This window comes from Anolis carolinensis, unplaced genomic scaffold, assembly GCF_035594765.1.
Source record: "Anolis carolinensis isolate JA03-04 unplaced genomic scaffold, rAnoCar3.1.pri scaffold_11, whole genome shotgun sequence".
In the NCBI taxonomy this organism is placed as follows: Eukaryota; Metazoa; Chordata; class Lepidosauria; order Squamata; family Dactyloidae; genus Anolis; species Anolis carolinensis.
In genome coordinates, this window is record NW_026943822.1 from 17,754,528 (window position 1) to 17,898,706 (window position 144,179).

Genomic DNA, 144,179 nt, shown 5'->3' on the forward strand with positions numbered 1-144,179 from the left:
GGTGAAGTTTGGAGTACAATGGACCATGGACGATGGGAATTGCAATACCTTCACTCACTTCCTGAGAACATTGCAACCCCAACCAATGCCTGAACAAGACCAAACTTGCCACATAGAGCCCCCATGTCCTACTCTACACCTGGGTGCTGTTTGCAGGGGGATGGACCGTGGATGATGGGATTTGCAGTATCTTCACTCACTTCCTGAGACCACTGCGACCCACACTAATGACTGAACAAAATCAAACTTGCCACACAGAGCACTCATGATTCACTCTACGTCCTGATACTGTTTGGAGGGGGATGGACCATTTATGATGGGACTTGCATATGGGAGTTGTAGTTCAGCCCCACCCAATGAACCCTGCTGACTCTGGACCTAGACTAAATCTGGAACACAGGCAAACAATGCCTTTCTCAAATGACCCGGGCACCGCCGGGTCCCCAAGTTGGACAAAATACAGTAGAGTCTCACTTATCCAACACTCGCTATCCTGGAGTGTGTATAAATATTGAATTTAATAGACTGATTGAGTGGAATCACTTAGTAGACTTATGCTTCTTGGTGTCTGAGGACCCTTTGATTCTTAAATATATAGTAGAGTCTCACTTATCCAACGTTCTGGATTATCCAACGCATTTTTGTAGTTAATGTTTTCAATGCATTGTGATATTTTGGTGCTAAATTCGTAAATACAGTAATTACTACATAGCATTAATGTGTAATGAATTACTTTTTCTGTCAAACTTGTTGTATAACATGATGTTTTGGTGCTTAATTTGTAAAATCATAACCTATTTTGATGTTTAATAGGCTTTTTCTTAATCTCTCCTTATTATCCAACGTATTCGCTTATCCAACGTTCTGCCGGCCCGTTTGTGTTGGATAAGTGAGACTCTACTGTAAAGGAAAACAAGCATGCAATTCCCAACGTGGCCACTGGGGGCGGCCAAGGACCACACATGACAGTCGCTGAATCCTGAGCCAAAGGCGTCACTCTCTGCGCCTTCAATGAAGGGGGCGCGCGATTCCCGATGTGTCCACTGGGGGCAGCAAAGGCACCGCCCTGCTTTTCCCTCTCTATGGCGCCGTGTCCGAAGGCGGAGCCTAGCGTCTGCGTGCGGCGCTCTGGCCCTTCCCTCCCCAACTCTCTCTGTCGTCGCGATTTGTTTGCGTCAAGGAGCAAGCACCCTCTTCCGGCTTAATTTAGAGTTTGGGGAGGGAAGCCATGGCGGACATGGAGGAGCTTTTTGGCAGTGATGCCGACACCGAACCGGAGCAGAAAGGTAACATTTCCTTTTCCAAGCCTTCCTTTACTCTCAGGGCAAGGCCACGGTTAGGCCTCAACACTCCCGGCGCGCCTCTACACTGTGGGGTTAACCCAGTTTTATCCCGCTTTAACTGCCATGGCTCAATGCTATGGAAATATGAGAGTTACAGGGTTGCTGTGAGTTCCCCGGGCTGTCTGGCCATGTTCCAGAAGCATTCTCTCCTGACGTTTCGCCCACATCTATGGCAGGCATCCTCAGAGGTTGCGAGGTCTGTTGGAAACTAGGCAAGTGGGGTTGATATATCTGTGGAATAATGTCCAGGGTGGGAGAAAGAACTCTTTGTCTGTTTGAGGCAAGTGTAAATGTTGCATTTCATTAGCATTGAATAGCCCTGCAGCTTCAAAGCCTGGCTGCGCCCCACCTGAGGGCTCCTTTTTTGGGAGGTGTTAGCTGGCCCTCATTGCTTCATGTCTGGAATTCCCCTGTTTTCTGAGTGTTGTTAGTTATTTACTATCCTGATTTTAGAGGTTTTTAAAAAAATAATGGTTGCCAGATTTTCTCATTTTTATGGTTTCCTCCTTTCTGTTGAAATTGTCCACATGATAATAATAATAATAATAATTTTATTTTATGTATCCTCCTTCAAGAAACAACTGAAGACCTGGATGTTTAGGTTGGCCTTTGGTGAGGCAGTCATTGGATGACCAGCCTCAGTTGGCATTATAACTCTATCCTGAATTTTATTAGGTCCCTTTTATTTGAGTATTTTAACTGATGATGTTATTTTTATATTGCTGCTGCAGTCCCCCCCCCCCCCACCACCACCACCACCACCAATGAAGTCAACTGAATTGTACTTGGTAGCTGATTGATATTATTACCACTGTGTTAACTCCTGTTTTATTGTCTTACTGTGTTTTATTTTTTGTATATTGTGCAATGTACTTATGCTGTTGTTTTTGTAAATTATGCTGGTCGGGCCTTGCCCCATGTGAGCCGCCCCAAGTCCCCGTGGGGAGATGGTGGCGGGGTACAAATAAAGTTTTATTATTATTATTATTATTATTATTATTATTATTATTATTGTATGCCGCCTCCATCTCCCCATGGGAACTCGGAGCAGCTCACCTGGGGACAAGCCCAATCAAATCACATAAACATCATAAAATCAACAGTTAAAACAACAAGCGTCATACTAAAAATAGATTACACAGGCCATAGTTTGAAATAAACATAATTAAAATGCATAAAATATTTACAATATTTTGTAAATCCACAAGTCATTAAAAGGTCCAGTACAGGACATGAGTGGGCAACAATCGAAACTGATAGGGAAACTGATCCACGTGGTTGTGGATTTCAATGGCTTCTCTGTGTCATCTGACATGGTAGTTGTTAGAGTGGTCCAGCATTTCTGTGTTCTCAAATAATATTCTTCAGGTGCTTTGCTATGGCTGACTTCTCTGGTTGGATTAGTCTGCAGTGCCTTTCCTGCTCCTTGATTCATGTCTGGGTAATGCTGCTGCGTTTGGTGGTCTTGTCCACACCTTCATGGTATACGGTAGACTCTTGCAGAAATGTGAGGATTCCTCTGGTCCTTGGTAATGTTCATTTTCATGGTTTCCTCCTTTCTGTTGAAATAACCTATTTGCTGCCAGGAATTGTGAGAGTTGAGGTCCAAAATACTGAGAGGACCAAAGTTTGCCCATGCCCCGTATAGGTGCTAGTTTGGTATAAAACTTGATTTTCCTTATATTATATCAATCAAATAGCTTATTATATAAGACCAAGGCCATGACAAAAGGTAGTCTACTCTCTGGTTACATCCTGAATGGATTACTGCAACATGCTCTATGTGGGGTTGCCTTTGAAGACTGTTCGGAAGGTTCAAGTGGTTCAATGGGTGGCAGCCAGATTTCTCACCAGAGCAGGATACAGGGAGCACACAACCCCCCTGTTGCACCGGCTCTACTGGCTGCCAATTTGCTACTGAGCACAATTCAAAGTGATTGGTGGGGACGAGAGACAGGGCCTTCTCACTGGTGGCCCCTTTTCTCTTCTGACCTTCAGCAAAAAACTCAATCAACGTGATTGACAAGATGGAACAACCCTGGATTATGTTTTGGATGGCGTGATTTTAATTGATGTTTTAATAATTCTGGTTTTAATTATTGGTTTTAATTGTAATTGTTTATTTGATGTGTGTGTGTATGGCATCAAACTGCTACCTGTTGGATTGAGAAAGGCTGGATATAAATATGGTAAATAAATTAATACAGATACAGGGTGCACAGAATAGTCCCCTCAAAGCAAACCAAAAGCAAAATATAACAAGCAAAGGTCATCATCATGCTCACACAGAGAGCAAAACCAATGTCAATTATCAATGATTAATATTATGGCTTCATATTTTGTTTTTCTTGACAGATTCGGATTCGGGCTCTGAGTCTGATTCTGATCAGGACAATGCTGGTTCTGTCAGTAATATTTCCGGTAGCGAGAGTGAAAGAGAGGATGACCAAGAGACTTTAAAACCCAGTAATAAAGAATTGTTTGGGGACGATAGTGAGGATGATGGTGCTTCTCATCATAGCGGTAGTGAAAACCGGTCGGAAAGATCCTACAATCCCTCTGAAGTCTCTGGACACTCCGAAGCGGAGGATCGCGACCAGTCAGATGCTGACCAGCACAGCGGTTCTGAAGCTGGTCACGATGAAGATGAAGACGAGGACCACAGATCAGAGGATGGCAGCCATCACTCGGAGCCAGAAGGGTCTGAGAAAGGACACTCGGAAGATGAGAAATGGGGAAGGGAAGACAAAAGTGATCAGTCGGACGACGAGGACAAACTCCAGATCTCAGACGATGAAGAACGACTGCAGCATTCAGACGATGAAGAGAAGATCTCCGATGATGAGGAGAGGCTTCCGGTTTCAGACGGTAAAGAAAGGCTGCAGCATTCAGATGAGGAGAAAATGCACATTTCGGATGATGAAGAGAGGCCTCAAGTCTCGGATGAGGAAAAGTTACAGAATTCAGACGAAGATGAAAGGCCTCGGAATTCGGACGAAGAGAATGTGCTGAATTCAGACGATGAAGACGAAAGGCCACAGCGTTCCGATGAGGAGAAGATGCAGAACTCAGACGATGAGAAGCCTCAGCATTCGGATGATGAGCACCGACTCTCAGAGGACGAGGAAGAACATGAACGCAAATCTGGTAAGCGCGAATAAGTAGCCTAGCTTTCCCCCTCCCAGTCCATTGCTGGTGCCACTGACTACAACGTCCACTCCCAGCCTTCAGTGGCTATCAACCTCAGTCAACCTAGCCAGTAGTCATGGATTGTGGGAGTTGTAATCTAAACCATCTGGTGAGTGTCCCTCTTGTAGGAGTTCCCATGGAACTAACTTTAATGTTTCTTAGATTCCGCAAGAGGCAGTGACAGTGATGATGAGATGCCACAGATGAAGCGTAAGAAACAAATAGCATCCGATTCTGAAATGGAGAGTGATGCGGAAGGACAGAAAGGTAAGCAGTGGTTCTTTTTATTTTCGGCATGAGCAGAAGTGGGAAAAACAGGATTTTTATTTGCCAAAAGCCTTGTGTGGTTGCATGTAGCCTCCCTGTCTTTGCTGAAAGCTTGGTTTAAATTGAGATTGGCAACATCTTGGCCAGTGGATCCTTGGAGGTCCTGGTTAACTTCAGACCCGACAACTATTAAACAAAAATAAAACAATGTTGTATTGGTCTGTCTTTCTTCCAAGGAGTTTTCCATTGCCTGATACCCTAAGTGCTACTCAAGTCATTGTTATAAATATAAATGGTCTGGGGCAGAATCATGTATACTAGTTTTTGTCCGAACATATAATTCAAACGACTGGCAATTGCTGTTTCTAGGGCGCCAAGAATCAGCAATACATTTGTGCCCATTAGATACCATTAAAATAAAGCGTATACATGGGATATATAATCCTGTTTTGAACCTTTCAGCAGCTCTGTGAGGTAGATGATACTGTGTAAAAGCGAGAAACCAGTTATGTTTTATGGCTGACTTAGGATTTGCACACAGAGCAGTTAATCAAAATGCAAACCTTATACTAATGTCTTTTTATGCCTATTGGCTTTCCATTATAATTTTTCAGTGCAATGTGCTCATAGGTACTGTTTGTTTCCTTTGAGAGTTCTGCATAATGTACCTGCATAAGATCTATTAAAATAGCCTGTTTTTCCCTCCTTCCTAAGATATATATTATGGGAAGTCAAAATAATGCTGCTTCTGTCTTATTCTTTGGACAAGATAACAGGGATGCCATGGATCTGTTTGGAGGGGCAGATGACATATCTTCAGGGAGTGATGGGGAAGAGAAGCCTCCAACTCCAGGGCAGCCCATTGTAAGTAGCTTTGTAACATCACATCTCAGTCTATCAATTTGACCCTTAACATATTGATAACTTCATTTGCTTATTATATTTGTTTGATCTAAATATTCTGAGTAAAAGTGCCAAAGTAATCCTTGATCTTATCAAAAGGAGTTGGGTCAATATAAACCTCTTAATAGTACATAATATAGCATGACAGTCCCGTTCCATGTGTAATTTGCTCTTTGTCTGTTTTATTAGGATGAGAATGGATTGAATGAGGATCAGCAGGAAGAAGAGCCTGTTCCAGAAACGCGAATAGAAGTAGAAATTCCCAAAGTAAACACAGATTTAGGAAATGATTTATATTTTGTGAAGCTTCCCAACTTCCTCAGTGTTGAACCTAGGTAAAAAAAAGAAAAGGAAGAAATATACACACGGACCTCAAAACAAATATTCCTGTTTGGTTGGGGGGAAAAGAAACTACAGAGTGGCTCTTAGCATTCTTAATTTTTTTACAGGCCTTTTGATCCGCAGTATTACGAAGATGAATTTGAAGACGAGGAGATGCTTGATGAAGAAGGCAGAACGAGATTGAAACTGAAGGTATGCATTGAAATTCTGTTCCTCCAGCATAGATGTGCATGGACCTATCTAATGTGGTTATTTTTCTATCATAAATTTGGTTTTAACATCTGTGCTGTGAGTGTTATTTGTGTCAGTACTACTCAGAGTGGTGGTCCATGAAACAGTGCTGGTCTGCAAACCATTGACTGTTTAATCTTCTTCTTAAAAACCTCCAGAGTCGGAACAATCACCAGACTCCGAGGCAGTGTTGAACTGCTCTTACATTCAAGAAGTTATTCCTAATGTTTGGGTGGAATTTCCTTTCCTGTAATTTGAAGCCATTGCTCCAAGCCCTAGTCATGGCCCCTGTGTTGACCATTAATACATTGCAGCTGAGCAATATTGCAAATATGAACTACTGTATATACTTGAGTATAAGCCTAGTTTTTCAGCCCTTTTTTAGGACTTAAAAAAAACCCCCTCAGCTTATACTTTATTTATTACCGTATTTTTCTATAAATTATTATTATTACATTTATTATTTTACTATATTATTGTTGTTACTTTTACATTTATTTTACTCTATTTTTATTATTAATACATTTATTATTTTACTCTATTATTACATTTATTATTTTACTGCATTTATTATTATTACATTTGTTATTTCACTCTGTTATTATTAAAAGGATACATAAGCACATTTACCTTGAAGAAGATGAAAATGATTTAATCAGAGTTGAACAGTCATATCTTAAATTACAGTTTGATGTAAAGATTCAAAAACATTTAAACTACTGATGCCTCAATTAATGTAATTTTATTGGTATCTCGGCTTATACTGGAGTCAATGTTTTCCCAGTTTTTTTGTGGTAAAATTAGGTGCCTCAGCTTATATTCAGGTTGGCTTATACTCAAGTAAATATGGTATTTATTTATTTGCAGCATTTATATCCCGCCCTTCTCACCCTGAAGGAGACTCAGGGCGGCTTACAAATTATATATATATACGTACAATATATTATATTATAAGCATAGCACAATATAAACATTATATATTACTATATTGTACTATACCACTGTACTGCAACATTATTAATAATACTACATGTAATATATAATATACAATTATAATAGTGTATTATTATTATATTGTATTACATTATAATATTATCTATATTATATGTATATACAATATACATATATTATTATATTACAATTAATGTAATTCTATTGGTATCTCGGCTTATACTGGAGTCAATGTTTTCCCAGTTTTTTTGTGATAAAATTAGGTGCCTCAGCTTATATTTGGATTGGCTTATACTCAAGTATATACTGTAAGCCAGTAGTCAGAAGAGCAATTCATGGTATATTTACCAAGTTAATTTCCCCACCCTGTTATGTCTTGTTTTGGTAGTTACGCTTACAAAATGCTTCTGCACATCATGATTTTGTGTATTGACAGGTGGAGAACACAATACGTTGGCGAATTCGTCGAGACGAAGAAGGGAACGAAATTCGTGAAAGCAATGCACGGATAGTCAAATGGTCTGATGGAAGGTGAGTTTGTGCTAGGCACAGCTTAGACTGTCCTTGCAAAGTAGCAATACATGCTGTTTATTGCACAGATGGGCCTGAGGCTGTTAGGAATGGTGGGAGTTGAAGTCCAAAACATTTGGAGGGCCCAGGTTTGCCCATGCCTGCTTTAGTAGGATCAGTAGACAGATTTCTTCCCTGTAAGGATGGTTCAGGAGTGGAATGGGCTGCTTCAGCGGGAGGAGGACCTTCCATCTTTCGAGGTCTTCAAGCATACATTGAATGGTTATCTTTCAGGGATGCTTTTATTGTGTTGCCTGCATTACAGGGCTAGATGCCCTTTTTAAAAATATATTTTTATTGAAGTTTTACCTTATAAGATAGAATAAGTTAACATCAAAAGAGTGAGAACATTTGCTTGTATAGAAAGTAGGAAAACTGCGATTAAAAAAGGATCAAAAAGGGAGAGAGAGAGAGAAAAAAACAAAAACAAAGCTAAAGTATCTATCTATCTATCTATCTATATATATATATATATATATATAAAATCTGAACAAATGGCGCTATAAAAATGCAAAAGAAACGCACCAAAAAGCAAAAAAGCATTAGCACTGGCATTAAACACTTCGAATAAAATCGCTAGGTTAGAAGCAGCTGACATTGGTAATCTTCTATCAAAGAACTGCCAAAAACTGTTAAAAGTTAAACTAAACAGTCATTGTTGTTCCAGTACAACAGTTGGAAAATATAATACTGTAATAATAATAATAATAATAATAATAATAATAGTCAGGATTTCCAAGCAGTATGTCATCATTTGGTTAACAGAGAGATATGATAACAGAGAGTTAAGAGAGCATTTATGATAAGTCAATATTTTATTAAGGCTAATAATAAATCATATTCTTACTCCTAGAATAGTATATTTTTGCTTTTTAGTACATTAAAAATACTTTTTAATGTATTTCCTTAGATGGTAGAATATAAATGCCAATTCTAAACAAAGTAAAGTATCTCTGGGGTTGTTGTATAGTTATTTTCCATCTTCTTTTGAAGCATGTCGCTGCATTTGGGGAATGAAGTGTTTGACGTGTACAAAGCGCCATTGCAAGGGGACCACAACCATCTCTTCATCAGACAGGGAACGGGTTTGCAGGGGCAAGCGGTGTTCAAAACTAAACTCACCTTTAGGTAAGTACTTGAGTCATATTAAGTTCTCGAGCTGAAATTCACTAAATAATATTTTAATTTGACAACTATTTTCACCTAGGCCTCACTCGACAGACAGCGCCACGCACAGGAAGATGACTCTCTCCCTTGCGGACAGATGTTCAAAGACACAAAAAATACGTATTTTGCCAATGGCCGGTCGCGACCCTGAATCCCAACGCACAGAAATGATTAAGGTATAGATTTAGGGTTGGGAGTCCAGAGCTGTTTTAGAGGCAGGTTTAAAAATGAATAATAATTACTACTGCTGCTATTATTTATTCTCCTCACATTTTTCCCAGTTTGAATACAACACTGATTGCAACAGATTAAAAAACACACTTAGTTAAAATTAATTGTGTGGCTATATAGATTCCACACACCATGTGTGAAACCTCCCTGTCCCATTTGTCACTGTAGAATCATCGAGTTGGAAGAGACCTCATGGGCCATCCAGTCCAACCCCATTCTGCCAAGACGCAGAATAATAACCCTGCAAAAGGCCACCCTACTGGGATCTGCGCGCATCATCTGAAAATACATCACACAGTCCTAAACATACAATGTCGTTGTGTCAATAATAATAATAATAATAATACTTTATTTTTATATCCCGCTCCCATCTCCCCAGAGGGACTCCGGGCGGCTCACGGAACAAGCCCAATGTCACTAATAATAAACAGTCATGCAATAAAACCAATATAAACAATATAAACAATAAAACCATATAATAGCATAAAATAGGATAAAACAGCATATCAGAACAATGAGTCTGAGCATGGTGCAATATATATAGATAGAGAGAGGCAAAAATTATACAGGCTCAACATAAGGCTCAGGATAAAATACAGGGCGATCAGAAAGAGTAATCTTATTTTAAAATAAAATTACATTCAAAACACCCCCGACAGATGGCCATCCAGCCTCTGCTTAAAAACCTCCAAAGAAGGAGCCTCCACCACACTCCGGGGCAGAGAGTTCCACTGCTGAGCAGATCTCACAGTTAGGAAGTTTTTCCTAATGTTCAAGTGGAATCTCCTGAACATTTGTGTTCTTTTCCCTTGGCAGAAAGAGGAGGAGAGGCTGCGAGCGTCCATCCGCAGGGAGTCCCAGCAGCGGAGGATGCGGGAGAAGCAGCACCAGAGGGGCTTGAGCGCTAGCTACTTGGAGCCGGATCGCTACGATGATGAAGATGAAGGCGAGGAAGCCATCAGCCTGGCAGCCATCAAGAACAGATACAAAGGTGGCATCAGAGGTAAAAACAACTTCCATTTGAATCAGATCTGGGTTGTTGATTTAAAAATCTGCTTCCGGCTATCCTGGAGTGTGTATAAATATTGAATTTAATAGACTGATTGAGTGGAATTACTTAGTAGACTTATGCTTCTTGGTGTCTGAGGACCCTTTGATTCTTAAATATACAGTAGAGTCTCACTTATCCAACGTTCTGGATTATCCAACGCATTTTTGTAGTTAATGTTTTCAATGCATTGTGATATTTTGGTGCTAAATTCGTAAATACAGTAATTACTACATAGCATTAATGTGTAATGAATTACTTTTTCTGTCAAACTTGTTGTATAACATGATGTTTTGGTGCTTAATTTGTAAAATCATAACCTATTTTGATGTTTAATAGGCTTTTTCTTAATCTCTCCTTATTATCCAACGTATTTGCTTATCCAACGTTCTGCCGGCCCGTTTATGTTGGATAAGTGAGACTCTACTGTATGTCCATATGCTTCCTTCTTTCTATGCCTGAAGTGTTGTCAAGAGTTACCTGCTAGCCTACAACTATACCTGGCTGCACTATATGTAGAATCTCTGCTTTAATGAACCGTAAACAAATGGATGGACATTCAACTTTTTGCTTCCTCTGTTCATTTTGTTGGCCATGGCTGGAAGAGAACATTATTGTTCATTTTACTGGATTTATTGTTTTACCTTCTTCCTAAAAATGGATCTCAAGACATTTCATAAAAACCAAATCAAATTGTGAAATTGTCTTAAGTGCAATAAACTGAGTGTTCTCTTAAGTGTATTACTGGTTGAGGGGTTCAGGGAGGTGTAATCCAAAAGAATGCACCTTCCAAGCTCAACCTTCTGCAGGATTCTACAGACACCGTAATGTATAGAAAACATTTCCTCTCCCAGCATCTAGTCCAGGGGTCTTCAAACTTTTAAAGCAGAGGGCCAGTCCACAATCCTTCAGACTGTTGAGGGGCCGGATTATCATTTGGAAAAAAAACCCGGACAAATTCCTATGCACATTGCACATGTCTTATTTGTAGTGCGAAACAACAACAATAACAATGAAAGAACAATACAATATTTAAAAATGAAAACAATTGTAACCAACATAAACCTATCAGGATTTCAATGGGAAGTGTGGGCCTGCTTCTGGCCAATGAGATAGTCAAGTTAATTAGGATTGTTGTTGTTGTTGTGTGCCTTCAAGTCATTTCAGACTTTGGGCGAGCCTAAGTCTAGAATTATTTATTTATTCATTTACTACATTTATTTATTACATTTATATCCCGCCCTCTCACCCCGAAGGGGACTCAGAGCAGCTGTATGTACATACAATATATTATATTATTAGCATAGCACAATATTAGCATTATATATTACTATATTGAACTATACCACTATATTGTAATATTATATGTAATATATATCATATAATTAATATTATATTGTATAACATTATAATATTTTATCAATATTATATGTATATATATAATATTGTATTATTCAAAATGATATAAAATATATTATATATAAATATATATATATATATATTATATTATAAGCCTAAGTCTAAAATTATTTATTTATTCATTTACTACATTTATATCTCACCCCAAAGGGAACTCAGAGCAGCTGTATGTACATACAATGTATTGTATTATTAGCATAGCACAATATTAGCATTATACATTACTATATTGAACTATACCACTATACTGTAATATTATATGTAATATATAACATATAATTAATATTATTATATGGTATTATAATAATTATTATATTGTATAACATGATAATATTATTATCAATATCATAAGTATATACAATATATTATTAAAACTGATATAAAAAATTTCTATTATACATCAGGGCGGGGCCCAGGTAAATGACCTTGGAGGGCTGCATCTGGCCCCCGGGCCTTAGTTTGGGGACCCCTGATCTAGTCCATCTTATATCTAATCACCTAGTTTTTAGCAGTTTTATTTCCTTTTGTTAGCTTCCTAGCTGTTTTTTTGTGTCCCAGTTTGTGCTGTGCATCTCCTTTTCACACCAAATAATTGCTTTCTTGTTTTTTGCAGCAGCAAGTGGCAATGAGCAAATATCTGCCACTGTTAAGTGTTGCTTGCATATATACATTTTCCACATATGGAAAATGCCTTTTGTAGCACACAACCTGGCCTCACTTTGTACAAACACACATCTGAATAGCCGGTTTCTAAGCTACGCTCAGTCATTTGTAACACAATTATGTTTGCAGTTTAACTTTCCAGGAATAACACCGATGATTATTTTTCCCCTTTCAGAGGAACGCGCTCGGATATATTCTTCAGACAGCGATGAAGGATCCGATGAAGATAAAACACAGCGATTACTGAAGGCAAAGAAACTCAACAGCGATGAGGTGAGAGGCCTATAGAGGGGCATAATCTGAATGGCTGTGTTTATTCACTTATCACTACATAAGCTGTATGTCACCGTTTTTGTCTGAAGGGTATTTTAGCTTTTGTCTTAATAAAACTCAGATAAGCTTTCCCTTTAAACTTGGGCTCCAACTTGATCCCGTAAATCCCAGTTCAATACTCTTTAACCATTGCACCACACTGGTCCTTTGTATAGTTTTTCAGGTCTTTGCACTAGAGTTTGTAAGATGCAGTTTTGTAAACATAAAACCTCAATGCAGAGCTGTGATTGTACAGCCATCCCTCCAAATTTGCAGGTTTAACTTTTGCAGATTTTATTGTTCCCAAATATAGTTAATGTGGTCTCTTTAGGAATCTAGGGCCTCCAGTATGACTCTGTGATCCATAGAGTCACACCTCAGGAGGTAGAGATTCTTAAAGAGGTGTTCCCTCAAATAACAAAAACTGTGGGGAGATTTTTCTACTTTCATGGGGATTCTGTGTCCTCAAGCCTTATGAAAGCGGAGAGCTGATGGTAGATGTTTAGCTGATTTTTCCATATTGATCAGTGTGCAATATGCCCAAGGGGAAATCTGATTTTGTTGAGAAGGGATTTCAAAATTAGGTTTAATATGGTTCGAATCTGGGGAGTGGAGTAAGCTCCTGCTGGCAGCTCCAGCTTCTGCCAACCTTGCAGTTTGAAAACATGCAAATGTGAGTAGATCAATAGGTACCGCTCCTGCGGGAAGATAACAACACTCCATGCAGTCATGCCGGCCACATGACCTTGGAGGTGTCTACGGACAACGCCAGCTCTTCAACTTGGAAATGAAGATGAGCGCCAACCCCCAGCGTCAGACATGACTGGACTTAATGTCAGGGGAAAACCTTTACTATGGTAAAGGATAGCAAGTTGGTGATCAGAAGGCTGAGCCTATGGATTATTTCCAGCCTCCTTGATATTTTCAGATCTGTGTTGATGAAAAACCGTTAATGGATCACCCATACTTTGGAGGGGTTTTTTTGTCTTTTATTTTAAACACAATTGCATTTGCTGAAGTTCAACACATGAGGGCACTTAAACCTCAAAGACAGAGAGACAAGCTTAACCTCTTGGCATCTACCACACATTATCAGGTGCCCAGACATGCTTTTCCCTTGAGTCATATTTTAACTATGTATCAGCTGTTAGTTTCCATAAAATAAAATAAGGAAAACTTTGGCAACCAAGATTATTGGTTGTAACGCATAACAACATTTTGAGTTTCAGAGTTTCCAGAAATATGGAAACCCTTTGAAATAGGAATTTGGCCAGATGTGGAAAAAAGTTCCTGTGTCAAGATCAGTTCATTCAGGAGCGGGAGGGATAAAACAATGTGAAATTCTGATGAAAGTCAGAAATGTCAACCATTGGGAATGTTATTTTATTATCTAGATTTTGCAGTTTATAAGGGTGAACTATCAATCAAGCATAAGCAGACACTCAAGCATAAGCAGACACTCTCTTTCTCTCTCTCTCTCTCTCTCTCTCTCACACACACAAACAACATTTGTATCCCTTTATAAAATAGATTTTAATTCCAAAAATATTACTTAATTATACAGTTTATAAGATCAACAAATATGTTAAACATGGTTTTTATTTCCCAATACACCCCTGGTGGCGCAGTTGGTTAAACTGCTGAGCTGCTGAACTTGCCGACCGAAAGGTTGGCGGTTTGAATCCAGGGAGCAGGAACCATTGATTTGACTCCTTTTGTTTATTTCGGTTACTGAATGACCCATAAGTAGTTGTGGCCTCTGGGTCACTTTCCTTCAGTCTGGACTGGCTTTTAGTGATGTTCTGGGTGCCATCGTGCTCCGATTTATAACTCAAATCAATCAAATAATTGGACTCATTAGCAAAGGGTTTTCCATCTGTGGAAATCTAATGAGATTCTGTTGCAGGGCGAGAGGGAGGCATTTGTGACAACACTGCTGCAAACGTCGCCAGCCTCTTTAAAGGATGTGTTTCACTCAGAGGTTGACTTTGAGAAATGTCAAGGACTTTATCTTAGTCTTTTCATTTACAGAAAAGCTTTGATTTGTTAATAGCATGAATTGCTGGCCTAGTAATGAACCTTCACTGGGAGATATAAATCCCAGGTAGCGCTTTGTTTTGCACCTTGAAACACTGACTTAAAGATCTAAGGGACTTTTATTGTCTCTTATTGTCCCAGAAGGTAGAAAGGTAGGTTGGTGTCATAAATTATTAGAGTAATGGGTTTCAATTGAATGTTACAAGGAACTTTTTGACAGCAGTTGAGCCAATTGTCTAGACATGTTTGAAAAATATCTGTAGATATTCAGCCTACCTGCTGGGATACTTTACCTGGAGATCCTGCATTGAGCAGGGTTTGACTCACTATGGCTCCAATTCTATTTTTTTCTATGAAATGGTAGCTGTTGAGATCTTTAAAACTCTTGTTCTGGTGTGTGAGTGAGCACATATATGTGTGCATGCCCATGTTTTAATACAGCGATTATTGAGAATCGGACTTTTACAAAAAAAACTCTCTCCTTCCCTGCAGGAAGGGGAGCCTTCGGGGAAGAGGAAAGCAGAGGATGATGACAAGGCCAGTAAGAAGCATAAGAAGTATGTCATCAGCGATGAAGAAGACGAAGATGAAGAGGCATAATACCCAATGTATTCTGAAACTTGAAAATACTTTTTTAAAAAACAGAGAGAGAGAAAGAGAGAGGCTGTCTCTTCTGCAGACAAGATGTAAGTAAATCCCATCAGGTTTATTTTGTTCTTTGCTTCTTTGCTAAGAACAAAGGAAACAATAATGTCTGTCATTTTAAGGTGAATAAAACTCTTTGTTTTGACTTTTTCTTCCTTTCTCAAGAAGGACTTGAATTATGTATTTAGAGCCTTTATGGCCGTTTGATCCAATAGAGTCACCGAGATAATGCAAAATAGATAAGAACATTTAAAACATAAAATACATATTTTTTTTTCAGTGTCAGGAGTGACTTGAGAAACTTCAAGTCGCTTCTGGCGTGAGAGAATTGGCCGTCTGCAAGGACGTTGCCCAGGAGATGCCTGGATGTTTGATGTTTTTACCATCCTTGTGGGAGGCTTCTCTTATGTCCCCACATGGGGAGCTGGAGCTGACAGAGGGAACTCACCCGCTCTCCCTGGCTTTGAACTTTCAAACAGTCCTGCCGGCACAAGGGTTTAACTCGTGCCACCAGGGGCTCGAAATGCATAATGAAAACCCTCATATATGACAGAATTGGCCGTCTGCAGGGACGTTGCCCAGGAGATGCCCGGATGTTTGATGCTTTTACCATCCTTGTGGGAGGCTTCTCTCATGTCCCCGTATGGGGAGCTGGAGCTGACAGAGGGAGCTCACCCGCTCTCCCTGGTTTCGAACTTTCAAACAGTCCTGCCGGCACAAGGGTTTAACTCATTGTGCCACCAGGGGCTCGAAATACATAATGAAAAAACCATATATATATGGTATTTTTTAAAATAGTTCTGAAACCAGACAATGGAAAATATTTTTAGATGCCAGGGCAGAGGCTCCTAATTTTAAGAGGCACAACCAGTACATTGCAAATGCATCCCTCTTACTGTGTGGCAGAATCTTATTAGATTACACGACTGTTTATTCATCAGATGGTGTGGCTGCGCCGGAATTTTCATTGGGGTTTTTTAGTTCCTCTTGAAGCGCTTTATTGTGGAGAACACAAGGCTCGCCAAATGCGAAGCCCTGCTGGCTCATTAAATTTTACGGGGCCTGAGTTAAATGCATACTGCTGACGTGGGACACCTCATCATCCCCTTTGCATTTACGCTTCATAAGGGAAAGTATGTGTCTTTATGTCGAAGCCAAGCATAGTCACCGTCTTCTGTTTTGCTGACTGCCTCTCCCAAATAGTCTAATCCCCACTCAGCTATGGAAGCCCCCTTGGGCAAGTCACTCTCTCGCGCAGCCTATGAGGAATGGTCCTTTGAAGGTCCTTTGAAGAAACAAGGCCAAGAAAAACCTAGGAGAGGACTATTGGTACGTGAAGGCACACAACAATATTCTGTTCAATTGCAACCCTCAAGGTTTCTTTATTTAGTTACGCTGTCCAAAGAGCAATGGAATGGTTTCCAATTGGCAAAAGAGTCAGTTTTATCACCATGACTAACTTGAATGTTGAACATCTAATAGGTAAAGGATTAGATGTAGAGAAAGGAGGCAGAAAGGTTCAAGAAAGGAACATTAACAATTTATATTTTACAGACAACACCATACTACTGGCAGAAAATAGCATAGGCATGGAAGGATTACATAAGAAAGTGCAACAGCGAATTTAAGAAAATTAAAATCATGACCAATCCTGGTCGCAGCCAACCTTGCAATTATTGTCAGAATTAAAAAAAATGGAACTGAGGATGATGACAACCATGTTACTAATGCTGGAATCTGAAAGGAAATATAATAATATACAGGAATAAACTGTAGATGCATATTTAAAATTATAAAAATAAGGTGGGTAGAAATGTAACAGTGCTCCATGCAGTCATGCCGGCCACATGACCTGGAGATGTCTATGGACAACGCCGGCTCTTCGGCTTAGAAATGGAGATGAGCACCAACCTCCAGAGTCGATCACGACTGGACTTAACGTCAGGGGAAACCTTTACCTTTTTTAGAAATGTAACCTCCTGCAAATTGTAATATTTTTTCTTATTTTCCAGCTAGGACTGTTGTGTAAGCCTAAGGAAAGACAAAACAGCTTCCTGGGAAGTAGTTACTTTGACCAAAGTGGCAACCGCTGGATCTAAAGTGGCCTTTTGACTGCCTGACCCTCCCTTTATTGAGTCTACTGTAGGTTGAATGGGGTCAGGAAACAAAGAAGCCTGAACAATCTCACTGTTAAAAGCAAAATCTGTTACGTGATAAGCTGTTTTTGAGCGGGCGAAGCATCTTACGTAACAACAAATCCATGTAACAAAAGTGCGCAGGAAATGTTTTTTGGGATATTTTCCTCACTCAGTTCCCTATGGTAGAAGGGTTACTGTTGTCTAGCAAAAGTGTGGTGAGGATAACCAAATTGGGGAGGAACCGTATGTCCCTCTCTAAATTCTGGAAATAATTTATTAGGCCGGAGATGATAGCGATGAAAATTTTGTGGCTGTTGCTCTCTGTCTTCAAGCCAACGTTAACTTACGATGACACTGCCTTGGGTTTTATTGGCAAGATTTAATAAGTAGGTTTGTCACCGTTTTCTCCTGAAATATAGCTTACAGCACATTGTATTCCTTGGCAGTTTCCCACTCAAATACTATTCAGGCCTAACCCTACTTAGCTCCCAAGATGGGATCTAGTGCCTTTAGGGTATTTAAGACTTGGCTCCGACTTATGGCGATGCTATCATAAGGTTTTCTTGGCAAGATTTAATCAGCATTGCATGCATGGAGAGTTGGAGAATGTCCCTGTTCCAATGATAGAACTTTTTATCCCGATTCTTTTTAAAAATGGAAAGAAATTAATTACCTTAAACTCGTGAGTAGTTTGGATACACAAGAAGCTCTCTGTGTGACTGATTTGTGACACTACAGCACGAGCTAAAAGTTCATGTATTCCCTTAGGGAATGTCCTCTCCCTCCCTCAAAAATGCTAAAATTTTGACCTCGTAATCTGCTTAAGCAGAGTGGCCTCAGTAAGGCATAGATTCCCTTCCCTATGGCTGTTTCTCATACTACATAGAAGGATCCAGCTTCATTGTGCACTGGAAATTTAATATATATTCTCACTTCAATGGGTTTCTATCTATCATGGATATGGACATGTTTAATGTGAGGCTGTGAACCCCAGTGAATGTTTCTGTTCTAAGTTTGAAACTTAGAAAAAATATTATTTTATGGTGGGGATAAGAGGGGGAAACCATTCAGACAATGAATAAACAGTTGATCTCGGCTCAGTGAGTAAAAAGATAGAGATGGACTAGACTTTTCGTTTCCCTTCCGAGTTGCCTCCTCTTCCCTCCCTTCTTCAGTGGGAAGTAGCAGCAGCCATGGCTTCAACAACTGCTGGAGGTAGAAGGTTTTGAATGTGGTACAAAGGACTAGAAAACTCACACTTTGCTCTGTCCCAAAAGCTCGTACGAGTGTGTAAGGCACACTTTCCCAAGCACGAGTCACTCATTGTGTTCTTGAAGTGGATCTCGATTGCATTCCGTGAGAATCACTCCTTAACAGCAATTGTGAGCCCCCAGTGGTGCAGCATGTTAAAACGCTGAGCTGCTGAATTTGCGGACCGAAAAGTCACAGGTTCAAATCTGGGGAACGGAGTGAGTACCCACTGTTAGCCCCAGCTTCTGCCAACCTAGCAGTTCGAAAACATGCAAATGTGAGTAGATCAATAGGTACCACTCCGGTGGGAAGGTAACGGCACTCCATGCAGTCATGCCGGCCACATGACCTTGGAGGTGTCTACGGACAATGCCGACTCTTCGGCTTAGAAATTTATTTATTTTATCTATTTACAGTATTTATATTCCGCCCTTCTCACCCCGAAGGGGACTTGGGGCGGATCACATTACACATATAAGGCAAACATTCAATGCCTTGACATAGAACAAAGACAGAAGACAAACGCAGGCTCCGAGCTGGCCTCGAACTCATGACCTCTTGGTCAGAGTGATTGGTCTCAGCTGGCTGCAGCTGGCTGCTCACCAGCTTGCGCCACAGCACCGACCCCCAGTGTTGGATAGTGGAAAACCTTTACTTTACCTGTACAAGATTGTGTCACTGACATAGCCCTACATCCTGTTTATCACCAATCCTGTCCCAATGTTAAGCTCCATCAAAACATTAAACAGACTGGTGTATGTGTAAGGGCCCTCAGAAGTGAAATTTCATATCTAGCTCTAGATTAAACATGTCCTGACCGGGTGGGAGAGAGATTTGGGACCTGTAGTCCCAAAATGTCACTTTCTCTCAAGCTCTTACTCGGCTGCAGTTTGGATACAGCCATAAAAAGGGCAAAAGATGGTTTTAATCTTATGTCAAGACAGCTCTACAACCAGCCCCTTTCCCTCCCTCGTTTGTCAAGGAGGAAAGACCTTTCTACCTAAAATATTTGGCAAAGGGACTGTAAATTCCTTTGTCTCCCAGTTTGTTCCCATTCCATTCACGCCACACTTCTTTCCACCTGCCTGAGCGCACAAAGCTCACCAAAAGCTCAAGCCAGTTGCTCAGTTGCATAGCTCACTTGCTGGCAATGCTTGGATAGCCTGAACAATTATGTAAGCTTCAGGGAGAAGGGAGGAAACCTCAGCTCAAATTCCCAAGTTTGTGTAACACACACAGCAGTGGTTAAGGAAACATTGCTTAACTTAATGCTTCCCCATAGATTTGCCTGTTGTGGGGGATTATGGGGCATATTACAGGACAGGTATGGGAAGTCATTGTTGTTATTGCTCTACTTGGCTTTTTTTTGCAGCCCTTGAGTGCAAAAGACATCCATGCACCATTAAATCTTTCTCATCCTAGGCTCTTGTTTTCAACACTGAAAAGAATTAGCAGTCTATGTGCAAATCCATTCTTGATTACTCGAAATATTTTTCATTTCAGCACTATATTGTTAGTGGTGCTATTAAACAATTTGGAGTCTGGGATCCTGGCCAAACTCTTGCAAATCACTCAGTACTTGGGAACATAGGAATCTGCCTTATACTAACTCAAGCCTCTGTTCCATCAAGGTAAGGTTGGCAGACGACCTGTTTATCTGGGTGTGACCTATATTCTAGACTTGTCAGCAGTGTGCATTTGGACTATTGCCTGGCTTCGATCGGCTTTTTAAAAAGAGTCCAAGCTTTGTAGAAACAGAAACCATGCAAAATGTGCAATCACATTCTGTCCAAGTTGCTGTACAAAACAAGCATATCTTGCCTTGGAAATCTGAAACCTTTGGGAGAAATAAACTACTCGGAAAACTTTGAAAAAGCTGAGTAGAAGAACTATAATTAAGGGTTGTTGTATGTTTTCCGGGCTGTATGGCCATGTTCTAGAAGTATTCTCTCCTGAGGTTTCGCCCACATCTATGGCAGGCATCCTCAGAAGTTTTGAGGTATGGAGAAACTAAGCCAGGAAGGTTTATATATATCTGTGGAAAGTCCAGGGTGAGAGAAGAACACTTTTCAGTTGGAGGCCAGTGTGAATGTTGTAGTTAATCACCTTAATTAGCATTGAATAGCTTCATCTCCTGCTTCTTGCTGCCTGGGGGCATCCTTTGTTCAGAGTTGTTAGCTGCCCCTGGTTCCCATGTCTGGAATTCCTCTGTTTTTAAAGTGTTGCTTCTTATTTACTGTTCTGATTTTTGAGTTTTTTAAATACTGGTAGCCAGATTTTGTTCATTTTCATATACAGTAGAGTCTCACTTATCCAACATTCTGGATTATCCAACGCATTTTTGTAGTCAGTGTTTTCAATACATTGTGATATTTTGGTGCTAAATTCATAAATACAGTAATTACTACATAGCATTACTGTGTATTGAACTACTTTTTCTGTCAAATTTGTTGTATAACATAATGTTTTGATGCTTAATTTGTAAAATCATAACCTAATTTGATGTTTAATAGGCTTTTCTTTAATCTCTCCTTATTATCGAACATATTCGCTTATCCAACGTTCTGCTGGCCCGTTAACGTTGGATAAGCGAGACTCTACTGTAATTAAATTTGTGGTTTTCTTCAGTGGGGAAATGTGTGTCAAAAATATTTTATATAGGAAGAGCAAGACCAATTTGCACATCTACGGATGGGATGTAAATGCAGGTAGCATTTGGAGAACCATAACAAAACACAACTTGGAGATCGACACTGACTCCCAGCCGCTAAACCAACATGACTGACCAGTTTCATGACCTCATGGTACCATTTAAAAGGGAAGACCATTGATGTTTTTGATGTTAAGGATCAGACAAGAAACTAATGTAGGACTATATTGGGGAGACAGACCCTGCAAAGGGTGTGCCAGGCAGACAAGGCAAAGGTGAAGCACCTTGACAAGACTGTCTGAAGATGTTATATGTCTGGCGTTGGTGCAGCATTGAGATAAGAAGCCCAGAGACCCAAGGTAACTTCCTTACGGCTTTGCAATGTGTACTTTGTCCAGAACATGTGGATTTGGGAGAACATTCCGTCTTAATGAAGACGAGATTGTCCACCTACTTTCTTCAAAATGATAAGATAAAAAGACAAGGGAAGCTTTTTATCTGTTTATGGCTGTGTCATTGAACTGAACTGGATTGAGTGTTCCAAGTACAACACTCTCTCTGCCTCCACACCAGCAAAAAACGCTCCTCGATCGGAAGAATATAGATCTGCCATTTTCTCCTTTAGTTGTTAAGCTTCAATGGCTCGTGTTGCATTTTGACGAGAGAGTTGTGTGTCTTGGAGAAAGGAATGAGGCAGCGAGCCAAAAAAACATAACTTCGGTGTGATGACTTATTCTCATTCCTTTCCTCCCTTCGTAGCAAAGAGCTAAGTTTTCTTTGTCTTTTGCCTTTTCCTCTGAGGCTGAGAGAGTGTGACTTGCCCAATGCACCTGCAGATTTCCATAGCTGAGCTGGGATTCAAATCCTCATCCTTAGCATCATAAGGCAGTTCTCAGGCTTGTGGCGTAGTGTACTGGGTTTAAAAAAATGATTTAAAAATGTTTTTAACCATTTAAAATTAGTTTGAATAAGAATCAATTTAGTGTTTGAATAGTTTGAATAAGAATCATAGAATAGAATTATAGTGTTAGTTGGTTTAATGGTTTGTAGCTACTTCTACAAACTATACCCAAAATATCCTAAAGGCACAGGCCCTGCTCGATCATAGAAGCTAAGCAAAGTCAATGCTGTATTGATGCTTGGATGGGAAACCTCCAATGAATGACAAGTGTTGTAGGCTATATCTCAGAGAAAGGAACTGGCACAATCACTTTGCCTAAGGAAACACAACTGTGATGTCTGGTGTGTTGTGTTCCAGAACTTTGTCAGTCTGGATTCGGAAGTCCCACAGTATCTTTGCGTGCTCATTTTCCAATACTTTCGCAGGTTTGTGATCCCACCAGTTCTTTGCTGCTGGGAGGTGGTACTTGAGGCATAAGTTCCAATGAATCATTTGGGCCACATAGTTGTGCCTCTGTTAGTAGTCTGTCTGTGCGATTTTCTTACAGCAGCTGAGGATATGATCAATGGTTTCGTCAGTTTCCTTGCAGTGTCTGCATTTTGGGTCATCAGCTGATTTTTCGATCTTGGCCTTAATTGCCTTTGTTCTGATGGCTTGCTCCTGGGCTGCAAGGATCAGGCCTTCTGTCTCCTTCTTCAGGGTCCCATTCGTGAGCCATAGCCAGGTCTTCTCCTTATCAGATTTTTCTTCAATTTTGTCAAGGAACTTTCCATGCAATGTTTTGTTGTGCCAGCTGTCAGCTCTAGTTTGTAGTGCGGTTTTCTTGTACTGATTTTTTGTCTGCTGTGCTTTGAGGAATTTCTGATTTTTGACTTCAATCAAAGCAGGTTCTTCACTTTGCTTTACATATTCTGCCAGGGCATGTTCTTCTTCTTTGACTGCTTGTTTTACTTCTAAGAGTCCTCTGCTCCCTGATCTTCTAGGCAGATATAGCCGGTCAATATCACTGCGAGGGTGCAGTGAATGATGAATGGTCATGAGTTTTCTTGTTTTTCTGTCCAAATTGTCCAGTTCCGCCTGTGTCCAATTTATAATGCTAGCAGTATATTTTATGACAGGTATGGCCCAGGTGTTTATGGCCTTGATGGTGTATTATTATTATTATTATTATTATTATTATTATTATTATTATTATTATTATCCATTCTGCCAGGAAGACTCATAACACTCCCAGCTCGCACAAAATCCTCCCTCCCAAGCCAAGCAGTGTTCTTGTTGGAGGATATTTGAAATTCTGAAAATTGGGGATCTGGGAAATGACACTTGCAGCATTCTCCCAGACATGGAGCAGATGAAGTTGGGCCTCGTTGGAGATGCCTCCTCCGCTGCTGGCCATCGTAATCCCTGCCACCAGGAAAGCTCCAAAATGGTTGTCTCCCAATGCCCCGATCTTCAGCCTCTTGGAAGTGCTTTGGTTGGGCTGCTGCCTTGTCCATTAACATGAATTCCCAAAGTTACAAGTGTATAGTCTCGTAAATATTGAACTGGATGCCAGCCCTTGTTTTAGTCATGTTTTCTTGTAGCTTACAATGTAGTGTCCTGAAACGTACACTGTAACCTGCTTTGAGTCTCATGGGAATGGCCTGGAAACATTCATGTGACTGGCAAAATGTTGTTTGGATCAATTGTTTTAAAAGCGGCAGGCGGCACACAAACAAATAATGGCCTTGTGTGACATGTTTAACCCCCGTCTGTGGATTCAACAAGACCTTGTGAGGCTCTGTAGGAAATGTGGGAATTACTTTTGTAAAAATATGCCTGTAGGTTTTGTCATTGAGAAGGTGTTCAGTACTGGAAAACAGCTGAGTCTATTTTCGGAATCTATCTGTACGAAATGAGCCCCTTTCCCTCCTTTCTTTCGGCTGTAATGAGGCTGCAGATAAATCTGGCATACGGGGAACGATGGAGAAAGTTAATTGCATGGCAATTTTGGGTTCGGCATACTTTCCAGGGGCTTAATTTAATTGTTGTAAACTATACTTTGAAGCCACATGAGGCATCTGACAATTTCAGGTTCGAGATTATGCCTCGATGGAAATAGCGTTACAGCCGAGGAAAGTGGGGGAGGGAAAGGTTCAGTCTAGACATGTAGAAAGCCTCTATGTAAATCTTATAAAATATGCTTTGAGACTCTTAAGATTTATGCGGGGCTGGAAACATTCAATATGAAGGAGCTGAATGTGAAGCTCTTTGTCGAAAACTCCTGTCCTTTTAATGGACGTGTAGAAGAGAACATTTGAGCCAGTGTTGCTTGTCCCACAGCTAAGTAATAAGTTGAAACTCTTTCTTCTGTATCACCATGAAAGGGACAGGATGCTTTTTTAGGTTTCCTTGCAGACTTACCCAAAAGTAACTTTTCCGTGGTCTGGATTGAGATACTTCTTTCACAGTCACCCCTAGAGTAGGTCTTTCCAGATGTTTTCGCCTCCAACCCACCAACTCAAAACATTGACAATTCTGAATAGGATTCATGGGAATTGTGTTGTTGCAGGCTTTCATGGCTGGAATCATTGGGTAGCTGTGATTTTTCCGGCCTGTCTGGCCATGTTCCAAAAGCATTCTCTCCTGACGTTTCACCCACATCTATGGCAGGCATCCTCAGAGGTTGTGAGCTCTGTTGGAAACTAGGCAAGTGGGGTTTATATATCTGTGGAATAATGTCCAGGGTGGGAAAAAGAAACTCTTCATGTCTGCTTGAGGCAGCAAGTGTGAATGTTGCAATTGTGATTTTTCCGGGCTGTATGGCTATGTTCCAGAAGCATTCTCTCCTGATGTTTCATCCACATCTATGGCAGGCATCCTCAGAGGTTGTGAGCTCTGTTGGAAACTTGGCAAGTGGGGTTTATATATCTGTGGAATAATGTCCAGGGTGGGAGAAAGAACTCTTCATGTCTGCTTGAGGCAGCAAGTGCGAATGTTGCAATTGGCAAGTGTGAATGTTGCAATTGGCCACCTTGATTATTATTATGGAATGGCCTTGCAACTTCAAAGTCTGGCTGCTCCCTACCTGGGGGAATACTTTGTTTGGAGTTATTAGAAGGTAAAGGTTTTCCCCCGTCGTGACCGACTCTGCGGGTTGGTGCTCATCTCCATTTCTAAGCCGAAGAGCCGGCGTTGTCCGTAGACACCTCCAAGGTCATGTGGCCATTGGCATGACTGCATGGAGTTATTAGCTGGCCCTAATTTTTTCCTGTCTGGAATTCCTCTCTTTTTTTGAATGTTGTTCTTTATTTAATGTCCTAATTTTAGAATTTTTTAATAATGGTAGCATATTTTGTTCATTTTCATGGTTTCCTCCTTTCTGTTGAAATTCTCCTCATGCTTGTGGATTTTAGTGGTTTCTCTGTGTACAGAAACAATCAGGGCCAGCTAACTCACAGCAACCCAGTGATTCTGGCCATGAAAGCCTTCGACAACAAATTCTAGATCACACTGAAGATTCCTTTAGTCCAGCTGTGGGACCTTCCAAAGCAGGTCTTTCCTGCCTTGTAATTTCAATATTAGAATGCAAGGATAACAAGCTGAAAGTTTCCCAGAGATAACCGAATGGCCACTGGAAAACAAAATATCAAAAGGTATATTGCTTCTGAACCTGGATGCCCTATCGAGCTGTCCTTGGCGGATACGTCCTGTGAGGGATATGACGTCCGTGGCAGCCTTTCCCTTGTGTTATGGCTGCGAGATCCGCTACATTAACAATCCTTCCTTGAAAACACTGTGATGCTTGGGAACCGCATCCCCGTTTCACACTGTTACAATCCACCTTGGCACTGTCCTGCAGTGGGAAAGTTTTGTTCTGGATTGAGAGAAAAGCAAGCTTGTTGAAAATGGCCCAGAACAGATTTTTTTTTGTGCTCTCTCCTATCTGATCTAACAATAGGACATTCTGTGTAGCTTGAGCAGGAGGACGAGAAGGAGAATACAAAATTCTCAGCGTAGCAGGAAAGGAGCCTTGATGTACTCTGGAGAGATACATACACAATAGTTCTTTTATTGTAAAGCATCCCTGGTTGGTGACGGATCTATTTCGCTTGCCTCTCCAAATGGGAACCTCTGCCAGAAGGTGTGTTTCAGCAGCTGTTTTGCCACAGCTGTTTAGACCTGTCGCCAGGGTAAGATATCCTGGAGGCTTTTTTATTTTCACTCAGGCCTTTTCAAAAAAGGTCAGATCTTTGCCAAAATCTTTAATTGCAGTCACGTTCCTCAAAGCACCAGTTTATATGCTTTGCACCGGATTATATGGCAGTTAAAAAGGTAAAGGTTTTCCGCTGACATTAAGCCCAATCGTGTCCGACTCTGGGGGTTGGTGCTCATCTCCATTACTAAGCCAAGGAGCCGGCATTGTCCGTAGACACCTCCCAGGTCATGTGGCCGGCATGACTGCATGGAGCGCCGTAATCCAGTTCAGATAATGTAGATCATCTGCTTTGACAATCTGGATTATATGACCATGTAGATCCAGCCTCAAGGTTCACTTGACAACATTTCTTCAGAGTAAGTGATGCTTAGACAGAATCTACGCTGCCATGTAATCCAGTTTCTGATTACAGATTATCTGCTTTAAAATGGATTGTGTGAGTCTACACTGCCATATAGGTAAAGTCCACTCGTGCCCGACTCTGGGGGTTGGTGCTCATCTCCATTTCTAAGACGAAGAGCCGGCATTGCCCGTAGACACCTCCAAGGTCATGTGGCTGGCATGACTGCATGGAGCACTTTTACCTTCCCACCAGAGCAGTATTATTTATTTACAGTATTTATATTCCGCCCTTCTCACCCCGAAGGGGACTCAGGGCGGATCACATTACACATATAAGACAAACATTCAGTGCCTTAACATAGAACAAAGACAGAGACAAACGCAGGCTCCGAGCTGGCCTCGAACTCATGACCTCTTGGTCAGAGTGATTTGTTGCAGCTGGCTGCAGCCGGCTGCTCACCAGCCTGCGCCACAGTCCGGGCATGCATCACCTTGACAGCATCACCTTCCAAGATTTTAAATAGTTCAGCTGGGATCCTGTCGTCTCCTGCTGCCTTGTTCTTAGCAGTGCTTCTTAAGGCCTATTCAACCTCACTCCTCAGGATGTCTTGTTCTAATTCACTCACCAATACCTATTGATCTACTCACATTTGCATGTTTTCGAGCTGCTGTGTGTCTTAACACACGTGTAACTTCCCTTTTCCATGCAGTTGGATAATTGTGTTCAAGGCGGAATCTCCACGTTCAGTTCAAGATTACATATATGTGGTGCCATTGTACATGGATGCACATCGTGCATGTCATGAAACGCCATGTCCATTTGGTTGCACATGCAATTACTTGGGGCACATCTACACACTGGCACCTCTTTAGCTGTCATGACTCAGTGCTATGGAGTCCTGGGATTTGTAGTTCTCTGGGACACCAGTTTTCGTGATTCCACAGCATTGAGCCATGGCTATGAAAACACAGTGTGTGACTGTGATAAGGGTCACCTAAAGTTGGCCATGCCTTGAAAGCACCCAACAACAACAAACATTGCCGCAGTTGTTGTTTTTCTTGCTTTTTCCATTGAATGCCCCAATCCGCCTCTCTCATTGGGCTAAATGGGAGGAAAAGGCTTTATGTAATAGGCTATTCAGGCTTTAGAATGTAAGCCCTTGCCCAACACAATGCTAATAATCCGCTCACAGATATGGACATAATTTGCTTGGCTTCTTTGATGTTGGGTTTTTCTGAGCCTACCTTTATGTAACAGCCATGATGTTCTGAATGAAAACAAGGTGGAATAAGGAACAGTGAACGCCTGATAATCCTGTCCTGTCCTTCTCTCTTAATTCCAGTGTGAGTTTATATGGAGGGGTAAACATTCAATCTAGATTGTGACATTAATGCACTTTGATACCACTTCAGCTGCTATGGCTCATCTCTATTTCTAAGCTGAAGAGCCAGCGTTGTCCGTGGACACCTCCAAGGTCTTGTAGCCGGCATGACTGCATGGAGCGCCGTTACCTTCCCACCAGAGCGGTACCTATTGATCTACTCACATTTGCATGTTTTTGAACTGCTAGGTTGGCAGTAGTAGGCCCGGGCTGTGGTGCAGGCGGGAGAGCAAGCTAGCTGCAATTAACTGCAATGAATCACTCTGACCAGAAGGTCATGTGTTCGAGGCCCCTCGGAGCCTATGTTTGTTTGTCTTTGTTCTATGTTAAAAGGCATTGAATGTTTGCCTATATGTGTAACGTGATCCGCCCTGAGTCCCCTTCGGGGTGAGAAGGGCGGAATATAAATGCTGTAAATAAATAAATAAATAAATAAATAAATAAATAATAGCTGGGGTTAACAGCGGGAGCTCACCCCGCTCCCCGGATTCGAACTGCCAATCTTTCCATCAGCAAGTTCAGCAGCTCAGCAGTTTAACCCACTGCACCACTGTAGACTCATATAATCCAGTTTAAATCAAGATAATGTGTATTGCCTTCAATAGTTAATATTAATGGCTATTTTAAAATAAAGGATGGAGAAATAGAAGCATAAAATAATTTCTAGCAAATTGTTCCTGCAGATCTCATGCTCCTTTTGTGAGTCCAGTTCCTCTTAAGCATCATGCACACACTTGGCTGGGACAACCAGCTGAAGTTTGTTATCCAGGCCTTCTCCTTCTTTTTTTCCCTTGGGGCAAAACTGTCTTGTGTTGCTTTCCCCATAATGTCAGGATGTGTTCCTTCCTACCCTCTGGTTTCATCCTATGTCTCTCTGAAAAACAAAAAACAACTATGCCAGGTGCATATCCTTCATGCAGGAGAGGTCTTACATCTTGCCAAATAAGGGGAGATGCTTCGTTTTCCCTCCCTTGAAAAACAACAATTGAGAACAAAAGTCCAAATATAGCTTCTGTACAGGTATGACTCGGTTAATGAAGTCGATGCACTCCTGGGCATTGCTTATTTTGGAGATTTGGCACGAGGTGCAGAATTAACATGGAAAGAACAGGGTTTATATGGTATAGAAAAGAAGACCAGTATTTCAGCAAACTCACAAATAGGCATATGTGATCGGGAGAGTCTTGAACAGTCAGCTCTCCATATTTGGTAGGGTTGAAGCACAAGACTTTCGTGAAAGTGAAAAACCATGAAAAGGGGTCATTGCTAATGTTTTTACTTGGGAGGACCTCTCTCTATGAATTTCTAGGTCTTCCAGTGACTTTTTCTGGCTATGACATGGCTATGCTGTTTGGGGGATTCTGGGAGTTGTGATCCAAATAAGTCCAAATGAAGTTCTGCTTCATTGTTTCTCCATCTGGATCTGTGCCGATCATCAGCATATATTGTTTAGGCAAAGTAATACCTTTTGGGTTGTTGTGAGTTTGCCGGGCTGTTCCAGAAGCATTCTCTCCTGACGTTTGAACCACATCTAAGGCAGGCATCCTCAGAGGTTCATGTGGCTGAAACGTCAGGAGAGAATGCTTCTGGAACATGGCCATACAGCCCGGAAAACTCACAACAACCCAGTTATTCTGGTCATGAAAGCCTTTAACAACACAATAATACCTTCTGTTTGGATGATGCATTTCTTCATTCCGGGAGGATCCAAAACCTTTGAGGGTCAAACTAAAAATTACATAGTTCAGATCTGCATTTCCCTGCTATCAGCCTGTTTTTAAAAACTTTGTTTTCTCTTCCACAACAAGATTTTCTTGTCCAACCATCTGGGAGTTTTAAGGTAAAGGGTAAAATTTTTCCCCTGACGTTAAGTCCAGTCATGTCTGACTCTGGGGGTTGGTGCTCATCTCCATTTCTAAGCCGAAGAGCCGGCCTTGTCCGTAGACACCTCCAAGGTCATGTGGCCATTTGCATGACTGCATGGAACGCCGTTACCTTCCTGCCGGAGCGGTACCTATTGATCTACTCACATTTGCATGTTTTCAAACTGCTAGGTTGGCAGAAGCTGACGCTAACAGCTGGTGCTCACTCCGCTCTCTGGGTTCGAACCTGCGACCTGGGAGTTTTAATTCCCCTGCAAACAACTTATCCCAGGATTCCATAGAATGGAACAAGAGCAGTTCAATGGAAATCACAACATGATTACTGCAGTTTGAAAGGCCACAAGAATATTTCATATATGCAATAATATTCCTCTTTCCGCCTTGTTTCACTGAAATAGCAGCTGAACTTCCTGTATGCAACCAGGATGGAAATCCCTAACTATTTTGTCTTTTGATGCAAGGACATATAATTATAGTAGAACATAGAGGAGGAAATTGAGATTCTTTTGCAGTATTCTTGTATTTGAAGTCTCGAAATGTTGCAGAGGAATTGTTCCATGGAGAAAATCACATTACTGCAAAAATGACTGTTTATTGTACCAGAGGTGGTGCACATGAAAGCCATTCGCAGCATAGCCAAGTGAGCATTTTGTTCCCAAAACCCTGATCTGAATCCTGTATCAGAGCTGATTCTCTGTAAGTAAATAAGTAAATCCAGAGGAATGAGATCTGGGAAGTTTCGTGATGTTCATATCTATGAGACTGCTTACTGTTAAGTTATTGTATGGCTACTAATAATAACAACAACAACAACAACAACAGCCACTATCAGGACCTCAAGATTGAACTTCAAAGACTCTGGCAGAAACCAGTGCAGGTGGTCCCGGTGGTGATGGGCACACTGGGTGCCGTGCCAAAAAATCTCAGCCGGCATTTGGAAACAATAGACATTGACAAAATTACGATCTGCCAACTGCAAAAGGCCAACCTACTGGGATCTGCACGCATCATCCGAAAATATATCACACAGTCCTAGACACTTGGGAAGTGTTTGACGTGATTTTGTGATACAAAATCCAGCATATCTATCTTGTTTGCTGTGTCATGCAACGTCGTCGTTTCAGTAATAATAACTTCATTTTTGTATGACGCCTCCATCTCCCCAACGGGGACTCGGAGCGACTCACATGATGCGCATAGGACTTGTGTCTTCATAACACAGTAGAATTAATGCAATCTAACCTGCAATGGCGCAGCATGTTAAAGTGCTGAGCTGCTAAACTTGCGGAACGAAAGGTCACAGGTTCTAATCCGGAGTGAGCACCCGCTGTTAGCCCCAGCTTCTGTCAACGTAGCAGTTCGAAAGCATGCAAATGTGAGTAGATCAATAGGTACTGCTCTGGCGGGAAGGTAACAGCGCTCTATGCAGTCATGCAAGTGGCCACATGACCTAGGAAGTGTCTATGGACAACGCCGGCTCTTCGGCTTAGAAATGGAGATCTGCACCAACTTGCAGAGTCGGACACGATTGGACTTAATGTCAGGGGAAAACCTTTACTTTTTAACCACACTTCAAGTGCCGTGGCTCAGTGTTATGGAGTCCTGGGGGTTGTAGTTTGGTGCAGCTCCAGCATTCTTTGGCAGAGAATGCTAAGTATCTTGTAAAGCTCCAACTCGCATGATTCCCATGGCAGCTAGTGGTGTCAAACTGCATTAATTCTACAGTGTGGGCATCCCCTAAGCCTCTCTTTCAGCCGCTGATCCCTCAAAAGCAGGGAGGAGCAGCTGGTGCCTCAACGGGATTCGCCTGCCCACTTCCACACAAAACTCCCTGACGTGTCAAGAGTTCACCAGCCCTGAGCGCAAACAGCCCTTTCAACTGGGCTTGGTATTGAAAGGGCACACACCCTGCTAAGTGGATTGAACCAACAATGGCATCAAGTGGGATCGTGGTCTGCAGAAGAGACAACCTGCCCAGAGGGTGATTCTGAAGCAAGTGCCGCTCCCTGCAATAATAATAATAATAATAATAATATAGTAAGCACCCACTGTTAACTCCAGCTTCTGCCAACCTAGCAGTTGGAAAATATGGAAATGTGAGTAAATCAATAGGTACCGCTCCGGCAGGAAGGTAATGGCGTTCCATGCAGTCATGCCAGCCACATGACCTTGGAGGTGTCTATGGACAATGCCGGCTCTTCGGCTTAGAAATGGAGATGAGCTCCAAGCCCCAGAGTCGGACACGACTGGACTTAACGTCAGGGGAAACCTTTACCTTTACTATATAGATAGATGATAGATCAGGGGTCCCCAAACTAAGGCCTGGGGGCCGGATGCGGCCCATCAAAGCCATTTATCCAGCCCTCAAGGCACAAGGGCAGAAGGGGGTTGGGCTAAATGACCCAAGGGGTCTCTTCTCTTCCAATCATCATCATCATCATCATCATCATCATTATTATTATTATTATTATTATTATTAACAACAACAACATTGAGGCTGGGAGGCCATCTGTCAGGGGTGCTTTGCTTGTGCTTTTGGTGTACAAAGGCAGAAGGGGATTGGACTCAATGACCCAAGTGGTCTCTTCCAACCCTCTTTATTATTATTATTATTATTATTATTATTATTATTATTATTATTATTATTATTATTAACATTGAGGCTGGGTGGCCATCTGTCAGGGGTGCTTTGCTTGTGCTTTCAGTGCACAAAGGCAGAAGGGGATTGGACTCAATGGCCCAAAGGGTCTCTTCCAACCCTCTTTTGTTGTTGTTGTTGTTGTTGTTGTTGTTGTTGTTGTTGTTATTACTCGGTGGTCAACTATAGTCCGGCCCTCCAACGGTCCGAAGGATCATGATTATTTAAAGGATTATTTATATACCGCTCTATCTCACTGAAGGGACTCAGGGCGGTTTCCAACCATAAAATACAAACAGACATACATTATATAAGCAGCATAATAAACACATTTTAAACAAAATAAAACATTATAAATACAATAACAATCAGTGACAGTCACAACAACCTATGAGGGGATGGGGATCATTGAGTTACCATGAAAGCCTTTGACAACACATTGTATCCAAATAAATATGATGTTCATTCTCTAATGATACCTATACATACATATACATTAAGAAGACATGTAAACAACAGCATCCTGAAATATGGGACTTTTCTTCCAAACCATGGGGGAAACGAGTTTTTTTGCTAATAGAAGATGCATATATTCATTGCAAATATAATTTAGGTCTAATTACATTTGATGCCAACTATCAGTGAATCACTTCCCGTTTGCTTCTTATCGTGGAAAACACCTATTTTCAACCCTCTTCCAGCCCTAGCAAGGGAATATTTTGAAACCTGAAATGGTTGCAGATCGGATTGCCTCACTTCCATTCATACCAATGGCTTCTCCAGGGATTAATCGGTGTTGGCTAAACTTCCAACGATCCTATCTTGGGTGTGGACAAACAACCCAAGTCGTCAGATCTGTATCCAAATATTCTGGAGCAAAGTGAAGTTTCGGAAAGGCACACATATACTCTGCAGCTGGCCTTGGTATAGACAATAACTGTCTATATGTTTTCCCAGCATTGAATGAACAAGGCATTGGAGAGTTATGGTTCTGCAACCCATCAACAATGATCTTCAACTTGTTTTACTGAAATGAAAGGGCCTGAGGCCAGGAATTGTGGGAGTTGAAGTCCAAAACACCTGGAGGGCCAAGCTGCTAGTCCTTATGGATATATGCCTATTTGGAAGTGCTACAACAAACAAACAAAGCAGATATCCTGAGGAGTGAGGTTGAATGGGCCTTAAGAAGCATTGCTAATAACAAGGCAGTAGGAGACGACGGGATCCCAGCTAAACAAACAGCCAGAACCCATTTGAGTTCTATTTTCCAGTTCCTGTGACTTCTGCACTTGATTTCTGATCATTGAAATGACTTCAGATACTTTGCTGGGAATACAAAGTGCAGCAAATATAAAAATAGTATCCATATAAGAAAATAAACAAAGACTGTGAATGGGTCTGAGACCAGGAATTGTGTGAGTTGAAGTCCAAAACACCTGGAGAGCCAAAGTTTGCCCATGCCTGTGCTAGTCCTTATGGATATATGCGTATTTGGAAGTGCTACAACAAACAAACAAACAAAGCAGACATCCTGAGGAGTGAGGTTGAATGGGCCTTAAGAAGCATTGCTAATAACAAGGCAACAGGAGACGACGGAATCCCAGCAGAACCCATTTGAATTCTATTTTCAAGTTCCTGTGACTTCTGCACTTGATTTCTAATCATTGAAATGACCTCAGATACTTTGCTGGGAATACAAAGTGTACCAAATATAAAAATAGTATCTACATAAGAAAATAAACAAACCCTGTGAATGATCTCTCACGCCAGATATATCCAGATTTATCTCACTATCTATTGGACAGGAAAGAGGTGGAGTGGATAGAATCAGAAAGGACTTGAGTCCATAAGGCATTGGGTTTAGTTATCGTTTGGATCTTGTATCTGTTCCTGTGAAATGGCTGCATAGGCAGGCAGACGGGTGATAAGATAACATTAAGAGAAGCCACACATGTACCGTCATCGCTTGGGCGCGACACGTCGGCATCTTTAAACAAACATATCACCTGGGTAGTTTCACCTGAACCTGTGCCAAGAGCTGCGTGCAACTTGTTTGTCCAATTCAGGGCTGACAAGAGTGAAGGGCCGACTGCACATCCTGCATTGAAATCAACTGGATTCCTGTAGATAGTGGTTCTCAACCTGAGGTCCCCAGATGTTTTTGGCCTACAACTCCCAGAAATCCCACCCATTTTACCAGCTGTTAGGATTTCTGGAAGTTGAAGGCCAAAAACATCTGGGGACCCCAGGTTGAGATACAATCGCTTAGATTATGATTGTAATATCAATCTATATATTCAAAACTATATAGGTAAGTAAATGTAATTTGAAACTGTCTCTAATCTGGATCGGGTTTAAATAAACCTGGTGATTGGCCGTAACTCCGTCTCTATCGTTTATACAATGAATAATGGTAGACTTACTCTATATACTCAAGTATAAGCTTAGTTTTTCAGCCCTTTTTTTAAGACTGAAAAAGTCCCCTCGGCTTATACTTGGGTGAGGGTCCTGGTTGGCTTATATTTGGGTCAGCTTATACTCGAAAATATATGGTACATTTATTATTTTTCTCTATTATTATTGGTATTATTACATTTATTATTTTTCTCTATTATTATTGGTATTATTACATTTATTATTTTTCTCTATTATTATTGGCATTATTACATTTATTATTTTTCTCTATTATTTTTGCTACTATTACATTTATTTTACTCTATTTTAATTATTATTATTAATTCATGTATTATTTCAGTCTGATATTATTATTACATTTATTATTTTTCTCTATTATTATTGGTATTATTACATTTATTATTTTTATCTGTTATTGTTGCTACTTTTACATTTATTTTACTCTATTTTTATTATTATTAATAATACGTTTATTGTGTTGTCGAAGGCTTTCATGGCCGGGATCACAGGGTTGTTGTATGTCTTTCGGGCTGTGTGAACATGGCCACACAGCCCGAAAGACATACAACAATACGTTTATTATTTCACTCTGATCTTATTATTATTATTGCATTTATTATTTTACTCTATTTATTATTACTTGTATTATTTTCCTGTATTTATTATTATTATTATTACATGTATTATTTTACTCGATTGTTATAAAAAGGATACATAAGCACATTTACATTGAAGAAGATGAGAATAATGATTGGATCAGAGTTGAACAGTCTTATCTTAAATTTGAGCTTTATGTAAATATTCAAAAACATTTAACCTACTGATGCCTCAATTAATATAATTTTATTGGTATCTATTTTGTGAGGTTGAATAAGCCTTAAGAAGCATTGTTAATAACAAGGCAGCAGGAGACAACAGGATCCCAAGTGAACAAACAGCCAAGTCGAACAGAACCCATTTGAGTTATATTTGTGATATATTTGTGTTATATTTTTGCTGGAGCACAAATGCAACCAAAGAGAAAAGGAAAGAGCCTGAGGCCAGGAATTGTGGAAGTTGAAGTCCAAAACACCTGGAGAGCCAAAGTTTGCCCATGCCTGCTCTAGTCCTTATGGATATATGCGCATTTGGAAGTGCTACAACAAACAAACAAAGCAGACATCCTGAGGAATGAGGTTGAATTGGTCTTAAGAAGCATTGCTAATAACAAGGCAGCAGGAGATGACAGGATTCCAACTGAACAAACAGCCAAGTCGAACAGAACCCATTTGAGTTATATTTGTGATATATTTGAGTTACATTTTTGCTGGAGCACAAATGCAACCAAAGAGAACTACTAGTGCTCAGAGTTAATGAATTAAAGCCCATTAATGCATTCATTCTACAGAGTAGTTTCTCAAGCAGTTCTCCTCCAGGTGTCTTGGACTTCAGCTCCCACAATTCCTAACAGCTGGGATATCTGGGAGCTGGTCCAAAACATCTGGAGGAACACAGTTTGAGAAACTGGTGTAGATGCATCCCAAATCCTAAGCTGTTAAAGGCCTTCAGAGTTGACATCACCATCTCGGATTCAAATCAGATGTGCATTGGCAGCCAATGCATTTCTTTTAAGCCTGCTATTAAATTCTCTTTTCAAGCACAAGCCTTTTTTTTTTTAATCCAACCAACTCTCTGTCCCTCCGATGCCCTCCTGGTGTTTTTCCGCCCTCGCTCCCCAAGATTGATTTCCATCAGCATCTGAGAAAAGTCACGTTGCATTTAACAGCTTCATGTGTTTCTGGAGAGAGCACTCCTACCAGAGCCACATTGGGCGGCTACATGTCGGGGAAGCATAAGGAGCACAATGAAACGTGATGCCTTGTGTCACATTCCGGCTGCTGTTGGTGCGGAAAAGGAGTGTTTCTTTTAATGAGGCAAGCAGTGGCTTGTGGGTAAGAGGCATCTACAGGAAAGACTCGCCTTCAGGTGATGCCAGGACTGGCAGGACGCCCATGATGGGTGCGAAGGCTGGAGGTGCGGAAATATTCTACCATTCTCTCCAACGTAACCTTGGTGTCGCAGCGGGTTAAACCACTGAGCTGCTGAACTTGCTGTCCGAAAGGTCGATGGTTCGAATCCCGGGAGTGGAATGAGCTCCCACTGTTAGCCTCAGCTTCTGCCAAACTAGCAGTTCAAAAACATGCAAATGTGAGTAGATCAATAGGTACCACTTCGGCAGAAAGTAACGGCGCTCCATGCAGTCATGTCCTGTTTTGTCTTTCAAGAACAGCCTTAAGACACTGTGGTAAGTAAATGAAAACTGCTTTACTTCATCAAAACATAAGTACAGCACACTCAGTGGAATAATGCAAAAGGAAGCAAGGAAGTCTTAGGGCAAGTGCAGTTCTTAGTCTCTGATACAGTCGCAAATCAAATAGCAGTCTTACTTCAGACAAAGAAACAGCAATAAATTCAGATGCAGACTCGGAGCAGGTACACGGGGAGCGAAGGCATTAGAGTCAGGTTGTTATCAGCAAGAGCTGGCTGCACCTGCTTCTGCTTTATAGCTCTGAGTCTGCTCACAGCTGCTAAGGTAGTTCCTAATTACTCCGAAGCTCCAAGTTTATTTTCTTTCTGTTAATGTTTGCAGTCATAGGGCAGGCGGCCTGTCCATCATCATTAAGTTTGGTTCCACCCCTTGTTCAGGGCTCAGTCTCACTTAAGGAAGCTAAGCTATAGGATGTAGACCAGCTCGTCCCGTAGAAAAGCTTCATATCTCAAGAACATCCGGGGATATAGAACATCCGAAAAAACAAAAACAGAAATTCCAGGGGGAAAGTCCCAAAAGCTCTGGCTGAGAGCTCACAGCCTCTCAGCCTCACAGCTCCTGAGGGAAACAGCCCTAAAGTTTCCAAAGAAACCTCGGAGAGAGAACAACATCACAGATCCATGGAACCCCAACTGAAACATCTGCAAGCCTTGGTTGGTAGGTCTACCCGATGCCCAGACGCATTTGGAATTGGTAGTAGGTCCCACATCAGCTAGGACCATATGATAGACGGCCTGGGAGAGGTTATAAGGAGGTTTTCTTCTTACAGAGAAAGTACAGTTATCCAAAGCCAATTACCCCCCCTGGGGACAAGATTGAAAAGCCAACAGTTTATTAAGGAAACTTTGAAGTGTTATTTGACTCCTTGAAAATTTATTATTTGTTCATCAATAAAGACTTTGTTATTTCATTAAAGACTCAAAAGACCATCCTTTTCAGGGAAATCCTCAAGAACCTCTCTTTAGGCACCCTAGCTTCCCGCTGGGCATAAAGTATACGTCCTATACAAAAGACAATAGTTACAGGCCCAGCGCATGACAGAACAGTAGTCCTTTGTGATATTATTTTGTCTTAGGAGAAGGAGATGATTTACAGTATCATACACTGCCGACAGGTCTATGAAGACAGCTCCTGTAATCTGCTTTCTAAAATGATGTCAAGCTGTGTTAATTCTACAGTGTAGGTGTGTCCTCAGCAACAAAAATCTCATTATCACGAAGCTTAGGAAACAAGGAAACAACTCACCCCAAAGAAAGAAATGGCTGCGTGAAATGAGGCAATTAGAATACCCCACAATGAGGTTTATTCTCTTTTGTTGCTCAAATGTTCCAGAGCTTTTAAAAAGCAGCACAGTTCGAGGCCGGCCGCCTCCAAAATGTCCTCGGCTCCAAATTTGCTAATGAAGGGGTCATGAGCCCGTCCCATGAGGTGCTGATCCAACACAGAGGGGCCTTAAATTCATTATCCGCCACACTCGGTTTATTAATGCAGGTTATATAACCCTTGTTTACTCCTGCAGAGGGGACAAACAGCTCTTTAGCTCTGACAGATTTCAAATTATAATCAATCAAAGTTCAGCAGATAGTTAGCAATGGCATATAACACGTGGAAACGGCCAAGCTATTAGAATAGAAAATTATCCAGTCTGAGAAACAAATACACATTCAGATTTGGCCATAAGAAGCCACTTTCTATCAAGGGCTCGGGCTGTGGTGCAGGCTGGAGAGCAGCTGCAATGAATCACTGCAATGAATCACTCTGACCAGGAGGTCATGAGTTCGAGGCCCGCTCGGAGCCTATGTTTGTTTGTCTTTGTTCTATGTTAAAAGGCATTGAATGTTTGCCTATATGGGTAATGTGATCCACCCTGAGTCCCCTTTGGGGTGAGAAGGGCGGAATATAAATGCTGTAAATAAATAAATAAACAAATAAATAAATAAATAAATAAGAAGCACAACTGGTCAGTTCAGCTCTGCATTGTCTGTTCTGGTTGTCAGTAGCTTTCCAAGATGTCAGATAAGGACCTTTTTCCGACCGTATTTAGAGTTTCCAGGGATCGAATCTCAGGCCTTTTCAGACCTTGGGAAATTTCCAAGATGATAATAATTCAGAATCCATTCATTAATTGAAACACTCCCATTGCTATAGGTAAAGGTAAAGGTTTTCCCTTGATATTAAGTCCAGTTGTGTCAGACTCTGGGGGTTGGTGCTCATCTCCATTTCTAAGACGAAGAGCCGGCGTTGTCCGTAGACACCTCCAAGGTCATGTGGCCGGTATGACTGCATGGCGCGCCTTTACTTTCCCGCCAGAGCAGTACCTATTGATCTACTCACATTTGCTTGTTTTCGAGCTGCCAGCTGTCTTAACACATGAGCCGGCATTGTCCGTAGACACCTCCTAGGTCATGATGCCAGCACTGTTACTTTTCTCCCAGAGCGGTACCAATTGATCTACTCACATTTTCTTGTTTTCGAGCTGCCAGCTGTCTTAACACATGAGCCAGTGTTGTCCGTAGACACCTCCTAGGTCATGATGCTGGCACTGTTACCTTTCTCCCGGAGCGGTACCAATTGATCTACTTACATTTGCATGTTTTCGAACTGTTAGGTTGGCAAAAGCTGGAGCTAACAGCGGGTGCTCACTCCACTCCCTGCTTTACCTGTGACTTTCAGTCTGCAAGTTCAGCAGCTCAGCGCTTTAACACACTGCACCACCGGGGGCTCCCACTGCTATACCAGGCTGATATTTTGATATATTATTTCTCTTGCTTTTAATTCATATTCGCCAGCTGTCCATCAGAGAAGTCGGCCATAGCAGAGCACTTGATGAACCAACCTGGACGCAGCATATCATTTGAGAACACAGAAATGATTGACCACTCTCACAACCACGATGTCAGACGACACAGAGGAGCCATTGAAATCCACAAGCATGTGGACAATTTCAACAGAAAGGAGCAAAGCATGAAAATGAACAAAATCTGGCTACTAGTATTAAAAAAAACTCTAAAATCAGGACAGTAAATAAAGAACAACACTCAGAAAAGAGGGGAATTCCAAACAAGAAACAATCAGGGCCAACTAATCAGCTTCCAACAAAAGATGCCCCCAAGAAGGCAGACAGGCTTTGAAGCTGCAAGGCTATTCAGTGCTAATCAAACTGGCCAAATGCGACATTCACATAAGAGGTCTTTCTCCCACCCTGGACATTATTCCACAGATATATAAACCCCAATTGCTTAGTTTCCAACAGAGCTCACAACCTCTGAGGATGCCTGCCATAGATGTGGGTGAAACGTCAGGAGAGAATGCTTCTGGAACATGGCCATACAGCCTGGAAAACTCACAGCAGCTCAGTGATTCCAGCCATGAAAGCCTTCGACAGCACAATATGTTTTCTCCTCTATTATTGTTGTTGTTTTATTGTTGTTGTTTGTTGTTGTTGTTGTTGTTGTTATTTTGCAGAAATCTGGAATAAGATCAACCACATTGAAATAATTCCAAATAATATTTGAAAGGATAGCAAAAAAAAAAAAAAGCCAATTCAAATGTCTGGTGTTGGAAATGTACCCAACCCAGCACAATTGGGTGTGTTGGAATCTTGTCAAATGAAACAAAGGAGTTGTGTAGATCTTCCCCCAAAGGCAAACAGAAGGACAGATTAGCTTGCCTCTGGAGATACGGCAACCACAACATACAACAGTATTGATTGATAATTCTGTCCTTTGGAGATACAGTCATTAATTAATCAGCCCCAGAGGGTTTTTAATAATCTGTCCCATTTTTATTACGATTTTACCATTTATGTGTTTTAAATGCAATTTTTTATCCTGTATTTTTGTTTTAATTGATATATTGTATTACTGTTTTATCTTTTATAGTGTGATTTATAGTGTGATTATTTGTTGCCTATGTTTTGTTCTATGTTGTATGGGCCTCTGCCCCATGTAAGCCGCCCCACGGGGAGATGGTGGCGGGGTATAAATAAAGTATTATTATTATTATTATTATTATTATTATTATTATTATTCTGCTCGGCTCAGAGATAGGAGTCAGTGCAGAATCATTGACCGGGTTGTTAAAGTGAGGAGTCATTGCCGAAATAGGTTTGAATGGAAGCAGGTTTTCCCATTATTTCTGCATCCGGATCAAAAACCTCTGGGAAAATGGAAGAGCTGGACGCCATTGTCAAAAAGTAGCGATATCTTTGCTTTCTGATGTTTCAATGTACCCCAAGTTGGTTTCATGCCCCAAATTGTTAATAACAGTGTCTAAAATTATCCTCGGGCTCTATGCATAAAGGGTACATTAAACGTAAACGAATTCCGTGTTTAGACGTGGGTCAACCTGGAATCGAAAACACTTCTGGCCCCAAGCATTTTGGATAAAGGAAGACTCAACCTATGTTGTGATTACATGTTAGGAAAACCCCCAATTTATTGCAATAAACCTACAGGGAATGATGACTTCTGGGCATATGGTTCGAGATGTTATCGCCTGTCAAGACCCAGGCTGCAGAGCACCAATAACCATACACAGAGGCCAGAATCTATCTAATATCTTTATTGAAGGAATATATAAAGTTAATAAAAACAAGTGTAGGAAATGGTCCAGAATTAGACCTTTCAGGAAAGGTCAGTATTAGTCCAAAAAGGCAATGTCCAATAAGAAATATTAAGGTCCAAAGTTGTAATCCAATAACCGAAACACTCACTTTGCCAAGCAAAGTGAGGGGAGATGACAAGGTCCTTTAGTCCATGAAACTTGAGCGAGGCTAGGAAATAACTTGATACTTGAAACAAGGCTTGAACGTGGAACAAGGTAACTAAGAACAAGAGCAAGGTCCGTGGAATAACTTGATAAAATCCGTGGAACAAGGCAAGGATTGATCCTGGGAAACAAGGCAAAGTCCGTAGATAAACAAAGGCTGGGAAGCAAGGCGAAGGCTGGATAGCAAGGCAAGGCTTGAGCAGGAGCGAGGCTTGAATCGGAGCGCGCTGTCCAGACACAACTCGCTCCGTAGGCTGACGAATTGACTCCGCGAAGTTACTACGCGGGTAAAACACCTAAATAGAGTCTAACTTTCCCGCCGAAGCAGTTCTCTGGGAATCAGAACCGAAAGCTAAACTCTGAGACCAGATGTGAGACTCCCCAAAGATTCTCACGAGAAGCAGTCTTAATTGGCCACATTCTTAGCTGCAATCCTCGCACTCCTGCGCGAAGCTGATTCCAAACTTCTCTGTTGTTTACAAAACTCCCGGCGCAAGAACACGGGAGAAGTAGGCTCTGGGCTTGTTTGACATACTTCTGGGAGACAACTTTCTTGCAGGTGCAAGGTTCCCAGATCTGCCTGGGAAAGATCTGGCTGAGAAGAATCCAGTTCAGACTGGGAAGGTAAAAAACCCAAGTTTTCATCTTCATCAGGAATTACAATGTCCTGAGCAGGACTACAAGGCCCATGGGTCATCACACTATCCCCCTCCTCAAGGCCCCTCCCAAACTGGGGCCCTCTCCCCGAGGCGCGAGGTCGCGGTTTGGTGGGATAGGTCTGATGAAAGCGACGGGTTAGATCAGGAGCATGGACTGTGGAGGCGTCTTCCCAAGAGCGTTCCTCAGGGCCAAAACCCACCCAGTCAATGAGATATTGTAGGCGGCGGCGGTGAAAGCGAGAATCCAAAATGTCCTCAACCTCGAACTCCTCCTCCCCATTCATCAAAACAGGAGGGGGGGCCGGTTGGTCTGTATCAGGTCGCACACCATCCGCCGGAAGGAGCAGGGAACGGTGAAACACTGGGTGAATGCGCATTGAACGCGGAAGTTGGAGTTTGAAAGTCACGGGGTTAAGTTGCGCCACCACTGGATAGGGGCCAATGAAACGGGCATCTAACTTCCGGCAAGGGCGGTGGGAGGGCAGGAAGCGAGTGGACAGAAAAACCCGATCTCCTACCTTGATTTCGGGGCCCGGCTGGCGATGTTTGTCAGCGTGGCGTTTATAGTCCTCCTTGGCTTGGTCCAGTTGCTGGAGCAAAAGTTGTTGCACCGCTGTGAGTTCCTGCAGCCAATCCTCTGCTGCGGGAACTTCTGAAGTTTCAATGACAGGGGGAAAGAAACGTGGATGGAAGCCGTAGTTTGCAAAGAACGGCGTTTCTTTTGTAGAAGCTTGAACTCCATTGTTGTAGGCAAACTCAGACAGTGGTAACAGAGAAGCCCAATTGTCCTGTTGGTAGTTTACATAACAGCGAAGATACTGCTCCAAAGTGGCATTGGTGCGCTCCGTTTGCCCATCTGTTTGGGGATGATGAGCTGAAGATAAGCGAGAGTCTATGCCCAATAGTTTTTGTAGTGCCTTCCAAAAACGAGAGGTGAATTGAGATCCACGGTCTGTGACTAAACTCTTGGGCAATCCATGTAGTCTGAATACATGTTGAAGAAATAGTTCCGCAGTTTCTTTGGCCGTGGGGAGGCCTTCACAGGGAATGAAATGGGCTAACTTGGTGAAAAGGTCCACCACCACCAAGATCGTGGTGAATCCACAGGAAGGTGGTAGGTCAGTGATGAAATCCGCGGAAATTATTTCCCATGGGCGAGATGGGGTAGGAAGGGGGTGTAAAAGCCCTGAGGGCTTCTCCCTTCGTATCTTGGAGCGCTGGCATACTGGGCAGGTGTTGACATATTTTTCCACATCCTTGCGGATCTTGGGCCACCAAAAATCCCTTAGGATCAAATGCATGGTTTTAAATAGTCCGAAGTGTCCTGCTGGTTTGCAGTCATGACACAGACGAAGCGCTTTTTCCCTGCCCGGTCCGGGTGGGATATAAACATGATTTCTATAGCAGAGCAGCCCATCTTTAAGCGAAAAGGGAAAGTGCAGACCTTGGCGAAGTTGGTCCTGCGCCCAGGCATCTGCTTGCTGACTAGCCCTGATTTCTTGAGCACAGATGGGTCCTGGAGTAGGGGAAGTTGAACCAATGGGAATGGATTTGGTGTTCCCCACCGTGAGCGTGGCAAAGTTCTCGGGTTGTAGCAGTTGGGATTCAAAGGTCTCCTTGCGTCCTGCAGCGTATTCCGGTTTACGTGACAGGGCGTCTGCTTGCTTGGTTTGGGCTGGGGTCACATAATGGATCTGGAAGTTGAAACGTTCAAAGAATAAAGCCCAACGTTGCTGCCTCTGATTTAGTTTGCGGGCAGTTCTTAGATGTTCTAGATTACGATGATCAGTGTGGACTTCAATGGGAAATTTGGCCCCTTCTAGCCAATGTCTCCAAGTTTCAAAGGCTGCCTTTATGGCCAGTAGTTCTTTTTCCCAAATGGTGTAATTACTCTCTGGTGTGGTTAGTTGACGAGAATAAAAGGCACAGGGATGGAGGTGATCTCCCACCGGTTGTAAGAGTACAGCCCCAATTGCCACATCAGAGGCGTCCGCTTGCACCACAAAAGGGGTTCCAGGATTTGGGTGCTGTAGAATTGGCTGGGAGGTGAATAGTTTCTTTAGTTGTTGAAACCCTTTCTCTGCTTGATCAGTCCAGCGGAAAGGCTGCTTTCCACGGATGCAGCTAGTGATGGGGTCGGACCAGCGGGCAAAATCTGGAATGAACTTGCGGTAATAGTTCGCGAACCCCAAGAAACGCTGCACCTCCTTCTTGTTAGTTGGCGCCCGCCATTCCAATACTGCTGAAACCTTGGCTGGATCCATGGAAAGCCCTAGAGGCGAGATGCGGTAACCAAGGAAATCTACCTCTTGTAGATCAAAGGCGCATTTTTCCAGCTTGGCATAAAGTCCATGATCCCGCAATCGTTGTAACACCATTTTGACGTGGTTCTCATGTTCTGATTGTGATCTAGAAAACACCAAAAAATCGTCCAGGTAGATTATCAAGAACCTGTCTAGATAGTCCTGAAAAATGTCATTGACAAAATGCTGGAACGTTGCGGGGGCTCCGCATAAACCGAAATTCATAACTCGGGACTCGAATAATCCGAATTTGGTCTGGAAGGCGGTCTTCCACTCGTCCCCTTCCCTGATGCGAACTAAGTTGTAAGCCCCCCGAAGATCCAGCTTGGTGTAAACCTTGGCTCCTCGAAGCCGATCCAGTAGATCCGAGATTAAGGGCAGGGGATAGCTGTTCCGCTTGGTGATATTGTTCAATGCTCTGTAGTCCACCACCAAGCGTAGTTCCCCTGACTTCTTCTTCACAAACATCACTGGGGAGGCGGCTGGGGATTGAGAGGGTCTGATGAATCCCTTGCGAAGGTTTGTCTCTAGGAATTCCCTGAGAGCTTCTTGCTCTGGTTCAGTCAGGGAGTAGAGATGCCCTCGCGGGATCGGGGCCCCCTCCACCAAGTCAATGGCACAGTCATAAGGTCTATGTGGGGGTAATTTTTCGGCTTCTTTCTCATTGAATACATCCCAATACTCGGAGTACTTCTTTGGCAAGGTGATGATGGGCTCGGTGTCTGTGGCGTGGCATACCTTGGCTACGAGGCAATGGTTTTGGCAGTACGGTGAAGCAAACTGCAGTTCTCTGTTGGACCAGGAGATGTTGGGGTCGTGGAGAGTCAGCCATGGAATTCCCAAAATCACAGGGAAATGGGGAACCTCGGTAACAAAGAAGGAAATCTCTTCCATATGTTCCCTTATCCACATCCTGGTGGGTTCCGACCACTGACTTACGGGGCCCGTTTTGAGGGGGCGGCCGTCTATGGCTTGCACCACACGGGCATTCTTGAAGTCATGATATTGTAATCCCAGAGAGTCGGCATACTCTCTATCAATGAAATTGTTGGTAGCTCCAGAGTCTATCATGGCGTGGATCATGACGGGTCCCCTTTTTGCTGACCATAATGTGACCACGAGAAGGAACAGGACCCCGGTTGGCGGCTCTTGGATGGATTTTTTGACCGGGTTGGCGAGCCTCTCTACACCCGGTCGTTGGCTTCCCCCGCCGGCTGTGTGTCAGTCGGCTCAGACGTCTTCGTCTCCGTGGAGGACGCCGCCGCAAGACGGGCGGCAGGCTTCCCTTTGGCTGGGCACTCTCTGGCGAAGTGGCCCCCGTTCCCGCAGTACCAGCAGAGGTTTAAGCGTTGACGACGGGCCTTCTCGGCGGCATCTAGTCTGGGACGCACATTGCCCAACTGCATCGGCACCTCCTCGCCTCCTCTGGGGTATGGGGTTGGCGGTGGGGGTCTCCAGACCGGACGTGGCTGAACGCTGGCGGGAGCGGGGGGTTTTGCCCCGGCTCTACCGCCCTGGCCTCGAACCCACTGTTTCCTGTTGGCAATCATGACTTCAGCCCGTAAACATTGATCAATGAGTGCCTCGAGGGTCTGGGGAGGATCCACCTTGGAGATTTCTTCCAGCATTTCAATGTTGAGACCCTCCCGGAATTGTCCCCTGAGGGCTACATCGTTCCAGCCGGTGTTGTGGGCCAGCACTCGGAACTCGGCTATATACTGAGACATAGGTCTGTCTCCTTGGAAAAGGCGACGGAGTTTGTGACCGGCTGCCTCCAAATTGTCCTCGATTCCCCAAGTCTCCTTGAGGTGGTCCAAGAAGTGTTGCGCTGATCTTAGGTGTGGAGAGGCTTGGTCGTACAGTGCCGTCGCCCAGCTGGCCGCTGGCCCGTCTAGAAGACTGTAAACCCATGCCACTTTGATGTCTTCTTGGGGAAACTCGGCAGCACGGGCCTCCAGATAAGCTTGACATTGGCGACGGAAGACATGAACCTTAGAAGCTTCTCCAGTAAACTTGGTTGGCAACGCCATGGCCGGAAGACGAATTCCGCGTTCCTTCAAACCCCTTATTTCTCCATCCTGTGCATTGAGCTTATCACGGATTCGGTCCACCTCATCCTTGTCGATGGTGTAGGTAATCGGCTGGCCGCTCGGCCCAGGTACGACTCCGGTAGACATTCTGGCCGAGGTTAATTGGTGCTTAGGGTGGCGGAGTCAAACTGTCAAGACCCAGGCTGCAGAGCACCAATAACCATACACAGAGGCCAGAATCTATCTAATATCTTTATTGAAGGAATATATAAAGTTAATAAAAACAAGTGTAGGAAATGGTCCAGAATTAGACCTTTCAGGAAAGGTCAGTATTAGTCCAAAAAGGCAATGTCCAATAAGAAATATTAAGGTCCAAAGTTGTAATCCAATAACCGAAACACTCACTTTGCCAAGCAAAGTGAGGGGAGATGACAAGGTCCTTTAGTCCATGAAACTTGAGCGAGGCTAGGAAATAACTTGATACTTGAAACAAGGCTTGAACGTGGAACAAGGTAACTAAGAACAAGAGCAAGGTCCGTGGAATAACTTGATAAAATCCGTGGAACAAGGCAAGGATTGATCCTGGGAAACAAGGCAAAGTCCGTAGATAAACAAAGGCTGGGAAGCAAGGCGAAGGCTGGATAGCAAGGCAAGGCTTGAGCAGGAGCGAGGCTTGAATCGGAGCGCGCTGTCCAGACACAACTCGCTCCGTAGGCTGACGAATTGACTCCGCGAAGTTACTACGCGGGTAAAACACCTAAATAGAGTCTAACTTTCCCGCCGAAGCAGTTCTCTGGGAATCAGAACCGAAAGCTAAACTCTGAGACCAGATGTGAGACTCCCCAAAGATTCTCACGAGAAGCAGTCTTAATTGGCCACATTCTTAGCTGCAATCCTCGCACTCCTGCGCGAAGCTGATTCCAAACTTCTCTGTTGTTTACAAAACTCCCGGCGCAAGAACACGGGAGAAGTAGGCTCTGGGCTTGTTTGACATACTTCTGGGAGACAACTTTCTTGCAGGTGCAAGGTTCCCAGATCTGCCTGGGAAAGATCTGGCTGAGAAGAATCCAGTTCAGACTGGGAAGGTAAAAAACCCAAGTTTTCATCTTCATCAGGAATTACAATGTCCTGAGCAGGACTACAAGGCCCATGGGTCATCACATCGCCCTTGCTCCGCGAAAGACCTGTTGTTTTGACCCGCAGGCCCAAACTCCACGACTGCAACGAATGCCAGTATCCTCTGCAACAATGCTGGGCATGGCATGTCTTGCTCCTCATTCTCGTTTTTCCTGCTGCTTGGCTTTCAGGTAGAATGAAACTGCAGGACTGGCTCTTACCCTCGGCCTGCCTTGGGTGGATTCGGCAGACATTTCAGAGCCGATTGCTGCCAGGGATTTCGATCGATTGCCGGTTCCCACAGAAACAAGCAACTGTACAGACGCCCCGACGTCACGTTCACCTGATTTGACCTTCTCACTACCGATACCTTTGCCTTCTTTTCACATACAGAATACTACATGCCCCAAAGAGGTTTGCAATAAGTTCTCTCCTGTTTATTTTATTTTATTTATTTCCAATATTTATATCCCGCCCTTCTCACCCGAACGGACTCATTTCGGCTTACAACACTGGCACAATTAGGTGCCTATACAAAATCAATCAACAATACATAAAATCAGTTAAAAACTATTAAATACGGGTTCCTTTCATAGCTGTTTCGTGGACACACTGCGGCATCTTCATCACCCTCTCATTTGAAATACTGCTTTTAATGTCCAAGAGCAGTGATGACTAGAAGGAGATATAAAGGTGAATTATGGGCCATGTTTCAGTAACTCTTTTGGAACGAGGAAATGAAGGATTCCCTTCACTGCTTTTTGACAACAGTATCCAGTTCTTCCATTTATATAATAGCTAGCTGTGCCCGGCCACACGTTGCTGTGGGGTTGTCTGGTGGTGTTGGTAAGAAATAGTTGAGGTAGTGGTGGTATTGAATGTCTGTTGTATGGTTGTCTTTATATTTAGTATGCATTTGGTTGTTTGTGTACTGTGAAAGTGGTGAGCGTAGAGGGGGTGTATGTCCCTGTGTAGTATTGTATAGTATTTATACGTTGTCCATGTGTTGTGAATGCTTGGATTGTGTCCTGCTGCATAGTAGAAAGGGTTGGGCTGGATGGCCCTTAGGGGTCTCTCCAAACTCTTGTGCCTGGGCTGAGTAGGTTGCTAGGAGACCAAGTGGGCGGAACTTAGCCTTGTAACTGGCAGCAATTGGATAAAAACAATTATTGCTCTCCCTCTAATTAGGACTTTATTTTTCTTTTCTTTTTGTTGTATCAACCTAGAGCCATCGATGATGGGTTGTGTTGTCAAATTTCAAGGTTGGGGGGCCTGTAGTTTTGTTGTTATGTCCGGTGCCCTGATTCCATCACTCTTTTATATATATAGATATAATTTCATTCTTATACGCCGTCCCATCTCCCCGAAGGGACTCAGGGCGGCTTACATGGGGCCAAGCCCGGTCATCAACAATATAAAAACAAGCAGTAAAACAAATCAAACAACAATAAAACAAGTTCTAGAAACACATACAATACATACTGATAAAATCATGGATAAGATTTGTAGGAAACTGGGCCAAAGTGCTAGTTATGTTGATATCATCAGGGAGGAGTGGTATTCCATTTTCCAAGCAGTTTTGATCCGGATGCAGAAATAATGGGGAAACCAGCAGGTTGTTAGGAATTGTGGGAGTTGAAGTCCAAAACACCTGGAGGGACAAAGTTTGCCCATGTCTGGTCTAAACTGTAGAATTAATGCCGTGTGTCACCACTTTAGCTCACATGGCTCAATTCCAGTTACATTAGAGTCTCACTTATCCAAGCTAAACGGGCCGGCAGAAACTTGGATAAGCGAATATCTTGGATAATAAGGAGGGATTAAGGAAAAGCCTATTAAACATCAAATTAAGTTATGATTTTACAAACTAAGCACCAAAACATCATGTTATACAACAAATTTGACAGAAAAAGTAGTTCAATACGCAGTAATGTTATGTTGTAATTACTGCATTTACGAATTTAGCACCAAAATATCATGATATATTGAAAACATTGACTACAGAAATGCATTGGATAATCCAGAACCTTGGATAAGCGAGTCTTGGATAAGTGAGACTCTACTGTATTATAGGAGCCACCAGCGGCTCGGTGTGTTAAAGCGCTGAGCTGCTGAACTTGCAGACCGAAAGTCACAGGTTCAAACCTGGGGATTGGAGTGAGCGCCTGCTGTTAGCTCCAGCTTCTGCCAACCTAGCAGTTCGAAAACATGCAAATGTGAGTAGATCAATAGGTACCGCTCCAGCGGGAAGGTAACGGCGTTCCATGCAGTCATGCCTATGGCCACATGACCTTGGAGGTGTCTACGGACAACGCCTGCTCTTCGGCTTAGAAATGGAGATGTGCACCAACCCCCAGAGTCGGGCACGACTGGACTTAACGTCAGGAGAAACCTTTACCTTTACTACTGTATTATAAAGCACTGTGCCATGGCAGTTAAAGTGGTGCAAAACTGCATTGATTCGACAGTGTAGATGAACTTTTAGAGACCCTTGCTGACTAACTGCAGATCATCTGACACCTTTCTACTAAGCAGCATCTCTTTGTGTTGATAAAATGATAAAACATCCGAAACGAAATTAGCCGAGAGCCAAAGTAGAACAACAGCAGAATAATCCACCTACACCTTTTTCAAAGCAAATGCCAGATTATCTGTATCCACATGATTCATTAACACTGTTATACAATAGCCTACAGATAGATACCCGGCTATTTTCAGTATTCCCTGTCACTCAGGGATGCTTGTTCCCGTTTTACAAAACAAATGGGCACTGGTTTCCAATCAGAAAGGATACGTGTTATTCTCCTGCAACAAAGAAGAACCATTGTGTGAGATGGATATGTGTGTGGGTTGTGGAGATGAACTGGTTTCTAGCCATGTTTATACAGTGCAATGAAGATAGAAGCAAGTTTGGACACTTTCCCCGGCTTCTCTGTTCTAGGATTGTGATGCATCGTGGCTAGAAGTCCAAAACACCCAGAGGGCTGAAGTTTGCCCATGCCTGGTCTACACTGTAGAATTAATGCAGTTTGTCACCACTTTAGCTATGGGATCAGGGTAGCTATAGTCTTGGAAGTCCTTAGTCTTTCCTGCCAAATAGGACTAATGCTTCAGCCAACTACAATTCCAGTTACAGTAGAGTCCCACATTATGTCTTTGTGTCAATAATAATAATAATAATAATAATAATAATAATAATAATAATGATAAATGATGATGATGATGATGATGAATTTATTACCCTCCTCTCCCTGTGGCTCAAAGCAGGAAACAACATCATTACAACAAGAGATAAAATATTATTATTAATAATAATATTGTGGTGTAATACAATGTAATAATAATAATAATACACTATTATAATTGTATATTTATATTACATGTATTGTAATTTGTATCGTACAATATAATAATATATAATGCTTACTAGCTGTGCCCAGCCACACGTTGCTGTGGCGAAGTATGGTGGTATGGGAAATAAAGTATTGAGGAATTGGTGGTAGTTAAGGTAAAGGGTCCCCTGGGCTGAGTGGGTTGCTAGGAGACCAAGTGAGCGGAGCTTAGCCTTCTAACTGGCAGCAATTGGATAAAAACAATTATTCCTCTTCCTCTAATTAGGACTTTATTTTTCTAGACGCATGGCTGAGGGGTTGTGATGTCAATTTTCGAGGTTGTGGGGTGTTTACTTTTGTTGTTTTGTCTGCTGCCGTGATGCCATCACTCTTTTATATATATAGATATAGTGCTTATATTGCGCTACAGTATACCAATACAGTAGAGTTTCACTTATCCAAGATTCGCTTATCCAAGGTTCTGGATTATCCAATGCATTTTTGTAGTCAATGTTTTCAATATAACGTGATATTTTGGTGCTAAATTCGTAAATACAATAATTACAACATAACATTACTGCATATTGAACTACTTTTTCTGCCAAATTTGTTGTATAACATGATGTTTTGGTGCTTCATTTGTAAAATCATAACCTAATTTGATGTTTAATAAGATTTTCCTTAATTCTTCTTTATTATCCAAGATATTCGCTTATCCAAGATTTTGCCGGCCCGTTTAGCTTGGATAAGTGAGACCCTACTGTATTATAAAGCATTGAGCCATGGCAATTAAAGTGATGTAAACTGCATTGATTCTACAATGTAGATGCACATATGATCTTCTGGAAACCAAAGTCCAAAAAGGCCCTTTCCCGCAGCTTGTCATATTTCCTACTAAAACTATATTCAGTTTTTAGTAACCAGTTCCAAATTTGCATCTGTATTTGCAGATCAGCAGGTGCGAAGTGCGTTAAAGCGCTGAGCTGCTGAACTTGCAGACCGAAAGGTCCCAGGTTCAAATCTCGGGAGCAGAGTGAGCGCCCGCTGTTAGCTCCAGCTCCTGCCAACCTAGCAGTTGAAAAACATGCAAATGTGAGTAGATCAATAGGTACTGCTCCGGCGGGAAGGTAACGGCGCTCCGTGCAGTCATGCCGGCCACATGACCTTGGAGGTGTCTACGGACAACGCCAGCTCTTCGGCTTAGAAATGGAGATGAGTCGGACATGACTGGACTTAACGTCAGAGGAAACCTTTACCTTTACCTTAGGTGTTCACCAGGCAACGATACCTCCGGGTTGTTGTGTGTTTTCCGGGCAATATGGCCATGTTCCAGAAGCATTCTCTCCTGACGTTTCACCCACATCTATGGCAGGCATCCTGAGAGGTTGTGAGGATGCCTGCCATAGATGTGGGCGAAACGTCAGGAGAGAATACTTCTGGATACGTCTACACACAACAACCCTGTGATCCCGGCCATGAAAGCCTTCGACAACACAACTACACCTCCCTTTTTCAGGTGACAGGTGAAGTGGCCAGTGTTCAAGCAACGCACCGAAGCCAAACCCTGATAGAGGACAGAAGACGTTGCCGATTGCATCATCTACTTAGACTATTTCAGGTACTTTTTATGCACACATCCGCCACATATTTTGTATTGAGGTCATGCACGGAAGGTGTTTTCTCTTTCTTCCTCACTTCACCACACTTTGAGGAGGCCTTGACCTATTAATCCAGAAACCCTGGCTTACATATCCAAAGGAAAGTAGTTCAGGGCTGAAAAGTGGGTCTCCTTGATATTTTAGCACTGCGACAGAAGGAGGTCCCTCGCCTCTCCACGGAGACGTGGAAAACCTGATTAACAGCAAGCGACCGGCCAAGATTCGGAGCCTTGCTGTTGAGTTGCTAGGTAGCGGTTAACCAAACACAGAAAGCCAGTGTGTACATTCCTGCTGCTCCGCGCCGAGTTAAATATTATTCCAACCTAACAAATGGAACTGGCAACAAAACATGGCATTGTTGGGAGCGCTCCTGTTCAAGACGATCAGCCAGATGGTCATGTCTTCTGCTGTGATGTTCCATGCTCTCTTTCCTTCCCCTCTGTTTTCCTTTTATCCCAATGCAATTCAAATTAATACTCTTTTTAGTCCCACTTCTTAAAATCATCCCAGTTCATCTCCCTTCCTTCCCATTGTCCCCAGCTTAGTCCAATTGCTGCAAATAGAGTTCAAAAGTATTTTGTACGCAGTTACTGTATATACTCGAGTATAAGCCTCGTTTTTCAGCCCTTTTTTTAGGACTGAAAAAGCCCCCCTCGGCTTATACTTGGGTGAGAATCCTGGTTGGCTTATATTTGGGTCAGCTTATACTCGAGAATACATGGTACATTTATTATTTTTCTATTATTATTATTGGTATTATTACATTCATTATTTTTCTCTATTATTGTTGCTACTTTACATTTATTTTACTTTATTATTATTATTATTATTATTATTATTATTATTATTATTTTATTATGACACAGCAAACAATATAGACATGCTGGATTTCGTATCACAAAATCACAAGTGTCTAGGACTGTGTGATGTATTTTACTCTATTATTATTATTATTATTACATTTATTATTTCACTCTGATCTTGTTGTTATTATTATTATTACATTTATTATTTTTCTCTATTATTGTTGCTACTTTACATTTATTTTACTTTATTATTATTATTATTATTATTATTAATACATTAATTTTTTTAATACAGTAGAGTCTCACTTATCCAAGCTAAACAGGCCGGCAGAAGCTTGGATAAGCGAATATCTTGGATAATAAGGAGGAACTAAGGAAAAGCCTATTAAACATCAAATTAGGTTATGATTTTACTAATTAAGCACCAAAACATCATGTTTTACAACAAATTTGACAGAAAAAGCAGTTCAATACACAGTAATGTTATGTTGTAATTACTGTATTTACCAATTTAGCACCAAAATATCACGATATATTGGAAACATTGACTACAAAAATGGTTTGGATAATCCAGAAACTTGGATAAGTGAGGCTTGGATAAGTAAGACCCTACTGTACTTTTTATTAAGATTTCTTTTATAATACAGTAATAATATAATAGTAATAAAGAAGAAAAAGGAAAAGCAAAAAGGAAAAAAGAAAATAGAAAGAGAAAGATTAATATATAGATATGAAAAAAGGGACATAAATAGAACAGATTTAAGACTGCAAGTTAGAGTATCTATTTTGCTATGTGCATTACCTACACTAAATTGTTTATTAATACATTTATTATTTCACTCTGATCTTATTATTATTATTACATTTATTATTCTACTCTACTCTGGCCACAGGGCAGGACTGTATCAGCAAGATGTGGCACGAAGAATGAATGAAATAATGAAATACCGTATATACTCGAGTATAAGCCGACCCGAATATAAGCCGAAGCACCTAATTTTACCACAAAAAAGCTGGGAAAACATTGACTCCAGTATAAGCCGAGATACCAATAAAATTACATTAATCGAGGCATCAGTAGTTTAAGTGTTTTTGAATCTTTACATCAAACTGTAATTTAAGATATGACTATTCAACTCTGATTAAATCGTTATTTTCATCTTCTTCAATGTAAATGTGTTTACGTATCCTTTTAATTAATAATAGAGTAAAATAATACATGTAATAATAATAATAATAATAATAATAATAATAATAATAATAATAATAATAATTGCAAAACACCTGGAGGGCCAAAGTTTGACCATGCCTGTACTAAATTACAGTAGAGTCTCACTTATTCAACACTCACTTATCCAACATTCTGGATTATCCAACGCATTTTTGTAGTCAATGTTTTCAATACATCGTGATATTTTGGTGCTAAATTCATAAATACAGTAATTACTACATAGCATTACTGCGTATTGAATTACTTTTTCTGTCAAATTAGTTGTTAAACATTATGTTTTAGTGCTTAATTTGTAAAATCATAACTTAATTTGATGTGTAATAGGCTTTTCCTTAATCCCTCCTTATTATCCAACGTATTCGCTTATTCAACGTTCTGCTGGCCCGTTTATGTTGGATAAGTGAGACTCTACTGTATATAAGTACTAGCTGTGCCCGGCCACGCGTTGCTGTGGCAAAGTCTGGTGGTATGGGAAATAAAGTATTGAGGAATTGGTGATAGTAAGGTAAAGGGTAAAGCTTTTCCCCTGACATTAAGTCCATTATAAATGGGTTATATAGCTGTGTGGAAGAGCCTTGAGTCTACACTGCCATATAATCCAGTTAAAATCAGATAATCTGTATTTTATAGGCAGTGTGGAAGAGGCCTAAGTGAGGCCTAACTCTGCCTGTCCTGAGTGGGCTGAGTGGGTTGCTAGGAGACCAAGTGGGCGGAGCTTAGCCTTCTAACTGGCAGCAATTGGAATAAAAACAATTATTCCTCTCCCTCTAATTAGGACTCTATTTTTCTTTTCTTTTTGTTGTATGAACGTAGAGGCATGGATGAGGGGTTGTGCTGCCAAGTTTAGTGTTTCTGGGATGTGCAGTTTTGTTGTTTTGCCCTAGACCGAAATTTCATTACCCTTTTATATATATAGATGCAACGGATCCCTACTATGCGCTGCAACAATGCCTTTTCCTGTAACAGCAGATGGGATTAACCCAGCTTTCAAAGGTTTGAAAATAATTAACCTTTTATTATTCTTGATTCCACCCACCCACCCAAAAGGGCTTGCAGGCTTTGCCAAGTTTCAATCCCATGTTTTTAAAAGAATAGCTTAAACAGCCACCCCTGAAGGCATTGGTTTATGACTGGAAAAGCAATTTAGCACAACCAGCCCCCTTCCAATAACATGTTTACTTAGCAAATTGTTAACACAACGCTTTAATATTTTGTCCGTGTTTTGTGTTATTCTGGAAGTACAGTCAGCCCTGAACGTACAGTGTGTCTATGACAAGGTCTCCTCGACGCATCTTTCTTGGATGCTCAACCTATGGAGGAAGCGAGATAAGTACACATTGCCTCTTCCAAAGGACACAAAGAGGGAATATTTATCCAGACTCCGAGTCAAAGAGGTTCAGCTCCGGCTTGGCTTTCCAGATCAGAAGAGATACCCGCGGAACACAAGCCTCCCTCGTCTACATTTTGATTTGGCAAAAACAAGGCTGTGTTTTAATAACATCTAAGACAAAAAAACAAATTCCAGTCCGGCACATTTTCTCAGCAAAAGCAGGTCACATAAAACCAGCTTCAATGGCTGGAGTAAAAGAGACTTAAGGAAGGAGGCAAGAGTATGGCTGGAGCTTGTGAAAGTTTACAACTCTAATAATAATAATAATAATAATAATAATAATAATAATAATAATAATAATAATCAGAAACTCCTCAAAGCACAGCAGACAAAAAAATCAGTACAAGAAAACCGTACTACAAACTAGAGCTGACAGCTGGCACAACAAAACATTGCGTGGAAAGTTCCTTGACAAAATTGAAGGAAAAGCTGATAAGGAGAAGACCTGGCTCTGGCTCACGAATGGGACCCTGAAGAAGGAGACAGAAGGCCTGATCCTTGCAGCCCAGGAGCAAGCCATCAGGACAAAGGCAATTCAGGCCAAGATCGAAAAATCAGCTGATGACACAAAATGCAGACTGTGCAAGGAAACCGACGAAACCATTGATCATCTCCTCAGCTGCTGTAAGAAAATCGCACAGACAGACTACAAACAGAGGCACAACTATGTGGCCCAAATGTTTCATTGGAACTTATGCCTCAAGTACCGCTGATTTCTGGGCCTGAATATATTGCACAAGATTTCCCTATCCTAAAATGATACATTTTAATATATTGGGTTTATGGTTCCCGTCCCCTTGATCTGGTCATTTAAGTGTGATTTATCGTTATAATTGTACTATTTTATCTTGTTTAATAATGTGTGTTATGTCGTTATGTAATGTTGTGTGGCTTTTAAGACTGTAAACCGCCCTGAGTCCCATCCGGGAGATAGGGCGGTATATAAATAAAGTTTTATTATTTATTATTATTATTAAGTACCACCTCCCAGCAGTAAAAAACTGGTGGGATCACAAACCTGCAAAAGTATTGGAGAATGAGCACTCTGAGTCCCCTTCGGGGTGAGAAGGGTGAGATATAAATGTCGCTAATAATAATAATAAAACACTATTGAAAGACATGCATCAAGATACACAGAGTTAAAATACAAGATAAAATCCACTGATGACATGCAGATTAAAATTAGCCATTTAAAATATATGGAATGGGATTAAGGGAGGCATAAAGGGAGATTATCCAGCTCCCTGTATGTCTTTCTGTATGGATCCGTAGATTGACTCTTTGCGAAAACACATCCATTATATTAACCTTTGGGTGGCGAAAGCCTGTGGACAGATATCCTAAGGGAGATGGCAGAGATAAGGTGTGCAATTCACAAAGAAAGGCAGCTGAGTGTCAGGGCAAAGAGAAGCAAGAGAAGTCCATCTGGATCCCTGCCGGAGGAGGCAGGCGCGATAAGGCCATTGTGCTTCAGCTCCCTTTTAAACACACCAGTCAAAGGAGGCATTCATGGAATGGAAGCCGGGAGGAAAAGCAATTCTGTTCCCTTCGTCTCGGAAAGGTCATCTTGATTCCAGAGGCAGAAAGATGCCAGTTGGTTCATTGAAAAGCGGCTGAAGCAGAATCAGCTTGATAGCGAAGAGGGTCAGGCTGAGCCGAATGGTAAACAAGAGATATGGGAGAGGTCTGGAGGTGACAAAAAGCCAACGAAACCAGGCCCTTAAGAAATGTGTCACTCACACCAAAGCTTTCACATTGTGTTTCTTCTTTTTTAGATTTTTATTTTATATCATCATCATCATCATCATCATCATCTTTTTAAAAAGTACGTCAACAACATCACTTTCATACACCGACAGCAATCCTATCATTGGTGCGGTTCAAGGGGCTCTTTGATTGGAGGTGAACTATACATCCCAGCAAGTACAACTCCCAAATGCCAAGGTCTATTTTCCCCAAACTCCACCAGTATTCAAATTTGGGCGTATCATGTATTTGTGCCAAGTTTGGTCCAGATCCACCATTGTCCGAGTCCATAGCACTCTCTGGATGTAGGTGAACTACAACTCCAAAACTCAAGGACAATGTATACCAAATCCTACAAGTTTGATTGTAGGTGAACTACAACTCCCAAATGCCAAGGTCTATTTTCCCCAAACTCCACCAGTATTCAAATTTGGGCGTATCATGTATTTGTGCCAAGTTTGGTCCAGATCCACCATTGTCCGAGTCCATAGCACTCTCTGGATGTAGGTGAACTACAACTCCAAAACTCAAGGACAATGTATACCAAATCCTACAAGTTTGATTGTAGGTGAACTACAACTCCCAAATGCCAAGGTCTATTTTCCCCAAACTCCACCAGTATTCAAATTTGGGCGTATCATGTATTTGTGCCAAGTTTGGTCCAGATCCACCATTGTCCGAGTCCATAGCACTCTCTGGATGTAGGTGAACTACAACTCCAAAACTCAAGGACAATGTATACCAAATCCTACAAGTTTGATTGTAGGTGAACTACAACTCCCAAATGCCAAGGTCTATTTTCCCCAAACTCCACCAGTATTCAAATTTGGGCGTATCATGTATTTGTGCCAAGTTTGGTCCAGATCCACCCCATTGTCTGAGTCCATAGTGCTCTCTGGATGTAGGTGAACTATAACTCCAAAACTCAAGGACAATGTCCACCAAATCCTTCAAGTATTTTCTATCAGTTGTGAGAATTCTGTGTGCCAAGTTTGGTTCAGTTCCATCACTGGTGGAGTTCAGAATGCTCTTTGATTGGAGATGAACTATAAATCCCAGCAACTACAACTCCCAAATGCCAAGGTCTATTTTCCCCAACTCTACCAGTATTCAAATTTGGGCGTATCAGGTATGTGTGCCAAATTTGGTCCAGTGAATGAAAATACATCCTGCATATCAGGATATCAGTTTTTAGCCGAATATCCGGATCTTCACATGTCTCTACAATCGGAAATCACAGAATTTTTTGTCTGAGTTTGTTCACTGGTTTGTTCCTGATTGGTCAGTCCCTAAAAAGAAGGTGACACTTGAGTTGAAGGCAAAAACTTTGTCCTGGGAAGAGGAACTTCGTCCTTCACGTGTTTAATGAAGTTTGTGCCAGAAAACGAAGTTCCTGGGGTTCAACAAGTACTTTCACATTAAGTAATGAAACAGGAGCAGAAACTTTCAAACCAGGAACAGAATGTCATCATTACTGTAGTTAGACCTTGTTGTATGGCCATCTGTGCAGATAGGTTTTGTGGTGTACTTGTGTCAGGGAACAACCCCCCACCTTTGAAGTTGACTGTGAACTTGTGCGCGCCCCCCCCCCACCTTTGAAGTTCACTGAATTGAATTAGCGGTTGTTTGATATTATTACTGTTGTATAAACCTTTGTTTTAACTTCTGTTTTATCATCTTCTTGTGTTTTAAACTGTGTGTATTGTTTATGTATTTGCATTGTTACTTTTGTAACATTGTGAGCCGCCCCAAGTCCCTACGGGGAGATGGTGGCGGGGTATAAATAAAGTTTTATTATTATTATTATCAACACAACGACGTTGTATGGCACAGCGAACAGCAAATATTATTATTATTATTATTATTATTATTATTATTATTATTATTATATCAGATATATTTACATTATGATTCATAACAGTAGCAAAATGATAGTTATGAAGTAGTCATGAAAATAATGTGATGGTTGGGGGTCACCACAACATGAGGAACTGGGATTTGGAGTGCTAGATATCTGGATACCAAAGTTTTCCCTCTTCAAAGAAGTAGCCCTTTGGTGCCTGTCAATGCGCTGCATATGACACCTGAACATCATGCCCAGAGCCCATGGCCAGCCAAGCTGTTCCATATTAATCGTGCTAAAGGCCAGGACTTCGGACTGTTTGGTAACACTGAGTATGTCTCATTCCTCCGCTGCCACTTGATCCCTGGTTTCAGGTGAATTGCTGGCTGAAAAAAGAGCCAACAACATCATGAGACTGGAGCGTTTCAGAAGAGAACGAGCAAAACATATTGTCTCATGCACCCAAAGTTTTCATTATATAAGAAAGACAGCAATTGCATTCAATACATACCAAATCGTATTGAGGCTGGTGCCAGTTTTCTGTGCAAATGAACTGAGCTTCAGTTTAGGGATTCTAATTTATCTTATCTCTTCCCGCATTCCCTTCATCCCCTTTTAAAAGTTTATTTAAATTGCTGCAAATGGAGTTGAAATCACAAATGTAGTTTATACTCTGTCATCTCAGCAGGTGCAATAAATAATAATAATAATAATAATAATAATAATAATAATAATACATCACACAGTCCTAGCCACTTGGGAAGTGTTCGACTTGTGATTTTGTGAAACGAAATCCAGCATATCTATCTTGTTTGCTGTGTCATAAAATGAAATAATAATAATCAGACCTCAAGATTGAACTTCAAAGATTCTGGCAGAAACCAGTACAGGTGATCCCGGTGGTGATGGGCACACTGGGTGCTGTGCCAAAAGATCTCAGTCGGCATTTGGAAACAATAGACATTGACAAAATCACCATCTGCCAACTGCAAAAGGCCACCCTACTGGGATCTGCACACATCATCAGAAAATACATCACACAGTCCTAGACACTTGGGAAGTGTTCGACTTGTGGTTTTGCGAAACGAAATCCAGCATAACTATCTTGTTTGCTGTGCCATACAACGTCGTTGTGTTGATAATATAATAATAATAATAATAATAATAATAATAATAATAATAATAATAATAATAATAACCTGCTCTGGCTCACGAATGGGACCCTGAAGAAGGAGACAAAAGGCCTGATCCTTGCAGCCCAGGAGCAAGACATCAGAACAAATGCAATCAAGGCCAAGATCGAAAAATCAGCTGATGACCCAAAATGCAGACTGTGCAAGGAAACCGACGAAACCATTGATCATATCCTCAGCTGCTGTAAGAAAATTGCACAGACAGACTACAAACAGAGGCACAACTATGTGGCCCAAATGATTCATTGGAACTTATGCCTCAAGTACCACCTCCCAGCAGTAAAGAACTGGTGGGATCACAAACCTGCAAAAGTATTGGAAAATGAGCACGCAAAGATACTGTGGGACTTCCGAATCCAGACTGACAAAGTTCTGGAACACAACACACCAGACATCACGATTGTGGAAAGGAAAAAGGTTTGGATCATTGATGTCGCCATCCCAGGTGACAGTCGCATTGACGAAAAACAACAGGAAAAACTCAGCCGCTATCAGGACCTCAAGATTGAACTTCAAAGACTCTGGCAGAAACCAGTGCAGGTGGTCCCGGTGGTGATGGGTACACTGGGTGCCGTGCCAAAAGATCTCAGCCGGCATTTGGAAACAATAGACATTGACAAAATTACGATCTGCCAACTGCAAAAGGCCACCCTGCTGGGATCTGCGCGGATCATCCGAAAATACATCACACAGTCCTAGATACTTGGGAAGTGTTCGACTTGTGATTTTGTGAAACGAAATCCAGCATATCTATCTTGTTTGCTGTGTCATAAAATAAAATAATAATAATATTATAATAATAATAATATACTTTATTTATATTCCGCTCTATCTCCCTGAGGTGACTCAGGGTGGATTACAGAACACATATATGGCAAACATTTAATGCCATTACACAGTTAACAAGCGCAGACAATACATAGACTGTTAGCTCCAGCTTCTGCCAACCTAGCAGTCCGAAAACATGCAAATGCGAGTAGATCAATAGGTACCGCTCCGGCGGGAAGGTAACGACACTCCGTGCAGTCATGCCGGCCACATGACCTTGGAGGTGTCTATGGACAACGCCGGCTCTTGGACTTAGAAATGGAGATGAGCACCAACCCCCAGAGTCGGACACGACTAGACAGTTCTCAATACACAAGAAACCCCAGGAATCCTTCGTCAGAAATGAAAGCCTCCTCATCGATAGACTCATAAATAAAATGAGTTTAGTCACAGTTGCCTGGCTCCCTTTGTCTGAACCGTTGCATAACACCAGATTGAGTCAGACCTAAAGAGATGTGTATCATGAGCCGCTTTAACTAAAGGAAAAAGATGCAGTGGGCTCATTTCTCTGCTATTTGTTCGTCGTGATTGTAAAATCTAATAAGAAAAGAAGAAACAGCCACGGAAAGGACTGAACAGGAAGGAGCCGGTTGCTACAGTGATATTATCTTCCCACCTATAGGAAAGCCAAGGAGCATCTCTCCCAAAATATTATCAAGAAACATCTAGTAAGTGATGGTGTTTTCTTCTGAAAGCACTCTGGAATGCATCAGAATGCGAAAGTGGAGATAGGAAAAAACTATAGTTCTCATATCTCACAGTCAGCATTCTGGAAGCTGTAGTTCAAACAACCAACATTTTCAAGCTTTACTAACTTGGTTGCTGTGACTTTTCCAAGCTGTATGGCCACGTTCCAGAAGCATTCTCTCCTGACATTTCGCCCACATCTATGGCAGGCATCCTCAGAGCTTGTGAAGTCTGTTGGAACCTCTGAGGATGCCTGCCATAGCTATAGGTGAAACATCAGGAGAGAATGCTTCCAGAACACAGCCATACGGCCCGGAAAACTCACAGCGATCCAGTGATTCCAGCCATGAAAGCCTTCGACAACAAATTTACTAACTTGATTGATGGGATTATGGTGAGATTGTGATGTCTTCTTTCACATGTAGTTTTCACACAGTGTTGCCACCAGCTTGTATACTTTGTTATTTATTGGTTGTTTAATTTCTAGCCCTAGCCTAGGATTTATTCTGAGATAGACTGCCTTTGACTTCCTCAAAGGCTAGGGAAATGTGATTTGTCCAAGATCACATGTTTGGGCAAAAATTTGAACCCTGATCCCTTAATCCAACACTCAGAACCCTGGCTGCGCTAGCAGTTTTGCACATATCGAGGTCGGGAAAAGTGTGGCACACCAGCAGCATGTGGCTTCCAAGACTTATTTTGAAGACTCTTAAATGTCTCTAGAAACCTTCACTGAAACTTTGATTTTGTTGCCTCCAATTCTTAGAATGTACATGTTCAACTGTCCTATGTGTTCATGTTCTTCTTCTTCCCCTAATTCATAATAATATTTGTTTAAAAAAAAAAAACGAGTAAAAAACAACAAAGGATTCCCCCAGGCAGGAAGCAGCCAGGGCTCTGAGTGTTTGGAGTACTGAAGCTGCAAGGCTACTCCGTGCTAATCAAGGAGGCCAACTGCAACGTTCACACTTGCCTCATCTTCTCCGGCTTAACAGTCTTTCGGAGTTTTGGAGCAACTGAGATGTTGTTAGCTCCATCTTCCCTAGCTTGACGGTCTTTCGGAGTTTTGGAGTAACTGAGATGTTAGCTCCATCTTCTCCAGCTTAACAATCTTTCGGAGTTTTGGAGTAACTGAGATGTTGTTAGCTCCATCTTCTCCAGCTTGACAGTCTTTCGGAGTTTTGGAGTAACTGAGATGTTGTTAGTTCCATCTTCTCCACCTTGACAGTCTTTCGGAGTTTTGGAGTAACTGAGATGTTGTTAGCTTCATCTTCTCCAGCTTGACAGTCTTTCGGAGTTTTGGAGTAACTGAGATGTTGTTAGCTCCATCTTCTCCAGCTTGACAGTCTTTCGGAGTTTTGGAGTAACTGAGATGTTGTTAGTTCCATCTTCTCCAGCTTGACAGTCTTTCGGAGTTTTGGAGTAACTGAGATGTTGTTAGCTCCATCTTCTCCAGCTTGACAGTCTTTCAGAGTTTTGGAGAAACTGAGATGTTGTTAGTTCCATCTTCTCCAGTTTAACAGTTTTTCAGAGTTTTGGAGAAACTGAGATGTTGTTAGTTCCATCTTCTCCAGTTTAACAGTTTTTCAGAGTTTTGGAGAAACTGAGATGTTGTTAGTTCCATCTTCTCCAGTTTAACAGTTTTTCAGAGTTTTGGAGTAACTGAGATGTTGTTAGTTCCATCTTCTCCAGTTTAACAGTTTTTCAGAGTTTTGGAATAACTGAGATGTTGTTAGCTTCATCTTCTCCACCTTGACAGTCTTTCAGAGTTTGGGAGATAACTTTCATGTTTCCCTTGAACGTTCTCATTTCCAACCAAAAGGGATACAATCCAGCACCAGATATTATCAGATGTTGCCAATGAAACCTATGATTCAGTTGCTTACTGGTTTGTTTTTTAATAGCTTTGTACTATGCAACCACCACACTGTGGCCTTCACCCTCTGTTATATAACGGTGACTCAGATACTTCAAACCTTCATGCTGCCTATGTGGGTTCCCCTCCGCAACCCATCCGCCCACTTCCAATTCCACAACAGTCTTGTTGCTGCTCCCATATAAGTAGCGAGATGCCAATAGGAAATGCAGGCTGCTAATCCAGTTTTGATCCAACTTCTCATCACTTTGTCGCTTATCCTCATCTCCTTCCAGAGATACTTTCATACCTCCATAATGCATCTTTGTATTCAGACTAACTAACAATCCCTCTGATACCAGGTTGAGTGTCCCTTCGCATAAATAACATCTGCCTTATTGACCAGTTCCTGTGATGTTAAGGTAAAGGTTTTCCCCTGACATTAATTCTAGTTGTGTCCGTTTCTGGGGGTTGGTGCTCATCTCCCTTTCTAAGTTGAAGAACCAGTGTTGTCCATAGACACCTCCAAGTGTTGCATGAGAAAACCAGCCCCAGGTCCTTGGGATGTCTAGTTTACCTGGGCCAGGTCCCCACTAACTGGAGTCTCCTTTTTCTTCTCTTTTTTCCTTCCCTTCCCCTTTTTCTTCCTTCCTCACTTTTTTCCTTGCCTCCTTTTCTTCCACTCTACTTGCCTTCGTTCCCCTTTTTCCTCTGTCTCTCATGTATATAATTTACCCGAAATGTTCCATGTTTTTCCCTATGTGTTCCTATTTTGCTTATATGTTGTGTTAACCTAATGTTTTATGCTCCTGAGATCCCCATTCCTTCCCTTTGGGGGAAACCTTGTTCCTGAACCCAAAGATGTCTTGCATCCCACACAATTGCATAGCCTGGGGGGAAAAAGAAACCAAGCTGGGAATTTCCTAATCAATTTCCAGCCTCACCCATCTCTTGGACTTTACCTGGACATTGCAACACAATAGCTTACTCTGGCAGGGCAATCACCTCTTCTTGCCCCCTTGGGGAAGAACTAATTTTACCACCTGCGCCTTTGATGAACGGGACCTCTTGCATCGGAAGGAGATCTGCATGTCTACAGCCAAACCCATCCTCAATCTTTTTTGCATGATTGTATTAATATATGATGTTTTGTTTCTCTGGGGTCTCGAACCGCTCGGCCAGCACTATTAAGGGGCCATGCCATGTTCATCTCATAAGACAATAGCATTCCTGGGTAGGGCCAAAGATGCCCTCAATCACTTTGTTATTTTTCCTTTTCAGTAAAAGGAACCCCATTCATCGACACTTAATCATCCTTTGTTCCCAGCCCACGCTGGCCAGTGGCTGTGACTGGTTAGAATTAGAGGCTTATTTTTATTTATTTATTTATTTCCAACATTTATATCCCGCCCTTCTCACCCGAAGGGACTCAGGGTGGCGTACACAATTGGCAACAATTCGATGCCTACACATAATTAAAATATAACAATAAAAATCCAATTAAGGCAATTAAAACAGTATAAAAATATAAAACATACGGTTAAAAATCCGTTCATCCAAAATCCTCGTGCTTTAGCCGTAAATCAGTCCGGGTCGTCTTTATCATTTAATCTTCGAAAGCCTGGGCACATAGCCATGTTTTCAGGGCTTTTCTAAAACTCAAAAGGGTTGGGGCTTGTTGTATGTCTCTGGGGAGGGTGGTCCATAACCGAGGAGCCACGATCGAGAAGGCCCTGTCCCTCATCCCCGCCAGCCGTGCTTGCGAGGCAGGCGGGACCAAGGCTTGGCTATGTATAAAAAGGGCTATGAAACTGTATTCTGGATGCTATCTACTTTGTGAATGTATCACTAGCTAGCATCTTATCTGCAGATAATAAAATCTTCCTTGGCTGAAAATCACCTTCTTTCATTGCTTGCTGGCTAATTTCAATTGGGCCTAATCTGAATGCTCGCCATAGCAGGGACTCACTCAAAATGGGCAGCTCAGGTAAATCACTTGCCTGGGTTTCTGCCAACAGGCACCTTCCTCGTCTCACTGCCACTCACCCCTAAAATGGGGCCAACACAAGGTCACGTGGCCAGCATGACTGCATGGAGTGACGTTAGGGAAGGTAAAGGTTTCCCCTGACGTTAAGTCCAGTCATGTCTGACTCTGGGGGTTGGTGCTCATCTCCATTTCTAAGCCGAAGAGCCGGCGTTGTCCGTAGACACCTCCAAGGTCACGTGGCCAGCATGACTGCATGGAGTGACGTTAGGGAAGGTAAAGGTTTCCCCTGACGTTAAGTCCAGTCATGTCTGACTCTGGGGGTTGGTGCTCATCTCCATTTCTAAGCCGAAGAGCCGGCGTTGTCCGTAGACACCTCCAAGGTCATGTGGCTGGCATGACTGCATGGAGCGCTGTTACCTTCCCACTGGAGCGGTACCTATTGATCTACTCACATTGGCATGTTTTCGAACTGCTAGGTTGGCAGGAGCTGGAGCTAACAGCGGGTGCTCACTCCGCTTCCAGGATTTGAACCTGGGACCTTTCGATCTCCAGATCAGCACTTTAACGCACTTCGCCACCGGGGCTCCGTGACGTTGCTTGTCCATTATTCCAAGTTTTCTTCATCTGTGAAATGTTGGCTCAGCTATGATACTACATTCTCCTCTCTTGTCGCCCCAGAGCTTGCGATGTTTGATCTTTCCAGCTTTTCTGGTCGAGCACCTTTCCAAATCCGTCCTCTCCCTTTCCTGTGTGAGAAGCAATGGGTGGGTTGTTCCCATCTTAATGCCACTGGCGGGGCTTTCCCCAGCACAGTTCCTCGGCAATAGTGTTGCAGACGAGTCCATGAGCCTTTTGCTTCCATCTGGTGCGTCCGTTTCCCGGTCAGGCCTCTTCCCAAACAAGGGTTCCTGTGTCACAAGACACCAGAGGCTGGTTTCAACTTCAGGCTTGACTCACTCATCACTTCCCTCCAGTCTCTTTCACTGATGTCACCCAAGAGAGCAGTCATCACAACAATAATCGACAAAAAAAATGTAATAATACCAATAATAATAGAGAAAAATAATAAATGTACCATATATTCTCGAGTATAAGCTGACCCAAATATAAGCCAACCAGGACCCTCACCCAAGTATAAGCCAAGGGGGGCTTTTTCAGTCTTTTTTTTAATGTATATTTTTATTGGTATATATAACAATTAAATAACAACCAAAGAGTGAGAACAATAATTTTTGACAGAAAGTGAAGAAAAAACAAGAAAAGAAGAAGAAAGAAAGAAAAAAAGAAAAAGAAATATAAATATATATATATTCAGAAAAAGTGATAAAAGTGACTTCCATCTTCACCTTTGCATTTCCCATTCTATATAAATGAAAGAGGGTGATACAAAAAACAACAACATTGAATCAGCCTCATTGTCTATAATAGTAAGGACAAACCCTTAAAAAAAGAGATATTGCCCTTTATTTATTGGCTTGGTCATTGCTTCTTTCTTTACCAAGAGTTTACGAAGAAAAGTACAACAAGGTTTCATCCTTCTATTCTTCATCCCTTATCCTTCAACTTCTTTTTCTTTCAAATTCTTCTACTTTAGTCCAGTCTGTGTATCTTATCGGAGTCCCTGTATTTTTCTTTAATAAAAAAGTTAGTTTATCCATATCCTTTATCTCTTTCACCTTCTGCAGCCAATCTTCCATACTCGGTGTTTCCTTTTGCTTCCATATTTTAGCAAAACTAATTCTAGCGGCTGTTGTTAAATATGTAAATAGGATATCATCATTAATGTCTAAATGAATATCCCGGTCTGTTATACCTAATAAGTAGTACTTCGCTTTCCTGGGGAAATTTATTTTAAAGGGGCTTTTTCAGTCTTAAAAAGAGGGCTGAAAAACTAGGCTTATACTCGAGTATATACAGTATGACTTTTTAAGAATGACTCTTCCTGCCACATCTTGCTGATACAGTCCTGCCCTGTGGCCAATGGTCTTCCTAGAAGGACTTGTTTAACCACTGTGCTAAAGGGGAACATTGGAATAGACGGACCTTTGGTACATGTGTTTTTCTGAGTATTCTTTGCCTAAGAAAACCCTATGAAATGCATTAGTCGCCATCCGTTGACAAGCAACCCGAAGGCACATAGAGATCTCAACATGCTAGGAAGGCACCAGGTTGAATAGCCTGGGGTATGCCTGTGTAATTTGCTCTGAATTGGAATTCAAGAGCAAATTAAGGGGTGGCAAAGAAGTACAAGTATTAGACTTACTTCTAAGGGTGATGCCAAAGACGAGCAGCACACGCTGCAAAATCCCGAACAGTTTGTGCAAGTCCGGTTTCTAAAAGTGTGCAGAAACATTCAGTGCTCTCGACGCTTTCTGCATAAGGAACATACCTTCCGATATATCACCAGTGAGACTTGTTAACAACCCATAAAGAATACCAAGGATCACAACCCGAAGGCCTCTCCCTTTCTTAAGTATTACAAAACGTCTTTTCTCTGCCTGTTAAAGGCTCAGGTCATTCACTCTTCAGCAACCTGTCTGGCACTTCTGAAGTGTGATAGGCACAAGCAACTGAACAAAATGTTTCCTCTCCTTAATAATAATAATAATAATAATAATAATAATAATAATAATAATAATTTGGAAACAATAGACATTGACAAAATTACGATCTGCCAGCTGCAAAAGGCCACCCTGTTGGGATCTGCGCGCATCATCCGAAAATACATCACACAGTCCTAGACACTTGGGAAGTGTTCGACTTGTGATTTTGTGAAACGAAACCCAGCATATCTATCTTGTTTGCTGTGTCATAAAATAATAATAATAATAATAATAATAATAATAATAATAATAATAATAATAATTTGGAAACAATAGACATTGACAAAATTACGATCTGCCAGCTGCAAAAGGCCACCCTGCTGGGATCTGCGCGCATCATCCGAAAATACATCACACAGTCCTAGACACTTGGGAAGTGTTCGACTTGTGATTTTGTGATATGAAATCCAGCATATCTATCTTGTTTGCTGTGTCATAAAATAATAATAATAATAATAATAATAATAATAATAATAATAATAATAATAATTTGGAAACAATAGACATTAACAAAATTACGATCTGCCAACTGCAAAAGGCCACCCTGCTGGGATCTGCGCGCATCATCCGAAAATACATCACACAGTCCTAGACACTTGGGAAGTGTTCGACTTGTGATTTTATGTATGTAATCCAGCATATCTATCTTGTTTGCTGTGTCATAATAAAATAATAATAATAAACTTTATTTTTATATCCCGCCCCATCTCCCTGAAGGGACTCGGGGCAGCTCACAACAGGGACAAGCCCGAAACAACAACACAACATATTTGACAAAAACTTAAAACATTCCAAAGATACACAAAATAAAATAATGGACAATACAATTAAAATCCAAGCAGATATAAAATCAGAGTAATTAAAAGCAAAGGCAGGGATGCATCTTGGGGAGATAGGGCGGAATACAAATAAAGTTTTATATTATTATTATTATTATTATTATTATTATTATTATTGAAACAACTATGTTGTATGACACAGCAAACAAGACAGATATGCTGGATTTCGTATCACAAAATCACAAGTCGAACACTTCCCAAGTGTCTAGGACTGTGTGATGTATTTTCGGATGATGCGTGCAGATCCCAGTAGGGTGGCCTTTTGCAGTTGGCAGATCGTGATTTTGTCAATGTCTATTGTTTCCAAATGCCAAATCCAAATGCCAGCTGAGATCTTTTGGCACGGCACCCAATCATTATTATTATTATTATTATTATTATTATTATTATTATTATTATTATTATTATTATCATCATCATCATAATCATCATCATCTTGCTGCTTGCTACAGCCAGCAGTTTTAATGATCCATACACTTAACTATGAATTTTAAACTCACTATATTTTAATCTCTGTTCTGTGTAATTTAATACACTGTATATACTCGAGTATAAGCCTAGTTTTTCAGCCCTTTTTTAAGACTGAAAAAGTCCCCCTCGGCTTATACTCGGGTGAGGGTCCTGGTTGGCTTATATTTGGGTCAGCTTATACTCAGGAATATATGGTACATTTATTATTTCTCTCTATTATTATTGTTATTATTTATTATTTTTCTCTATTATTGTTGCTACTATTACATTTATTTTACTCTATTTTTATTATTATTTTATTGTATGACACAGCAAACAAGATAGATATGCTGGATTTCATATCACAAGTTGAACACTTCCCAAGCATTTAGGACTGTGTGATGTATTTTTGGATGATGCATGCAGATATTATTATTATTATTATTATTATTATTATTATTACACATCAAACAAGATAGATATGCTGGATGTCATATCACAAAATCACAAGTCAAACACTTCCCAAGTGTCTAGGACTGTGTGATGTATTTTCGGATGATGCGCGCAGATCCCAGCAGGGTGGCCTTTTGCAGTTGGCAGATCGTAATTTTGTCAATGTCTATTGTTTCCAAATGCCGGCTGGGATCTTTTGGCACGGCACCCAGTGTGCCCATCACCACCGGGACCACCTGCACTGGTTTCTGCCAGAGTCTTTGAAGTTCAATCCTGAGGTCCTGATAGCGGCTGAGTTTTTCCTCATTATTATTATTATTACATTTATTATTTCACTCTGAACTTATTATTATTATAATTGCATTTATTATTTTACTCTATTTGTTATTACTTGTATTATTTTCCTGTATTCATTATTCAGTAAAATAATACATGTAATAATAATAATAATGAATAGAATCATAGAATTCTATGATTCTATGATTCTATTCATTATTATTATTATTACATGTATTATTTTACTCTATTATTATTAAAAGGACACATAAGCACATTTACATTGAAGAAGTCCCTTCGGGTGAGAAGGGCGGCATAGAAATGATGGAAATAAATAAATAATAAGCTGAAGAGCCGGCGTTGTCCATAGACACCTCCAAGGTCATGTGGACATAGGCATGACTGCATGGAGAGACGTTGCTTGTCCTTTATTCCAAGTTTTCATCATCTGTGAACATTTCTTCATATGTGAAATGTTGGCTCAGCCATGTTGGCAGAAGCTGGGGCTAACACTGGGTGCTCACTCCACTCCCCGGATTCAAACCGTGGCCAACATGACTGCATGGAGCACCGTTACCTTCCTGCCAGAGCCGTACCTATTGATCTACTCACATTGGCATGTTTTCGAACTGCTAGGTTCACGGAGAAGACTTGTGAAATAGAACAGAGATCCCTGTGACCTTGGATGGCAGGGAAATGACGGAGCAAGATTCTTGATTTATTTTCTGCCATAAACAGTAATAGGTCACGCATTGCCATTCAATTCACTCGGGTCTTAGTTGGCTGATTATATTACTTTGGTTCCCACCGTACTTGTGGAGGCGAGTGGAAAAGTTCTGTCCCAAATGGTCCAATTCTAGTCCCCTCGTTCAACGTTTTATTGCACACTGGGTAGCAATTCTAGTTAATGTATACGTGGCTTCTTGTGCCACTGATCTAGTTCTCTCCCGAAACCAGACAAATGTGGAACCAAACTGGATTCTCGCAGGAGAAATACTCATCGTTTGAGAATGTTCATAGGCCCTGTGCCGCATTCCATTTCAAAAGCAATAAAGAGCCAAATTTTCCATCATATTTTTGGCACAGCTTTTATGTCAGGATTTATGCATGTACAAGACCTTGTGAAACTACAAACTCCCAGGATTCTTTGAGTCATGAATGTATGGCCATGTAATGGTGCTCCTTGCAATCATGCCGGCCACACGACTTTGGAGATGTCTACGGACAACGCCGGCTCTTCGACTTAGAAATGGAGACGAGCACCAACCACCAAAATCGGACACGACTGGACTTAATGTCAGGGGAAACCTTTACCTTTACCTATGGCCATGTTCCAGAAGCATTCTCTCCTGACGTTTCAGCCACATCTATGGCAGGCATCCTCAGAGGTTGTGAGATTTCTTGGAAACTAGGTGTAATGAACTATGAATTTTTGGTTTCCAGATGTTATTTTTAATTGTGTGTTTGTGTTTTAAAAGGGTGAGTATTGCAGTTATTGCTTCTCTGCACTCAGAGGCTGGTTGCCATGGAGAAGTAGGTGGAGCCAACCGCCATTTTGTTGAAGAAGTGCAGAGTTTAAAAAAGGAAATCAGTCTGTGCTCTGATGAGGCACAGGGAAGATTGATCCTAGGTTGAGGGGATCAAGGGACTCAATTGATCATTTTGAGTCGGTTTAAAATAAGTTTGGAGACTTATTTTATGTAGTCTGTGTCCTAGTAAGGAACAGAGAATCTGTGATCGTATATCACAGGGGTGACTACGGTTTAAAAGTGGCAGAGGATGAAGTTCTGACTACTTTAAGTTAAAGAAGTGAGGGAATGCTTCTGGAACATGGCCAGACAGCCCGGAAAACTCACAGCAACCCAATGATTCTGGCCATGAAAGCCTTCGACAACACATAGAATATTGTTCTGTAGATTTGAAAATGAAGAACTACTATGAGTTGGATAATTATAGAGCGGACCAATTTGACCTCACCAAAATGCTACACCAGTCCACGTGTTGCTAGGACCTTGTTTGGGAACAAAAGGAGGTAGGGATATAAACAGCCCGGATTTCTCCTTTTCCCTCAGAAGGATGAGGAATTTGGCAAGGAAGTGTATTGATACACCGACACACTTCCGCTTCCTCTGTTTTCTCTTGTCCTTTCAGTACTATAGATATAGTTGCGGACTTATTAAAAGTCTCATATAGAGTCTCCTTGGAGCAACTATAAGAAATATAATTCACCTGTTTCAGATTACAGCTGCTGGCATTCTAGTTCCTATGGAAAATAACCAAAACGGGCATCCAAAGTGCTTTTCACATGGTTTCTGTGTATTACCATTAAACAGGGTGAGGCCAACATTTTAGAAAGCCAATTTAGATGCCATTAAAAAGCATTAAGAGGATTTGACATTTACTTTTGTGATTACTGTGTTTTTACTGCCAGGAATTCATGGAGCCACCTGCCTCCATGCCCTAACACATGTCAGTTTTTTGTACCTTGATTTGGATGGAGATGTGGTCATTTTTTGCTTTACCTTAGACTATCTGTTGCAATTTTCTTTGGATATGAATGGTAACAAGAAACAAGGAAAGCAATCTATTACAAGCCACAAATCCCAGGCTTCTGTAGCATTGATCCATGGGAGTTAAAAAGGTATGAAACTGCATAAATTCTGCAGAGTTGTGAAAGTCCTCATGGTTTGAACTAATATTAGGACACACAGTTACCCATATTGACTCGATGGTTGGGCTGGGAGCAACCCCATATTGAAGATCCTGCTAGTGAAATGACTTAGCGTCTTAGCAGGGGTGAGAGTTAATGGCCTTGAGAGTACATAAGTTCCACCATAAATTGTACAATCTCAGCATCATCATTGCAGAGTTTTATTGTTTAGTGGCATGGCAATCTTAGTTAATGTGTGTGAGTATATGCCTGTTCCACTGACCCACTTCTTGCCTGGCGTGACTCTTTCCCTAGCACATGCCTGCGAATTAATAAAACAGAATTAATTGGAAACAGAAATACAAGGATTCAAATGTCAAAATATTCCTTTTTGTTTTCTCAGTCGAGCAGTGTTGGTGGAAGAACGTTTGCCTCTCCAAATGTTCGATGTGTTGTCGAAGGCTTTCATGAGTTGCTGTGAGTTTTCCGGGCTGTCTGGCCATGTTCCAGAAGCGTGTGCATGCTTCCAATGTATGCTTTGGAAGTGGCTAATGGGATGGCTGTTTCAGAAGCTTGTTTCTTATTACAATGATTTCTCACGGTGTAGAAAAACCAAATGTTTGCAGCAACCCAGCAATTAATTCTTGTATTAATACCAACAACAGATGGCTATATTAAATAGGCCTTACTAAAATATTGTCAAAGGGGAAAACAGCCTGCTGTTCCAAAATATTATTTTGACTAATGCAGGAGTCTGCTTCAATCATTTTGGAACGAATTGCCAGTTCTGAATCTCAACATATTTCTCCCTGCCTCGCTCCCCCATGTCTGCTATGTGCAGAGATTGCCTTAAAAACTTCGACAGTGCGGTTGGCAGCTTTGATAGATTTTCTGATTATATAGAACTAGAATAAGAGAAGCACCAATTATTAAAGATGTTTATAATGCTGCCACCAGATGTAAAGGGGATTATCCACGCTTGCCACCACTATGGGAAGATATAGCCACTAGCTACTTAGAGAGGAGACCTTTTAAATTTTGGTTTTCTTCCTTCTTCTTGTTTACTCTTGATGGTAATATAAGTGACAGAAGCTTAGATGTTAAAAGGAACAATAATACATTTATTCAGGCACAAAGCTTAATGGTTACAGTAACTGTCTCCTTAGAGGCACTTTAGTTAACAGTTGCAAAGCTAGAATGAGGTGTTTCAAACTTCTTAAAACGTCACTTCCTTCTCTTCTGCTTTAACTGCAGTCACCCTGTGAATTACAATCACAGATTATCTGTTCCTCATCAGGAGACAGACTACCTTAAAATAAGTCACCAAACTTATTTTAAACTGACTCAAAAATAAGCAATTGAGCCTCCCTGATCCCTTCAACTGAGGGTCAGTCTTCACTGTACCTCATCAGGGCACAGACTAACTGCTTCTTTTTCAAACCTTCACTTCTCCACCAAAACGGCAGTTGGCTCCGCCCACTTCTCCATGGCAACCAACTCTTGAGTGCAGAGTAACTGAAATATTGACCCTTTTAAAACACAATTAAACATGACATCTGTAAACCAAAAAAAATTCACACTTCATTACAGTGGTGAATTTGGAAAATTTAGAAAATGTACATTCAAGGACAACAGCTTCCATAATTTGCCAACAATAATGGCCATAAAGCCGCCATTACCATTCCCAACATCTGCCATCTAAAGTGGTTGCCTCACTTCACCTTCTCGTAGGACCTTCTAACCACCCTTCTCCAACCCAGAGCCTCAACATCACCCTTTGAGTATCATTTTCCACCCTCCAGAGCTGCAGAACGTACCAATTTACGGTCTCGATTCAGCCATTAAATGGATGGATGGACCTCCAAGAGCTTGTCTCAAGAGCAAAGCTGCTGTCTGGATGCACAAGGGCCGTGGGAATCGGCTCAGAGCCAGGCATCGGAGGAGGAAATGAGGCATTGCCATTGAGCGCAGGAAGAAAGCTTTCCTTCCTCTCGTACAGGAGGAAATTGGGCTTCCGTGGGAAGAGAGAGAAGTAGCTTCTTCCAGTTGATTTCATTGAACTAACTGCCTTGTTGTGTGCCTGCAAACCTTTTCCAACTCATTGCAACCCAAAGGTGACGCTGTCTTGGGGCTTTCTTAGCAAAATGCATTGACATGGCCTCCTTATGATGCAGAACAAACCGCACTTTCAGACTAAACCTTCAAGGCATTGCTATGGCCAGTGAGAAGACAACCTTCAAAAAAACCCTATGGGCAGGAAATGAGTCAACTTGAAGGTAATAAGAACCAAAATACTTGGCAAAACAAAGAAGATGTGCTATGAGAACTCATTCTTCTTTATGGCAGTTTGGAAGAACCTTATGTGAAATGTCGTTGTTGTGTGCCTTCAAGTCATTACCAATGTATGGTGACCTTAAGGTGAGACTGTCACCTTCAAGGAGAAGATTGACTTCTGATAGACCTGAATATTTGGAAATGTTATCTGTAAAGCACTTCCAAAGGATGTCTTGCATAATCTGGAGATGTAGAGTGACCCAATGCAAAATAGCCCATTGCCTAATGCTGAAAGTAGCCTTTGCAAATGTCCAAATGGCAACACACATATACAATATCCCGGTCAGGTTGATTCAAAGTTGGCTAAAGTGCAATTCTAATTCCAACTCTTGCAAAGGTTAAACACGTGGTATTTCCAGGACTAGAGTTTTGTTTACTGAGGATGGAGTATGCCTTGCCCAAGATCAACCATGTTAATGTTGGATTTGTGTATTGGTAGTGTTTAAATGAAATTTGTGTCTGGCATGTATTGCATACATGTTGCATCATCCAGAGTATGCTATAGTCTGTAAAGAGTTAATGACTGAGAAGCTGTGTTGACCTTGATGTGTAGCTGAAACCTGGGGAGTATCCAGACTCAAGTGTTTTTGTACATTATTGATTGCTTCAGTTGAGATCTTGCTCTGTTCTGAGTTGGTGTCTGCCTAGAGTGAAAGCCAAGCCTGTGTTCATCTGCAATTCTGTTTTGTCTTATATAGTAAAACTTTGTATATATTTTTAACATCGTTTCTGACGTCTCTTCGTTCTGTGCTCCATTTGACAACATACAACTGCTGCTACTCTGCGAATTACTCTGACAATTGGTTATGGGCCCAGCACGCTTCCGACAAACCATTGGGTTTCACTGACCGAGCATGGATTTGAACCCTGGTCTTGAGCCCTACTCTGGCTCTTCCTAATTGCACGAGGGAGCGGTTTTCTCAAGGGAGAAGAAATCTCTTGGGATGAAAATCCACAGTAATTCATGGAAGCAACACAAACCATACCATCAAGCAGAGAGACATGTTGAGAATAGGATCTCCAACAAAATGTCACCATTAGGTTCTATGCCACTTGAACTCCATTTTTTTTCTCACACAACTGTAGCTGGCTGGTGTTTCAAAAATGTAACTTGGAACTTGTGCAATCCTCCATATGTTGGTGGATTCCAACCCCCAGCAGCCCTAGGCAGCACAGTCAATGGTGCCGGCCACATGACCATGGAGGTGTCTAAGGACAACACTGGCTCTTCAGCTTAGAAATGGAGATGAGCACCAACCCCCAGAGTCGGACACGATTGGACTTAATGTCGGGGAAAACCTTTACCTACTTTAAGGTGCTGAACCAGTTTGGGGGGATACGATTCAGTACCTTGGATAGCTCTTTTAAAAGTCTTACCAAAACCTACAATGAATTCACTGACTTGGAAGACATCAGTCCTGTGTCTTCATGAATGCTGCCTCTACTTGCTTAAACTGTAGCCAATATTGCTGGTGGATCGTGTCTATCAAATCTATTTCAGTTTTGTTGTGGTTCATGTGGCAAACCAGCTCAAAAGGCAAACAGAAGAATCAAAAGGCTAGCAGGAGCAGCTTCTATATATGTTTTCCTGCTGCTCAGCTCAGAGACAGAGCATTGGGTGAAATCCAGAATCAAATTTCCTTGCAGAAGCAACCTTGCCATTTGAACACTGCAATTCCGCTCTGGCTCTATCTTGGCAGCCCTGGCCTGACATACTTAGTAGAGACGGTTAATTTAGGAGACGCTGTTATGCGAAAGGAACTGTTAGCCAAGTAAATAGATCAGATGAATGCATCTTGATATGACAAGGCCAGAAATATCCAGTAGGGAAGACAGACTTGCCGGACCTGCAAGAAGCATAAGTCTTTGCAAAGGAGCAAAAGCCTTAATAAAAAAGGATCAAAATATATTTTAAAACCTATCACATTGTTGATAATAATAATAATAATAATAATAATAATAATAATAATAATAATAATAATAATAATAGGACTCTTACAAGTAAAACAAGCAGTCAAAGAAGAAGAACATACCCTGGCAGAATATGTAAAGCAAAGTGAAGAACCTGCTTTGATTGAAGTCAAATATCAGAAACTCCTCAAAACACAGCAGACAAAAAATCAGTACAAGAAAACCGCACTACAAAATAGAGCTGACAGCTGGCACAACAAAACATTGCATGGAAAGTTCCTTGACAAAATTGAAGGAAAAGCTGATAAGGAGAAGACCTGGCTCTGGCTCACGAATGGGACCCTGAAGAAGGAGACAGAAGGCCTGATCCTTGCAGCCCAGGAGCAAGGACAAAGGCAATCAAGGCCAAGATTGAAAAATCAGCTGATGACCCAAAATGCAGACTGTGCAAGGAAACCGACGAAACCATTGATCATATCCTCAGCTGCTGTAAGAAAATCTCACAGACAGACTACAAACAGAGGCACAACTATGTGGCCCAAATGATTCATTGGAACTTATGCCTCAAGTACCACCTCCCAGCAGTAAAGAACTGGTGGGATCACAAATCTGCAAAAGTATTGGAAAATAAGCACGCAATGATACTGTGGGACTTCGGAATCCAGACTGACAAAGTTCTGGAACACAACACAGCAGACATCACAGTTGTGGAAAAGAAAAAGGTTTGGATCATTGATGTCGCCATCCCAGGTGACAGTCGCATTGACGAAAAACAACAAGAAAAACTCAGCCGCTATCAGGACCTCAAGATTGAACTTCAAAGACTCTGGCAGAAACCAGTGCAGGTGGTCCCAGTGGTGATGGGCACATTGGGTGCCGTGCCAAAAGATCTCAGCTGGCATTTGGAAACAATAGACATTGACAAAATTACGATCTGCCAACTGCAAAAGGCCACCCTACTGGGACACAGTCCTAGACACTTGGGAAGTGTTCAACTTGTGATTTTGTGATACGAAATCCAGCATATCTATCTTGTTTACTGTGCCATAATAAAATAATAGTAATAATAACAATAATAATAATAATAATAATAATAATAATAATAATAATAATAATAATAATGTCTAAGCCTGGTTTATTGAAGCAGAAGTACATTTAACTATGTCACAAGGTAGAATATTCACACTTCCCTCATAGTTACATAACCAAGAAGACTCTGTGTGTGTATGGATCTGCCTGCCTTCAAGTTGTCTTTTGAATGACTTCATTCAATGAAGTCAATAATGATGACTTCATTAATTTCATAGGGTTTTCTTAGGTGGTTTTGTCAGTTCCTTCCTCTGAAATATAGCCAACGGCACCTGGTATTGTTTGGCAGTTTCCCATCAATTTCTAGCCAAGGCTGAGCCAGTTGGAAATCACAACCTTCTTCAAGCCTCTTCCAGTAATTTGTTAATCTATGATTCTGTTTGCTTACTGTTTTGTATGTATGTTCTCATATGCAGCTTCCTTTGCTCTATGTTTCCTGAGATGTTGTGGGAGGTGCTGCAGACCACATGATCTGATCTGAGACTGCTCAGACCACAGACTCCATTGTAGATTACTCTTTGGACTGCTAAGAGCAAACACTTGCTGTTAATTGTAAGATGCTCTGTGTGATCTGCACACAGAGAAACTATACAAAGAGGTGGAGAAAAGGATAAAGAAGATGGGATATAGGGAAAAGCAAAGCCTGGGGTTCTCGGTCAATTTTGGCGACTTAACAGGAAAGGCAGAGGTATGTCTCTCCCGAGTAAATGCTCTTTTGTAACATGATCAGAAGCACTCAACATCTATTTTTACAACGGGGTCATTTGTGGGTCAGAGAAGGCGTGAGTCATGCAACCCATTTTAATATGTAAGGCCCCGAGTCTCCAGTTTTGTTTCGAGGCGGGAGGCATGGGTGCGAATCCTGTGGTTTTGGTGAGCAAGAGGAAAGGGCTATGAGTAATTGACAGCCCATTCAGAGGATTACCGCTTCCTACAATTTGGAGGATTACTTGTTTTAAGCAATTCATGGGGCTACCATAAGTAAATTTGTGATATAACATGATGTTTTGGTGCTTAATTTGTAAAAGCATAAACCAATTTGATGTTTAATAGGCTTTTCCTTAATCCCTCCATATCATCCAACATATTTGCTTATCCAACGTTCTGCCGGCCCGTTTATGTTGGATAAGTGAGACTCTACTGTACCACAAATTTGTCAGAAAAAGTAGTTCAATACGCAGTAATGCAATGTAGACATTACTGTATTTACGAACTTGGCACCAAAATATCACGATATATTGAAAACATTGGACTACAAAAAAGCGCTGGATAATCCAGAACATTGGATAAGCGAGTGTTGGATAAGTGAGACTCTACTGTATCGGAAATAAATAACTAAATAAATAAATTGGTGCAACTTGCAAATATTTTCCAGATGGGTTGTTATGTGGTCAGTTAGCTTCCTCCTTCCTTCCCGGTCCTTGTTGCATCTTGCTCATCTTCAACTAAATCTATATTTTGGCTAGATGCTCCCAGGCCACAAACAACAACAGCAGTAGATGAATCTACTTCTGATTTTGAATAATTGATATTTTGATATCAAAGAGTGTATTAGAAATCCATTCGTTCATTCATTTTGAGGTTTCATCGCAGACTTTCTGCTGCCATCATATGATACTCCGTCATACTCAGGCCGTACTCTCAACTTAAGGTCATCTGAGGTTTCCAGAACAAAACCTGAGACCTAGGGATTCACACAGAGTGAGAACATATTACCGTATATACTTGAGTATAAGCCGACCCGAATACAAGCCGAGGCACCTAATTTTACCACAAAAAAACTGGGCAAACATTGACTCCAGTATAAGCCGAGGTTGGTAAATTTCACAAATAAAAATAGAAACCAGTAAAATTACATTACCATATATACTCGAGTATAAGCCAACCCGAATATAAGCCGAGGGTGGTAAATTTCAGAAAGAAAAATAGATACCAATAAAATTACATTAATTGAGGCATCCGTAGGTTAAACGTTTTTGAATATTTACATCAAGCTCAAATTGTAAGATGAGACTGTCCAACTCTGATCCAATCATTATTCCCATCTTCTTCAATGTCAATGTGCTTATGTATCCTTTTAATAATGATAGAGTAAAATAATACATGCAATAATCATCATAATACATACAGGAAAACAAAACAAGTAATAATAAATATAAATGCAATAATAATAATAAGATCAGAGTGAAATAATAAATGTATTATTAATAATCATAAAAATAGAGTAAAATAAATGTAATAGTAGCAACAATAACAGAAAAATAATAAATGTAATAACACCAATAATAATAGAGAAAAATAATAAATTACCATATATTATCGAGTATAAGCTGACCCAAATATAAGCCAACCAGGACCCTCACCCGAGTATAAGCTGAGGGGGGCTTTTTCAGTATTAAAAAGTGGGCTGAAAAACTAGGTTTTTACTCAAATGTATACAGTATTTTTATTTGAAAATCAAGAGAAAAATCACAAGTCGAACACTTCCCAAGTGTCTAGGACTATGTGATGGTTTCTGCCAGAGTCTTTGAAGTTCAATCTTGAGGTCCTGATAGCGGCTGAGTTTTTCCTATTGTTTTTCATCAATGCGACTGTCACCTGGGATGGCGACATAATAATCCAAACATTTTTCTTTTCCACAACTGTGATGTCTGGTGTGTTGTGTTCCAGAACTTTGTCAGTCTGGATTCGGAAGTCCCACAGTATCTTTGCATGCTCATTTTCCAATACTTTTGCAGGTTTGTGATCCCATCACTTCTTTGCTGCTGGGAGGTGGTACTTGAGGCATAAGTTCCAAGGAATCATTTGGCCCACATAGTTGTGCCTCTGTTTGTAGTCTGTCTGTGCGATTTTCTTACAGCAGCTGAGGATATGATCCATGGGTTCGTCAGTTTCCTTGCACAGTCTGCATTTTGGGTCATCAGCTGATTTTTTGATCTTTGTCTTCATTGCCTTTGCCCTGATGGCTTGCTCCTGGGCTGCAAGGATCAGGCCTTCTGTCTCCTTCTTCAGGGTCCCATTCATGAGCCAGAGCCAGGTCTTCTCCTTATCAGCTTTTCCTTCAATTTTGTCAAGGAACTTTCCATGCAATGTTTTGTTGTGTCAGCTGTCAGCTCTAGTTTGTAGTGCGGTTTTCTTGTACTGATTCTTTGTCTGTTGTGCTTTGAGGAGTTTCTGATTTTTGACTTCAATCAAAGCAGGTTCTTCACTTTGCTTTACATATTCTGCCAGGGCATGTTCTTCTTCTTTGATGATGATGATGATGATGATGATGATGATGATGATGATGATGATGATGATGATGATGATGATGATTATTATTATTATTATTATTATTATTATTATTATTATTATTCCTGGCTTCATTTCCATGTCAAGCAAAGCCATGCCTACCTTTGTGCTTTATAATTAATTAGGTTTGACACCATTTTTACGGCAGTGGCATCATGCGAGTTGTAGTTTGGCGAGGCATCAGCACTTTTTGGCAGAGAACGCTACAAAACTGCAACTCTCACAATTGCAAAGCATGGAGCCATGGCAGTTAATGGGGTGTCAAACAGCTTCCATTCTACAGTGTTTATACACTTCAAGTCTGGAGATTAAATCCTCTGGAAGTTTCTGTGTCCCACCAGTGGTGTCAATACATAGCGTTAGGACATGGGAGAGGGTTTCTCGCTTCTGGCACCCAAACTGTGAAATTCTTTCTCTCTCGTGGTCCCCTTGGTGCCAATGCCGATTTCCTTTCAGCACTATGTAAAAACACAGCTGTTTATTAATGACTCAAGATGCTGAACTGGTTTCAAGATCGTTCTCAATATACTGTTCAATATGCTTTGAATACGTCTAACTCATTATTATTTTTTTGGAGCCCCCAGTGGTGCAGTGGGTTACACCCTTGTGCTGACAGATCTGATGACTTGAAGATTGGGTTGCTATTTATTTATTTATTTACAGCATTTATATTCCGCCCTTTTCAACCCGAAGGGGACTCAGGGCGGATCACATTACACATATAGGCAAACATTCAATGCCTTTTTTTAACATAGAACAAAGACAAACAAACATAGGCTCTGAGCCGGACCTCGAACTCATGACCTCCTGGTCAGAGTGATTCATTGCAGTGGTTGATTGCAGCTGCTCTCCAGCCTGCGCCACAGCCCGAGCCCGGGTTAGCTAACCTGAAGTTTGCCGGTTCGAATCCAACTCAGGGAGAGTGGGGTGAGCTCCCGTCTGTCAGCTCCAGCTTCCCATGTGAGGACAGGAGAGAAGCCTCCCACTGGATGGTAAAACATCCGGATGTCCCCTGGGCAACATCCTTGCAGATAGCTGATTATCCCAGTTCCTCAAGTCACTCCTGTCACACATACAAAAAAATTAATAAAATGAAAATAATTTTCATCTAATGAATAACAAACAAATAAAATAAACCTATTTTGTGGAATAAAAAGGAGATGGGATGGCAGGAGGAAACTCCTTTTCTGAAAGCTTTTGAGGTCCGACTTACTTTGGAGTGGCTTCGCATCCAGCTCACAAACTTTTAATTGCTTGTGACAACAACTCATTGTGAAGACCGGTTAGAAGGGGGTCAGTCTTTGCTTGGGACAAGATGTTCTAATGAGAGGCTCTATTGTGGCATATTCATCAACCTGAGAGGAGAAGGCAGCTTGTTTTCTGTTCTGGAGCATTTGCATGCGAGGTGAGAAACAACGATGCTTGGCTTGGATGCGTTTTGCACAGAGGGAAACGGAGACAAAGGGGTCGGGATGACAACCAAAACCAAATCAACCCAAGAGGTGCTCGCTCTTTGAAATCGAAGGAAAATATCTTGAGATTATGCACTTTTGACTTGCTCGCCCCTGTTTTATCCATTGATTGTGATGTTCGTTTTTATTACTTTCCCTATCTGGTTACTATGTTGTTTTTGTATTTTGTGTTTTCAATTTGTTTATTATATCTGAATGTTATGTTGATATTGTTTTTATATTGGTTTTATTTGTCAGATTTTGTTTTTGTTTGGGCTTGGCCCCATGTCAGTCGCCCCAAGTCCCTTCAGGGAGATGGTGGCGGGATAGAAAATAAAGTATTATTATTATTATGACACAGCAAACAAGATAGATATGCTGGATTTCATATCACAAAATCACAAGTCGAACACTTCCCAAGTGTCTAGGACTGTGTGATGTATTATTATTATTATTATTATTATTATTATTATTATTATGTCACAGCAAACAAGATAGACATGCTGGATTTCATATCACAAAATCACAAGTCGAACACTTCCCAAGTGTCTAGGACTTTGTGATGTATTATTATTATTATTATTATTATTATTATTATTATTATTATTATTATTATTTTATTATGACACAGCAAACAAGATAGATATGCTGGATTTCGTATCACAAAATCACAAGTCGAACACTTCCCAAGTGTCTAGGACTGTGTGATGTATTATTATTATTATTATTATTATTATTATTATTATTATTATTATTTTATTATGACACAGCAAACAAGATAGATATGCTGGATTTCGTATCACAAAATCACAAGTTGAACACTTTCCAAGTGTCTAGGACTTTGTGATGTATTATTATTATTATTATTATTATTATTATTATTATTATTATTATTATTATTATTATTATGACACAGCAAACAAGATAGACATGCTGGATTTGATATCACAAAATCACAAGTCGAACACTTCCCAAGTGTCTAGGACTGTGTGATGTATTTTCGGATGATGCGCGCAGATCCCAGTAGGGTGGCCTTTTGCAGTTGGCAGATCGTAATTTTGTCAATGTCTATTGTTTCCAAATGCCGGCTGAAATCTTTTGGCACAGCACCCAGTGTGCCGATCACCACTGGGACCACCTGCACTGGTTTCTGCCAGAGTTTTGCAGTTCAATCTTGAGGTCCTGATAGCGGCTGAGTTTTTCCTGTTGTTTTTCGTCAATGCGACTGTCACCTGGGATGGCAACATCAATGATCCAAACCTTTTTGTTTTCCACAACTGTGATGTCTGGTGTGTTGTGTTCCAGAACTTTGTTATTATTATTATTGTTATTATTATTATTAAAATATTAATAGAATCATAAAGCTGAAAGGGGCCTCGTGGACCATCAAGTCCAGCCCAGCTCAGTGCAGGGACTCAGCCGGAGCATCTCCATCCTTTTTTGAAAACATTTAGAAAAGGAAACCTCACCATCTCCCTAGGAAATTGATTCCAATGTCAAATTATTCTTACCATCGTCTTGATATTTATATTTAATCAAAATAAACCCATCTGTAACTTCAAGCCACAGGACACGATCCTAACCTCAGGGGCTTCCTTTCTATGATAGCATTTGAGGTTGCAATATCATCTCTGGCTCTCTCTTTCACAAAACTGTGCACGCGCCATTCATTTACTCTCAAACGAACATGACGGGATCAGCCATCCTCGCCAATGAAGCAACTGGACCTTGGTGAATTCAGAAGGGCATGTGACACACAAACACACCTGAACACTTTGGATGTTTCCAGCCCCTTTGTTAGAAGAACAGGAGCCCTATCTTCCCTTTTTTATCGAGACCACCCAAAGTCTGTTTGCAGCCACCGGTGTGCAATATTTATTTGGAGAGTCTCGGCACAGAGTGTTCTCATGTCCTCCTCCTGCAATTAGGAACATTTTGGAGACCTTTGACTCTTTGCTTTATAATAAAAAAAGGGAAGAGACAAAACATACTGTTACACCTCAACTAAGGATGCTTTCTTAGCATGATCCTTCTGAACAAAATAAAAAGTCATCTGTGTTCCAACATAGCCAGCATTTATGCACAACGGCTGGATAAAATGATGCCAACCCATCACAGCCCGACTTGGGTAGACTTGTAACTTTTCGTCCATCTGCTTCTCTTCAGCAGCATTTACTCCTCTGGCTCGATCATGGTTTTTCCATTCCTTTTCCATTCCTCGTGCCTTCCTTGAACTGTCTTGGGGTCCAAGAAGGATAGGGCCTGGAAAGAGCTAATAATGACTGCCACCAATTTGTACAGGACTAAGAACGACTAAGGTCCTTTCAGGCAGGGGAAATCTTTTTATCCCACCGCTGCCACCAATTTGTAATGATGCAGCCACCAAAGACTCAGAGAGGAGACCTTTTAATTTTTTTTTCTTCTTCTTATTCACTTTAGATGGTAAAGAAATTGGTTTATAATATATGCGACAGAGACTTAGATGCTGGAGGAACAACAAGTTTATTCAGGCACAGAGCTTAGTGGTTACAATTTTGTTGTCGAAGGCTTTCATGGCCAGGATCACAGGGTTGTTGTGTGTCTTTCGGGCTGTGTGGCCATGTTCCAGAAGCATTCTCTCCTGACGTTTCGCCCACATCTATGGCAGGCATCCTCAGAGGTTGTGAGGTACCTCACAACCTCTGAGGATGCCTGCCATAGATGTGGGCGAAACGTCAGGAGAGAATGCTTCTGGAACATGGCCACACAGCCCGAAAGACACACAACAACCCGGTTACAATTTTGTTTCTCACTTAGAGGCACTTTTATTAACAGTTACAATACTAGAATGAGGTAAGACAAACTCCCTAAAGTGTTATTTCTTTTACTTAAAGTAGTTAGAACTTCTTCCTCTGCTACTTTTAAACCGCAGTCATCCTTGTGATATACGATCACAGATTCTCTGTTCCTTACCAGGACACAGACTACATAAAATAAGTCACCAAACTTATTTTAAACCGACTCAAAATGAACAATTGAGCCTCCTTGATCCCCTCAATCTAGAATCAATCTTCCCTGTGCCTCATCAGAGCACAGACTGACTCCCTTTTTAAAACTCTGCACTTCTTCAACAAAACGTTGAATGCGAGTAGATCATTGGCACCAAGCTGGCAAATACCTGTATAAAAGGTAAAGGTTTCCCCTGACGTTAAGGCCAGTCATGTCTGACTCTGGGGGTTGGTGCTCATCTCCATTCCTAAGCCGAAGAGCCGGCGTTGTCTGTAAACACCTCCAAAGTCATGTGGCCGGCATGTCTGCATTGAGCGCCGTTACCTTCCCACCGGAGCAGTACCTATTGATCTACTTACATTGGCATGTTTTCGAACTGCTAGGTTGGCAGAAGCTGGAGCTAACAGCAGGCGCTAACTCTGCTCCCGGGATTTGAACCTGGGACCTTTCAGTCTGCAAGTTCAGCAGCTCAGTGCTTTAACACACTTCACCACCGGGGCTCCTAAATACCTGTATATCTGTATTTTATTTTAAGTGAACTAGATGTATGTTGTATTTGTACTGTCTGTTCTTGATAAGGCCAACCGGCTAATCAATAAATTGTTGTTGTTGTTTTTGGGTAGATCAATAGGTACCACTGCAGCGGGAAGGTAACGACGCTCCATGTTGAACTTGCTGACCAAGATTGGCGGTTCAGCTAAAAGGTTGGCTGTCAGCCCAAGCTTCTCCCAACCTAGCAGTTCGAAAACAGGGAAGTGTGAGCAGATGAATAGGTGAGTAGATGAAGATAACGGCGCTCCATGCAGTCTTGCCAATGGCCACATGACCTTGGAGGTGTCTACGAACAACGCCAGCTCTTCGATTTAGAAATGGAGATGAGCACCAACCCCCAGAGTTGGACACAACTGGACTTAATGTCAGGGGAAACCTTTACTTTTACCTACAATTATTGCACTCTTGTGATTTCAATGGTAATTTTCAGCAGTGGTTTTTTGTTACCTGGTTGTCCCAAAAGCACAAGAGCCCTCTCCAGTTTCCACCCTGACAACCTTGGAGTCGTTTCATTTAGCCGAGAGTTCTTTTGGCCGCGCCTGACCGCCGGCACTCTCTCCGCATTGCTCTGAATCCAGTTCTGGGCTTGGCAGCCTTGCTGCGCATGAGACCCGGGAGGCCTCTCTGGCAGGATCTCCATGCGCTGCTGCCCGAAGGCCTGCCTCCTCGGCTCATTTGAATACCAGAATGAATTACTGCCGAGTATAACAGCTGTAGACGCAGAGCTCATGTCAGAGCAGTTGAACTTTCCTCTCCTCCTCGACTATTTTGGACCAGCCGTCTTCTGGTTGACCTTTTCCGTTTTCGCTCGGAGTGATTGTTCCAAAATTCTGCAAGCCAACTCTTCATATTTCTTTCTCTTTTTTCCCTATTCTGTCAAGTCAACATGAGACCCAAGACAGGGCAAAGCAGCTGCAAGAATGGTAAGTTGAGGACACCTGTTTTTCTTTTTATTTCATTCAATTGCCACTGGAACTACAAAAGGGGCAGCGTTAGAATCAAAGGCTGGATCTACATTGCCTTGTAATTCACTTTTTGAATGTGGATTTACTTCTTTGAACTGGTTTGTACACTGCCAATCCAGATCAATGCGCTTGATCCACATTCTGAAACTGGATTATAGGCCAGTGTAGATCCAGCCATAGACTTTAAATAGGATAGTCATATACATGCAATCAAAAAATTAAATTTGCATTTTATCATCATTATTATTACAGTAGAGTCTCACTTATTCAATGTAAACGGGCCGTCAGAAGCTTGGATAAGCGAATATCTTGGATAATAAGGAGGGATTAAGGAAAAGCCTATTAAACATCAAATTAATTTGTGATTTTACAAATTAAGCACCAAAAATCATGTTATACAAAAAATTTGACAGAAAAAGCAGTTCAATAGGCAGTAATGTTATGTTGTAATTACTGTATTTACAAATTTAGCACCAAAATATCACGATATATTGCAAACATTGACTACAAAAATGGCTTGGATTATCCAGAAACTTGGATAAGCGAGGCTTGGATAAGTGAGACTCTACTGTATGTTTATTTATATGCAGTGTAGATCCAGCCATAGACTTTAAACAGGGTAGTCATATACATGCCACCAAAAAATTAAATTTGCATTTTATCATCATCATTATTATGTTTATTTATATGCAGTGTAGATCCAGCCATAGACTTTAAACAGGGCAATCATATACATGCCATCAAAAAATTAAATTTGCATTTTATCATCATTATTATTATGTTTATTTATATGCAGTGTAGATCCAGCCATAGACTTTAAACAGGGCAATCATATACATGCCATCAAAAAATTAAATTTGCATTTTATCATCATTATTATTACAGTAGAGTCTCACTTATCCAACACTCGCTTATTCAACGTTCTGGATTATTCAACAAATTTTTGTAGTCAATGTTTTCAATACATTGTGATATTTTGGTGCTAAATTCATATATACGGTAATTGAACTACTGCGTATTGAACTACTTTTTCTGTCAAATTTGTCATATAATATGATGTTTTGGTGCTTAATTTGTAAAATCACAACCTAATTTGATGTTTAATAGGCTTTTCCTTAATCCCTCCTTATTATCCAACATATTCGCTTATACAACATTCTGCCAGCCTGTTAATCCATGTTTTTATTAGTTCTTGTTTTTTATTGGCTAATGTTTAAATTTTTTAAATTGTGCATGTCTTTTGTCTATTGCTGTGTTTTATACTGCTACTGTTTTTATTTGGGCTTGGCCCCATGTAAGCCGCCCTGAGTCCCCTTTGGGGAGATAGAGGCGGGGTATAAAAATAAAATTATTATTATTATTATTATTATTATTATTATTATTATTATTATTATTATTATTTATGTTGGATAAGTGAGACTCTACTCAACCTCTGAGGATGCCTGCCATAGATGTGGGCGAAATGTCAGGCGAGAATACTTCTGGAACATGGCCACACAGCCCGAAAGACATACAACAACCCATTATCATCATCATCATCATCATCATCATCATCATCATTGAGGCTGTATTTGTTCCCATTTTTTTTTTGTTTTTTTTAGTTCACAATAAGAGATGTGCAGTCTGCATTGGAATTTGTTTATAAGGGTTTTTTTTTTCAACTATAGTCCGGCCCTCCAATGGTCTGAGAGACCATGAACTGGCCCCCTGTTTAAAAAGTTTGGGGACCCCTGATATAGAATAAACACATGAAGCTGATGGTGGTGGTCCCATTTGTAGAACTATTCCAGGTAGACTCATAGAGTTGGAAGAAACCACGTGTCATCTAGTCCAACCCTCTACTATGCACAAAGTACCTCTGACAGGTTTGCAATAATGTGTCTGGAATAGCATCCCAAATAGCTTTGCATACTGTTTCTGCAGATACCTCATTCTGCAATGAGGACTCCACTCTGCAAATTCATAATTTTGCATGCATTGCATTGCATGCTATTCAATACATGCATTGCATCGCATACTATTGAGCAGGGGTCCTCAAACTTTTTAAGCCGAGGGCCGGTCCACAATCCTTCAGACTGTTGAGGGGCTGGATTATCATTTGAAAATAAAATACAAACAAATTCCGATGCACACTGCATATGTCTTATTTGTAGTGCAAAAACAACAACAACAACAAGAACAACAACAAGAACAATACAATATTTAAAAATAAAAACAATTTAACCAACATACATTTATCAGGATTTCAATGGGAAGTGTGGTCCTGCTTCTGGCCAATGAGATAGTCAAGTTAATTAGGGTTGTTGTTGTTGTTGTTGTTGTTGTTGTGTGCCTTCAAGTCATTTCAGACTTTGGACGAGCCTAAGTCTAAAATTTATTTATTTATTTATTTATTATTTACTGCATTTATTGACTACATTTGTATCACACCCTTCTCACCCCAAAGGGGACTCAGAGTGGCTTACAAATTATATGTACATACAATATATTATATTATTAGCATAGCACAATATTAGCATTATGTATTACTATATTGAACTATACCACTATACTGTAGTAATATTATATGTAATATAGAATATATAATTAATATTATGATATGGTATTATTATTAGTGTTATATTGTATTACATTATAATATTATTATCAATATTATATGTATACTAGCTGTGCCCGGCCACGCGTTGCTGTGGCAAAGTGGTGGTGGTATTGGTTAAAAATTGTTGTGTAATTTTTATTTGACGTTATTTGTATTTTTTAATTAATTTTATTGTAAGTTATCTTTTTATTTATTATATTTTATTATTGTATTGTATTAATTTTTAGTGTCTTAAATTATTTTTTAGTGTTTTTTATTATTATTTATTGGGTTGCTAGGAGACCAAGTTGGAGGAGCTTAGCTTTTTAACTGGCAGCAATTGGATAAAAGCAATTATTCCTCTCTCTCTAATTAGGACTTTATTTTTCTTTTCTTTTTGTTGTATCAACCTAGAGGCGTGGATGATGGGTTGTGTTGTCAAATTTCGAGGTTGGGGGGCCTGTAGTTTTGTTGTTTTGTGGGTCGCCGTGATGCCATCACTCTTTTATATATGTATATACAATATATTATATTATAAAACTGAGGGCGGGGGTCAGGCAAATGACCTCGGAGGGCCGCATCCGGCCCCCGGGCCTTAGTTTGGGGACCCCTGCTATTGAGTATTCAGTGTGTAATGCTACAATAATATTGGCTGGTGACCTTTCTTAGCCAGCCATAGCCTTGCTGTTGCCTACCAATGGTTCATGCCTAGCAAGGGCAACCCTATCATAGGGCTTTCTTGGCAAGACTGATTTCAGAGGAGGTTTATGATTGACTTCTTCTGAGAAGGTATTTTACCCAAGATCTCCTGTTAGATTCCCATGGCTGAGCATGAATGAAGGTGAACCTTGGCCTTCCAAAGTCCTTGTCCATAGGTGAGCAGAGAGCCTCTTAAGGCCCCAAAGAATTGAGCAAGATGAGAGCAAGATGATCCAAGTTATTCCAAAATGACCTCAAGAAGGTGAGGAGGACACTTCTGCCATGTTTGGACTCTCGTAGGTTAAAAATGTCTTTCCGGGATTTGGAAGCTCCCTCTGAAGAATAAGATGCCTACTGTTATCATCCAAACCCATAGTTGTGAAGGATACGAAATGGATAACAAATTACAGAATACGCAGTCCAGAAAAGTTCCTTTTAAGAGTACCGTATATACTCGAGTATAAGCCGACCCGAATATAAGCCGAGGCACCTAATTTTATCACAAAAAAACTGGGATAACTTATTGACTCGAGTATAAGCCGAGGGTGGGAAATGCAGCAGTTACAGGTAAATTTCAAAATAAAAGTAGATACCAATAAAATGTCATTAATCGAGGCATCAGTAGGTTAAATGTTTTTGAATATTTACCGTATTTCAAAGAAAAGCAATAAACTAGCTCTGTAAGTGGAAAAGTAGGGGCAACGAAAACAATATGGTATCAACAATAACCTAATAATAATAATAATAATAAATAAAAACTTCATTTGGATCCCACCCTATCTCCCCATGAGGACTCAGGCCGGCTTCCAACATAGTAACAGGCAAACATTCAATGCTTATATAAACAATGCAGAGCTAGATGTAGATCTATAATTATAGATACTAATTTCACATATGCATTTCCCCCTGAAAGGTTTGCAAATCCCTCTGTGTGTGTGTGCATTTGCCCTACAATATTTGCAAGCCCTATATCTATCTAGACATGTCTATATATATTTGTGTATTCATTTTCCCCCTGTAATATTTGCAAGCCCTATATATAGGTAGGTAAGAATATATTCATATCTATCCAGACATCTCTCTTTATATAGATACTAGCTGTGCCCGGCTACGCGTTGCTGTGGCTTATGGGAATGCTTTGTGGAATAGCAGTGAATAGCCTTGCAGCCTCAAAGCCTGGCCATTTTCTTCTTATGGGAATCCTTGTTTGATGAGCTGGAATACAAAGGAATAGACTTGCTGCTTGGCAGGCTGGATTATATGGCAGTGTGGAGTCAAGATAATCCAGTTCAAAGCAGATAATATAAGATTCTAAATGGGTTATATAGCTGTGTGGAAAGGCCTTGAGTCTACACTGCCATATAATCTAGTGCAAATTAGATAATCTGTGGAAGAAGCCTGAGACCTAACTGTGCCTGTCCCCTGGGCTGAGTGGGTTGCTAGGAGACCAAGTGGGCAGAGATTAGCCCTCTAAACTGGCAGCAATTGGATAAAAGCAATTATTGCTCTCCCTCTAATTAGGACTTTATTTTTCTTTTCTTTTTGCTGTATCAACCTAGTGGCATGGATGATGGGTTGTGTCGTCAAATTTCGAGGTTGGGGGGCCTGTAGTTTTGTTGTTTTGTTGGTCACCGTGATGCCATCACTCATTTATATAGATAGATTTGCAGAGCCTTGCAAACATATGAGGGTAAATTCATATATAAAAATAATGTATATGTATGGCTACAGATACACAGGTACATGGCTCTATATGTATAAAGGATTTGCAAAGACCTGCAAACATATGAGGGGAAATTCATACATAAAATTAATGTATATAGATAGATACACATATAAAGGTACATTGAGATTGCAAAAGCTTGCAAGGGGTTAATTATTTTCGTTGCTACTTCATAACTAGCATTTTGCTGATATGCAGAATGTATTTTCATTCACTGGACCAAACTTGGCACAAATACCTGATATGTCCAAATTTGAATACTGGTAGTGTTGGAGGGGGGAATTATTTTGTCATTTGGGAGTTGTAGTTGCTGGGATTTATAGTTCACCTACAATCAAAGAGCATTCTGAGCTTCACCGACGATGGAATTGAACCAAACTTGGCACACAAAACTCACAAGACTATCAAGAAATACTGGAAGGGTTTGGTAGAATTGGCCTTGAGTTTTGGAGTTGTAGTTCCCCTACGTCCAGAGAGCACTGTGGACTCAAACAATGATGGATCTGGATCAAACTTGGCACAAATACTCAACATACCCAAATGTGAACACTGGTGGAGTTTGGGGAAAATAGACTTTGGCATTTGGGAGTTGTAGTTGCTGAGATTTATAGTTCACCTACAATCAAAGAGCAATTCTAAACTTCACCGACAATGGAATTGAACCAAACTTGGCACATAATACTTCCAAGACTAACAAGAAATACTGGAAGGGTTTGGTAGAATTGGCCTTGAGTTTTGGAGTTGTAGTTCGCCTACGTCCAGAGAGCACTGTAGACTCAAACAATGATGGATCTGGATCAAACGTGGCATGGATATTCAACATACCCAAATGTGAACACTGGTGGGGTTTGCGGGAAATAGACCTTGGCATTTGGGAGTTGTAGTTGCTGGGATTTATAGTTCACCTACAATCAAAGAGCATTCTGAACTTCACTGATGATGGAATTGAGCCAAACTTGGCACACTGAACTCCCAAGACTAAAAAGAAATACTGGAAGAGTTTGGTGGAACTGGCCTTGAGTTTTGGAGTTGTAGTTCACCTACGTTCAAAGAGCACTGTGGACTCAAACAATGATGGATCTGGATCAAACTTGGCACAAATACTCAATATGCCCAAATGTGAACACTGGTGGGGTTTGGGGAAAATAGACCTTGGCATTTGGGAGTTGTAGTTGCTGGGATTTATAATTCACCTATAATCAAAGAGCATTCTGAATTTAACCGACGATTGAATTGAATCAAACTTGGCACACAAATCTCCCAAGACCAACAAGAAATATTTGAAGGGTTTGGTGTGAATTGGCCTTGAGTTTTGGAGTTGTAGTTCACCTATGTCCAGAGAGCACTGTGGACTCAAACAATGATGGATCTGGATCAAACGTGGCACAAATACTCAACATACCCAAATGTGAACACTGGTGGGGTTTGGGGAAAATAGACCTTGGCATTTGTAGTTGTAGTTGCTGGGATTTATAGTTCGCCTACTATCAAAGATCCCCTTGAACCGTACCAACGATAGAATTGGGCCAAACTTTGACAACACAATGTAAGGGAAATTTTCCATTTGGCATTGTGTAAACAGTATGTTTATAACAACAAGAACAACAACAACTGCTGGAGATGAATGGGTAGCTTTGAGCGCGAACTTCCGATTCAGGTCAGGCGATTTCTTTGCCGAAATGGCAAATTACCCTGGCGAGAAAACTTCCCGCATCTGTCCTTGTGTGAACAGAAAAGAGAAGGTTGCTCTCGGGACTACAAATAAATTTATGTAACCCAGTTTAAAGCTCTCACACAATGTTCTGGGCTAAGAGGATTTCTCTACTTAACGTGCGAGATGAAAATACTTTTTTCCTCCTCCCCTTCTTGAAGGTCAGGTAAAGTGAGCAGATAGATCTCTGGAAAAGACCCAAAAACATTGCTTTTGGGGGAGAAGGAGGCAGTTCGGGGTGATGTGGGGAAGGGGCTTGGCAAGCCCTCCAAGGCTTACGTAAGCAGAAAGCTTTATTTCAGCAAAGGCTATGTTCACTCTGCGGGGAGAAAAAGGGGGGAGAATGAAATATCAGAGCCAAGTGAGCAAAAATGAGGCTTTTTTGGCTGCAAATCTCATGCTATCCACGGAACTGAACAGAAAGAAAACAGAAAAAAGCACATGCCATAAGAACATGATAAGCATGGAAATGGTCCATCACTTTTAGCAGGCTTGGCTGGAGATATTTGGCTTCCTGAGGTCAAGGGGAAGATAAAACCACTTCTTTAAAATGTATGGCATATTCATTGACTCACAATATAACTCACAACCTCTGCCATAGGTGTGGGCGAAATGTTAGGAGAGAATGCTTCTGGAACATGGCCATACAGCCCGGAAAACGCTCAACAACCCTATTCTTTGACTGTCCTGATTTGGTGAAGATCGTCCCGATTAATCCTCTGCCATCCCAGTTCTTCAACTGCTTTAAAAAATGTCCCAGACTGGATCTATACTGCCATAAACAGTAGAGTCTCACTTATCCAACACTCGCTTATCCAAGGTTCTGGATTATCCAATGCATTTTTGTAGTCAATGTTTTCAATACATTTTGATATTTTGGTGCTAAATTCGTAAATACAGTAATTACTACATAACATTACTGCGTATTGAACTACTTTTTCTGTAAAATTTGTTGTATAACATGATGTTTTGATGCTTAATTTGTAAAATCATAACCTAATTTGATGTTTAATAGGCTTCTCCTTAATCTCTCCTTATTATCCAACATATTCGCTTATCCAACGTTCTGCAGGCCCATTTACGTTGGATAAGTGAGACTCTACTGTACAAAAAAACACACAAATAACAATTCGTCTCTCCTCCGAGGTCATGTGGCCAGCACGGCTGCATGGAGCGCCGTTACCTTCCTACCAAAGCTGTACCTATTGATCTACTCACATTTTTGCATGCTAGGTTGTCAGAACCTCTTTCCTCCTTTGCCCTCGACTCACTTCAGTTGCTTCAAAGTGGGAAAGAGGTTTGGACTCAATTAATTCATCAGAAAATGCTGGAAAAAGGGTCTTACACTGGGAGCCCGCAGTGGCGCAGCATGTTAAAGCACTGAGCTGCTGAACTTGCGGGATGAAAGGTGGTCGCAGGTCCGAATCCGGAGAGCAGAGTGAGCGCCCAATGTTAGCCCCAGCTTCTGCCAACCTAGCAGTTGGAAAGCTTTCAAAAATGTGAGTAGATCAATAGGTACCACTCCGGCAGGAAGGTAATGGCGCTCCATGCGGTCATGCTGGCCACATGACCTTGGAGGTGTCTATGGACAACGCCGGCTCTTCGGCTTAGAAATGGAGATGAGCACCAACCCACAGTCGGACACAACTGGACTTAATGTCAGGGACTTGAAGTGTATCAAGAGACAAATTCTTCCCAACTCTGCTTTATAAATACCATCTTATGCTCAGTCATGTCAGGTGTTTGACCTGGTTAATCTTACATTATTGCAACTATAAACCAGTTGTCAAAGAAGAATTACCTCCTTTGCCTGCATCCTTGAAAGAAGAGGAAATTTCCATTCCCTGTTTGCCATCATATCAGATTACAATCCTCACTGGAGCTTTTTTTAATTTGAATTACTCCCTGTAACAGATGAGGGATTTCAAAAAAAACAGAATTGCTGATTTACAGCTCAGGCTTCATTTAGATTGTGCCGATAAGTGCCGATGTTGGCTCGGGAGACAAAACGCTTTAAGAAAGCAAAATGTGGATTTTGACCCGAAACGAGTTCAATGTTCTTACCTGGAATTACACCAAGCAAAGTCGTAACCATGCTGGTTTATTTTCAAAGGATCGCCCCGGTTAAACTTGACCAAGTTTAACTCTTAAACAGTGGAAGGAAAAGTTTGCCAAGGGAGCAATGACCAAGTCAAGGGCATCCAATAGTGAACCAACCACGTTCTAACCTGCTGAACACTTTTCCTGTTCTAGAAGATCTCCTAAACTTTCAAATGATCCTAAGTAAAACTATTAAAAAGTGATTAAATCGTACAGTACCAAGTATTTGAAACCATACGAAAAAAGAGATGCCACCTAAATAATATTAGGAAGACTTGGACTTTCTTTGGAGAGCGATGGACTCTCCATCTTTGGAGATCTTTAGACTGCATGGGTATCTTGCAGGAGTGCTTTAATTGTGTATTCCTGCCGAGCAGAAGGGGATTGGACTACTGTATATACTCGAGTATAAGCCTAGTTTTTCAGCCCTTTTTTTAAGACTGAAAAAGCCCCGCTCAGCTTATACTCAGGTGAGGGTTTTGGTTGGCTTATATTTGGGTCAGCTTATACTCGAGAATATATGGTACATTTATTATTTTTCTCTATTATTGGTATTATTACATTTATTATTTTTCTCTATTATTGTTGCTACTATTACATTTATTTTACTCTATTTTTTATTATTAATAATACATTTAATATTTCACTCTGATCTTATTATAATTGTATGACACAGCAAACAAGATAGATATGCTGGATTTCGTATCACAAAATCACAAGTCGAACACTTCCCAAGTGTCTAGGACTGTGTGATGTATTTTCGGATGATGTGTGCAGATCCCAGTCGGGTGGCCTTTTGCAGTTGGCAGATTGTAATTTTGTCAATGTCTATTGTTTCCAAATGCCGGCTGAGATCTTTTGGCACGGCACCCAGTGTGCCGATCACCACTGGGACCACCTGCACTGGTTTGTGCCAGAGTTTTCCAGTTCAATCTTGAGGTCCTGATAGCGGCTGAGTTTTTCCTGTTGTTTTTCATCAATGCGACTGTCACCTGGGATGGCGACATCAATGATCCAAACCTTTATTATTATTATTATTTTATGACACAGCAAACAAGATAGATTTCGTATCAGAAAATCACAAGTCGAACACTTCCCGAAGTGTTCCCGAACACTGGGCCGAAGTTTGCCCATGCCTGGTGTAGACGCAACCCTAAGACTAACACAACATGGTAATTCGTCCTGGGCTTTTCTGATGGCATATTTTGTCCCGGCAGTTTATTTCCATCCCAGATGCAAAGACAGCATTTCCTCCCAGGCTTAGGCTGACTTACTCGCGTTTGAAAGTGAAATTGATGCCTGGATTCCTTAGGTAACTAAATCCTTCATCGCCTTTTTTCCCCTCCATACCTCCTTCAAATAGCAAGGAGCAAATATGTTTACATACTAAAGCAACAGCATCCGCCTGCTGAAATGGAATATCTGCAGAAGAAAATGAGGCGTAATTACCCCAAAGAGGGCTTTTATTCCAGAAACTGTAACAACTGCCCTTAGTTATGATTTCAATGGTATAACTTTAATAGTAATTCAACTGTACAGTAGAGTCTCACTTATCCAAGCTAAACGGGCCGGCAGAAGCTTGGATAAGCGAATATCTTGGATAATAAGGAGAGATTAAGGAAAAGCCTATTAAACATCAAATTAGGTTATGATTTTACAAATTAAGCACCAAAACATCATGTTATACAACAGTTGGCAGATCGTAATTTTGTCAATGTCTATTGTTTCCAAATGCCGGCTGAGATCTTTTGGCACGGCACCCAATGTGCCCATCACCACCGGGACCACCTGCACTGGTTTCTGCCAGAGACTTTGCAGTTCAATCTTGAGGTCCTGATAGCGGCTGAGTTTTTCCTGTTGTTTTTCGTCAATGCGACTGTCACCTGTCAATTATTATTATTTATTATTATTATTATAAAACAAACCGCTGCAGCTTTCTTGTCTTGTCTGATTATCTTCACTGATAACCTTTGTCATCTTCAGTACACTATGGTGTTGTCTTGACACATATGTCCATATTTCATATTGAAATGTTGGAGGACATGCTACCTTACAGGGTCATTGTGAAGATAACATAGGGGAAAGCACGTCCTCAGGTCTGTTTTGAGATATGGGTAAGGATAGTTTTGTTCACCTTTCCCTAAAGGGGAGAATGGGACGTTGGCAAAGCTCTCTGTTATTTTTGAGAAAAGATGGGGCACAAGCCTTGAGAATTAGGAAGAAGCGCTTCCTCCAGATCCTACATTATTATTATTATTGTTATTATTATTATTATTATTATTATTATTATTATTATTATTATTATTATTATACATTATTATTATTTTATTATGACACAGCAAACAAGATAGATATGCTGGATTTCATATCACAAAATCACAAATCGAACACTTCCCAAGCGTCTAGGACTGTGTGATGTATTTTCGGATGATGCACGCAGATCCCAGCAGGGTGGCCTTTTGAAGTTGGCAGATCGTAATTTTGTCAATGTCTATTGTTTCCAAATGCTGGCTGAGATCTTTTGGCACGGCACCCAGTGTGCCCATCACCACTGGGACCACCTGTACTGGTTTCTGCCAGAGTCTTTGAAGTTCAGTCTTGAGGTCCTGGTAGCGGCTGAGTTTTTCCTGTTGTTTTTCATCAATGCGACTGTCACCTGGGATGGCGACATCAATGATCCAAACCTTTTTCTTTTCCACAACTGTGATGTCTGGTGTGTTGTGTTCCAGAACTTTGTCAGTCTGGATTCGGAAGTCCCACAGTATCTTTGCGTGCTCATTTTCCAATACTTTTGCAGGTTTGTGATCCCACCAGTTCTTTGCTGCTGGGAGGTGGTACTTGAAGCATACGTTCCAGTGGATCATTTGGGCCACATAGTTGTGCCTCTGTTTGTAGTCTGTCTGCAATTTTCTTACAGCAGCTGAGGAGATGATCAATGGTTTCGTCGGTTTCCTTGCACAGTCTGCATTTTGGGTCATCAGCTGATTTTTCAATCTTGGCCTTGATTGCCTTTGTTCTGATGTCTTGCTCCTGGGCTGCAAGGATCAGGCCTTCTGTCTCCTTCTTCAGGGTCCCATTCGTGAGCCAGAGCCAGGTCTTCTCCTTATCAGCTTTTCCTTCAATTTTGTCAAGGAACTTTCTATGCAATGTTTTGTTGTGCCAGCTGTCAGCTCTAGTTTGTAGTGTGGCTTTCTTGTACTGGTTTTTTGTCTGCTGTGCTTTGAGGAGTTTCTGATTTTTGACTTCAATCAAAGCAGGTTCTTCACTTTGCTTCACATATTCTGCCAGGGCATGTTCTTCTTCTTTGACTGCTTGTTTTACTTGTAAGAGTAAATTTTACTTGTAAAAGTAAAGAATATTATTATTATTATTATTATTATTATTATTATTATTATTATTATTATTACATGCGCCAGCTGAGACTTGCATGCTCCCTTCCCGCCGTGACCTCAGCTGCACCACAAGCGCCGACTTACCTTGGAACATAATGGATTCAAATGAAATTCTAATCATGAGTTCAGTTCTGTTGAAGAGCCACAGCAAAACAGCCGTCCTTCTTGGCAAAGCGCGCCGCCTAAATATTTTCATGAGCTCTCCATTACCGAATGATGAAAGGTTTGTTTTAATGGGCGAAGTTAATTGCAGATATCTCACCCTGTTTGTGCCAAAAAAGCAGAGCCTCACACGCAGGGGCAGAAGGATGCTTCATTAGGAGCTTATTGTATGGAATACACAATTTTGTGTCTCACATTTTGTGTGCACATCCTTGGAAATCGCCATAACAGGGCTGATGCATGGAAAACCTGAACCGAAGGAACTGCAACAGAGAGTTTATCCTGCTAAAGATCAAATGGCTCAAGTGATGTTTGGTCTCTTCTAGTTCTCAAAACTCATTTATAGCAGAACCTGTCCTACTCTTAATTTTTTTTTGTAAATAAAATAAAAGGAGTGATCAAATACAGTCAGGAAAGCTCCTGGGTTTAAGATGTGGATTATTTTGCTCCCGATAGACATTCAGGGGCCAACAAACATCTGTGGACAATGTTGTCGAAGGCTTTCATGGCCGGAATCACTGGGTTGCTGTGAGTTTTCCGGGCTGTATGGCCATGTTCCAGAAGCATTCGCTCCAGAATGTCAGTGGACAGCAAAAGAGAATGTAAAGACTTATGTAAACACTGCAAATTTGGAAGTCCTGGCCCTTGAGTGTTGGAGCAGGAGACCAGCTATTACCAATAATGCTATGGATTTTGGAGAGGCACGAATGAAGGGCAAAAAAGAGAGGAACGTGCCGAGAGAAAGGTGTCTTTTCGAGGCCGTCTTCCATTTGGAAATATATGTTCTCACTATGAACGATCTTGCGGATTCGTAATAGGTCTCCACAGTCACTTATGGACCCACCACCAAGACTTTACCTTTGGAAGACAATCAGATTCGCTAGGATGGGTTTCCCAATAGGTTTCCATAGCTGTGCAGAGATTTCCCAACCAGTATAGCCATGGCTCCGGTTTAGTGTCTATTGCATTTCTTAGAATCTCACAGGTTTATTTATTTATCCAGAAGTGAATTGAGGATACAAGCTGTAATATATTTGAAAACAAAAACAAAGCTTTAAAAACTTGGCATTATACTAAATGTCCTTTGACCAGTAGCTGGCCTCTTGGAGTGCCTTTGGTGTCGCTGTAAGAAGGTCCTCCATTGTGCATGTGGTGGGGCTCAAACTGCATTGTAATAGGTGGTCTGTGGTTTGCTCTTCTCCACACTTGCATGCCGTGGACTCCACTTTGTAACCCAATTTCTTAAGGTTGTCTCTGCATCTTGTGATGTCAAAGCGCAGTCCGTTCAGCGCCTTCCAAGTTGCCCAGTCTTCTGTGTGCCCAGGAGAGAGTCTCTCTTCTGGTGTCAGCTACTGGTTGAGATTCTAGTTTTAGCCTGCCACATTTGGACTCTCGCTTACTGAGGTGTTCCTGCAAGAATCTCTGTAGATCTTAGAAATCTATATCTTGATTTCAGGCGTTGGCGTGCTGGCTGATACAAACTTGGGAAGTGGTTATAGTAAAGGTAAAGGTTTCCCCTGACATTAAGTCTAGTCGTGTGCAACTCCGAGGGTTGGTGCTCATCTCCGTTTATAAGCCAAAGAGCTGGCATTGTCCCTAGACACCTCCAAGGTCATCTGGTGAGGCCCTGCTCTCGGTCCCACCTGTCTCGCAAGTGCGGCTGGTGGGAAAAAGGGGCAGGGCCTTTTCGGTGGTGGCTCCCCAGCTGTGGAACACCCTCTCCAGAGATATATGACAAACCCCAACCATTTTATTTATTTATTTATTTATTTATTTCCAACATTTATATCCCGCCCTTCTCACCCGAAGGGACTCAGGGCGGCGTACAAAATTGGCAACAATTCAATGCCTACACATAATTAAAACGACAATGAAAATCCAATTAAAACAATATAAAAAATATAAAACATATGATTAAAATCCATTCATCCCAAATCCTCGTGCTGTAGCCGTAAATCAGTCCAGGTCATCTTTATAATTTAATCTTCGAAAGCCTGGGCACATAGCCATGTTTTCAGGGCTTTTCTAAAACTCAAAAGGGTTGGAGCTTGCCGTATTTCTCTGGGGAGGGTGTTCCACAGCCGGGGAGCCACCACCGAGAAGGCCCGATAATCTTTTGAGCTTTAGAAGAGCACTAAAAACATAGCTGTGTGCTCAGGCCTTTAATGAATAAACGACAAAGACGACCTGGACTGATTTATGGATAAAGCATGAGGATCTTGGATGAAAGGATTTAACCATATGTCTTATATTTTATATTGTATTTAATTGTTCTTAATGGATTTTATATATCGTTATGATTTTAACTATGTTGTCGGCATCAAATTGTTGCCAATTGTGTAAGCCGCCCTGAGTCCCTCCGGGTGAGAAGGGCGGGATATAAATACTGGAAATAAATAAAAATAATAAAGGTCATGTGGCCACCATGACTGACCAGAGCGCTATTACCTTCCCGCATTAGCAGGACCTATTGATGTACTCACATTTGCATGCTTTCCAACTGCTAGGGTGGCAGAAGCTAGGGCTAACAGCGGGAGTTCACCCTGCTCCCCAGATTTGAACCACTGACCTTTCGGTCAGCAAGTTCAGCAGCTCAGCAGTTTAACTCACTGCACTGCCGGAGGCTCCATATACTGGTTATAGCGGGCCTTATATCTGAGAAGTGCTAAGAGTAGGGCATTACAAAGGAATTTGATTGCCGATAAATAGCAAATTCCACTGCGGAGAGGAATGGACCAAGGCAGATTCCTAAAAGGTCATGTGGCTGGCAGACCGGTCCTGGAAGGGAAAGCAGTGAAAGGAGCATCGGGTTCAGTAGATACACAGACAAGGCAGGAAAGTGGAAGATGTGACTCACGTGGAAAAACTGCATTTCAAGACCGAGGCTGACCATAGACTCGCCCTGGCAGTCTTAAAATCATGATGAAACTGATGTTTCAATAATTTTTTGAAAATATGTAATGCAATTTTATTTCCTACCCCGTTTCCTACCCCGACAATAAGACATCCCCTGAAAATAAGACCTAGTAGAGGTTTTGCTGAATTGCTAAATATAAGACCTCCCCCGAAAGTAAGACCTAGCAAAGTTTTTGTTTGGAAGCATGCCCGCCAAACAGAACACCAGAGCATGCAGGATCGGTAAATGTATGTACCATAGATTGTTGTACATGGAAATAATGGTAGCAACAAGAAATTCTTGATAGGATTCAGTTTGTCTGGTTATGCTGGTTTGAAATGACAACTACTGACAGTATATAATAATTGTTCATTTTTTTATTCAACAATAAATGTGAATTCTTCTTCATGGAAAAATAAGACATCCCCTGAAAATAAAACCTAGTGCATCTTTGGGAGCAAATTTTTTTTTTTTTTGGAAAAACAAGAACAAGTTTATTCAGGCACAAAGCTTAATGGTTACAATGATGTTTCTCACGAAGAGGTATTCTTAATAAGTTATAATTCCAGAATAAGATGAATCAACTCTCAAAAATATTACTTCTTTTACCTAAGGTAATTAAACTCTATTCCTCAGCCACTTCTATACCACAGTCACCCCTGTGATATGCTATCACAGATTCTCTGTTCCTTACTAGGACACAGATTATATCAAATAAGTCACCAAACTTATTTTAAACTGACTCAAAATGACCAATTGAGTCTCCCTGATCCCCTTAACCTAGGATCAGTCTTCCCTGTGCCTCATTAGAGCACAGACTGGCTCTCTTTTTTTTTTTAGTGCTTATTTCACATTTTATTATATTTTCGGGGAAACACGGTAGTAGCTTGGGTACCCGGAACACTGGGATGTCTGTGGTGGAGGAAGAATAGAAAATCCAAGAGCGGGTGTGTGTAAGTGGACACCTCAGTGACACATATATATACATAATTTTACTTTTATTATGTGTACAAATAGATATGTGTGTGTATATATGTGTGTGTGTGTATACCACAGGCATGGGCAAACTTGGGCCCTCTCCAGGTGTTTTGGACTTCAACTCCCACAATTCCTAACAGCCTATCGGCTGTTAGGAATTGTGGGAGTTGAAGTCCAAAACACCTGGAGAGGGCCCAAGTTTGCCCATGCCTGATATACCAGGTTTGGGCCCTCCAGGTGTTTTGGACTTCAACTCCCACAACTCCTACAGCTGTTAGGAATTGTGGGAGCTGAAGTCCAAAGATTATATATATATATATATATATATATATATATTCTAATGGAACATTACTTACATATTTGTGGTTCCTTTGAGGGTCCCTCAGAGGGCTTTGCCCGCCCTCCAGTGACGTCACTACCCTAGTGTCGGTTTTATTTTATTTTTTCAAATTCCAGGCCGGCTGCGCGCGCACCCTTTTCCGACTCAGGAAACCCCGCGCGCCCTTCCCTTCCCGCCTTGACCTCAACCGCCACGTTTGCCCCCTCCCCCCTCCTTCCTTCCCTCCCCTCGTCGAAGGAACGCTTTCATTGGTCAGCCCGCGCTCGGCTCCTCCCAGTGGGCGGGGCTTGCGCAGTCCCCGCCCCCCGCTCGCCTCTCGTCCTCTCTCTCTCTCTCTCCCCCTCAGCCGGGTTACATGGCAGCAGCCGCGGAGGGAGCGAGGTCGCTGCTGAGGAGAAAGCCGTCGCCACCGCCGAGGAGGCCTCTCTCTCTGCCGCCCTCCTCTTCCTCCTCCTCCGCCTCTTCTTTCTTCATGAGCCTGGGCAGCACCGTGAGTTTCCGGAGGGGGTTTTCCTGAGGGGAAGGGCCTCGCACCCGCCCCACTGTGGAGCGAGGCTTGGGCCCGGCGCCGCGGCCCGTTCTCCGCGCTGCCACTGCACAAAGGCGCTTTGTTCTCGCGCCTGGCTGCTGGCCGCCCTCGCGCGCCTGGGCCTGACGCAGTGCGGCGCCGGAGAGAGAGGCAGGCAGGCAGGAAGGGCTCTCCGCGGGAAGGCACCGAGGCACCACCCGAGCACTCCCGACAGAGGGCCAGTCAGCTTTCTGTTGTTGGGTTTTTCTGAGTTGTTTCTATCAGGCAGGAAGATACAATCCAATCCCTCCCGACAGAGGGCCGGCCAGCCTTCTGTTGTTGGGTTTTTCTGAGTTGTTTCTATCAGGCAGGAAGATACAATCCAATCCCTCCCGACAGAGGGCCGGCCAGCCTTCTGTTGTTGGTTTCCTCTGAGTTGTTTCTATCAGGCAGGAAGATACAATCCACTCCCTCCCGACAGAGGGCCAGTCAGCTTTCTGTTGTTGAGTTTTTCTGAGTTGTTTCTATCAGGCAGGAAAATACAATCCACTCCCTCCCGACAGAGGGCCAGTCAGCTTTCTGTTGTTGCATTTCTCTGAGTTGTTTCTGTTAGTCAGGAAAATACAATCCAATCCCTCCCGACAGAGGGCCGGCTACTTTTCTGTTGTTGAGTTTATGAGTTGTTTCTGTTAAGTCAGGAAGACACAATCCATTCTCTCCCGACAGAGGGCCAGCCAGCTTTCTGTTGTTGGGTTTCTCTGAGTTGTTTCTGTTAGTCAGGAAGACACAATCTCTCCCGACAGAGGGCCAGCCAGCCTCTGTTGTTGGGTTTCTCTGAATTGTTTCTGTTAGGCAGGAAGACACAATCCAATCCCTCCCGACAGAGGGCCATCCAGACAATCCATCCATTTCTATCAGGCAAGAAGGAACAATCTGATTCCTCCCGACAGAGGCAACCATCATTCTGTTGTGGGTTTATCAGACTTATTACTGTTAGACAGGAAGACACAATCCAATCTCCCGACAGATGGCCGGCCAGCCTTCTGTTATTGGGTTTATGAGTTGTTTCTGTTAAGTCAGGAAGACACAATCCACTCCCTCCCGACAGAGGGCCAGTCAGCTTTCTGTTGTTGCATTTCTCTGAGTTGTTTCTGTTAGTCAGGAAGATACAATCCAATCTCTCCCGACAGAGAGCCGGCTACTTTTCTGTTGTTGGGTTTATGAGTTGTTTCTGTTAAGTCAGGAAGACACAATCCACTCCCTCCCGACAGAGGGCCAGTCAGCTTTCTGTTGTTGGGTTTCTCTGAGTTGTTTCTATCAGGCAGGAAGATACTATCCAATCCCTCCCGACAGAGGGCCAGCCAGCCTTCTGTTGTTGGGTTTCTCTGAATTGTTTCTGTTAGGCAGGAAGATACTATCCAATCCCTCCCAACAGAGGGCCATCCAGACAATCCATCCATTTCTATCAGGGAGGAAAAAACAATCTGATTCCTCCCGACAGAAAGCCAACCAACATTCTGTTGTGGGTTTATCAGACTTATTTTTGTTAGGCAGGAAGACACAATCCATTCTCTCCCGACAGATGGCCATCCAGCCAATCCATTCCTTTCTATCAGGCAGGAAGATACAATCCAATTCTTCACGACAAAGGACCATCCAGCCAGTCCATTCCTTTCTACCAGGCAGGAAGACATAATCTAATGTCTCCTGAAAGATGGCCATCCAGCCATCTGTCGGGAGGGCTTTGATGGTGTGCTTCTGCACGTCAGAATGGGGTTGGACTGGATGGCCCTTGGGGGTATCTTCCAGCTATGATTCTAAGCATCTGTAAAACATGAGTGAATATTGTGTATATGTAAACATTCCCAAATCTGATGGTAAAATGGAAAATCCCAAACATGTCAGGCCTTTTGGATATCTATGCAGTATATCTTTTTTTAATGGGGGAGAGGGGACAGTTTGGGTCACATGGAAACCGGTGGTCCTGTGTGGGTAAGAGGAACAATGGAGTTTAATCTCCAGGGTTTTGAGGAGTGCCGTGGATATTACATGGATATATATTAGCAAGAGGATCCAAGGCATTTGTTTACCTTAGGAGTAAGTCCCAAAGAGCTGTGTGAGGCTTTCTCCTGTGGAAGGTATGAGTGTATTGTGAGAAAAGGCTTTGAGACTCCCACATGGGGGGGATTTCCAGGCACCGGGGATGACTGGTTTTTAACCCAGACTCCTATCGTGCTCATGATAACCTTTATGTTAAATATGTTTTATGTAAAAACACATAAAATCAAACTTTTGCATCTGCAAGCCGTGTATATTTGGGAGAAAGCCCTGCTGAACTCAGTAGGGATTTTTTTTTGTACTTCAAGCAAACATGCGTGGGATCGCATGTTCTTTCTGAAGAGGGTGGAGTGAACTTTTAGACAGTGACACGTTTAGGGATTTCTCAATCCATTGTAGAGGTGGTTTTTTCTGACGTGAGGTATCTGTTGTGAAATAAACAAATCTATCTGTCCGTAAAGCGCACACACACCCCCACACCCAATTGACCACCAGGCAAACACTGCGGCATTGCTCTTGCCTTTAGGACAGCCCTCATTCATTTCCTGGCTTCCATTCTCTCACATTACTCTCCTAAACGCAGCAGCTGCAGCATTTGTGTCAAGTTACAGAGGGATCAAATGAGGGAAATGTATTTTTTCCCTTCTTAATCCAAAGCAACTAGAGAGGTTGAGCCTTCTTTCCCCTTTTATGTTGGTAGTGGATGCCTCCTCCCCACCCTGAAAACAGCCGTTTGTGGTGTGAAAAGCAAACTTCAGGGGGCCCATGTGGTTAGAAGAGGCTCAGGATGTTTCTGCACTGTAGAATGAATGCAATTTGACACCACTTTAATTGCCATGGGTCAAAGCTATGGAATCCTAGACTTTGTACTTTTGCATGGTCTTTAGCTTTCTCTATGGGGTACTCACCATAGAATCTTAGAGTTGGAAGAGACCTCACGGGCCATCCAGTCCAACCCCCTGCAAGAAGCAGGAAAATCTCATTCAAAGCACCCCCGACAGATGGCCATCCAGCCTCTGTTTAAAAGCCTCCAAGGTAGGAGCCTCCACCACAGTCCGAGGCAGAGAGTTCCATTGCCGAACAGCTCTCACAGTCAGGAAGTTCTTCCTGATGTTCAGGTGGAATCTCCTTTCCTGTACTACAGATTCCAAGATGGAGCTGTGACAGTTACAAGTGTCAAATTGCATTCATTCTATAGTGTGTAGATGCACACTAAGGGGTTTTAAAAAAGGCTCTTCTCCCCCTCCACCCAAAATAAAATGGCTGAAATAATATCAGAAAGTAGTTACTTCTGTGTTAGTTTTGCTGTGTATCCTTCACTAGCAATATACAGTAGAGTCTCACTTATCCAACACTCGCTTATCCAACATTCTGGATTATCCAACGCATTTTTGGAGTCAATGTTTTCAATATATCATGATATTTTAGTGCTAAATTCATAAATACAATAATTACTACATAGCATTACTGCGTATAGAACTACTTTTTCTGCCAAATTTGTTGTCTAACATGATGTTTTGGTGCTTAATGCCTCCTTATTATCCAACATATTCACTTATCCAACATTCTGCAGCCCGTTTATGTTGGATAAGTGAGACTCTACTGTACTTCCAGGCCTTGCTAGTGTAGAGTCAACACTTTCATGTGTTAACACTGTGGGAAGAATTCTGTCTTGGCAAGAAGCAAACAGGCTGTGATGGAAAGATTGTGGGGAAGTGTTGTCGAAGGCTTTCATGGCCAGAATCACAGGGTGGTTGTATGTTTTTCAGGCAGTATGGCCATGTTCCAGAAGTATTCTCTCCTGATGTTTCATCCACATCTATGGCAAGCCTTCTCAGAGATTGTGGGGTACTGTATATCTCACACATTGTGGGGAAGTATTCCTTCCTGAAGTTAATAAGGAAGGGACATCTCTAAAATGTTTGGCTTGATTCTTACATTTCAGTTATGAGCCCCATATCAGCATGTTAGCAGCATAATACCTGCTACTGGTAAAGGAACATTACTTCACTGTCTGGTGAAGTAATTACTTCACCATTACTTCACTATATTTAATCAGAAGGAGCTCTGCATAGCTTTTGTCTGGAAAGAACATACAGGCTCTGAGGCACAAGATGTGCACTTTTGTAATCTAAAGAAAGGTGAAGAATCCCTTATGCAGGTGAACTGTAATTCTTCATGAATTTACATGCAACTTTGCAAAATAATCTTGTGTATTTGTATTCAAAAGCATTTGGAAAGATCAGTAATATCCGCAGGCATATGCATAGTGTTATGTCTTGTATGTTAGAAAATAAGCTTAAATTGGTTATTCTAAGTGGTCATTAATCTGTTTGAGAAGATGGGTTCAGTTAAGTAGCAAGGCTTAGTGGTGATGGTGAAGACAGTTTGCGATGGCTCAAAATATTTGCCCTTAATCTAGGTTCGTTGCCTCAAAATATGTATACAAAGTATTTCTAACTCATAAATGTTAGAAGGATGCCCTTTTTGTTATTGATGTAAACTAAGTAATATTAGTTTCCATTATATATCACTTGTTTCCACAGAGAGGGATTGTGAAAGCAAAGCCTTTCTCCAAGCAGTTTCTTCTTGTAAAAGTAATTGGCTTTGGAAGGCAACTCAAGATAAAGATTAAATAGCATCTATTTCTTTGGGATCTAGCATGTTTAATATTAACGAAATTTAATCTATTATGGTGTGGAGTTGTCTTATGTATGTCTTTAGTCAGACTTAATGCTGCAAAATAACAATACCGTGGCCTTCAGAGTGTGTGGTGACTAGGTGGGAGGTATGAGAAGAAAGCTGCAGTTTCAGGAGTTCTTATGATGACTCAGTGCCTGCTGCTTGCAACGTGGCTGGTTTTTTTAAATATCCACATAAGCACTCATAGTTGCACAGATGGGACTGGAGTTTATATCAGGTTGTATAACAGCTTTCCTTCAACTCTCAGCAGAGTCTTACTTTACCAAAATAAGAGTTGTTTTTAACCTGCTTATCTAATTTTTTTATTTGTTCTTACAAAACGCTAGTTTTACTGGGAGCTCTTATCCTATAATTCCTTCTAGCAGTGTAATGCACAATGTTGTTGTGCTATGTGTAATATGTCATAACAAATGTAGACTGGAATAATCTTCAAAAAGCATGTCTGTTTCAGAGGAATATGTTTCAAAGTAAATTGATCTAGAAGACTTCCTGTGTTTGTGGTAATATGGAAATCTATATTCAGCTGCTAAGTAAACACTACAGTATTTTCTATGCAACCGGTAGTCAAGTAGCAAAATATGAGCACTGTTCAAGTTGGGGGTATTAGGTGATGTAGTGACTAAGTTGTGTTTGTGGGGGGGGGGGGGGGTGTCCATAAAATAAAATGGGATGCCGATGGGGTGGGCATTTCTTGTGCTATATATATCAGTTAATTTTGATGTGTTTTTGTTAAAGGTATTTCACAAAGGTTGCTCAGGGTGTATAACAATAATATAATGCTAAAGAAAGAAAGAAGGTCTGATTGACACAAAGTAAAAGCCAGAAAATTAATAATACAGTAGAGTCTCACTTATCCAACGTAAACGGGCCGGGAGAACGTTGGATAAGCGAATATGTTGGATAATAAGGAGAGATTAAGGAAAAGCCTATTAAACATCAAATTAAGTTATGATTTTACAAATTAAGCACCAAATCATCACGTTACACAACAAATTTGACAGAAAAAGTAGTTCAATATGCAGTAATGCTACGTAGTAATTACTGTATTTACAAATTTAGCACCAAAATATCATGATGTATTGAAAACATTGATTACAAAAATGCGTTGGATAATCCAGAATGTTGGATAAGCGAGTGTTGGATAAGTGAGACTCTACTGTACCACGATGTTGTTTAAAAGAGCCAGCAGCCAAGTAGTTAAACTCCCTTCAGCAATAGACTGGCTTCCATACTAAAACCTCCCTGAATGAAAGTTTATTTTTGGAGGAAGGACAGTAGTCTATCTTTAATGTGACTATAACTCTAGTATGTCTAACTTAGATTCAGTCAGGCATAATATGAAGATAAAATATTGGCTTGGTAAGATCCAGATTTCAGTTCTCCTTGATACAGCTTTCTGTGTGGTCTTGGGAGAATAGCAATTCTCAGCCTATGCTTACACAAATGCTGATGCTAGTAATTTTTCCAGTTAATCTCCAGGGTGCTACTGAATTCTTTTCCCCCAGTTAGTCCCAAAGCTGCTACTGAAAGTAATAATGTAAGAGTTGATATAGGTGTAAATGAAGTGAGCGTTATAAAAACTACAAGAATATTTTATTTCCTGCAGTTTTTCCCAGCCCCTTTCAAAGTGAGATGGGTCTGATCTTAAAACTTGGAGCTTATATTCAAACTCAGTGATACAACTGACTGATATGTAATACTGATAAGCTCTTTCAAGCTTGAGTACTTGATTGTCTTAGGAATATCTCCAAAAGAAGTAACTTTATGTTGTCCTTTTTGGTGGTAGTTATATGGATGAGCAGGAAATGAACAATGCTTCCATACTACATGTTTCTGTTCTGAAGCAGATAGCAGTGATGCTTTAATCTCACACCTTGTGGTTTTCTACCAGCACCATTCTGTGGTTGGTAGTTTAAATTTAAACCATGACTTGAAAGGTAGCTAGTTTTGTGGCTCCCATGTTATAACTACAGTACTTAACCGGCCATGACGAGGGGGAAAAAATAAAGTTTGGGGTGTCAGCTGCAGGGTGCATGAAACATTAGCTCTGTTCAACTACAGTGACTTGTTGAGGTATTTTTTTCTCCCAATGGATGATCTACATGGAAAATGAAATAAGCAGAAAGGCAGGAATTGTAACCCTGTTTTGGTTGTAAGGTGCAGGCTGCTTCCTTTTTGTTACATACAGTATCAAAACTTCCCTTCCCTTGCAAAAGTGTCTTAGTTGCAGTAATGTTTATGTTCGAAAGTATGAATTGCATAAAGAAAGGTTACTTTCAATTCCTGTTAAAACAGTTTCAAGTCTTAACACCCAGATAGCAAAACAAATACATTTCTCCTACTTTGTGTTTTTAAAGGCTTTCTTTAACTTTGTTACCCTCAAATGTATGTAAACACATCCTCAGGGCTTTGGGCAAACCTCATTGAGATTCTTAGTGGTTTGAAGTTACAGAAGGATAGATTTGATTGAATATTAGAAGGAACTTCTCAACAATGAGAGTTGATCCAATTGCCTGGAGAGAGGTCTCCTCTGGATGCCTTTCAAAAGAGGCTGCATTCACTTGATGGCCATGAACCTTTACTCTGTGATTCTATGACTATTTGGAGTGGCCACCAAGCCAGATAATACTGTAGTCTAATGTATGGTTTTCAAAGTAAGGTCATATCCATAATATGTGACATGTGAGTTAGGTCATAATCTATTAAACTTTACTGGGGAAGGGGACTGGAAACACTATAGTGTGTGTACAGCTGGTACGAGGAGCTCCTTAAGCATGTGGTAGCAAATAGTCTCTGTGTTTTAAACATTCCATCTAGAGTAACCTAACCCACAATGCTTAAGATTTTGCGAAGAATTAACAAAGAAACAATAGTTGAGTTCTTGATGTCCACAACAATGCTTCTGAGAAATACTACCTCTCCCCCAACTACAGCTATACCAGCAAATTTGTGTTTTATCTCTGCTCAGTTTCATCAGTAAATTACTATAGGCTTCTTCATAACATAGCAATTAGTAGTGTAGACTTTTTCCCCATAGCAAGCATTGAATGTATGCCCTGTTATTGTCTACTTAAGTCTTCTGGCCTTACACCAGTGCCCCCCAGCTTCTTAGGAAGTATTTTTCCAATGAGGAATATGTTTCTCTCAAGTGGGAAGCATTTACGTCAGCTGCTCCACTCAGATAGCTTAATGGGTTCCTTGGAACTATCTTTAAAAGACAGGCAGCTATAAAACCTCACTAACTAAGCTTTTTCCAAGCAACTGGATATCAGTTTTTGCTTGCTTGTGCCGATATATATTTGAGAGTTTTTCTCAAAACTTGGAGCCTTTCTCAAATAAGAATTCCAGTGTACATGATTAACCAAAATCAGATTGTTTAGAAATAGATCACCATCAAATCTGGTTCCTCAGATAATCAAAGGAATCTCAATACCTATGTCTGTGCATTGTCTTTATATTCAGGTGTGCTAAGAAAATCACATAGACCCCCAATTTATTTTAATGTGATTTTGGATTACTAAAATGAGTTTTTTTTCTCTTTCTTCAGGTTTTCACATAATAAGATGGATGGCAGCTTTGACTGTGATTGTGGTGAGCTGGAGCCACCTGATCATTAACTAACAGCATTTTTTGTAAACCAAGAGCTGCCTCTTCCTCAACAAACAATACTGTAAGCAAAAGAAAAAGCAAGAAGAGGAAAAAGTGCTTACTGACACCATAGAATGAAGCTGCTCAGGACCAGTCCAACACTGAATGTATCTGCACTGTGAGGAAAATGATAGTAGAAACCTAGTACATGCGTATTTATTCACATTTTTGTTCAATGTTAACCAGTTTAGCACAGTAGATCGGAGTGCATAATATGTCACTTCATTCCGTTTGATTTACTTGTTTTTCCTTTTAATGTCTGCGGATATGCTGCACCTTCTTGAACTATGAATGCTGCAACCTCTTTGTCTTCACTCAACTTGATTTGTAGCGTGTAAGTTTTAAGTCTGAAGGGGACACAACAGGCCTGGCTGGCGAATGATGCAATGAGAGTGTCAAGAAACCATCACACAGTCAACCTGACGTTTTTCTTCTCCTTTTCTGCAAGATCCTCCATATACCAGTGGAAGCATCTCTATATTTTTGCAGAAGATTAGTAGTTTTAAGAGGAAAACAAATAACACATAATTAATTACACAATGGCAGAGAAGTTTGAAAGCCTCATGAACATCCATGGTTTTGATGTAGGTTCTCGGTATATGGACTTAAAACCTCTGGGCTGTGGTGGCAACGGCTTAGTTTTTTCTGCTGTCGATAATGACTGCGACAAAAGAGTAGCAGTCAAGAAAATTGTCCTTACAGATCCTCAGAGCGTTAAACATGCTCTGCGTGAGATCAAAATTATTAGAAGACTTGACCATGATAACATTGTCAAAGTGTTTGAAATCCTCGGTCCCAGTGGGAGTCAATTGACAGATGATGTAGGCTCTCTTACAGAACTGAACTGTGTTTACATTGTCCAAGAGTATATGGAGACAGATCTGGCTAAACTGGTGGAGCAGGGGCCCTTACCTGAAGAACATGCTAGGCTCTTCATGTACCAGCTGCTACGTGGGCTCAAATATATACACTCTGCAAACGTCCTGCACAGAGATCTCAAACCAGCTAACTTGTTCATTAATACTGAAGACTTGGTGCTGAAAATCGGTGACTTTGGCCTTGCACGGATCATGGATCCTCATTATTCCCATAAGGTATGGGGAGTTTGCATAGCTTTTTTTCTTTGTGAAGGAGAGTTGTTTTAGATAAAGAGACAGACCTGTCACAATACCCAAGAGGTAGTTGTAGCCTATCAAAGCTTCTTGATACGTGTCCCAGTCTTAATACATTTTTGTTACATTCATACTTTAGTTACATCCTTAATAATTATACTATATATTTTTATTTTGCTATTTAACTCTTAGTAAATTAACATGATAAAAGTCTTTTATAGATTTTTTTATTATTTATTAAATTGGCCAACTGAATTTCAATCTTTATTTTGAGTCTATAGAACTTGGTTAGCTTAGTGTTGTTTGGGTGATTAATTCATGGTGGATGGAGACATCAGTGTCTACTAGTCATTGTAGTTGTATATAACCTAGTTTAAGAGGTAGTAGGCCTCTCTGTATTGTTGCCAGAGAGTTTAAGACGGAACATTCACTTGCTCTTCAGTTCTGCTGTTATGCTTCCCAAAGTCACATTATTTTGTGAACAGAGTGATAGAAGAGATTGGCCTTTGGTCCAAGCTGCATGACTCTTCATTTGTGAGGTTCAGATTGAAAATAGTGTAAAATTCCAATAAAAGTGTCTTCTTCGGGCATGGTGTTTGCCATTGTCCTGGAAATACAACATTCTTTACACAAAGTACAAGGGTCAGGTTTCAGTTAGTGAATCTGGATGTAAATACCTTTTAGGCACAGAGCTCATGGTTGTCTTCAAAAGATTCAGAGTCTATCTGCCTAGCATGGCTCACAGTAGTGACAATAAAATGATATAAGCTTCTATGTGGTATTAACTTAGGTGCAAGTAAAATTTCTCTTTCTGTCTAGGGCCATCTTTCCGAAGGACTGGTAACTAAATGGTACAGATCACCTCGCCTCTTGCTTTCACCCAACAACTATACTAAAGCCATTGATATGTGGGCTGCAGGTTGCATCTTTGCTGAAATGCTGACAGGGAAAACCCTCTTTGCAGGTGGGTGGAAATGGACAGGTACAAACCTGTCATTTTAGGTATATAACCTCTGCAGTGAGGCTAATAGAGACCTCAGTTCAATAAACATGATGATGTGGTATTACAAGAACTGTCTTTGTCTTATTTATGAATAAGCAGTGTCCTGGTATACAACTGACTTGTGTTTTCTTTCTTAATTCTTAGGTGCACATGAACTTGAACAGATGCAGCTTATTTTAGAATCTATTCCTGTTGTGCATGAGGAAGATCGTCAGGAACTTCTTAGTGTAATCCCAGTTTACATTAAAAGCGATATGACTGAGCCACACAAACCTTTAACTCAGCTCCTCCCAGGCATTAGCCCTGAAGGTAAACCTACCCACCTTCCTTCCTGCTTCCTACTCTTGATTGTGTTTGATTATGGAAGGATAACATGAAACTTTAAGGCTGCTACAGTGCAGGGCGTATGATGTATTACACTACAGTGGACAAAACCAGAGTCATAAAGTGACACTCAAGACTGGTTTTTTTTTTTGCCCTCAGACTTCCGTTTTTCTCCTTCCCCACATCCACTAAAGATGAATTGCCAACAGGCAACTTTTGCACAGCTCTTAGTGATTTGGCATTTTTAAAAATTCATATTTAAAACTTATAACTGGACCTCTGAATTCAAGTTTTCCCTTTTTGGATTTTCTGCACTTTGTATAGACTTTCAAATACTCACAGTGGCAAAAAAAAAAATGGTCCCTGGACATGCCAGTGTTGTCCATTCCTGTTTTCTACAGGCAAGACTTTTAACAGGCCATGTAGTTAGTTTTATTGTTTTTACTTGTTTTCTGTTTCCTAAATACCTCTGTATTTGCAACACTTAATATTATATTTATTTACATCCCGCTTTTTCTCCATAAGGAAACTCAAAGCGGCAAACATTAAAAGCATTACAATACAATTAAAATATACAAATATTCAGATACAGTCCATAAAAACATAAATTGCAACAGCCCCTGACATGATGTTTAAAACCTTCTTTAAAAGCTTGACTAAATAAAAAGGTGAAGACTTACCTTCACACACAATAAATCTTGTAGCAATACCTTACATGTTGTTCCATCAGAAATGAATTTTAACCAACCAAGATATAATCAATTTGCTTTTCTCGTTTTAGCACTGGACTTCCTGGAACAAATACTGACCTTTAGTCCCATGGATCGAATGACAGCAGAAGAAGCTTTGTCCCATCCTTACATGAGTATTTATTCCTTTCCAACTGATGAGCCTATTTCAAGCCATCCCTTCCACATTGAAGACGAGGTCGATGATATTCTGCTCATGGATGAAAGTCACAGCCACATCTATAATTGGGAAAGGTAAGCTGTTTTCAATTAGTATTCTTTGAAACGTTTGCTAAGTATTTTCATGTACCAAGAAGCAAAGTGCCATGAGATGGCAGAAACATCTCTATGGAGAACAGCATGAGTTCTTTTTCTTAAACTGTATGTGTATTATAATTTTCTACACTCTAATTAGTCTAAGTACAGTGTGCTTAGTTTTAATGCAGACCCAAACAATTACTGTTCCCACTAGAGTCAATTAAAATGATTTTAGCTAAAGGCATAGAGTTCTGTTCTGCAGTGGGATGATGAGCATATTTTTGTGCTTACCATTTCTGGGAAAAGGTCAGTGTCTTTATTAACTTAGTCATCTGCCCGATAGGTTGGCTTTTGTTAAAAACAAGATGGGACTCTCCCATTGAACAAGCCTAAAGTAAGAAACATAACTCTGTGGTTTCTTGTAAAATTGATGGAGTAATCATGAAACTCACCAGTGTAGCAGTTCACACAGACCAGCAGATATTCTGAAACATTCATTTATGTCTATTCTCCAAATATTTAATTTGAAAAACTAAATCTATAGATTAGAAGATCAATCCATCAACATTCAGAAACATTCTTACTGGGTTGTTCATCTTAACATGCTTGTTGAAAATACCATGTTTCCCTTTCCTAAGGCTAAAATTAAGTATGATACAAGGATCTCAGGTCTTTTTTAAATGAAGATCTAATTCTTTCTCAGATTGTGTTGAAAGGAATTGCATCCTGTCTCAGAACTTCCCAAAGAAGTAAAGTGTTCTAGTATGAAAAGCTACCAGTTAAATTGAGTAGTATTGACCTGACAGTATTTGGTATTCATAACTCATTCTTGTCTTGACTCTTCAAGTGGATGGCACGTATTTACTAATATCAACCATTCATTATTGCAGATATCATGACAGTCAGTTTTCAGACCAGGAGTGGTCTGCTCATAACACCTTCGAAGCTGACGAGGTTCAGCGTGACCCAAGGGCTCTTTCTGACGGGACGGACGAGGAGGAAGTACAAGTAGATCCTCGCAAATATCTGGACGGTGACCGTGAAAAATACCTAGAGGATCCCGCTTTCGATACTCACTTCTCCACTGAACCTTGCTGGCCATATCCAGATCACCATGAAAACAAATATTGTGATCTAGAATGTAGCCACACGTGTAATTACAAAATGAGGTCATCTTCGTACCTAGATAATTTAGTCTGGAGAGAAAGTGAGGTGAACCATTACTATGAGCCCAAGCTTATAATTGATCTTTCTAACTGGAAAGAGCAGAGTAAAGAGAAGTCAGACAAGAAAGGCAAGTCCAAATGTGAAAGGAATGGGTTGGTGAAAGCTCGGTTAGCTCTTGAGGAAGCCTCGCAGCAACTTACAGAAAAGGAGAAGAATCAGGGGTTTGACTTTGATTCTTTTATAGCAGGGACTATTCAGCTTAGTTTACAGCATGAGTCAACTGATATTGATAAATTAAATGATCTGAATAGCTCAGTGTCCCTCTTGGAGTCAAAAGGCATATCGAAATCAGTAAGCAGAGAGAAACAGGAGAAAGGAATGGCCAACTTGGCCCAGTTGGAAGCACTCTACCAAAATTCGTGGGATGGCCAGCTTGTAAGTGGAGGAGAGGAGTGCTTTCTCATAGACCAGTTTTGTTGTGAAGTTAGGAAAGATGAGCAGATAGAGAAGGAGAATCCATACACCAGTTACCTGGATAGATTTTTTAGCAAGAAGGAAGATACCGAAATGCTAGAAACTGAGCCAGTTGAAGATGGGAAGCCTGTAGAGAAAGAAAGAGAGGGGGGCTTTTTAAGTCATAGCGGGGAATTCCTCTTTAACAAGCACCTTGAAGCGATAGGTATCCCTCAGTTCCACAGCCCCGTTGGCTCACCGCTTAAATCAATACAGGCCACCCTAGCACCTTCTGCTATGAAATCATCTCCTCAGATTCCTCATAAAGCATACAGCAGCATTCTGAAACACCTAAACTAAACAGCAGACATTTCTTTGTTTTTGTATTCATGAAATGTGTGTTCTTTTTTATTATTGTAAGTAATTTTTTTTACTTGAAATCAAACGATGTAACTTTGGTATGAATTTCTTTAGTTCCCTGTTTACCATTGTTTTTAACAATCCAGAATTACTTTTCTTTACATGACAATTTTATTTTTAAAACTGGCATGTCATTTGCACACGGAGGTAAAGAACAGAGCAAAACAATGCAAATTGCCGGAGAAAACAAGAAGAAAAATGCACTAAACCAGGTAGAAACACTCAGTTTAAACCGTTCATGCTTTGCGGAGGAAAACGACGCATTTTTGCCTTGAAAAATTACACAGTGAGACTATACGTACTTGCATGAAAAGATCTATTTTTTCCCTGAAACATTTTTCATTCATAGGTATTTTAGAATTTTTCATACTGTACACATTTCTTAGACACATGATACCAGCAGCAACTGTAAGTGAATGCAGAATTTGGTACGCATGTGTTATCTACCTCAAGGTAACAGCAGTATGTGGCAAAACATTAACCACCCTTAGTGCTTTTCATAATGCACTTCTATTTAGCCAGCATTATTGTAGTAGGTGGTATTATGGAAAAAAAACATTCAATATTTATAAATATTCTGGTATGCATTCTTTATAGTGGAAATGTTAATATGCAGCGTTTTTATTTATTTTAGCAAATTATATTTTCTGTAATGATAGAAAATCAATTTTTTTTAAACTTGCTTTACAGATAAAGTTCTTGTTAGCACTATGGTTTATTGCCAACATAGCTGAAACAGAGATGAGAAGACACCCCCTTATTCTGAGGTGATCCATACGAGTTTTTGTAAAAGAGATTTCACTTCAAGTAAGGCACTCACTGTGTATAGGAATTTGCAATCGGGAGGTGCTTGACCTCTATACAAAGAAATTAGGAATCGTTTTATTACAAAAGAAATGCTCCTAGAAGTCTTAATTGTATTAATTTTTTTAAGAAGACAATTTTTGTAATGTTAGTTGTGTGCATGGAAAGAATTAAGGTACAACATTACTGTAGGTTAAAAGTTCTATATGGTCAGGCATTTTGTTTTTACTGTATGTTTTTACTGAATGATGCCCTTGTCTCATCCCCAAAGCAAGCATGAGTATAATTAGGTTTAATGTAGCATGTCGCATCTTGGTCTTCTGACAGTTTTGTTTTACCTCCTGGGTTTTCCTGTTTTGTTTTTTGTTCTTTTTTGGGAAACTATGTATCATTGGCTCCCCTGTTTTAAAGAAAGAAATAAAACATGGCCAGCAAAAATTATGCTTTGGCGTTTCTAAGTGGGAATGTCTCCGTTATCTTCCATTAAGTCTTGCAAAGGATCCCATGCACGCCCTTTTGGAAGTCTTCCTTTATTTTAAAATGTTTTGAATGTTGGCGACTAGTATTCCTTGGTTCTTAAGTTCAAAATCAACTTGATTTCCATGGATCTTATCCCAGAGCATCAGTGTAGAGTTGTGCTGAGGAACACAGTATATACAGTTGATGGATTGAAGTGTTTGAAACTTTGAAAGAAGTGTTTCCATACTGAGTTTCTTCTCTAACTTTTGTTAGTCTGTGCTAATAACTATATTTACTGGTTTGTTCTGGTTAATCCTAAGGTACTTGGCCCACACTGTGAGAACCCGTGTGATGCTTTATTAGCTGTGATACGTGAAGTGTCCTGCTTTCCAGGCCTTGGGTCACTGGAGTCTGTTTTCTCTTTGGCACCTAACCAGAAGCTTAATTTTAATAATTTTAAGTATGAGAAGAATGTGTACGAAGCTTAGCCATTTAACACTGCTGCTACTGATAGCTGAAGCATTTCATTCAGACCTTTATTTGACAATTGCTATCTCAATTTGGGCCTTCATCTTAATGCTGTTTTGCCACACCGCTGGCAGAAAGTAGGGATTGCTAATGCCCCGAGAAAACAATATATATCTATCTATGGTTGGAAAATTCAAACTGCCATCAAGTTTCAACTTATTTCCATCCAGCATTGTATACACATTTTCCCATTATTTTTGATTGATAGCTTATGTTTACCATTTGGCCAGATTCCTCATGGAAAATTGCAATCTCCCCACCTGGCCCCATGATGTCTGGTAAATAGGAAAAATATCTGGTCGGGGTAATACAGGAAAAATTAAATATTTCCAACACAATTACTGAAAGTTTATGTATGTGTCAGGTCTGTGCTCTGGACTGTACCAATTGTGGAACGATCAATCCTTGGAAAGAACTTTCTCAAGGGAGGTATCTTTGAGGATCATCTAAGACAGGACAACGAATAGAGCTTATGTAACAGTATTACAAAACACACTTTTGCTTTTGTTCTTCTGGAACAGTTCAGAAAACTAACTTTAGAGCAAAGCAATACTTGAATGCACAGAAAAACATCCCGGAAAAAGTGGAATGAAAAACGAGAAGGCAGAATATATTCTGCATACAGAACAGTAGCCATTGTATACCATAGAGTTATTTATTTCATGTTAAAAGCATTGCATAATAAATAAGTTTAAAAGTGATAAAAATAAAGGAATCACAAACAGCTAAATAGTTTTGGACCAAAAGCGGGCAACCATAGAGTTGACCAGTGCTTATCATTGGCTGGACTACTATTTGTGATTTGATTATCCTTTGGTGTAACCCAAGTTCTTCAGTGTTTTTTTGTCTGAAGCTTTATGATATGAATAGTAGGGAATTTTAGCCTGTTAAAGTGTCTATAGTTTCAATAATTTCCCAGGAAGGTCCAGAGAAAGATTTGCATAGTTGTGGGAGGAATATTAAAACACCCGTAACCTGCTTTTGAAACCATTGAGGTTGCATTTCCAAGTAACTGATGGGTGGAGAACTTGTGATATATTAATTGACTCATTCAGTTAAGATTTATGGCGTCTTCACGAGAATGAGAGCAAACCAGGCAGATGGTGGAAAGTCAATATTTCAAACTTGTTAAAGGTGTGTTCTGTGTTTATTCATTGCGTCCTGATCAGAAGGAATAACTTATGCCAAAATTCCCAGCTGACTAAACCGACAATGTTGCCTCACCCTCTCCACACAAAAGATGATGATTCAGATCAGCATGCTATCATTCGTTCACTACTGTTCTTATTGCTATCCTGGAACAGTCTTTATTCACTTCTATACCTCACTAAGGCTGTTAGAAGTCCCAACTAGACACATTTGGTCAATGAAACTTACAGATGTATTTAGTTGCCATTCCCATCCATTCCTGAGTGTTTTGTTTATTCTTTTTTAATTCATACAGTTCTTGCTTTTCAGGGTGAAGAGTTAACTCTGCATGGAAGAACATTGTTGCATTTTTCCGTCCAGTCCTGGGGTTTTGAATACAGTACTTGAATCTCTCTTTCAGATCAAATTAGGGTTGCCACAATATAACACGGTCTCCTTCATGTTTTGTATAATTAATATGGCAGATGCATGTGGAGGAGAAAGACATTTTGGTTCATTTTTGAAGAGCTTATAATTCACAGGCTCATACTTGGGATGGAAAAAGCCTAAAAGTCAAGAATTAAATGTATCAGAACACAAATGGTAGTCAGTATGGTGTTGTGGTTTGACCATGAACTTTCATCGTGGATGTAAACCCACTTCTTCAGATGCAGTACAGAGAGAGATTAAAGCCTCAAGTTTTGAAAACATGCAGTTTCAGAAGTGGAATAGACTGTAATAGGATCCAGAAAAATGCCAATCCTGTCCATTTACAGCATATTTTATGATCTTCAGCTTTAATATCACTCTACTGCACCTGAAGAAGTGGGTTCATATCCATGAATACTAATGCTACAATAAAAACCAGTTAGCCAGTTAAAATGTATACTGTTAAGAGATTAATAAAGCCACGTCTTTCAAAACTAGGAAATGACTACCATGTGCTTCACGGAACACCCAAGAAAGTACTTCCACTGTGTTTTCCCTCACACTTTGCTAATTATAGTGGTTGACGTGACCAAAATTGTACAAAAAGGCTAACAGATTGATTCTGACTCACGTGTCGATCTGGGCAAAGATTTATTTAGGGTGTGTTTTTGCAAACTGGCACGAGAGCATTTCTGAGAAATGATTCAGAAGCAGATGGGTTTGTCTGCTGAAGTTTGGTTATCAGTTTGTCGCTCTTAGGAACAAATGGAGGCTTTGACGGAATTTCATGACTCGGTTTTTTTTCATAGCACCCAAGCTTTCTGTGTAAACATGATTACAGGAATACTCTGAGGCTTTCCTGACCAAAATCACTGGATTTCTGTGAGTTTTCCAGGCTGTATGACCAAGTACCAGAAGCATTCTCTCCTGACATTTTGCCCACATCTATGGTAGGCATCCTTAGACGTCGTGAGATCCTCACAACCTCTGAGGATGTCTGCCATAAATGTGGGCAAAACGTCAGGAGAGAATACTTCTGGAACTTGGCCATATAGCCCTGAAAACTCAACCCAATACTCAGGTCATTTTTGCAAGTTCTTTCCACTGAAATACAGCTTACAACATCCAATGTCCCTTGTTGGTCTCCCATTCAAGTATTAACAAAGGCTGACCCTGCTCAGCCTCCAAGACCAGATAGGACTGGGTGCATTACCATAATTTATGATTATATATACAGTAGAGTCTCACTTATCCAACATAAACGGGCCAGCAGAATGTTGGATAAGCAAATATGTTGGATAATAAGGAGGGATTAAGGAAAAGCCTATTAAACATCAAGTTAAATTATGATTTTACAAATGAAGCACCAAAACATCCTGTTAGACAACAAATTTGACAGAAAAAGTAGTTCAATACGCAGGAATGCTATGTAGTAATTACTGTACGAATTTAGCACCAAAATATCACGATATATTGAAAACATTGACTACAAAAATGCGTTGGATAATCCAGAACGTTGGATAAGCGAGTGTTGGATAAGTGAGACTCTACTGTATACACACCAAAAACTACATAGCTGCATTGTACCTACTGCCAACTATAAATCTATTACAAAACAAACATAAAGCAAAACATGTATATACATACAAACTAATCAAACAGCAAAACAATCCTATGAACCTTATACTTGCTATCTGATGGATTTCTCTCTTATTATTCCACTCTCTTTAAATTATATAACCACACTACTTCTTTTGGTAACACTCTGCTAGTTCATAAATCCTGCAATTGACATTTGCCCCCATTGAGAAAAGATATAAATAGAAGCACTCGTTTGGGATTTGCTGCCCTTAAGCAACATTAAACAGACACCCAATCTCTACGTCGGTTCTCAAGAGCAGGTCATCACATCAAATCCTACACTAATGCAATAATCTTTTGACTCCCCATTCATTTGACATGCTGGTTTGGGGATTCTGGGAGTTGTATTCCAAAGACGTAACTTTGCAACCTCTGAACTCTTTAGTTTTACGCCTGATGCTATAACTGGCAAAACCACATCGGTGTGTTCCTGGCCTTTGGAAGATTTTTCCTCCCAATATGGCAAAGCAACCCGTGTCCTCAGTGTGGCTCTCCGTTTTGGCTGCCGTCAAATAGCTCAAGAACCTGAGGTCAAAGGCTGCCGGCTGCTCTCGGAGCCGTCTGCTCAGTCCAGATAGTTTTACTTGCTAAATTAAGCACAGATCCTTCATTAGCCGGGATTGTTGCTGCCCTGAGGATTAAACAGGCCTCTCCGGGAAGAGGACTCTGTAAAGCAGGAATAACCAATGTGGAATTAACTGTTGGGCTCATTTTCAATAGAAAGAAATGAACCTTGTACGTAAGAGTTATTTGCAATGGTTTGATGCAATGAAGGCCAGCAAATGTTGGGGAAGTTAGGGTTTGGGCAACAACTCCAAGAATCTCCCAATAGCTATGCTATCTGAGAGGTTTTTTTTGGAGTTGCCCAAAAAATAAGGGACTGGTGTCTGTCCTGGCAGCAGGTGATCAGTCAGTCCACCCTGGCTTTTTGTGACTCAAGTGAGAGATGGCTTGTCCACAACTGGCTAGCATTTTGTTGTGTGTCTTCAAGTCATTTCTGACTGACGGCGACCCAAAGATGGGTGAATCGCTCAGTGGGTTTCTATGGCTAAGCGAGGAACTGAACCACGGTCTCCAAGAGCCATAGTCCGGTGCTCAGACCACTTCAACATTGGCTATCTCCCTAACTCTATGGTCCTGTCTATATTGCCATAAAATGCAGTTTTAAAAGTTCATATAATGCATTTCAATGCAAAAACTGCATTATACGAATCTACACTGGCCATATAATGCGGTGGTGCAATGAGTTAAACCAGTGATGGCCAACCTATGACACATGTGTCAGCACTGACACGCCTAGCCATTTTTGCTGACACGCTGCCGCATCCAGATTGATTGAATGACTAATGTCTTTTGTGGCCAAATTTGGTGTAATTTGGTCCAGTGGTTTTGTTGTTTACTCCATGGGAATTATGCACATTACATACACACACACACACACACACACACACATATATATATATATATATATGTGTGTGTGTGTGTATATATATATTCATTCTATTATTATTGTAGTATATTATTACTATTATATTATTATTATTATATTATTCATGACTACATTGAAACTACAACAGAGAGAAATCAGCGTGGAAACTGCAAGAGGCACCATAGATTGTTGTACATGGAAATAATGGTAGCAAATAGTTTTTGATTTATTAAATACAGTTATATATTACAATTATATATTTTTGTTATTTAAACTATATATATTGTGAAATTACGTTTTTTTTCTCAAAGTGACACACCACCCAAGTCATGCTAGGTGTTTTGGTGAATTTTGACACACCAAGCGCAAAAGGTTGCACATCACTGGGTTAAACCCTTGTGCCGATCTGAAGGTTGGGTTGATGACCTGAAGGTTGCCGGTTTGAATCCACAAGATGGGGTGAGCTCCTGTCTGTCAGCTCTAGTTTGCGGGGGACATGAGAGAAGCCTGCCAGTTAAGACATCCAGGTGTCCCCTGGGCAACGTCTCTGCAGACGGCCAATTCTCTCACACCAGAAGCAACTTGCAGTATGTTCTCAAGTCGTTTCTGACACACACACACACACACACATATATATATACAGTAGAGTCTCACTTATACAACATAAATGAGACGGCAGAACGTTGGAGTTTAAAGCAGAAAACCTAGGATCAGATCCTGGGATATAGGGCCTGTTTGGAAGGGCCTCAAGTTTCATGGCTCAACTAAAACTTATAGTTTTGACAAGGACACTAGGCTACAATAATATAATAAGAGTTAAACCTTGAACAATTTGCAAAAGGGACTAACAACCACAACAAGGATCCTCCCCATATTAGATAGTGTGTACATTTAAATAAGGCTTTATGTCCTATATTTCATGTACAGTAGAGTCTCACTTATCCAAGCTAAACGGGCCGGCAGAATGTTGGATAAGCTAATATCTTGGATAATAAGGCGGGATTAAGGAAAAGCCTTTTAAACATCAAATTAGGTTATGATTTTACAAAATAAGCACCAAAACATCATGTTTTACAACAAATCAAGAGAAAAAATAATTCAATGTTCAGTAATGCTATGTGGTAATTACTGTATTTATGAATTTAGCACCAGAATATCACGATGTATTGAAAACATGGACTACAAAACTCATTGGATAATCCAGAATGTTGGATACTGTGTGTGTATGTGTATGTGTATGTGTATATATGTGCGTGTGTGCGTGTGTGTGTGTGTGTGTATATACACACACACAGTAGAGTCTCACTTATCCAACGCTCGCTTATCCAACGTTCTGGATTACCCAACGCATTTTTGTAGTCAATGTTTTCAATATATCATGATATTTTGGTGCTAAATTCGTAAATACAGTAATTACAACATAACATTACTGCGTATTGAACTACTTTTTCTATCAAATTTGTTGTATAACATGAAGTTTTGGTGCTTAATTTGTAAAATCATAACCTAATTTGACGTTTAATAGGCTTTTCCTTAATCCCTCCTTATTATCCAAGATATTCACTTATCCAAGCTTCTGCCGGCCCGTTTATGTTGGATAAGTGAGACTCTACTGGAGTTCAATGCGCAGTAATGCTATGTAATAATTACTGTATTTACGAATTTAGCACCAAAATATCACGATGTATTGAAAACATTGACTACAAAACTCATTGGATAATCCAGAACGTTGGATACTGTGTATGTGTATATATATGTATGTATGTATATGTGTGTGTGTGTGTGTGTGTGTGTATGTGTGTGTGTGTGTATATATGTGTGTGTGTGTGTGTGTGTGTGTGTGTGTATATATATATATATATATATATATATATCTCAGATTCAGACTGTATTACATTGCAGTGTAGATGGGGCCCAACTTGCCCTATCTTTGTAAAATTCAAATATTACTCTACTAGGGAAATTAAGAAATATTCTGCTGGGTTTTAGAGTTGAATTCTCAACATTGCCAATTGCGAGCCTACTTGTATTCTCTACCTCTTCTTCAGCATGTGGCTCCCAGGTGAAATAAGATACAGGTATCCTGGTCCTGTGAATATCCCATCTTCTACACTTCTATAAAACACTCAGGAGACGGCCTTGTTCTTAGCCCACCTGGAAATCTCTAATGGACAGAGATTCTGATGCAATTTAGTGTTGTTAAAGGTACAAAGGTGTATCATGCCGGAAGCACATGGATATTTATATCTTGGGACCTTGGCTAGATCACTAGGATTGTTTCTATGGTGGCATTGGCATCCTCAAAGGGCGATGGCATTGGAAACAGATGGCTGCGATTTAACAGGTTACATATTTATGACATTTTCCATTGCTCTTCCAGGAATCAAGTGCAATATTCACCTATCAAGCTTGAGCACTGGACTCTGGAGAATAGGGTTCAAACTGTATTAATTCTATAATGTGGATCAGGCATGGGCAAACTTTGGCCCTCCGGGTGTTTTGGACTCCAACTCCCACAATTCCTAACAGCCGGTAGGCTGTTAGGAATTGTGGGAGTTGGAGTCCAAAACACCCGGAGGGCCAAAGTTTGCCCATGCCTGGCATAGATGCACCTTGGATCCAACCCAATAGCAATGAAGAAGGATAATGTTTTTACTTTATTCAGGGGTCCCCAAACTAAGGCCCGGGGGCCGGATGCGGCCCTCCGAGGTCATTTACCTGGCCCCCGCCCTCAGTTTTATAATATAATATATTGTATATACATATAATGTTGATAATAATATTATAATGTAATACAATATAACACTAATAATAATACCATATAATAATATTAATTATATATTCTATATTACATATAATATTACTAATAATATTACAGTATAGTTCAATATAGTAATATATAATGCTAATATTGTGCTATGCTAATAATATAATATATTGTATGTACATATAATTTGTAAGTCCCCTTTGGGGTGAGAAGGGTGTGATACAAATGTAGTAAATAAATGCAGTAAATCAATAATAAATTAATTTTAGACTTAGGCTCACCCAAAGTCTGAAATGACTTGAAGGCACACAACAACAACAACAACAACAACAACAACCCTAATTAACTTGACTATCTCATTGGCCAGAAGCAGGAACACACTTCCCATTGAAATCCTGATAAATGTATGTTGGTTAAAATTGTTTTTATTTTTAAATATTGTGTTGTTCTTTCATTGTTGTTGTTGTTGTTGTTGTTTTTGCACTACAAATAAGACATATGCAGTGTGCATCGGAATTTGTCTGTATTTTTTTCAAATGATAATCCGGCCCCTCAACAGTCTGAAGGATTGTGGACCGGCCCTCGGCTTAAAAAGTTTGAGGACCCCTGCTTTATTACACGTGACTTCTTGTTTTTGAAACCACAATATGTATAAAACCAGTGCTGCTTTTTTTTTTCTTCTTTTTTTGGAAAGGCTTAATTTTCCAAAGGGCCAACATTCTATTAAACTATTAACAGCTGTGAAGTGAAGTTCAACAGACAGGCAGGATGAATCAGCATTGGCCACAGGTGCCGAAAAGAGGTCAAAGTCTCCAGAAAGGAAGGCAAGCTTGCAGAAAATGGAAGCAACAGAGCTTGACTGGTGAGTCAATGGGCTGGCGTTTGAACAACCGGGCGTTTAATGAACACATTTACGGCTCAACTATGCAGCCAATCACTGAGCAATCTGGGCTCATAAAGCTCCATCCACTTTGCCTGAATGTGGAACCAACAGTTTCATTGTGTGATCAGAAATGGCAAATTCTGTACAAGCAAACTCAGCTGCATGCCAGTCACAATTATGGCTTATGGCAGTGATGGCCAACCTACCCTGTTTCCCTGAAAATAAGACATCCCCAGAAAATAAGACCTAGTAGAGGTTTTGCTGAATTGCTAAATATAAGGCCTTCCCCGAAAGTAAGACCTAGTAAAGTTTTTGTTTGAAAGCATGCAGAATCGGTAAATGTACATACCATAGATCAGGGGTCCCCAAACTAAGGCCCGGGGGCCGGATGCGGCCCTCCAAGGTCATTTACCTGGCCCCCACCCTCAATTTTAGACTTCGCCTTGCCCAAAGTCTGAAATGACTTGAAGGCACACAATACCAACAATCCTACTTAACTTGACTATCTCATTGGCCGGAAGCAGGCCCACATTTCCCATTGAAATCCTGATAATTTTATGTTGGTTAAAATTGTTTTTATTTCTAAATATTGTATTGTTCTTTCATTTACTAATATTGTGCTATGGTAATAATTGAATATATTGTGTAATATATACATATAATATTGATACTAATATTATAATGTAATACAATATAATACTAATAATTATACAATATAATAATATTATACATTATATATTAAATGTAATATTACTAATAATATTACGGTAGTGTTATAGGACAATATAGTAATACATAATGCTAATATTGTGCTACCCAATAATAGAATATATTGTATTAATTATACATTATATATTAAATGTAATATTACTAATAATATTACGGTAGTGTTATAGGACAATATAGTAATACATAATGCTAATATTGTGCTACCCAATAATAGAATATATTGTATTAATTATACATTATATATTAAATGTAATATTACTAATAATATTACGGTAGTGTTATAGGACAATATAGTAATACATAATGCTAATATTGTGCTACCCAATAATAGAATATATTGTATGTACATACTACTTGTAAGCTGCTCTGAGTCCCCTTTGGGGTGAGAGAGGGTGGGGTATAATGGTAGTAAATAAAGAAATAAATAGTTGTTGTTTTTTTGCGGGGGGTTGCACTACAAATAAGACATGTGCAGTGTGCATAGGAATTTGTTCGGGTTTTTTTTCCAAATGATAATTCGGCCCCTCAACAGCCTGAGGGACGATGAACCAGCCCTCCACTTAAAAAGTTTGAGGACCCCTGCCATAGATTGTTGTACATGGAAATAAAGGTAGTAACAAGAAATAATAATAATAATAATAATAATAATAATAATAATAATAATAATAATAATAATAATAAAACTTTATTCTTGTATCCCACCTCCATCTCACTCAGGGCACCTTACACAGGGATAAGCCCAACAACAACATAAATTTACATACAAACAGAAATGTAAAACAGTAATTGTAAAACAGTATAGCAATAAAATATGATACAGAAATTCTTGAAAGGATTCACAGTTTGGTTATGCTGTTTTGTGATCACAACCACTGTACAGTAGATAATAAATTTTCATTTTTAAAAATTCAACCATAAATGTGAATTTGTCTTTGTGGAAAAATAAGACATCCCCTGAAAATAAGACCTAGCGCAATTTTGGGAGCAAAAATTAATTTAAGACACTGTCTTATTTTCGGGGAAACAGGGTATGACACGCGTGTCAGCACTGACATGCCTAGCCATTTTTGCTGACACGCTGCCGCATGCAGATTGATTGGATGTGATTTTGTGGCCAAATTTGGTGTGATTTGGTCCAGTGGTTTTGTTGTTTACTCCATGGGAATTATGCACATTACATTATCATTATATCATTCTATTATTATTCTGTTATTATTGTAGTATATTAGTATATTGTGTTGTCGAAGGCTTTCATGGCCAGGATCACAGGGTTGTTGTATGTCTTTCGGGCTGTGTGGCCATGTTCCGGAAGTATTCTCTCCTGACGTTTCGCCAGGCATCCTCAGAGGTTGCCTGCATGCCAGTCACAATTATAGCTTATGGCAGTGATGGCCAACCTCTGAGGATGCCTGCCATAGATGTGGGCAAAACGTCAGGAGAGAATACTTCTGGAACATGGCCACACAGCCCGAAAGACATACAACAACCCTATTAGTATATTATTACTATTACAGTAGAGTCTCACTTATCCAACACTTGCTTATCCAACGTTCTGGATTATCCAACACATTTTTGTAGTCAATGTTTTCAATACATCGTGATATTTTGGTGCTAAATTTGTAAATACAGTAATTACTACATAGCATTAGTGCGTATTGAACTACTTTTTCTGTCAAATTTGTTGTTAAACGTGATATTTTGGTGCTTAATTTGTAAAATCATAAACGAATTTGATGTGTAATAGGCTTTTCTTTAATCTCTCCTTATTATCCAACATATTCGCTTATCCAACGTTCTGCCGGCCCGTTTATGTTGGATAAGCAAGACTCTACTGTATATTATTATTTTATTATGACACAGCAAACAAGATAGATATGCTGGATTTCGTATCACAAAATCACAAGTCGAACACTTCCCAAGTGTCTAGGACTGTGTGATGTATTTTCGGATGATGCGTGCAGATCCCAGTAGGGTGGCCTTTTGCAGTTGGCAGATCGTAATTTTGTCAATGTCTGTTGTTTCCAAGTGCCGGCTGAGATATTTTGGCATGGCACCCAGTGTGCCCATCACCACTGGGACCACCTGCACTGGTTTCTGCCAGAGTCTTTGAAGTTCAATCTTGAGGTCCTGATAGCGGCTGAGTTTTTCCTGTTGTTTTTCATCAATGCGACTGTCACCTGGGATGGCAACATCAATGATCCAAACCTTTTTCTTTTCCACAACTGTGATGTCTGGTGTGTTGTGTTCCAGAACTTTGTCAGTCTGGATTCAGAAGTCCCACAGTATCTTTCCGTGCTCATTTTCCAATACTTTTGCACGTTTGTGATCCCACCAGTTCATTACTGCAGGGAGGTGGTACTTGAGGCATAAGTTCCAATGAATCATTTGGGCCACATAGTTGTGCCTCTGTTTGTAGTCTGTCTGTGCGATTTTCTTACAGCAGCTGAGGATATGATCAATGGTTTTGTCGGTTTCCTTGCAGAGTCTGCATTTTGGGTCATCAGCTGATTTTTCGATCTTAGCCTTAATTGCATTTATTCTGATGGCTTGCTCCTGGGCTGCAAGAGTTATTATTATTATTATTATTATTATTATATTCATTATTCATGACTACATTGAAACTACAATAGAGAGAAATCAGTGTGGAAATTGCAAGAGGTACCATAGATTGTTGTACATGGAAATAATGGTAGTAAATAGTTTTTGATTTTTTAAATACAGTTATATATTACAATTATATGTTTTTGTTATTTAAACTATACACATTGCGAAATTATGGGGTTTTTTTCTCGAAGTGACATACCACCCAAGTCATGCTAGGTTTTTTGGTGAATTTTGACACACCAAGTGCAAAAGGTTGCCCATCATTGGCTTATGGGCTCTTCTTGATAGTGGCTATTGTGAGAAGTATCGACTGGGGAAGTACAGTAGAGTCTCACTAATCCAAGCCTCTGGATAATCCAAGCCATTTTTGTAATCAATGTGTTTAATATATCGTGATACTTTGGTGCTAAATTCGTAAATACAGTAATTACAACATAACATACTGCGTATTGAACTACTTTTTCTGTCAAATTTGTTGTATAACATGATGTTTTGGTGCTTAATTTGTGAAATCATAACCTAATTTGATGCTTAATAGGCTTTTCCTTAATCCCTCCTTATTATCCAAGATATTCGCTTATCCAAGCTTCTGCTGGCCCGTTTAGCTTGGATAAGTGAGACTCTACTGTATTGATATTTTTATGAATACACTGTGGATGCGCCTAACCTAAATGATGCTATGGAGCCAAACGATGCATGATGCTGATCTAAAGTTTGGAAATGCTACTTCTTTTGACTGTATGAATGACCTGACTAGTATATTGTGCAAAACCAAGTGACCATTGGCACCTTCGGGGTTATTTACAATATCGTAAACAGAGTTAAGAGTTGCTGTGAGTTATCCAAGCTGTATGGCCATGTTCCAGAAGCATTGCTCTTTTTTATTTATTTTTTTAGTGATGCTCTTTATTTGTTGTCCTGATTTTAGTGTTTTTGAATGCATACATATATACATACTCCGGATTCGTGTTCGTGATCCTGACTGTATCTCACACAGCCCTTTAATAGAAAAGTTTTCACCCTGCACCACTAAACGGGATGTCAGCATGCTTCTTAGCCTACTTACCTGCATGACTTCCCGCTCACAAGCATATTGCACACGAGGCTTGCAAAAGCACAGACCGGCACATGCATTGAAACTCTAAACCTTCGGAATTTCATAAGATGCCGAGAAATGTCAAGGGGAAGGGAATGTTGCTCTGTTCCCAGAAGGATTAAATGTTGCCATCGTTGCTCAAAGTGTCACTCTTTCTCCTTAATAGTTATTTCTCGTGTCAGAAACAAACCCAGGATACGGTTGTAATGTATTTAAAAACACAAACAAAGTTTAAAACTTCCCTACATCCACATGTCGTGGACTCCACTTTGTGGCCCCATTTCTTAAAGTTGGTTCTGCATCTCGTGGTGCCAGAGCTCAGTCTGTTCAGTGCTTTCCAAGTTGCCCAGTCTTCTGTGTGCCCAGGAGGGAGTTTCTTATCCAGTCTCAGCCACTGATTGAGTTTCCGGGTTTTTAGCCTGCCACTTTTGGACTCTTGCTTGCTGAGGTGTTCCTGCCAGTATCTCTAGATCAGGGGTCCCCAAACTAAGGCCCGGGGGCCGGATGCGGCCCTCCGAGGTCATTTACCTGGCCCCCGCCCTCAGTTTTATAATATAATATATTGTATATACATATAATATTGATAATAATATTATAATGAAATACAATGTAACACTAATAATACCATATACTAATATCAATTATATATTCTATATTACATATAATATTACTAATAATATTACAGTATAGTTCAATATAGTAATATATAATGCTAATATTGTGCTATACTAATAATATAATATATTGTATGTACATATAATTTGTAAGCCTCTTTGTGAGTCCCCTTTGGGGCGAGAAGGGTGTGATACAAATGTAGTAACTAAATGCAGTAAATAAATAAATAATAAATAAATACATTTCAGACTTAGGCTCGCCCAAAGTCTGAAATGACTTGAAGGCACACAACAAGAACAACAACAACAACAACAACAATCCTAATTAACTTGACTATCTCATTGGCCAGAAGCAGGACCACACTTCCCATTGAAATCCTAATAAATGTAGGTTGGTTAAAATTGTTTTTATTTTTAAATATTGTATTGTTCTTTCATTGTTCTTGTTGTTGTTGTTTTTGCACTACAAATAAGACATGTGCAGTGTGCATCCGAATTTGTTTGTATTTTTTTTCAAATGATAATCCTGCCCCTCAACAGTCTGAAGGATTGTGGACCGGCCCTCGGCTTAAAAAGTTTGAGGACCCCTGCTCTAGATCTTAAAAAGCTGTTTCTTGATTTAAGGCATTGGCATGCTGGCTGATATCCGGACAGCGGAAGGGGCCGAAGATGTCAGTGCCTTGGTCCTTTCATCACTTCTGCTATAAATACATGAAATATAGGACACTAGCTGTGCCCGGCCACGCATTGCTGTGGCAAAGTATGGTGTTATGGGAAATAAAGTATTGAGGAATTGGTGGTAGTTAAGGTAAAGGGTAAAGGTTTTCTCCTGACATTAAGTCCAGTTGTGTCCGACTGCACACTGAAGTGGATTATATGGCAGTGTGGAGTCAAGATATTCCAGTTCAAAGCAGATAATATGAGATTATAAATGGGTTATATAGCTGTGTGGAAGGGCCTTGAGCCTACACTGCTATATAATCCAGTTCAAATCTGATAATCTGTATTTTATAGGCAGTGTGGAAGAGGCCTAAGTGAGGCCTAACTCGGCCTGTCCCCTGGGCTGAGTGGGTTACTAGAAGACCAAGTGGGCGGAGCTTAGCCTTTTAACTGGCAGCAATTGGATAAAAACAATTATTCCTCTCCCTCTAATTAGGATTTTATTTTTATTTTATTTTTGTTGTATGAACGTAGAGGCATGGGTGAGGGGTTGTGCTGCCAAGTTTAGTGTTTCTGGGATGTGTAGTTTTGTTGTTTTGTACTAGGCCGAATTTCATTACCCTTTTATATATATAGATACAGCCTTATTTAAATGTACACACTATCTAACATGGGGAAGGTCCTTGTTGTGGTTATTAGTCCCTTTTGCAAATTGTCCAAGATTTAACTCTTATTATATTATTGTAGCCTGGTGTCCTTGTCAAAACTATAAGTTTTAGTTGAGCCACAAAATGTGAGGCCCTTCCAAACAGGCCCTATATCCCAGGATCTGATCCCAGGTTTTCTGCTTTAAACCGGATTATATAAATCCACATTGCCAGATAATCTGGGATAAACATAAAACCTGGAATGAGATCCTGGGATATAGGGCTTGTCTGGAAGGGACCTTAGCACATGGCTTTGAGATGGTCTTGCGTCCACAGTCTGATCTGGACATTGCCGGGTTATTCTGAGTATGGAGATATAAAAGCTTGGAAGAGATCTAGTCCAGAACTAAGAAATTAGTACTAACAGACCATAAAATAATGGATTCGTAGATACAGAGGGAACAACCAGCATCAAAACCCATTGAGCTACATCATGATACCCAAGCTATGCTCCTTTAGTAGTACAGTATCCATTGAGCCACTACTGATATTGTTTTAAAACTTCTTATCTTGTTTTATGTATTTGTATAACTCTGCTTGATTTTTATACTGCTTGTTATTTTATTGTTTTGTTTTATATTTTAACTTGTTTATACTTTGTCTTTTCTGGGCTTGTCCCCATTTTAGCCGCCCCGAATCCCTTCGGGGAGATGGTGGCGGGATACAAAAATAAATTATTATTATTATTATTATTATTATTATTATTATTATTATTATTATTATTTTATTATGACACAGCAAACAGTATAGATATGCTGGATTTCATATCACAAAATCACAAGTTGAACACTTCCCAAGTGTCTAGGATTATTATTATTATTATTATTATTATTATTATTATTATTATTATTATTATTATTATTGTATGACACAGCAAACAAGATAGATATGCTGGATTTCGTATCACAAAATCACAAGTCGAACACTTCCCAAGTGTCTAGGACTGTGTGATGATATTATTATTATTATTATTATTATTATTATTATTATTATTATTTTATTATGACACGGCAAACAGTATAGATATGCTGGATTTCATATCACAAAATCACAAGTTGAACACTTCCCAAGTGTCTAGGATTATTATTATTATTATTATTATTATTATTATTATTATTGTATGACACAGCAAACAAGATAGATATGCTGGATTTCGTATCACAAAATCACAAGTCGAACACTTCCCAAGTGTCTAGGACTGTGTGATGTATTTTCGGATGATGTGTGCAGATCCCAGTAGGGTGGCCTTTTGCAGTTGGCAGATCGTGATTTTGTCAATGTCTTTTGTTTCCATATGCCGGCTGAGATCTTTTGGCACGGCACCCAATGTGCCCATCACCACCGGGACCACCTGCACTGGTTTCTGCCAGAGTCTTTGAAGTTCAATCTTGAGGTCCTGATAGCGGCTGAGTTTTTCCTGTTGTTTTTCGTCAATGTGACAGTCACCTGAGATGGCAACATCAAAACCTTTTTCTTTTCCATTATAATTATAATTATTATTATTATTTAGATTTAGTGCCTATTAAAAAGTAGATCAGTGGAAATGTGTTGACAAAATTTAATTTCAGACAACAGCGACTCCTGGTGTTCTGTAACAAAAACACACACATCTGAGTGACCACTGTCTTTAAAACAATGTGTTGTCGAAGGCTTTCATGGCTGGGATCACAGGGTTGTTGTATGTCTTTCGGGCTGTGTGGCTATGTTTCAGAAGTATTCTCTCCTGACGTTTCGCCCACATCTATGGCAGGCATCCTCAGAGGTTGTGAGGTATGGATAAACTAAGTAAGGAAAGGAAAGAATGTGTGTCTTTAAAACAATCTGGACAGAAGTAAATGTCACTGAGCTTGAGGCTTTTTCTTTCCTCATCAGAGAAAAGAATAAAGAGTCTAAAACAGGCATGGGCAAACTTTGGCCCTCCGGGTGTTTTGGACTTCAAGTCCCACAATTCTTGGCCTTAGGTCCTTTACTTTCCCCCCTCAACAACTTATGTGTCCAGCCTTCTTTGTGCCCAGGAAGGAGTTTCCCATCTGGTATCAGCCACTGATTGAGGTTCCGGGTTTTAGCCTGCCACTTTTGGACTCTTGCTTGCTGAGGTGTTCCTGCAAATATCTCTGTAGATCTGAGGAAGCTGTTTCTTGATTTAAGTCGTTGGCATGCTGGCTGGTATCCAAACAGAGGATATGCCGAAGATGTCAGTGCCTTGGTATTTTCATTACCTCTGCTATAAATATGTGAAATATAGGACATAAAGCCTTAATTAAATGTAAGATAAAGGTAAAGGTTTTCTCCTGACGATAAGTCCAGTCGTGACCGACTCTGGGGGTTGGTGCTCATCTCCAGTTCTAAGCCGAAGAGCCGGTGTTGTCCGTAGACACCTGCAAGGTCATGTGGCCAGCATGACTGCATGGAGCGACGTTACCTTCCCGCTGGAGCGGTACCTATTGATCTACTCACATTTGCACGTTTTCGAACTGCTAGGTTGGCAGGTTGTAATTAAATGTACACACTATCTAACATGGGACAGCTCCTTGTTGTTAGTCCTTTTTGCAAATTGTCCAAGATTTAATTCTTATTGTATTATTTTAGCCTGGTGTTCTTGGCAAAACTATAAGTTCCCTTTTATTGGGGAGGGGGGGTTACCTTTGATATCAGCTTCTACTTCCCGACTGATGTCATGCAGAGCAGTACCAGCTAAGTATAATTTCTAATTTTAGGGTTAAAATGTTGTCATGTTCAGTGTGTGATGTTCTGGAGTGTGTATATACTACACAAGGTCGTATTACAGAATCCAGGGAATTGTAGTTTGATGGGGTACCTTCAGAATTCTCTCTGAACAAAACAAAAAAAATCTAGTCCTATGAACTATAGCACCCAAAATTGCCTCACAAAATTGCATATCCCAGGATTTTTTTTTTTAAATCATGTCAAAAGTGACCTGAGAACATACTGCAAGTTACTTCTGGTGTGAGAGAATTGGCTGTCTACAGAGACGTTGCCCAGAGAACACCCAGATGTGTTACCATCCTGCTGGGAGGCTTCTCCCATGTCCCCACAAGCTAGAGGTGACAGACGGGAGCTCATCCCTTCTCACAGATTCTAACCGGCAGCCTTCAGGTCAGCAATCCAACCTTCAGGTCAGCAGTTCAGCCAGCTCAAGAGTGGAATCATGACAATTGTAGAAATCTGATTCATCTAATATGCTGATACTGTACACCTCTTTCTTTATTTCTTTCTTTCTTAGAAATGGCTTGCATAGACCACCACTGAGTAGACCTGGTGTAGATATACTCATGGTTCCATTCCTGAATATGACCACAAGAGGGCAAACATAGATAGCAAAAGAATACGTAAATGGCCGAACTACTAGCTTAACACAGCAATACAGAACCAGTCAGAGAAGCATTTACAAACTCAATCAAGTAAATAGAAAGATGAAATCAGTGTTTCCCCAACTTTGGTTTTCCAAACTTCGGGACTTCAGTTCCCAGAATCTGGCTGCTAGTGAGCCCAGCTGGACACGTCCATGGTCATGTGGCCAGCATGACTGCATGGAGCCCCGTTACCTTTTTGTCGTCACAGTACCTATTGATCTACTCACATCTGCATGTTTTCGAACTGCTAGGTCCAAAACAGCCGGAGGACCAAAGTATGGGAACCATTGGTTTATAACAGGCATGGGCAGGACTTCAACTCCCACAATTCCTTCCTTGCATGTTTTCGAACTGCTAGGTTGGCAGAAGCTGGGGCTAACAGCGGGTGCTCAATGCGCTCCCCGGATTTGAACCGCTGACCTTTCAGTCAGCAACTTCGGCCCGGTAGGTGTTTTGGACTTCAACTCCCACAATTCCTTCCTTGCATGTTTTCGAACTGCTAGGTTGGCAGAAGCTGGGGCTAACACTGGGTGCTCAACGCACTCCCCGGATTTGAACCGCTGACCTTTCAGTCAGCAACTTCGGCCCGGTAGGTGTTTTGGACTTCAACTCCCACAATTCCTTCCTTGCATGTTTTCGAACTGCTAGGTTGGCAGAAGCTGGGGCTAACACTGGGTGCTCAACGCACTCCCCGGATTTGAATCGCTGACCTTTCGGTCAGCAAGTTCAACAGCTCAGTGGTGTAACACGCCACATCAGTGTCAAGTATGATTTGACCTAATTATTGAAAGGTCCCTATCCTACGATTAATCCCAACTACTAGTAAAAGGGTTGTAAAGCCTTCCATTCAACTGGATATACTTCTCTATTGATTCACCATTCAATAATTGATTCGGTGAGTCTATTCAAACCAGCAGGAGTTTAGCCGAGATAATGTGAAGCCTACTTGGATACTCGCCGGAGTTATAAGGGACTACCTAACCAGGGAGCATCGTGGTATGGCTGCAATGTGACTTAGCTTAATCCATGCAAAGCCTGTCATTGGGAGAGACGTCTAAGCTGTCCTTTGAAGTGAAACAGAACTGATCTTTTTCATGGGCCTCCAACTTAAACAGATAAGTACCGTGAAATACGCTAATGATGGGAACACAGCAAGGTTTGTTTTAGTTCCATAATTAGGGCTGATTCTGGATTGATTCAGATTCAGCGGGAGTGTTTACATTGCCGGTAATGTATGGATCCGCACGTCTAGCCCAGAAGTTCAAACACTTGGGCTATTGAGAGCAAACTTTTCAAGCAGCCTGGGGAATGGCAGCTTTAGCTTGATCAGCTTCAAAGGGAACTGATGGGGTGAGGGAATGACAAAATAGCACGGCTTGGCCAAATATTGGGCTGAGGACAGGCTCAAGAAACCTCTGATGGTCCCATCTCAAACAGAGGCAAGCGGGCACTTACTCTGGTTAAACTGCTTTATTAGCCACCATTGTTATATATTAAATATATTTCCTATGTGATACCAATGCCAATTCTCTTTGGCAGCAGTGAAAATTCGGGCCGAACCTATTGCCAGTATGGTGCTTATTTACTATGAGGATGCTCTTAGCTAAAGAATGTTATATTTGATGTTAAATTATATCTTCATGGTACAGTAGAGTCTCACTTATCCAAGGTTCTGGATTATCCAATGCATTTTTGTAGTCAATGTTTTCAATATATCGTGATATTTTGGTGCTAAATTCGTAAATACAGTAATTACAACATAACATTCCTGCGTATTGAACTACTTTTTCGTTCAAATTTGTTGTATAATATGATGTTTTGGTGCTTAATTTGTAAAATCATATCTTAATTTGAGGTTTAATAGGCTTTTCCTTAATGCCTCCTTATTATCCAAGATATTCGCTTATTCAACGTTCTGCCGGCTCGTTTAGCTTGGATAAGTGAGACTCTACTGTACTGAATTTTACTAATAAGCCAGATCGATATGTCAATAGTTTTATGTAGTACTTTTATAATGTTTCGTATTGTTGCTCTTGGAGCCTCCGATGGCTCAGTGTGTTAAAGCGCTGAGCTGCTGAACTTGCAGACCGAAAGGTCCCAGGATCAAATCCCGAGAGTGGAGTGAGCACCCGCTGTTAGCTCCAGCTTCTGCCAACCTAGCAGTTCGAAAAGTGGGTACTTACTCTGGTTAAACTGCTTTATTAGCCACCATTGTTAAGGTTAGCTTTAAGCCCATCTTCCAACACACTGACATTTGTCTGTCCGACTTCCCAAAAACATTGCAGGATTTTTTGCAGGCAATGCTGACGGAATTGTTCCAGAAGTTGAGTGGGACGTCTGTAGACAGTCCATGTTTCACAGGCGTATAACAGCGTTGGGAGGATAATAGCAAAACTATCAAGGGATGGCTTTGTCATTGTTAGCGACAGGACTTCCCACGCAATGATGCAGGTGTTTATTGATCTGCATGCATATAAAATCCCCTTATTTACCAACACGTGGACCAATTGATGTAGAAAGTCTTTTAAAAGGCAATACAGACCCTTGTAATGACTCATGCATTGTGTTGCTCCAGGCAGAGGTCATTTCAGCAGTGTATTTGTATTGTAATGCTTCATATTGTCTTCTCTTCAAGGTAAACAAAGCTATTCTTCCTCTATGAGAAAAAAACTTGGCTTTGTAAATGAGACAGGACTTCACTTTGGTCATGTTGAACCATAGGCTTTGGAGATGAGATGGGACTTCATTTTGGTCATGTGGAACCATAGGCTTTGGAGATGAGACAGGACTTCACTTTGGTCATGTTGAACCATAGGCTTTGGAGATGAGATGGGACTTCATTTTGGTCATGTGGAACCATAGGCTTTGGAGATGAGACAGGACTTCATTTTGGTCATGTTGAACCATAGGCTTTGGAGATGAGACAGGACTTCATTTTGGTCATGTTGAACCATAGGCTTTGGAGATGAGACAGGACTTCATTCTGGTCGTGTTGAACCATAGGTTTTGGAGATGAGACCGGACTTTATTCTGGTTGTGTTGAACCATAGGCTTTGGAGATGGAACAGGACTTCATTTTGGTCATGTTGAACCATAGGTTTGGAGATGAGACAGGACTTTATTCTGGTCATGTTGAACCATAAGCTTTGGAGATGGAACAGGACTTCATTTTGGTCATGTTGAACCATAGGCTTTGGAGATGGAACAGGACTTTATTCTGGTCATGTTGAACCATAGGCTTTGGAGATGGAACAGGACTTCATTTTGGTCATGTTGAACCATAGGCTTTGGAGATGGAACAGGACTTCATTTTGGTCATGTTGAACCATAGGCTTTGGAGATGAGATGGGACTTCATTTTGGTCTTGTTGAATCATAGGCTTTGGAGATGAGACCAGACTCCAGTTTGATCATGTTGAACTGTAGCAGTGGTTCTCAACCTGTGAGTCCCTGGGTGTTTTGGCCTACAACTTCCAGAAATCCCAGCCAGTTTACCAGCTGTTAGGATTTCTGGGAGTTGAAGGCAAAAATATCTGGCGATCCACTGGTTGAGAACCACCGTTCTAGTGCCAAGATAAATTAATACCAGATTTGACTTCATAGCCTCTGAAAAGGGAGGAGAAGGAGAACCTCTTCCTTTAAAAAATAATGGAACAACTGATAAACAAAATATATCAAAGTTTAAACAGAACCGAGGTGTCAATAATACGCTCCAGCTATGCTCCGTACCCCCCAGAAATAACCATTTGGAGACACGGAGGCCTGATTTGCAGACATGTTGAGACATATATTGCTTAATGTCCTGCAAAAAACAGCTTCGCTGGCACTGGACCATTGACCCCATGAGCCAAACTGTGTCTCTGTCCTTTGGGTCAGAGTTGACGCTCACATCGCCATAAGCACAGGTTTGCATTTTGCGGGAAACACTGGAAGAAATGCACATTTGAGACTAGAAGCAGAGCCTAGGAAAGGTGCTGCTTGGGACTGCAACTCCCAGAATCTCCAGGCAGCATGGGGGTTTTGTGACTGATCTCCAGGGATGGCCCAATACAACGAATAAGATGTGTTGTTCTTTAGCGCTGAGGTTGGGACATACGTTCTATTAAGTAACTCTGTTGGGAACTCCCAAAATGTGACTAGCCTACATTTCAATAATGTGTCAAAAGAAATATATTTCCTATGTGATACCAATGCCAATTCTCTTTGGCAGCAATGAAAATTCGGGCCGAACCTATTGCCAGTATGGTGCTTATTTGCTATGAGGATGCTCTTCTATCTATATATATAAAAGAGTGATGGCATCAGGGCAGTGGACAAAACAACAAAACGACAGGACCCCCAACCTCGAAATTTGACAACACAACCCATCATTCACGGCTCTAGGTTGATACAACAAAAAGAAAAGAAAAATAAAGTCCTAATTACAGGGAGAAGGAATAATAGTTTTTATCCAATTGCTGCCAGTTTGAAGGCTAAGCTCCACCCACTTGGTCTCCTAGCAACCTACTCAGCCCAGGGGACAGGCTCAGTTAGGCCTCACTTAGGCCTCTTCCACAGATTATCAGATTTTAACTGGATTATATGGCAGTGTAGACTCAAGGCCCTTCCAAACAGCTATATAACCCATTTAGAATCTTATATTATCTGCTTTGAACTG

The 144,179-nt window shown here is 40.8% G+C and overlaps 2 protein-coding genes across 9 annotated transcripts; both read left to right on the top strand.

Moving 5' to 3' along the window:
• The first annotated feature begins 1,126 nt into the window (after nt 1-1,126).
• On the top strand, nt 1,127-114,706 carry leo1 (LEO1 homolog, Paf1/RNA polymerase II complex component). Of its 8 annotated transcripts, XR_010000961.1 has the most exons (15): nt 1,127-1,286; nt 3,699-4,490; nt 4,695-4,799; nt 5,569-5,663; nt 5,892-6,037; nt 6,152-6,236; nt 7,663-7,757; nt 8,790-8,924; nt 9,004-9,139; nt 10,011-10,197; nt 12,500-12,597; nt 15,166-15,359; nt 48,494-48,716; nt 53,151-53,252; nt 56,574-57,681. XR_010000961.1 is itself a non-coding variant. In XM_003225890.4 (12 exons), exons 1-12 carry the CDS (start codon nt 1,229-1,231, stop codon nt 15,271-15,273), a joined length of 2,040 nt encoding a protein of 679 aa, XP_003225938.1. In that variant the 5' UTR covers nt 1,127-1,228; the 3' UTR covers nt 15,274-15,468. The 8 variants fall into 8 exon arrangements, 2 of the variants coding, with proteins under 2 accessions (XP_003225938.1, XP_062819517.1); XR_010000958.1 differs by lacking the exons at nt 48,494-48,716; nt 53,151-53,252; nt 56,574-57,681 and adding exons at nt 87,817-88,668; nt 114,106-114,706; XR_010000959.1 differs by having other exon boundaries at nt 48,494-53,252.
• Nucleotides 114,707-114,737: 31 nt separating this feature from the next.
• On the top strand, nt 114,738-120,933 carry mapk6 (mitogen-activated protein kinase 6). The gene is made up of 5 exons (XM_003229575.3): nt 114,738-115,300; nt 116,138-116,282; nt 116,466-116,630; nt 117,427-117,628; nt 118,522-120,933. Exons 1-5 carry the CDS (start codon nt 114,746-114,748, stop codon nt 119,609-119,611), a joined length of 2,157 nt encoding a protein of 718 aa, XP_003229623.1. The 5' UTR covers nt 114,738-114,745; the 3' UTR covers nt 119,612-120,933.
• The last annotated feature ends 23,246 nt before the right edge of the window (nt 120,934-144,179 follow it).

Excerpts from the sequence above, each read along its gene's own strand:
- leo1 (XM_003225890.4), top strand. The coding sequence starts at position 1,229 with ATGGCGGACATGGAGGAGCTTTTTGGCAGTGATGCCGACACCGAACCG. Across the intron at positions 9,140-10,010 it reads AACGCACAGAAATGATTAAG|AAAGAGGAGGAGAGGCTGCG; the intron begins GTATAGATTTAG and ends TTCCCTTGGCAG. Across the intron at positions 12,598-15,165 it reads AGAAACTCAACAGCGATGAG|GAAGGGGAGCCTTCGGGGAA; the intron begins GTGAGAGGCCTA and ends CCTTCCCTGCAG.
- mapk6 (XM_003229575.3), top strand. The coding sequence starts at position 114,746 with ATGGCAGAGAAGTTTGAAAGCCTCATGAACATCCATGGTTTTGATGTA. Across the intron at positions 115,301-116,137 it reads ATCCTCATTATTCCCATAAG|GGCCATCTTTCCGAAGGACT; the intron begins GTATGGGGAGTT and ends CTTTCTGTCTAG. Across the intron at positions 117,629-118,521 it reads CACATCTATAATTGGGAAAG|ATATCATGACAGTCAGTTTT; the intron begins GTAAGCTGTTTT and ends TCATTATTGCAG.